Here is a 144,179-nt window from a genome sequence, read left to right on the forward strand (position 1 = left end):
AGATTTTAGTTCATTATTATTTTTTGTAATACATATATAGTCTTTTCGATTGCTTTTGGTTAATGCACTTTATAAACGGTACGATGCCATATTGAATAAACCTGGTTATTTTTTTAACCCTTATAATGGACTCATTATTGGGTGGAAAAATAATAATATGAAAGAATGGTTGCTGTTGTATATATATATATATATATATATTACCAGATGGCATAACATGAAACGGTTTTATGTTTGGGGGCCACTTCAGTGTTGACAGTAAGAAATCTGCTGGGTTTAATAGAGATAGAGAACACCATTTGACAAATATAGGCAGGTTACCTGATTTATGGCCTATTTACCACTCCTGTGGGAAAAAAATGCAAACACTGCCTTAATAGAGCTATTCATTTCCTAAATCTACTAGTACAAATGTAATGCAGATTAAATCTGAAAGCAATTTTGCATACTTCTAAATCTGTAAAAAAAATGGATTCTCATAGGCTGGAGATCATTACGTTATAGAAAATATAAGGATTTCTTATGAACAGGTGGCAGAGTTTGGAATTGGAACCCTTATCTGGGTCATAATTGGCCACAGATAGATAATGAAGAGGGTAGTAATTTAGTAGTTTAGTGACTTGTAAAACAAAAATGGAAACGGAGCTCAATATAGTGTAGCATTTCAGTATTTCTCAAGGAGTTTAAAGAGTAACTTTGATATACTCACAAACGTGGGTTACCACTCAGGTAACCACTATAAGAACAGGTGGGGAGCTCATAACCTGACCCCACTCAGGTTTAAGAAGTCTTTCTCTGTAGACAGGAAAAAGGGGGGGGGGGTGTAACACCCCTCCACCAGGGGTGGACTGAGAAATGTATAGATACTTGAACAGAGGCGCCAAAATAAAGTAAAAACGTCTAAAAACCATTTAAATGGGGGAAATTATGGTGAACTTGCCTCCCTCGTAGACAAACAAGACATACATTCATCATTTTTATACAAGAAAATAACATTTATTATATGCTCCACTTTGCAACATGTTTCACAGGTACAGTCCTGCCTCAATCAGGAAAATAATGGAGAACACTAATATAGGTCTGGATAGCAGCCAAGTGCTTGGCTGCTATCCAGACCCATAATAGTTTTCTCTGTTATTTGCCTGATGAGGCAAGACTGTACCTACGAAATGTGTTGCAAAGTGGAGCATCTAATAAATGTTATTTTTTTTTTTTATATAAAAATAACAAATTTATGTCTGTTTGTCTATGAGGGAGGTAAGTCCATAAATGGTTTTTAGACATGTTTACTCTATTTTGGTGCCTCCGTTCAAGTATCTATACATAGTAGTTTAGTGAGTCTTTCTTTTTCAGAAATCAAGGAAAGCTCTCATTTTTTATTGGGTGTGCTCACACTAATTTACTAGCCTTTCAAAAACCATTCAAAAAGCTTGTACCTTCCTCACAATTCTTTGCGTGATTCTTCCCACGATTGGCAATTTTTTTGAGTGACAATCGATCATTTCCACTATTTTAGTGCCAATATCATTTGAACTTTCGTTTGTGAATCGTGTGTGCCGCTGCGTGTTCCCGTGGGCAGTAAGATGGATCGGTGGAATCTCAATTGTCAGGAGGCGTTGCTGTGAGGTTCCACGATCCATCGTCAGGTGAGTATTTAGCTTAATGATCCAATGTGACTAAGGTAAGCTGATCACTCCCCTAATGCTGTAAAAGATGTTCCTACGTGATTCCAGGTTGTTGAAAAAAAATTCAAGCCCAGTTTCGGAATCCTTTATGTTCTTTAATCTACAGCCTTTGAGAATATAAGTAAATCACTCCCAATAATCTAAATCCTGAATAGACCATACCAACAGTTGAGAGATTTTGTCTTTTGAGGAAATAACGTTCATGACAATCGTGCCAAAACCAGGACCATTGGAGAGTGTTGTGGATATTTGTATCAACTGCATAATAAACCTGCACTCTATATTAGAACAATAATGCTTTTGTGTTAAATGCAATCGGAATGTGGAGGGCATGTATGCAGAGTAAATAGAAAAAATGGAAATACTGGGTGCATAGGTTTAGCAGAGAAAAAAACAATTCACAATAAAAAGTAATTTCTCCGTTTATTTATGAATCACTTCACCTGCCGAATGGACATGAAACATGTGATAATTCCTTAGATGTCTTGCAGTGCTGCAAGTGACGCTTCAGTATAGTAAGAAGGTTAATTTAATACATTGCAAGGATTTTAGCAAACATTATTCCACATGCTTACCTTGTTATGCTGTGCACTTACTAATACACACTGATATACAAGATTCTGCAGGGAATTGCTACACGGGAGTGTCAACATGCTATAATTACACAAATAGTGGCAGGTTTTTGAGAAGAAAAACAAGGCATCTGTACATCCCAGTAAATGTGCATTTACACAAAGGTCCACCTAAAAAAATATCCCTGCCAATGTATATGTATATATCCTGCCTGATGCAGCCAATTACAAAAGCAGCAAGGTGAGGACTTCAGAGGGATCCAGTTGGACAAAGAGGGTGTTGTATACACCAACAGTGTAATGTCACCGTGTTTTTTTATAGGTAAAATGTGATGTTACTTTCAAGTCATAGCTGTCTGGAAATTGAAATGTAACTGACACATTTAAAAAATTTGCAGTTGAAGGGGACATTTTTAGTTAAATGAAATGACAAGGTGACTTGTGTAGCACTGATATATCAACAAAGTCATATTTTTTTTATATTTGCATCATTTTGGGGGGTAGTTTCTCCCTTAGCAGTCTCCAGGCTGACTCTTACATTGCAGGATAACAGGGCACCTTCTGTACTTCCAAACACGTATGTGCAAAATGGGCACCAGAGATAACTGCTAGTAGAATCAAGGTAAAATTACCAATATTCTACTATTGGGCAGTGCTAATTCTTATAGTAAAATTTTACCTAACACTATACTCACAGAATCCCCCTTGTACCAATGCCTTCCCATATTCCAACCCCCTACCCATGCCTAACCCTAACCAATCTCCCACCGATGCCTAACCCTAACAGATTTCCCCCACCCCCCCAAGCGATACCAAACCTTACCGTCCCCCCACCACGAAGCCCTCAATATACACACTACTTTTGCTGCAAACTGCACTGGGCATCAGAGAAGTTTGGGCACCGCCATATGCGTGCATACAAATTGTGGGTATAAGGGGAAATTGCCTGATAAAGTAGGGGGTGCTGGGGCCGCCCGCTATGCAAGCAGTGACTACCAATAGTGGACGCAAGCACCCGCTAATGTAGCTGCAGTATGTAGTAGAGGGCAATTTTCCTTATAGCCACAAACTGCAATAGCGCCAATGTCGGCGCCAACATTTCCCAACTTCCTTGCAAACATTGCGGTAAAAAAGAGATGGCAAACTATTACTAAACACACTCTTGGCTACCACTACCTAGGAATTGTTTTGACTTAATAGTAGGTTGCAACATTCCCTCTTTTGCCTGCAGCAATGCTGGCAACCTTACTCTTAATTGCTACTGTGAGGATTGCCAGAAGTATTATGGACAGGAATTATGTGGTTAGGCCTCAAATCCAGGTCTGCACAGATCTCGATTACACCAGCTTTATAGTAATCTGTTAACACTTCTTGTGTTAATGTTACATTAACTTTTTGGTGACACAGTTTTAAAATTGGCAGTAGTGCATTATTCCATCAATACCGCCATTGCTATACCTTCAGTCTCCACGAACTACAAGTGCTGCTATATAATCAATAGCTCCATTTATGGAGGTCTAGCTTTTCACTGATCAAAGTACAAAAATGATTGACTAGTGCACTAGCCATTTTTCAGCACCAGTTAACATCAATGGGATTCAGTTCACAGTGGCCAGGCAGATATAACTGCCAAGTGATGCCAACAGGAAACAAGCATGTACAGACATAAATGGAGGTTTTACCAAAAATAACCAGTGGATTTCACAATATTGTTTAAATAGCAGCATAATGGTTCTAAGAAATCGTTACATTCTTGCACGAGGTACCTTGTTCTGCCAAGTCAGTTATGTGGAAGGCAGGAGAGAGAGACCGGTTTTCCCTGCTTGCTTTGCAGAATACTAGCAGAAGGAAGTTATCGGTTTTGTTCAGTCATGCCCTATGTAAACAGTTGCACAGAATAGAAATTGTAACAAGGATCCTTGCATGCATGCCTGGGTATATGGCATATATATGCGCACGTACTAAACACACACACGGCAGAAGTTTTTGCGGTTTACTCCGAGATAACACAAACAATGATATGTAATAGACTTAAGACCACAGAATGAACATCATCTGAAAATGAAAATTTTAATCGAGACAGTCTGACATTTGAGCAAGAGGCAGGGTGGATTCATACATATTAACATTTTCACATTTAATGGGATGACACACACAGTGGCAGTTTGAAATAAAAGCCTGTTTTTGTTTTTTCAAGTATATTTTAAATCTTAGTACTGTATCTGTTTTTTTTGTTACTGTAAAGTAGCCCCCTTCCCTCGTGTTCGCATCCACATACTGTATCTCCAAACAAAAGACGCAAAATGACCAGCACTTTCCTTTGTTTCGTTCATTACAAGCATAGTTTGTAGTTCCTGTGCAAGACTGAATGTTGCCGCACTTAAGACCATTTCTTTGGTCCCTCCAGTGGGGACTGGATCAGCAACCAAGCACATCTCTGCCTGAAAGGTTCTTTTATAACCATACACATTTTAAACAAGATGTAGGTCTCAGTAGCTATATTTATTTAGCTGTCTAACTGCTGTAGTTTGTGGAGCAAATGAGGGTTTAGGTGGCACATCAGGCTTTATGGAAGGTGTCCTCTTTACTCCCATACGGGGCAGAGTTCCATGTCCTGTATAGCTGCTCTGCCTTGATAAAGAAGTCTGTTGATGCACTAGAACAGGTGTTCCTTGCATATAGTCCTTCATTGGGTTAGGACTTGGAGGCATATATCCGCCTCGATTAACACTAGGCTGTCTTGAAATCAAAACACCATTTGGTGAGTTCATAGTCTTGGGCATTGCTGATATTGAATGCCTCTGTGAAGAGTTTTTATGATAACTTCTTTGTGATTCTAAAGATGACATTTGTGACATTTGCCCATTTGGGGTAGAAGGCACATCCACCCGTTTGGTTGGACTATTTCGCGGAAGGGTTGAGGTGGGGGAGTACAAGGATGCCTCCCGGTTTGGAACTTTAGGTGGAATTTCAGACATGTTCCCCATAGTATCAAGCATTAAGGTTTGATGTGGAGTCTGGTGGGTGTTCGGATGAGCTACTTGAATATCTGCCATTAAAGCTTTAGGAGTTCCTGCAGATTCATTCAAATGTTTTAAAAAGTCATTCAGGGTATTTCTGGAATCCACAGAGCGTCGATGGTCTCTTTTACTTGGTTGTTTCACCAAAGAGTGTTCAATATTATGAAGCTTTTTGTCTGATTTGTGTGCATTCGAATTAGAAAAAGAAGTATTATAATCGTGGGTGGCATTTGGAAGAACAACTGCACTTGGGATTTGCCCATGAGCCAGAGGAGAGTGTGGAGGGGGACTTGAAGGGAAAAACTGTGGACTTTTAATAGAAGGTTCTTTCCGGGGCATATTTAAATTATTTTGAGCTTTTTCCCACTGGTTTTTGATTGGCTGTAGACTCTTCTGCTGAAGGACTGGCGTAGATTCAGGTGTGGGAAGCGCAGCTAGTTCAGGTGGCTGTCCTTGGACATCCATCATGATATGCTTGGTGTCAGAACCTGGAGGAAGTTCCTTTCTACTAGTTAGTATATTAGTATAGTGTTTAGGTGAATCAATGCTTTGCTGATATTCCTTAACCGGGCTGTCAAAGAGACCATTCAGTTTGGCAAAGCTACCGCTGGAGTCGGTACAGGATTGTGCAGACTCTGCATCCTTGTGTATTTTTCTGGTTTTCCGAATGAACATCTCACGGTAGCAGTACACAATGATTCCTGCAATGAAAGCTCCCAGGACAAATGCAGCAAGGACGCAGGTGATAAGGACATTCATATGCACCATTTGGTTTGACTCTCCAGACTGTACTTCCCACCTTACACCTGTAAAATAAACAGATAGCAATTTTTCAGGTCACATTTTTGCAACTTAGAAGAAGTCATAGGTTTACAGTAAAGTGACAGATCATTAAATGAATTTATCTTAACAGGATCATTTGCATTTTGTTCTCAGCCTGCTTTCTATTAATCCTTCTGTCACTCAAAATGGAAACTGTTGGACAGCTACAACGTGCATATGGCCAATTACAGTTTGTGATAAGTACAGAGTGTTCACTGTAATGTTATACATTCTGTATTCATAAAGGGGAGCTTGACGTTTGCTTGATGTTGGAATTCTTAAGCACGGAATTTATACTTTATGGCGAAACTCAGAAAATCAAACAAAATATGCCAAGACATTTTAATGTCTATCTGCAGGCACATATTTAAACATACCACCTATTAGCTTAACAGTGACAGTATTGTACTGTGTTAGCCATTAGTTAAGGCAGGAAGCTTTAAATCAGGATACCATTTATTGGCCAACTTAAAATCTGAAGAGTGAGCTTTTGACCAGTCTTTCAAAGTCAGCCAATATATGGCATTATCCGGACTCAAAACTTCCTGCCATCTATTAGCTTAATAAGTGGTATGTCCAGATGTCACCTTTTTTTGTGTGAATAGTTTTCTGCAGCTAAAAATCCTGTACTGAAAGTTTGATCACATGACCAGAACCACAGATTCGGGCACTGCGGGTGTGGTTGCTCCTGGTGTCTAAACTGAATAATTTCCGATGTTCAGATTGGAAAGGGGGATAACACAATGTAAAGCTGGCCACACACTATACAAACGCAGAGCCAATCGGCACAGAGTTAAGCATCACCAACACTGCAGTTCTCGTGATTCGATCATAATGTCGATTGTGGTGCCGATGGAAAATATATTTGTTACCAATTAGATGTTTTTGTCTTATTTAATGTCTAATTAGGCAACAAAAATGTATAGCATTTGGAAAGCTTTACACTGTATGAGAAGATGGTAGCCTACAGCCCAGAAAGTCAGTGATGTGAGTGGTCTCTGCCTGGGCTCCTTGCCAGGTATTTAACAAGTGATTTATATGGCATCAGCTAATGAAGGAGCTTCCCCATCGATAAAAACCAATCACCGCAACTGCGTGATCTGTGTGTCTACATAGATTGAGGACAGAACGGTGTTAAAATGGAGGCTTAGAGGAAGTCTGAAACTGATTTAAAATAAAATACTTACCTAAGGGATAGGGAAGGCTCTGGATCCTATAGAGCCTTCCCGTTCCTCTCCTGGTCCTGACGTTCCTGCGCTTGCTCCCCTGTTAGCAGTTTCCGAGGCGCATTCTCGTGTACTCACAGTACGGAACAGCCTGTCTTCAGAAGCACTCGGGCTCTCGAAGCCTCGTGCAGTCTTGGGTCAGAGACTGCTAAATGGGGAGGCAGCAAAGGAACGACTGGATCAGGAGAGGAATGAGAAGGCTCTATAGAACCCAGAGCCTTCCCTCTCCATAGGTGAGTGTCTGTTTTTTTATTGTTTTTTTTGTTTTTTTTAGCTCGCTTCAGACTCACTTTAAATGAACATGACATGCCAAGTTTTCAATCATTGTGCTTGGACATACCTTTACCATGGCAAGTGTCTAGGGTGGTTAGCTCTGTTTTCCTTGCTGGGGCTAGAATACCTGCACTTAGCCTTAATAATTTATGGAAGTATGAGGTTTACAGCTCTTTTACAATTTCTTTAAACCAAGTCCACCTGTTGTACATCATGTTCTCCTACTGTAGGCTCAATTTGACAGAGTTCTCTTTACCTCCTGTGTAATAGTTCATATTTGTTATCTATGCAAGCTTGTCATCTGCACCTCCTGTTCATTATACAACACTGCCTTATATCTTGCCATATACCATGCTACATAATAATCCTGCAAGAAAAACATCATGACACAACCATGGTTTGATACAAATGGATGTCAGGAAGGAAGTGGGACACATACTTTTTCACGATGCTACATACCACAAAACATACAACACTACCAAATAATTCAAGTATAAAGTATTTAAAAAGTGCATGTCACAAAGTTTATTTTCTTTATGCATGAGGCTCTAGGTCACTACTGTTGCTGCTGGGGCTATTTTGTCGAAATATCAAAGAAGTCCTCCTCTTGGCAACTTCTGTTTAGAGAAAGAAGCTAATAAATGTTAAATTCTGCCTTGGTAACCAGTCAATACCCAAACTGCTAATCAGACCACCACAGACCCCTCCGCTACCACTAAGCTAATTATGTAACACCAACATGGAAACCAGGGATTTTGCCTTGCAGAACCCCTTTTGAATAATTGATAAACAAATTGCAGGGTTTCAGATCTCTTATAAGATTCTGAACTATATGTGCAGACCGTCTAGATCAGGAGAAGACAGTTAAAGTGGTCAAGCAGTGATCATATGTGGTTATCACTGCATACATAAAAACTTAATTTACCATTGAAATGCCAACATCTCCAAGTTCAACTGGTTATTATTATTTACATTAACAATATTTTACTATGTGCTACTTGACACCCATTCACACTTGAACCCTCCTTTTCTAGTGCCTAAAACTAATTCCCCCATCTAATGCCTAACATAATCCCCACTCCTAGCGCTTAAAACAATTCCCCCTAATGGCTAACACGAACACCCCCCCCCCCCCTTTTCAAGTGCATAAAACTGCCCCCCCCCCCATCTTATTTCCTAAATTAAGTCAAGTAAATCAGCCGATTTACTTGGGACATATGATGCTGTGAACTTTGTCTACCCGCTTTTCCACTTTGACAGCCTGTTGGATCTTGGAGAGTAAGCTATTTGATGGACTTTGACAATTTTTGATGGTTCTTAACTAATTGCTGTTTACCTCTCGTAGTCCTGTCACGATTTTACTATTTTGTATGTCAAGATTTTTTAATAAAGAAAGGCTGTTTTTTTTTAAAGACTTTGTGGAAAGTGCTGGTCCTTTACATACTATCAGCCCAGACGATCCAGCATTTCAGATCTCTCGGGCAACGCATTGGTGAGGCTTTATACACACTAGATTCTCAGTGGAGATGATGATCCAGACTGGTCACCTTGGACGAGAACCCTCTGGCATCTGTATGAAGCTTAAAGGTTGGCATACACAAGACAATATTTGCTTTTTCATATAAAATTATCAAGTTGTCTGCTGATTGGAAGGGGATTTTGCTCCAGGCAAATTGCAAAACAACTGACAATAAATTCCTCAGTTGTTTTATGATCAGACACTCTGTCACCTTGTGGACATGTGCAGCCTACTAGGTGAAGTAGATCGGAACCCGCAGGAATTTGCCAGAAAGAAAGGTTCTATCAGAAAAGTTAGCATACGTGTGTGTATGGTATTTATCGATCCCTGATTGGGGAATCAATTGAAATGATGGATCGCTGAAAGTTTGACCTTAAATCCTCCTGTGTGTACTCGCCTTTTGGCGTGGAAAGAAGGGGATACAGTGCAGCCTATTAATGAATGTGTTTTCGGAAGTCTTGATTGAGTTCCCACGGCTTCTCCATCTCTTCAGATAACGAATACTGGTGTTTGTTCTTAATTTTATTTAGGAACAGGCATTCTAGCAGATCCCCTTTTGCCATACTCATTTCAAGAGCTCCTCTTACTAGGTTACACGCTAACTTGAGCAGACTGCCATTTCCTACTTTACTTTGCATTTCTGAGAAATGCACTGGAAGTTTTGCACACTTCTGGCACATATTCGATGCAGAAAAATGCACCTGTAATTCAGTCTAGGAAAGCTTTATTTTGATAAAATATTATTACTTATGAGCAGGGAAGGGAAGAAAATAAAATGACAACTGAAGTGAGAAGAATATTGAGGCTGCCATATTTATTTCCTTTTAAACAATATCAGCTAATCTTGTCAGATCGGACTAGAATTGTCAGAAACGTCTGATCTGTTACATGCTTGTTCAGGGTCTATCGCTAAAAGTATTGGAGGTAGAGGATAAGCAGGACAGCCAGGAAACTGGTATTGTTTAAAAGGAAATAAACAGGGCAGCCTCCATATTTCTCATTTCTGTTTAAGTGTACCTGACGCCTGGACACCTGGTATTTGCATATTGTCCATGATTACTTGGATTCCTTTACTTTGTCCTCACTAAGTTCCATTCCAGTTCCTGCCTGTAGACTTACTACCAGTTTGCAGTAAAGTAAAACTCTAAGTAGGTGGAAAAACTGAGAAATTTGACTTTTGCAGGCACAAAATAAAACATGTTTTTATGTTAGTCTCTTAATAACTACATACCTTTCATTCTCTCTCTCATTTGCTCAATTTCACACTTACCCCTACTACCTGACTGTACACTGGTAGCAAGGAAGTGGTAATATCTAAGGAATGGGACTTTATAGAGACATAATACCTAATGAATGGGACTTCATATAGGCAAAGTATAAACATACAGCTAATAATGTTTCAGAGGACAACACACAAGTGTCTCATTTACAATATATCCAGAGTTCAGGTACACTTTAAGTATTATAATGAACAGTTAGTCCTGTTAAACTATTGGTATAGGATAAGATCAATGAACTTTCCCTAGAGTATATTGTACCATATAAAAGCTTGAAGTGTTATTTCCTATGCTAGAAGAACTGATTTGCTTTTCTGTAGAATATTTTAACGGAGCTACAAGAAGGAGTAGCCCATGCAACAAGATGCATTAAAGCTGAATGCATAAAATATTCTATACGCTATACATCCTAAATGAGGACATAAATAAGGTTAATTACCTATAACTATCAGAAAGGTAAGTCAGCAACCACAGACATACAGGAAGTTAAACTTCTCAAACATAGGAAAGGCTGAAGCCAAAACATTTTAAAAGTTTAAACACAGCTGGTTAGAATAGCTTCCATAGATTGAACTTGAGCACAAAACTCCATCCTGCTATGAAAATGTTTTCATGAAGAATTAGTATTATAATTACAGTAAAAGCTGGTTTCTGTTAGTGGGAAGGCCTTTGAACATTTAACAAGAAATGCTCCGGGTTATCAGATTTGTTGGCAGTGTACAAAGGAAAACAAAACTTGAACACAGAACTAAAAATAGAACAAAAGGACTCAAACAAAAAGTAAACACAAAAAAAAACACACCACAAAATGCAACTGATTCAGAACCAATAGCAAAAGCAAAAGCATTAAAGGAAATGTATAGAGATTTTTTTCAATGCATGCTTAATGTATTAAATAGGTGTTTGTTTTTTTTAGGAAAAAAAGTTAGTTTTATTCTTTAATCTGAAAAATCTGAAATATTATATATAAGTGTTTGATGTGTTTGGAACTCATGTAAGTGTGTGAGTTCTGGAAGTAGAACCCTTTTTTTTTTCCCCCAGTGCAAAACTTTTAAAAAACAACCTATGTCTGCAAATATCTGCATACATTCCCTTTAAGAGTCATAAAAGTAAAAATACAAACACATTGCTTATTAAAAATTATTTCTTTATAATTTTTACTCAGAAATAAGACATCTACACTAAATGGTCTTTGCGTTTTTTAAAAATTGTTGCAGTTCTTTGGACTAGCCTGATATGTGTTTCAAAGTGGACCTGGTCTCTTGCACAGGACACAAGGAAAACTGAGAGAAATGCACCGGGTGTTTTTAGAGAGAAGGGCCTGTCTAATTCCCCCTCATCTGTAAGTAATGTAATTTGAGCTCTCAGCTGTGTCAGCACAGACATTTGGCAATCTCAGCAGACAGAGCTAATATGTAAACCCATTCTCTGCTTCTTTAACGTTTATTATGCTGTTGCTTATCTTTTAGAGCAGAGAGGAAGCTCTGAGTTCAGGACCTGTTTGTGTACAATTAGAATGGAAAAGCTGGTCTCATGCTAAAAATAATATATATGTAGCTTCAGATTATTGTAGCCATTAAAGGCAATAAGATTTTAATGTCAGTGCTGTAGTGCGCCCAAAAAAAAAGGCCATTGAGTTGCCTTTATTACTACATACTGGATGATAAACCAGATTGCTTACAAAGTTGTTCGTAAAATTACAAAACTTGGCTACTTTTAGTAAAATTACAAAACTTGGCTACTTTTGACCCAATTATTCAATTTTAGTTCTTTGGAAATTAGTTAAAGTGGATCCGAGATAAACTTTTACTCATTGCATAATTGTGTTCCTTTCCTATTGTTTATAGGGCATTCCTCAAGCCAAATACTTTTTTGTTTTTGTTTTAATACTCTAATTCCCTATAAACTAAACAAGCCACGCCCACAGGTTTTCAGAGAGCCAAGACATTTTCAGACAGTAGCAAGGGCTCATGGGAACTCAGTCTGGGCAGGAGGAGGGGGAGGTATTACTAGCCAGAGATTTCAGAGGCAGAGGGGAGGAGGGAGGATTGGGTTTTCTTCACAGGCTGTTTAAGATGCAGATAAGGTTGCCTCTGTGTAATGTTTCCAAACAACATGGCTGCTGTCATTGTATCACAGGAAGAAATAATCATATTCTGTTAAAGCTGTTTGCAGCTAGATTTGCTAAACTTTAGATAAGATATATAGACAAGGTACTTGTTATAGTTTTTCATCTCGGATCCGCTTTAAAATGGGAGAATAAACATTTCTACATTATTTATATATATATATATATATATATATATATATATATATATATTTCTACATATATATATTTCTACATATATATATATATTTCTACATATATATATATATTTCTACATATATATATATATATATATATATATATATATTTCTACATATATATATTTCTACATATATATATATATTTCTACATATAATGTGGGCTTATACTGCAGAGAATACTGCCTATATTCTCATGACATTTTATTATTACCAAGATGAAAACTACACTCTTTTTTTTAATTGATAAAGTGTATAGTTGTGTTATGAACTCGGTAAAAAATAATATAAAATTAAAAGCAACACAAAGGGAAAAAAAATAATAAAAATAAATCAATGCATTCAACATAAAAGAAGCAAAAATAAAATACACTGCCATGACTGAGTGGAAACCTGGCACATCTGCATAATATTCATAATTACATGTGTTACTGTATGACATTCATATTATAGACAGAAAACTGACATTATGACCAACATCTTATTCACCCTCATTTATTACAAGTAGGGCAATGTAATTTGGAGGCTGCAGGTTTCCACTCAGTCAAAGTTCTTTCCCTTGAAGGCCTTACCATTTGGGCCACCTGTTAATGTATCAGTATAATCAGAGGAGTTTGGGTCATCTTCATAGACAAATTTCCGAGAGCCAGTCATTCTGGGTTTCCAGGAACCAATCACTTTAGGGAGAATGACTGGGCTACTTGTCATTGTGGTTACAGAAGTTGTAGGAACTTCAATGTCTGTGGTAGCAAACAAATGTTCATTAAATGATGTCCATTCAGCTAGAAAACTCTTTTATCCATTACATTATTATTACTACTGAATCATGGAATAAATAAAATACATATCCAGTATTAGTATAAACATACAGTAGGTAGAACAGTGATTTATTACTGTTCCTAGACTACATGGGGCTACTTTGATTTTCTGCTAATTCATACCTAAGAAATGAAAGCAGTTATGTAGGCCTTAGTACCATGTTAATCAATTAATGAAAATTTAATAGGAACCCATAAAATACAATTAATTGATAAGAGATGGTTATTCCTTTCTATGGAAAACCATGGAAGATAAAACAGGAAGTTGCACATACTCACACAATCAGATTGTAAGGCACTGCTGGGCTAGGTGTGATCGTGTGTGTATAAATCACTGCACTCTCTATTTTATCCTACATGATTTTACTTTTAGAAGAAATCATGTAAATCAAATTAATCATCTTTGATGAGAATTTTTAGTTTTTCCAGAAAGTACACAATCTCTTTAAAAATTAACATATCAGTGGAGCATAATGTTATAAATACACATTAAAGGGAATCTGAAGTGAAAATAAACATATGATATAATGAATTGTATGTGCAGTACAGCTAAGAAACAGAACATTAGTAGCACAGATATGAATCTCATATTGTTTCCAGTACAAGAAGAGTTAAGAAACGTCAATTGTTATCTATGCAACAGAGCTTCTCCGATCTCTCTGACCAAACTAAGTGGGCTACATACAGTGCAGATTTCTGAAGCACTTATCTCAACCTGTCTCTCACTGTTCCTTGTTTGGTTAAGGTTTTACCGCAGGAAATTTCAAAGGGCCATTAGCTCTGCTCTGTTTCAGGGCTGGTTCACACTTGGCGCTTTTGCAGCGTTTTGCGATCAGCAAAGCGCTGCTGCTAATGTATCCCTACGGATACATTCACACTGCATGCAGTGTTTTGGCGCTGATCGAGCTGTAATTCTTGCTCTTTTGAACAAAAATCACAAGCGCAAATCGCGGTAAAACGTGAAATTTATAGTTTAAAATACAGAATGTAGTTAGTAAACTGCAAATATTATTAGAAAATTATGCAATTTTTTTTAAAAAAGCTATATAACTGAAAATAAAAATATGAGACTCTTTTCTTTGCTAATAATGTTCTATTCATTATCTGTACTACACATACAATTCATTATATTATAAGTAGTTTTTTTTTCACTTCAGTGTCCCTTTAGGTGTACTACATTTCTATATAGAGAGACTTTAGTCGGATACAGTTGTACATAAACAGAACAAGACAGATGTTTGAAGCTCAGCAATACACATTTCAGTAAATGTGCAATCGGATATATAAAGATGTAGTATGGAACATGTGACCATCATCTATAACTAATAGATGAGAAACACATTCTGACAAATGTATGGAGAGAAATAATGAAAGCTGGCTGGCTTTCATGCTGTGAAAATGTCACATACTAATTCCAATTTTAATATTAAAAAAAAAAAAAAGTGACGCATCCATCAATGACGGGCAATTGGGTAACATGCGATCACACATAGGTGAATTAATTATTTAAAAAAAGAATTACAAACCAAAAGGACAGCTATCCATCCTTGCAATTAGTGAGTGCATGAAGTCAAAGCACAAAAATGAGGCCAACTGCAAAAGGGGGAAGGGTAGGGTGGGGTCGGGCATAAGAGCAGAATATGCTGAACCAAAAGAAAAGGCAGTTAATTTTAGATAAAATTAATAAAACTAACCAGATGTTGGATCGCCAAATATTTTGTAATCTGGTGTAGTTGTAGTAGGCAATTTTTCTAAAATTAAAGGAACAGGTCATCAGTAAAAAGAAACTTAAGGAAACAAAAAGGTCATATAAAATCTCAGCAAAAAAGCAAAAAAATAAAATGTTCAAAGTCTGTTTAAGTCCTTAAGCAGTTGTTGCACATAGCCCAAAAATAATATACAAAGTAAGAAAAAAAGACACATTTTTTTTTTTTTTATTAAATGCAAGATAGCTTAGCCCATGAAAAGAATAGGTTAAGGTTGAAAGGTGGTATGTGCATTATGAACGCATTCTGTATTCTATTCTACAAAGCTCAATTTAGATGGCTGTAATGAGATGTGAAAGGCAAGTCCTTACCATGGCAATCTCCAAGCTGAGCTGTGTTACCATGTTCCACATCCTGTTCATAACCAAAGCTGCAGAACACAAAGCACAACAGCAGATTTAATATATAGTATTACCAAAAACCCATCAGATCTTGCCGTTTCCAGGTCGGCGAGCAGGTTTCAGCAAGACAAAAATATTACGTATACATAGAAAGCCAATTTATGCTTGTTTGTACAAGAGACTTGCTATGTGATAATTAATAGGATTCTCTAGAGGAGCAATACTTTACCTCCCAAAGGGATTCAAAGCAGTTATTACAATTCCTGCTAGGATTAATGTTTTCTGTCTCCGAAGTATTACGTTAGAAATAGCAGATAAAATACACAGTAATTTCTACCACTATAGAAAAATCATTTCAATCTCTTTGCCTTGATAATGATAAAAAGTAGAAACACATTGCACTAATAAAGCTTTAGAACCTCCACTGAACCTAGAGCTATCGGGGATCTTCAGCAGCCAGAGATGGCAATTACTTACAACATGCCAGGCTTGACTCTACCGCAGGTATCATGGTTTAACCACCCACAATAAGGATCTCTTGAACTGATGCAAGACCTGTAGATTAATGAGAGGGCATTTATTAGCAATTTGAACAGCGGTTTTATATAATGAGCCGCAATGCGCAGCCATTCATTCGGAACAACTGAACATACTTTTTGCATGTGCCGTATCGTTCACAGCGGCTAAGTGGCAGGCGGACAATGCAACCTGCAAAGGCTACAAATAAGGCATGGTGGTCTTTATCCATCTGCAGGGACAAAACTTTTCGGTCTTCATCACTGTCTCCATGACATCTGCAGGGGCAACAGGCATATGTAGTTTATGAAGTAGTCTGTTTATACATAGGACAATATAATTGTAAGCAAAAAACACACAAAGAAAGATTATCTTGTCTGCTGCATGATGTTAGCAGCACATTTTAAAAGATACATGAAGGTGCCAAAATAAATCATCCACTAGTTTATGGAACAGACCCAGGTATTAAAGTGTAAAAGAAAAATTGTAGTGAAGAAAAGGGAAAAAACAAAACAGATACTTGTCTATGCAGAAGGTAGCCCCTGGATTTTCCAGAGGCTTTCCGTGTCCTCCTAGAACCCACTGCTGTTGCCCAAGATCCTTTCATTGTTCATGGACATGCTCCCATACAAGAATGAGTCAGCTTAATGCGCAGATGCAGCCATACTTGCGCAGGCACAGTACAGCTGTGGTTGTACATGGCAGGGAGCGTGTCCATGAGAACATATCTGACAAGCTCTTGTTGAATATATTCAGAGGGATGCTACACAGGAATGGTGAACACCTGGATGGATCAGGAAGCCTCTGGAACTGGCTTAGGAGAATGTTTAAAGAGAAACTCCAACCTAGAATTGAACTTTATCCCAATCAGTAGCTGATACCCCCTTTTACATGAAAAATATTATGCTTTTCACAAACAGACCATCAGGGGGCGCTGTATGACTGATTTTGTGCTGAACCCCCTCCTACAAGAAGCTCTGAGTACCGCGGTACTCTGGGCAAACTGCCACAATGTAACAAGGTTCACAGACAGGAATTAGCTGTTTACAGCTGTCTCTAACAGCCAAAACAGCTAGGAGCAGCTACATAACCTGCCCACAGTAAAAATGTCACCATGTAATAAATGTCAGAATGTAAATTAGGGAGAGGAAAGATTTTACAATAGGCAAACACTGACTAAATCATTTATACATAATTATAGTATAAAATGAAGCACTTTTTTTTACTACATTATTTTCACTGGAGTTCCTCTTTAAGCTAAGTGTTAAGTTCAGGTTATACAAAGAGGTTAATGTTAGGCTAAAGTTTTAACGGTTTATTGCTGAGCAATGGGTAAAGAGTGGTTGAATAGAGTTAGGAATAAACTTTTGAGTTTTACTCAGTAAAGCATTGCAAAGGTTCTGGGTGATGTGCTAAGTTCTGTAACCTGTAAAAGTTAAGATGATATCACCCATAAACTTATCTTTCAACTACAACTGTTACTACTACCACCACCATCCACCACAGAAACCTGAGAACTCTAGTGAGGAATACGTAGTAATACTATTTCAAGTGGCCAATATTGTGCTGATCAGGATTAGGCTGCTGGCAGAATTGTTCAGACGCTCCTTATCCATAGATCAAAACCAACACACACCTTGGCTATCCAAGTGTGCAAGCTGAGGGAATAACTGACCAAGGATGAAAATTCTATGCGCACTTAAACCATGCTTGCTGGAATTTGATATTCACACTAGGTTTCATGGTTATTAAAAAAATCAATAAGTCAAATTACAGTTTCAAAACCTACTATATGAAAAATCAATAATATATTTAATATTAGATTAAAACAATGATGAAGGAACAAGAAGCCACCTTTAAAGCACAGGTCATGGAAACCATAACCTGAATTTATGTAACTGGTTACTTATCTTTAAAGTGGGTCAAAACTAAAAATTAAAACAACTCTTGTGACTATTGGTAGGTACTGTACAAGAGTAGTGTAACATAGTTTTCCCTCCAACATTTTTTTAAAAATAGATACATTTATAATTTACCTGTGTCCATGTCCAGCACTTGTATACAGAAGAGTGCAGAGTTACAGGAAACTCTCTTTTCCTTATAGCTCACTCCTCCCCCAATAGAGACGTGTTGACGAGGCATTGGCTGTGTCATTTGGAAATGGAGCCGAACTGCGAGGCTTTGCACTGCCCGATACACCTGTCATTCATAGCGGTATCCGTTAAGTGGAAAGCCGCACAGTTTGGGTCCATTTCTGAATGATGTGTCAGTCGTTGCCATGGCAACATCTCTATGAGGGAAAAGGCAGAGAGGAGAGCGCTATAAGGGGAAGAGCGCTTCCTGTAACTTGGCACCGTTATACAGGCACTGGACATGGACATAGGAAATGTAAAAATGTATTTTTTTTAAATGTTGGGGTAAAACTATGTTACACTAACTAAACTAAGAATATCTTGGAGAAGCACATTAGACTAAAAAACTCTAGTAGCTTTTTATTCCAGTTTTCTACACTAGACAGCAGACACTCTTACATAAGACAGACATGCCAGTTTTAGAATATTACCTAATAGCTATGGGTGCTATTGGGAGATTTCCGGGTAACTGCATTAGGTGGGTTAAAACCTTTCCCCCCCCCCCATTTTCTCCAGATAAAGCAGCCCCAATAATGACTAGAAATAGTCAACACAATGCAAAAATTTGCATGAAAATTGAATAATAATTTTTGACTTTTGGAGCCACTCGCCTTCATAAAGTGTTCCTGCTCTCACTGAAGGTAGAAGTGTGACTGCTCCCTCATCCCCTGATGTTAATGGTCCAATTAATGTGAATGGTGAGAGTGATATACTGGTTACCGCTTTAAACAATACCAGTTGCTTGACAGTCCTGTGGTATTAGTCACAACCCTGAAACAAGCATGAAGCTAATCCAGTCAGAGCACCTGATCTGCATGCTTGCTCAGGGTCTAAGGCTCAAAGTGTTAGAGACACAGGATCATGGGGATAGCCAGGCAACACAAATGGGTTTAAAAGTAAACAAATATGGCAGCCACCATATCACTTTCACCACCGGTTCCCTTTAAGATCACTATTGATTGCTAGCTGTTGGTTCTGCACTTTGCCAGACACCCAGTAAAGCATGCAAAGCAGAAGAGATATTTCAGTGTATAAATGCACACTTTCCTATAGCTGTGAGGTGACTGTTTATCATTTTGTGATTAGTTTTTAATAACTCCATTTCTGGGGTGAAATGACAGTAAAGATGTCACATTGTTGTTTGTGGAAGTAATATGTGAACATTTGCTGCCTTAAGGAATTTCACTGTGTCATTAACTCCAAATCAATAATGCATGTGTTTCTGCCATTTAAAAGACATTTATCAAAAAAACAATTATGACTTGCACGTAGCTGGTCTATAGAATCGCACCCACAAAGGCTATTCCAGATATATATATTCTTCTTATTATTAGTTGGAAAACATTATTTTCTTATTATTGCCAGTGTAAGTAAGCAGAGAGAATTGAGCATTTGTATAGGAGACTAACTTGCAAGTGAAATCAATACATTCGTTTTGTACACAGTAATGCTTACTTTGCACGGTTGTAGGCATCAATTTCTTCCAGTAATACACTGTCATTCAAAGAAAATGGATTAGTCTTGGCCAAAATCTTTAGCACAACCCCAGCTTCTGAGCCCACAAATAGGACTGTATAATTAAGGTAGGGTCCGGCAAGGTGGTCAACTGCCACAGCTGTTAATCTATACCTAAGGATTAAATGAGAATAAAAAAAAAATTTGATAAAAATGTACAAACATAATCAGATAGATTAATACAGTGGCGTAATTAGTATAGAAAGGTGCTTGATTCATTTCATGCTTAGCTGTCACTGAAACAGTTAGTTGCTGCATCTTTTCCATCTATGCACTATACTTGTATGTGCTACTAATAGCCTAAATGTATCCATGCACAGGGGATTTGTTTGTTAAAGTAAATCAAGCAAAATTTTTAGCACCCAGTGAATCTCAATAGCACATTAAAAATGCATGACACCAATGTGGATCATTATTTAAAAAAAAACTTCAATTTTACATATTTCTTTTTACATTTAAAAGTTTAGCAGATGCCTTTATTACCCTACTTCTGAGGCCTGCCCAACGGCAGAAATGTCAGGCTGATGAGGACTGATGTAATTATTTTATTGCACACATTAGCAGAGAGTAAACAAAATCTTTCATCAGTAGGGGGTGGAGCAATAAGACACTATGCTTTATGGCCCATACTCACGGGCAGCATTTGTGGCCTGTCGCCAGCACACGTGAGCGTGTGGGCAACAGGCCGGCGACAGCTCCTCGCCAGGTCCCTCCGCGTACACACGCGGAAGAGGGACCAGCGGCGCGACGGAAGCTGTCGCCGACGTTCTTCCTCCCCCCGCCGGAAGCTCCGTAGACTTCAATGGAGGTTGCTGTCGCTAGTCCGCGTACTCACGCGGACTAGCGACAGTTGCAGCCGCGACTGTCACCAGGCGATTGACCGCGCCAATTGCCTGGCGACATCAGTGATGGGCGACGGTTCGGGGTGCGCGCCCGTGCAATGGCGCATACTCACGGGCGACCTGTCGCCGCAACACGTGCGCGCCGCGTGTTGCGGCGACAATTGTAGCCCGTGAGTATGGGCCATTAAAGAGTTCAGAGAAGCCACAGATGCTATCTTAACACTTTTCCCTGGATAAATAATGGGCAGCTAGAAGAGGAGGGGGAACACAGCAGCTCCTATAGCTATTAGAAACCAGGACTGCAAAAAAGATGGAGCTTGGTTCCCTTTAAACACTGGGACCCTTAATCTCCTAGGAGATCATTTTTCATCTTCTGTTTAAAATACATTTTCAGTGCTCTCTAATTGAGAAAGTACCAAAAATAAGGTGACTAAGTAATATGAAAATTCTTATGAGTATTTTCCTGCTTGCCTCTGGCATAAAAAGCATTTTATTGATAAGGTGTGAAAATATCACCTAGAAGAAAACTTTTAAGAAAAAGTGAATTAAATAAGAGCCTGGATCTATTACAACTTTTATTTAAATTGGACCTAAAATTCCAAATTATTTTTTCCATATAGCAAACCCCTCCATTAGGGCAGGTACAAAAAAACTGCTCATAAGTATATATAGTCTTGCTCTATAGTGATATAGTGGACAGCAATTTAATTGTCCTCATACACTTATACATGGTAAACTGTTAAATTTTTCTGTTTCTGTAATTATTCCAAGTCATAGGTTTCCATTAGCAATCTACGTACATTCCCATAGGTTACCCTATTGACATATGACAAAAAATGTCTAATTTAGGAAATGACACTTTACTACACATAACTATCTGAAACAAGAGATACATAAAATTATTAGAACATTTGTTACTACATTCTGATCTCCTGGAGGATCTGAAAAGATAAACCTCCTAAAGTCTATAACCTTTTTCCAAGTAAACTAAGGCAGCATTCACACTTGTCTGTCAGTTTTCTTCATGTATTTTCTGCACAGCATGTGTGTTTATATGTGAAAAGACTTGTGTGTTTTCTCACAGAAGCTATTGTAATTGATAGCAAAAACACACAGTGCTGCACAGTTTTTTTTGTTTGTTTTTTTTTTAGATGCAAAAAACGCACTTAAGTGTCAACTAGTCCATTGATTATCATTGGTCCTCTGTGACTACGTATTTCACTATGGCTATATTTGCATGATCATGAAAAATTTGGCCTAGGTTTATTAAACATTGTCGGGGCTGCCAAGTTTATAATCCTCATCTGGGTTACATTGGACAATAGCAAATGTTGCTAAATGGTTAGCTTATTCGTTGTTTTGCCATCTCAGTTGCATGAATACACACAAGTGTCCCACCATGTTTAGGTTGTCCCGCGTTTAATAAGGAAACAACTTCTCAGATCCTCAATGTAGATTAGTACACTCAATATAAAATATTTAACATTTAAAAAAATATGTAGAGCATTTTTCTTCGGTAAATTACTTCAAAATATCATTAAAAATGAGGAGGAGGTAGTTAAATTTAGATTCAGAACAAAAAAGGCCCCAGAATATAGAACTTACTGTTGACTAGAGCCTAAGCAGGTACGCACAATGTGATAGCTTAAGTTGTGCACAGCAACCAATGGAAAGAAATTTCTGCAGAATAGTGACATCACCAATATGTCAGCAGGACCCATTACGCAGGCGTCAAACCAACAAGTGTTGATTCCCGGTAATGCCTTTAAGGACTAACTACACGGTTTATTGTACAGTTCTAATCCAGTTCTGTATAATGCCTAAAGAAGAAACTTAACGTTTCAAAAGCTTGCAATGAATCATGTACAGTTAGTCATTAAAGATATTACCGGAATCAACGTTTGTTGGTTTGATGTCTGCATTTCTGCTCCTCGACTAAAACCCGACCATACTTCACTTTTAACCATTATATTAGCTTAATGAACAAGCTAAGCTGTGGCTTATGTCATTTCCTTAACTGTGAAATGAACAGTGGAATATTTCCATCTGTGTACCTAAAGTGTCAGCAGACTTGTATCATATTGCATGACATTGCATAATGCAATTAATTACATTGTGAATCCTGCATGTACTAGGCTTCCATGATATGCATTATCTTTATGTTTCTGCCAACACGTACCGCTCATAATCTACTGATCCATTATGAGGCTCATCAATACTGCAGGACCTAATGGTTCCTATATCCTAGTTAAGTGTACAGTCTATTGATTCAGTTCACAGAATGCATGCTGCCTGTAGGTGAAAAAGTCTTTCGTAAGGCAAATGATGCAGTGTTTGAAAGACAAGTACTAGTTGTTGAGTTAGTTCTGTTTTTTCTTAATGTGCTTTGCAACAATACAGCATTTGTCAGCAATCAGGCTGGTTGCTCATATCATACCTGACACGGGTTTTGGTGAACCAAGGCTCTTCACTGACAGAAGGGACTGCAGAATCCATCAAAGGATGGGACTTGATAAAAGCCAGAGTTTCATCTGGAAACTCGGTGGAAGACCTATAACCTTCAGCAAGGCCATGCCTTGCACAGCAGCCAGGCCTAAATCAAAGAGAAAATAGAGATGCAATAAACCCTTCAGCACAATTCTCTACTGGTTAAAAGCTCACGCTTCATTAATTTACTAAGTGGAACATGTCTCCCACCCTCTTTCTTCGGAGCCTTCTTTCCACGGTTTATCCCATACCTTGGTTTTGGTACTTTGTCCTCAGGTACAGCTGTCCAAACAGAATCTGGAGTCTTTTGTTCTTTAAATCTTCCTCTGAATGCCTTCTCAATGTCATCCATAGTAAAAGCACAAACCGCGGATCCCGGTATACTGAGAGTGGGAAAAAAAAGAGAAAAACTCTTTCTGGTGTGCGTGATACAACAGTGGTAATTGTTCAGCCAAGAAGAAAGTGAAGGTCTCCATTTGATGTCAGGTTGTGCTTTTCTTTACCTGTTAAGCTGTGTAGTAAACACTCCAACAACAGTGGGAATTCCATTGATTTCTATTATGTCTGTTATAGACTGCAGAACATCAAAGTAGAAGAATGAATCTCCCGGAACGGAGCAGTTGAGTCTCGCCTTTACAAATGAAGTCCAATGTTTCTCGAGGACTCGCTGCGATCCTCCCAGGTCATTTTTGCATATGCGTGCTACACGAGAATGTACAGCCTGCAAAAAGAGACCAAAGTAAAATGGATTTGATTGTTCGAAACTAAATGGTTGCCACTGAAAAAAAAAAGCAAAAACCTTCCATTTATGAATGCAATAAACATTCATTAATTCTGCTACTCTGACAATAACAAACCTTCACTGCAACAAAACAAAATGTTTTCAATTTGTAAGACTAAGCAGTCATGTGAGTCCCTTCTGATTTAAAGGCCTCAAACAGATTACAAAATTATGCTTTAAACTTGTTTTGAAAATAATCACATATGTGGCAAAACATTTTTTTCATCATCTCTGATTCCTCAACCAATCAGAATGTATAAAAAAAAACCATGATAATAATAATTACAATAATATTCATTATCATCATCATCATCATCATCAAACTGAAAATTAAATGACATCCCCCAAAATATAGACTTTCGGATCTTTTGGATTATCTCTCATGGGCACTAATCAGAGGACAAAGAAAAATCTCTTTCAATCAAGTCTTTCAATGTCTTTTAAGAGATTGTTTAAAACTCTATGACTAGCCACCTTAAAGTGACAGCCATGTGACATGCTCTGACACAGTTTATCAGCAGGCGGCCATAACTCAAGATTAGCCCTTTGAATCCAAATGAAGAATGCGTCCTTCATAAGCTAAAATCTCTTGCATTACAAAAGAAGAGTTTATTCCTACATGTGTGAAAAGAGTATTTAAGAATACAAGTATGCTATATTATTACAGTTAAGGATTGTTGGTTTTCTTTATTGATTTATATAATTTAATGCCCAATCAAACAATTTCTTGAGGTTCCCAAAGCTGACCTACACTCCCTGCAGCACACAGATCTAGGTAAAGATGTGTAAAATAGTAAGCCTTAAGGTAGCCATATACTCATTGATTTTTACCATCAATATATGGCCGATTCAATTGCTCTGATCAAATAGGTTAGAAATCGATGCAGCAAGTGGCCTGATCGACATGCAACACTCTGGTTTAATAGATTTTTAAAAAAAATATCTGTTCCTAGTCTGTGGCACACTTTAGATTCTTGTCAAGCATCTAAATCTATCTGATGGTTGAATCTGGTGGAATTCTATAAGTGTATGGTCATCTTTAAGCACACTTATCAGATTCTAACTACTATATCAGACTGAAGTGAATAGTCAGTTATATGACTTGTCTATAGCACTCCAAATCTCTCAGCCAGCAGTAGGTGGTAATCTTGATGTCAGAAATCCTCTTCTGTTCCATGTGGCCACTAGAGGTCATTGTCGGTAGATGTGGCATGGGCTGTGCAAGCAAACTAAAAGAAGCCCTGTCTTGTCGTCTACCAAAAGTGACCTCGAACAGTGGCCAGAGAGAGCAGAAGAAGATGCTATCATCTAGGCAGCAGACATCTGCGTGATCCAGAAGCTGAAAACCTACATTGCGTCAGAATTTTTTTTGCTGTTTTTGTAATTTTGTAAGTGTACTAAAATGTACACATACCCATAATAGAGGCAAGAGCCAAGCAACTAACTGTAGAAGACTTCATCTTTACTTAAATTATGCAGGAGTAAACAAAAAAGAACAGCTTACATTGTCCAACCCACAAGGAGGCAATCCCTCATTTTGGTCTTGTAAGTCTAAGGCTATTTTATAGCCTTGAAATGTGAATACGTTCTGTTTCAATAAAGCTTTTATTCCACAAAGTGACAATGAAGGCAAGTGTGAGCCCCTCTCTATGCCATGCTCTATAAAAGCTTGCACAAGTTGAGTTTAAGTAAGAGCTCCGGTTTTTCTGAATTAAGTGGTAAAAGAAAGCAGACCGTAGTTAACTGCAGCCCAATGTCCATTTTAATGCACCACTGAGCAAAGCCCATAACATTCGCACAGATTCCCCACCTTTTGTGAAGTCTTTAATTAACCATGCGTAAATGGTTGAATAATTTACAATGGAATGTCTATAATGCAGCCAAAGTATCATAAACTGCATTTGTGTCATTTAAATATTTAACATTTGGGAGGCACAATGGAACCTCTGTTAAAATATAAACATATTTATGCATTTAATGCTTGCCAAGAAATAAAGTGGTTTCCTAATCAGGGTCATGCAGAATCTTGCCAGCCCTATTGCTCTTTGAAAATTCCATACATTAATACTTTTTTTATTGTGTTCGGGATTTAGCAAACTGTAACACACCTAAATGATGCAATGCGCACCAGTCTTTTTTATTAGGTCATTTTAAGTCCAGCTTTGAAGATTAATTAGAGAAAAGACTGGAGCAAATATCACTCTGATAGAACGTGTGGTTAAGGAGCAGATGAAAATGAACAGCCCCAAGGCTAATGGATATTTTCACAATAGTAGAGAGATTTATCAAGCTCTGACTTGTTATGAGAGATGGGATAACCTTAGAAATACAGAACTGGTCTTTGCTTAATCACGTGTAGCACAGGGTTATGTATACGCTGCAATGTTCTTTATATTGCATCTCTGTGCAGTTTAAGCACTCATCTACGCCTACTTAGACTCTCCCCATCATGTTCCCAAAGCAGATCCTGCCATTAGACCATATGGATCACATAGACAGATTATTATCATAGGGTTTAAACTGTGAGCTCTGGATGGCAGTTAATGACAAGACTATATATTTTGTAAAGCGCTACAGCCAATGTCAGCACTATATACATACTAAATAATAATAACAGTTATATTCACTGTAACAGATCTATCTGATCCATGGGCCTTGTTCATCAATGTTTGCTTAGTTCCACCTATTTTTTACCTCATTCCAATAGTGACCTTTTAATGTACAACTGGAGAAGACTTTTGAGAGTCCCTTGGACTGCAAAAAGATCCTATCAGTCAAGCCTTAAAGAATTAATAACACCAAGTGTTAATTGGAACAACTGGCTGAAGCTGAAATAATAATGAAAAAGCAGAATTCATTGGAGATAATCCTGAAACTGGGAAAGATCAAGAAGGAAGGGAGGGCAGAGAATGGCATGGCTAGATAGTATCATGGAAGCAACAAACATGAGCTTGGACAAGCTTTGAGAGGCAATAGAGGTGCCTGGTATGCTGTGGTCCATGGGGTTGCAAAGAGTTGGACACAACTGAACAACAACAAAAATGTACAACTAATATGATTAAAAGTACTATTTTGAAAATGAAAAAGGAGCATTTCATCTATGTAATGCTATCTATACAATGCTGTGTTATTTGTATGTGTAAAATCAACAAAACCTAATATAACCAGGGGGGATTTCATAGCTCATGCACGAGAACCACCTGCCCCAGGTCCGTGACCCACAGTTGGACAAGGAGACCAGCTTGCAAACCATTGCAATGTAAAACCACAATGTATTCCAGAGCCATCACCTCTATCTTTTTCTATGTCCCCATACCCACCACCAGCTATCACAAGGTAAAAGTTATGAGACCTCAAAAATAAACTTGACCTCTAAAGATTTTATTTTTTTAAAAACAATTATTGGTCAAAAATGAGGACATAATAGAGTGTCAAACTGAATTTTTAAACCGGCATTATTAAATCCGTCACCGAGAGTAAGAGTCCTAGATAAACAGAAAATGTCTGCACGCTTATACTTTAAAATGTATGTCAGAAACAATCAGAACTTAAAAAATATCTACATTCCCGTGAAAGCCATAGTTGGATGCCGCCAATTCAATCACTGAAGTTTGGAATCTCTCCAGCTGTGCACTTACCTTGCCTAAATTATTATGCTCCACAGCAATCTCTCGGAAGAAGAAGTAGATGTAACTGCCATATTCAATTGCATGTAGAAAATGCGGCTCTGAAAAAAGACAGGGAGACAAACCTGTAGATCAGATACCTGGCGCAAGAAGCACAAATGACATCCTGGATTTCTAACCAAACGCCCCTGCAAAGTTGTGCATTTCTGGCTTAGGCAGACATAGAAGGGGATTCAAACCTAATTGATCTTGCAGCCTGTAATGCTGTCTAATGGAGTGTAAAAGGGCCTCAAAGGATTTACATTACAGTTAAGTTTTTTTTTTTTTTTTTTTTTTTTTTACTGTAGAATCAATCATAAACCACTTTGCAAAAGAGGAAAAATATGCATTTAGAGTAAAGGCCTTGAGGTATCAGCATGCAACATTTAGCTTCATCATACAGCTGTGTCACACCTAAAAGGATCCAGGGTAGCTAATATGCATCATATTTCTGAGAAATACTATTAAAATGAGTAACGCTTCATTCCCATATCAAGTAGGCGTCTGATCTCTATGTCATTATTAATAACTGCCGGGTCTCAAGTACCTTTTAGCCACTTGGAGTCATATTTAATTGTCCTCAGAGCAAATCCGTCCCCCATGCTCCGATAGATCACGGCATCGCTGGCTTGGAAGTCCGCCATGGTAGCCGAGTATAACTTTCCATCTAGAACACAAAGGGCAAGGCCAGAGGGATGAGCAGGTTAAAAGAAAAAGAATACTGCATAGCAAATAATCATAAGCCTCAAATGTGTTCTATAAAACAAGTACGCAAATGTTTAAACTTCAGACCAGGTTGTCAGCTGCAGGAATAAAAAAATAAAAAAATCACACCTGTAAATGGAAAGCTGTGATGCTTTAACAAGTAACACTTGTAAAAAAACAAATAGTAATAAAACAATAGATAAATATGGTCAACTTTTTTTAACCTAAGATATTTGGTAAAGAGAAACCGTAACCAAGAATTGAACTTCATCCCAATCAGTAGCTGATACCCCCTTTCCCATGAGAAATCTATTCCTTTTCTCAAACCGATCATCAGGGGGCTCTGTATGGCTGATTTTGCGGTGAAACCCCTCCCACAAATGATGTCAGTGCCTCACAGCACTGAGGTACTGACATCACACTGTGGGAGCCTTGTTCCATTGTGGGAAATAACAGCTGTTTCCAACTGCCAAAAAAGCAAGCAGTATCTCCTTCTAGTGACTTCACCTGCCAGCAGTAAAAATGTCACCATGTGATAAATGTCAGAATGTAAATCAGAGAGAGGAAAGATTTTACAATGGGCAAACACTGGTTAAATCATTTATACACAATTATTGTAAAAATTAAGCACCTTATTACATTCTTTTCACTGGAGTTCCTCTTTAAACAAAGGTTTACAATTTCTTAGCCATATTTCTGGCAGTGCTTTTCAACCTTCCTCAGGTAAATCCAAGCACTCCTGACTTCTGAGGGCTTAGAAAAACCACTCTAATCTTCACTAGTTCACAAGAGATTAATGGCAAGGATATGAAATCGCTTTTAGGATGCACCTTATACCTTATTGTTGCAATTCCATCAGGGGAAGCTTGACACTTATAGTGGCCCTAGACAGAGAAAGAATCGATGGCCCCTTCACTCGCCAATGTCAATATGGTATCTTATGCACAGTAAATGGCCATGTCCAATGTAGACACTGCATAGCCACCTTGTGCTCATGACACAAATGTTTAACTTTTGCTGAAATTTGTTATTGCGTTTTGCCTCCGTCCTCACAGTCTCAGCATGTGGCGTCCTTTCCCCATGCTGTCGGGGGTGGAGCTGATAGGGAGAACCTACTGTGACTAGGCTGCAGACAGTGCCTTTACTAGTGACACACACAGGTGCTGGCACAGGACACGGATGCAGTGTCACTGTGACCTGCTCTATTGCAGAGACTTGTGCAGCCATTGTGACCAGGTCATCCCTCTGTGAGTGCATGTGGTGGCCCCCCTGGGAATGGTGGCCCTGTGCACGTGCACAGATGGCACATGCTAAGGCCGACCCCAATTCTATCATGCCTAAGATCAGGATAAGTGAATAAATATGCTGTGTGGAAGATAAGGAGAGAAGGTGCAGTGTTTTCCACTTCTATGTGAAGGACAGCATCCCTTTAGTTGTGTAGGTGACCTGCTTATCTCTGCAAGAACAATTATAAAAGATCCTGTGAATTTAAGGCCTCTTTTCCATGGCAGGCTGAACTATGTTTCAGCTTCCCAGCTGCTGGCCACATGTGCCTTTCGGCTGCAATTACATGCAGCCGAATGTCAGCATTTGGTAACCCCACAAGTGTCATGTTTGACGTGCTGTGGTGTTACCCCGTGGCCAAAATCTGTCATGTTGTGTCTGAGGATGACTGTCCTCAGATGCAACTTCATGGGGATGGGGGGGCCTGCCTACCGCCCATGCTGAGCACTAGCAAGTGCCCAGTCAGTGAAGGGGAGCAGCTGACATGCAGTGAAATCACCACCTTCAGCTGTGGAAGAGAGTCCTAAGAGGTTCTGGATATGAATATAGTGGCAATAGTTATGGGTAAACCTGTCTTTAAGCGTCCCCCATAGTAAGAGCCATATTATCCTTAAGAGATCATTGGATTTTATTGCTGTTCACCCAAACTTCATTAGTATAATGCCTAGTACACGCCATACAATCTTGTGTTAGATTTTTCTGTTAGATTTTTCAGTTAGATTTTCTGCATTATTTTACGTAGATTATTTTCTGTAGGGAATGGTCATTATCTCTGGTGCATTGTCTTCTGGTTATCTCCTGCTGAGTAGAACATTGCCTAATTGCTGGGCAGATAGATGGTTAGCTAGATAATTTCCAACGTGTTGGAAATGATCTATCTGGCAGGTAAATCTTACAGAAAATCTAACCGAAAATTGTATGGTGTGTACCTAGCATAATGGTGAATACACACGGTTCGTTCCCGCATCGAATGCGCTGCTCGATTCCCGACGATTCGATTATTTCCGAACATTTCCGAGCGCATTTCGATGATTTTTAGGTCCGTGTATATCCAGCACAAGACCTAAACTATTGATGTCCAAATTTGTCGCTTCTCTATTTTTAGCCTGTCCTGTTTGCCAGCTGCATTTTGGCAACAGATAAATCCAACAGGTACAATATTTTGGACAGTAAATGTGTTAGCTTTTCTCTAATAGGCTGGCATGCATCAGCTACCATTCAAAGTGGAACGGCGTATCCATACTGTAGGGTTATGCTGACAATCCGGCATGTGTGAAGTCAGCTTCAGACTGAATAACTTGCGGATATCAAAAACAGTTGATTGTCAGGGCAATCTATAACTCTTTACTCTTTTAAAATGCGCAAAACAGACAAACAACTACTATGTTGGTATATGAATACATAGTGGACATTAGGGTAAGGGTGTAATGTCTCCTAAGATTTAGGGGTGGTAGATTTGCCCCGACAATTAAAGTGTTATGCTGAAATTTTGAGCACCTAACTCATGCATTTCAAATTTGCTGATATAAATGGTTACCATGTTAAAATAAAAAAAATAGTATATAAAAAGAGTAAACGACTGCCCAAAAGAGCTTTGACCAACATGGGCGGAGCTTACGAAGATAGTGGACTTCAATGACAGGCCACAACTGTGTTTAAAGTAAACCTTAAATGGGGAGAAAAAGTTCATCTTTACTTGCCTGGGGCTTCAAACCAGCCCCCCCCCCCCCCCCCCGGTTTGTTTTTGGGGTCCCTGATTATCCTTCAGGTCCTCTCCCTCGTGCCACAGTCACCTCATACACTATTTCGGCCAAGCACGCCTCCTTAATCACGTTTCAATGTCTGGGAGTGTTCTCTGTATGCACAATTCCTAAAACATATGTGCAGAATGGTATTGGCCACAGAAGCACAGTGGGGCTGTGTATGCGCAGTAGTCTTCGGCTAAGCCAATTGCAGACTTTACTGAGGCTGACAGTAAGGTCTGGCACTGGCACAATGCAGGGGACCCGAAGGACACTGAGGCACCTCAGATACTTTGGGGGGCTGGAAGAAGCCCCAGTTAAGTAAAACTAAACTTTGACCAGTACTTTTAGGCCCGGTTCACACTTGCGGTGGCCCTCCGGAATCGTCGTGCCGGAGCCGCACCGCCTGCAGAACGGACGGAACGGACGCACGGCATAGCAATTAAAGCCTATGCGTCCGTTCACATGGGTCTGTTCTGCAGAACCGGAGCCGGGCCGGATCCGGACTCCGGCCTCCGTTCCAACATGCGCTATTTTTTCATCCGGCCCCTCCGGCAGCCGTATCCGGGGCGGAGCCGGACTGCACCATCCGGCCAATACAAACAAATGGGAACCGGAGGCCGCACAACACACTGGCTGAGAAATCCGGATGTTCTACCCCACTTCCTATGCGGATTTTTGCGGCGATATTGGCTGGGGACACATGGGCAAGCATTTTGGAGTGGAGCAGCACGAGCTGGAGGTGTTGGCAGGATGTTGGCAGCATGTCGAAGGTGGAGGTGAGTGCTAAACAGCAGAGGGCCTTTTTTTTACGTTAACTTTGCCAAACGGATCCGGATCGCATCCTGATTACCACCTGATGCAACCTGACCGGATCCGGATCGGATCCGGATCAGAACCGTACGGTTCCGATCCGGATCCGGTCCGGATCCGGTCAGGTCATCCGGTCCGTTTGGCAAACAACCGCTAATGTGAACCGGGCCTTACATTGCATAAAGCGCAACCTGAAAATTCTACAGAATAGAAGTCATACAATTTACAACAGCAGAATATGCTTGAATAGATAGAATTCTGCAAAAATGTATTATGCGTCAACAGTTTACAGATGTCCATGTGTGTTGCCTTTTACCAGCTCCAGGCAATCATAAATTAGTTAAATAGAGGAGAAAACCGAATAATAACACTAAAGGTTCTTACCAGCAAAGAGAGCCACGTTGGTTTGTCTAGCATCGAATGGGCATCTTGCCAAGCCACTAATTTCTTCCCCATCATATTCTAATGAACTCAACTGCAAACGGCAACCATGAAAAAGCTTAGCAACAAAACGTGAGCCCAGCAAAAAAATACAGCTCAGCATGAGAATATTTACTTTATGAAATGTATTTAGAAAATGGATCACCAAATTGAAATTTCATACATTTTAAAATAATATAATGTTTCAAATGATATATATACTGCCTTATATTTTATGCACATTTTATTTTTTCCATATTTTACAGACCCCAAGGCAAGCATAACAACACATAGTATAGGCTGTATAGCTGTATATCCAATCAAAAATATGTACTTTTATATGCGCTAGAACAAATATACCTAAATAGTTTTCCTGTAATGCTGTGTACAGCAGTTCTCAGACTGGGAAGGGGAGGGGGTAGTGAAACTATTCTACCAGCTTTTACTGTGAGCTTGATTACAGAATGAAAGATTACAGTGATGACTCATCACTGTGCTGCTGTTTTGAAGTCCAGTTAATACTTCCCATTCTGTATATCTTTGCTTGAATACAGCGGAATCAAGTCAGGTCAGGAGGCTACATGGCTACATCAGCTATTTAGCAGCTCTGGGATGCCTAGAGCTATTTGAATAGTAGGGCTGCCTAGACAGGTTCACAAGTCATTAAGTGGAAATTATTTTAAAATATATTGTATTTCAGCCATGTATTTAGATATTTTACTACTCTCAGGCTGTCAGCCTTTAACTACAATTATATATTGGCCCTATTAATCAGATACATCTCCCCACTAGCCTGTGCTCCCTTCAATTTCTCTTTGCTCATTTGTATTCCCCTGAACCTGATTTGGCAGCTGAAGTGAACACAGGCAAGCCTGGCAATGTATCTCTTTAATTGATATACCTTTTATTGTCTGTTTGAATTGTATATCAGCAGGCAAGAGGAACAAACCTGTGGCGTTAAGGGAGTTCTCTAATAGGAGTTTAATAAAAGTATCTCCCTAACCTATTGCTGAAATTACATTTTAGTATATTTTCCCTTGTTAAGAATCTGCTCTGAAGCATTACAAAATCAGCCATTGTGTCCCTGTAAACAAGTGGACAAATAAAATGTGTGGGTTTTATCCACAGTAGCATGTTTTAATGTAAAACTATAATGGCTGAAAACTGAGAAATACGATTTAGTTTCCATAATTTTGTTTATACCATTAAAATGCATATAGAATAAAATAATGTTATCAAAAAAGTACAACTCAAATAAAGCCTAACTGGTGGCGAAAAAAACAAGATATAGATTTTTGGTGTGATATGTAGTGATAGTTATTGGTGAATGAATGGTAGGGGCGTGAGATGTGAAAATTGCTCTGGTCCATAATGGGAACACCACCTGTAGTGGTCAAGTGGTTAACTGATGTTCCCTGAAATTAGACTGGTGGGTTCAGCTGTTCAGTTAACAGTTACATAGACATCAAAATGGATAAATTCTGAGAAATGACTCATAACTGTTAACAGAACTAGAGGAGGCAGGTAAAACTTGTTCCAAGCTGAAAAAAACCCTTGTTCCAAGCCCATTCAAACACCAAGAAACCATAGCAATTCATTACAAGAACAGGTTATTTTTAGCATTTTTCAAAGCAGCTTACAATGTAGAGAAAAGTATTTAAAATTGATTACACTAACTGAAATAGCATGCTGAATACATTTATTTCTTGCTTCATATGGTGCTCATTCAACCTCTGATCTGGATATCAACACCGAGCTGGCCCAATAGATCTGTGGTATGCTGCGTGCATGAAGAGTGAAGCTACGTGCATCACGCAACATAAAAGACAATGAACAGCTTACTTACCCTGTAGTATCTACAGACAGGATTGAAGGCGTTTGTACCGCAGACAAAGACCATCTCATCATTTCTTGGAACAAAGACCTTGATGTAGTTATGGCATTCATCCTGCATCACAAACACATGAAACGTTAGAAGCCTGAAGATTCACTCGCTATCAGCGTCATCTTTTGAAATGTGATCTTCAAGAGGTTAGTCCGAAGAATACCTTGTGTTTGCCTTTCATTGCGCAATTCTTTCGGTCTGCTTGACCCGATCTCCATGTCAGCTTCTGAAGAAGCAAAGGAAGCAAAGCACAAATGTAAATGTTTTTTGTCATCTTTCCTTTACGTTCCAAGGTAAACCCCCCCACTTGTTGTTGGCACTCTTGCACCTCCGTCCACTTACTTTGCTTGGTGTGATCTCAATCTTGTGCATCTCATTTAAATTTATGGCATAAACTTGATCTCTGTGGAAGATAAAGAAACAGAAAACACTTCAGGAAATGGAGAGATGTGCTGGCCTGAAATCTATTCATGCATAGCGTGACAAATGTACTTTTAAGGTCCTTGTCAGACAATGTATGTGTTCTCGGCTATTGCTGAATTTCTGTGTCTTGAGCGAGAAAAGGTTTCTGCCAGACCACATTTTCCCTGTTAAAAATAAGTATCATTTTCTCTTGTTTTCAGCATGTGATAGTGCAGTCTAACCTCTTTTCCATGCTGGCCAGTACATGTTCTCATGCGCTCTTACTGAAAACCTGTATCCATCAGCACATACTCTTACATTATTGTCCCGAACACGCCAACATAAAAAAGATCGTCTGGGAATTGCTGGGAATGTATCTGGATTTGGCTAGAATGCCTAACATTATGATTTATAGGAAGATAAACATACGGCTGAACATACTCATATTTTCTTTAATTTATCACAGATTATGGAAACACTCATCTACAGATCTGTTACAATACAGGAATTCAAAAATACTTCTTTCCTTTATTTCTTTTTTATTCCCAACATCAGGATATTTCAGTATATTTTATTTCAAAAGCTGCATCTGTTGGTTATTTTGCTAGTATATCAACATGCCTTCTATTTTCTATTTGTTCAAGTCGTACTACTGTTAACTGCTCAAATTGCATTACAGAATTGTCACGTTGCAAAGGGGAGAGTTAATGAATACTGATCTGTACAAATACTGATCTAAACAAAAAGTTTGTACACACCACAATTTCTATTTGATTTGTTCTCATGCTTTAAATAAAAATTGTAAAAAAGAAAAGCAAATGCATTAACAATTAACTTCTAAACTATTTTTATACTGTTTCCTGTTAAGCAGTTTATATATATTCAATTTTGTAGGTTAATAATCGTAATCCAACCATGGGTACCAAAATATGTGAAAAAGTCATAGTGGATAGACTGAAATCTTTTTACTGTTGATGTCAAGTCAAGAGAAAACAGAGTTCACGCCTACTGTATTAATAAAAAAACTGAATTTCGGATTATAGAGGCTGCCACTGTTATTTCTTTAAAAATGGCTTCTGAAACACATAATCCTGCAAAGATATTTCTGCATGTGTGCTTGTCATTTCTGTGTTACTGCTTAAGTGAGTGGTAGCATTTCAAACACTTGAAGTGGAGTGTTTTTTTTTTTATCAGCATTGATTTCTAAACATAACCATGGGATGCTGTTGTCAGCGGTTTAAATATATGTGTAAACAAGTAGCTGAATAACTCCAATAATTTAACACTACTTTTGATGGCATAATACATGAGTAGCAGAGACAGAAAGCTTAAATTAAATTAATGGTGTCAAGATAAGGGTTGTTTTTAGATTATGGAACCTATATTTAAACAGGTGCTGATCCTGTTATGGATTAACACTTCTTTGTTCAAACATTTAAGAAATCTGGCTGCCATTTTAAAATGGAAAAATTTATGAAGGTAGATATGATTTTTTTTTACAGTGGGCCTCAATCTCAATTCACCTGAATGGAAGCTGGGATCGTATTTTGTGAAAGGCCAAAGGTGACAGTCTATGGCTACCTGGTGACCTGCACTGTTTCGGGCGATTATGCACCTCTGCCGTGAACTGCAGTCTAGTCTTCGTGCCTTACATAGTTCTGAGACCCTTGAGTAATGCACCTCCAAAACACTGACCCATACCAGAGATACAATGCTAATTTTCACATTTCAAAACAACCCAAGACCTTGGCTGCACAGCTTGGCTAAACTGCACTTTGCTGCATAATCTCAGAAGCATGCAAACCACCAGAGGACACCAGGTAGCCATGAATCACCATTGGCAATCTGCGCAAACAACAAACATGCTGTTCCCCATTGAAACAAGTGAGATTCTCCTCTTTCAGAATAGTGTCAACTCCCTATAAAAGTTGTTGTCATTCAAGATAATGGGCAGCACGGTGGCGTAGTGGTTAGCTCTCTCGCCTTGCAGCGCTGGGTCCCTGGTTCGAATCCCAGCCAGGGCACTATCTGCAAAGAGTTTGTATGTTCTCTCCGTGTCTGCGTGGGTTTCCTCCGGGCACTCAGGTTTCCTCCCACATTCCAAAAACATATGGATAAGTTAATTGGCTCCCCCTAAAAAAAAATTGGCCCTAGACTACAGTACTTACACTACATAATATAGACATATGACAATGGTAGGGATTAGATTGTGAGCTCCTATGAGGGACAGTTCGTGACAATATATATACACTGTACAGCGCTGCGTAATATGTCGGCGCTATATAAATACTAAATAATAATAATAATAATAATAGACACTTATGGAGAAAATTGGCAAGATGATGAACATTTTTATAAATAAGTTCTATAATGTCAGAAATGACACCCCCAGAAAAACAGTACATCATGAACTTCTTTTGACTTATTGTAACTTATCCCTCGTCACCTACTGACACTCACCCTCCCTCCTTTTGTACATTAGAGTATGGGGTATGGGAGTCAGTTGCCCTCCCTCCTGCAGAGTATCCTGGAATCAACAAACAAGAAAAAAGCGAGCGCACACCAGTACCCAATGCTTCCAACTTAGACCTTCACAGTGGTGCAACATCCAGATAAACAAGATAATTCATATGCTTTGACCAAATAGAAGCAGATTCCAGGAGCAACACACCGTATACTTCATTCAAAAATCCACATATTTATTCTTCAATTAAATAAAAAGCATTACTTGAAATCTTAGTATAAAAAACACACAATACTTATCGGCAGATGAAGACATTTAGGAGGTGCGGACCTCCTGAATGTCTTCGTGTGCCGATAAGTATTGTGTGTTTTTTATACCAAGATTTCAAGTAATGTTTTTTTATGAAATTGAAGAATAAAGATGTGGATTTTTGAATGAAGAATATGGTGTGTTGCTCCTGGAATCTGTTTCTATTTGGACAAAGCATAGTATCCTGAGATTCCAAGTGTGTGTAGAGCAGTTGTGTAGGTGAGGCTGGCCTGTTTCTCCTTATACTGGTGGTCTCTAGAGAAGGCCTCAGAACAGAAGAATTTTGAGGTGGAGTGGGAAGGTTCAGGGTGGTAAGCTCAAGAAATCGGGGAACCGGGCTATTGCTTGCTGTGAGTATGCACAGCACTGTGTCCATGACAATACGTTCAGTTTGCTAAGTTTGAAGTCAATTCAGGTACACTTTAAATCTGTTGTCAATCCAACCACTGTAGTCTGGTCCGGTGGCAACCTCTTTCTTGTGTACGGTTATGTAAAGGAACAAAAACTTATTTATCCGTGCTGTTGAAGGTTATAATAGAACTTCTTGAACAAGCAACTGAAAAAAGTTAAGATTCTGGCAGGACTGTCCTCCTGGTACTGCTGAATAGATGTGTTTATTGAAAAGAGCGAGTCAGGCTGACACACTGTTTATCACATGATAACTCAGTGTGACTTGGAAGATATTTATTGCCATTCTATTCGTTTCTAAGCATGGAACACAAAAACACAGATAGGAATCACTGTTTTCATTTAAACAGAAGATTTTCCATGAGCATTAAAAATGAATAGCTAAAATAAAAAAAACACAAGTCCAATTCAAATAAAGAGATTAAAAAAAATTACCTTCCAGCTACATAAAGTGTGTCTCGAATTTTTAACATCAGTTGAAAGTCCAAGCTGTGCTGCGATTCATTGCCTGAAGGGCGTCCTCTAAATACTGGATATTGCCTTGAATCTGCAAGTTAAAATGGGAACACCATCACTCTGGATTACACAGCTCAGGAATCAATATACAGAATTGATTAGCTGTATATACCAGGTGTAGCAGGGTTTGAACTAAATCCCTATTGCAGCGTCTAGAATATAAATGAATAAAATATGACCAGTGTCAGCAAATGTGGCTCACTCCTCTTTCAAATTACATGTGGCCTTTTAAGAGATTAACTTTAAATAACCCGTAGGATGCACATACGTGAAGCTGGCTAGGCACTCCAATAAATAGATTTAACAGCATGACATCATACTGGGCTAATTTTATAACCTCAGGCAAAAAGCACTAGAATGTAATACAGGGACCCACAGCAATCAATCATACGGCAGTTTATAGTTTAATATGCATTTGTGCGGGCCACAGGTGCACAGTAATGTTGGTAAGCATTTACTTACAGTGGTAATCAATAATGTTGATGGGTTCATCATCTTCAGGGAAGCTAACTGCATAGACCAAAGATACCATGACCAGCACCATGCCAGCATGAAGCACATACTGCTTCATGGTTCACTCAATGGCCCGGCACCTCGTGTTTGAAGAATGGATTTTACCTGCAAAGAAAAGACAATATATTACAAAAAACTGTAACTGTAGTGGATTTATTTTTAAACAGAATCTGCAGTCTGATCTAAGGTCATATTAGCAAAACATATATTCATTAGAGCTATTAGTGATATTGTAATAATCATGTATGGTATGTGAAAACAGACAGCAGATCATGTTAGAGACTTAAGTAAAGAGCAAAGTGAATTAAAGGGTTCCTTGCTAGAATTGTTATGTCTGGTACACACCATGAAATTCCCCATCAGATTTCAACTCAAATTGATACTTTCCAACAGCTCCGATCTGATTTCCGATAGTTTTTCTGATCGACTTTATACAGAAATGATCGGAAAATCGGTCATAAAAAAACAGAAATAAGATCGGACGTGTTGGAAATTATTTCGGTACGAAATCTGAAGAGAAATTGCATGGTGCGTACCAGGCACTAAACAAGGTTTGTTACATAATTATTCAATCACCTTGAAGCCAGGAACACATTTTACAATATGTGGTAGATAAGATAAAACATCAATGTCTTCATGATATTGATCATTTTATTGTTCTACCAGTTTCAAATAAGGTAAGACTTCAGCAGGAATCTTGTCTATTATCCAGCATGCCTCTGCTGCTGCTACCTGTGCAATACCCAATGCAGTACAAAACTATGGGAACCTCAATCATGTAGCTCCATTTGCCCTCCAGCCAACATATTTTGATTCATTACTGATCAGGAAACCCCAGTTATGAATGTATTTTCTCTAGATCCAATGTCAGAGGTATGGAAAAACATTAAATACATTGCATAGCATATCTAGTTTTAAGGCAATGATAAATATTTGCAATAGCTTGGTAAAATGTACAAGCGCAGAGAGCGCGCATGAAAGTTTGCTGGGATTTGCGCAATCTACATAGCGGGTTACCTAACTCACTTTATACATGCAATGCCTACATGGCCTGTTATACAAGGATCGTAAGTGTTTCAGGTATTACAGGAATTAGGCTGAGTTCCCACTTGAGCTGAGAATGGACGTTTTATGTCTGTTCTCTGCTCTTTGCAAAACTAACAGTGAATGGCTCCTATTTTATAGATAGGAGCCATTCTCACTTGTCAGCCTACAATGGATCCGTTGCAGTAAGTGAATCGCAATTCTGTAAAACCGTAATAATCCTGTGCAGGCGGATGCATTCCTTATATAGCCTATGGAGGTAAATGCATGTGCCCCGGGCTCCAGCCAGACCACAGTGGACCATCGGAGCAGACAGCCTTACTCTGTTTGCAGAGCACGCTATGCAGATGGTGTAAAGCCCAGTACACTTTATAAGCGCTCTTTGCGCTCGTGCATTTTAAGGAAGCTTTGTGAATATACCTCAGTGTAGCTGTGAAAGGTGTCTGAGTTATGACTTCAAGCTGTTATCTATTAAAGCTGATAACCGCTATAGCACACCAGCAGCAGCTTGTCCTTGCATAGATGGGTATTGTAGCCTGCTACAAAGTCTATCTTGTGCCACAGCCCCAGCATTCACACATTTATTTATTTATTTATTGTATTTATAAAGCGCCAACATATTACGCAGCGCTGGACATTAATTTAGGTTACAGACAATATTTAGGGGTGACAAACCGCAATCACCTAATACCTTTGTACACCCTGATATACATTGCAAGCAAACCTTGTACCTGGTACACACAATGCAATTTCCTGTCAGATTGACGGTCAAATTGATTATTTTCAACAGGTCCGATCTGATTTCTAAGTGTTTTTCTCGTTGATTCCCATCGTGTGTACCATGCATTATACTTTTGTTGAGAAAGACTACATTTTTTTAGTATGTCTCTCCGACTGGTTCAGTAAAAACATAGTAAATTATTGTGTTTCTTTACAAACTGGCCCTAGAATTTGATAGGACATTACATTGTGAGCGCCCCGAGGGACTGTTTGTATAGTTTGTAAGCAGTGAATAATGTCAGAGATATATAAATACAGGAATAAAGTGACTGAGAATCATGAACAATGTATCTAGTTCCATTACATGGTGGGTATTTCAGACCACAAATGATACGCATCCTTTACATCAAAGTGTACCATGATTTGAAGTGAACCCGATTCAAGAGTGATACGGAGGCTGCCATATTGATTTCATTTTAAGCAATACCAGTTACCAGGCTGTCCTACTGATCCTCTGCCTCTAATTCTTTCAATCATGGACCCTGAACAAGCATGCAGCAGATCAGGTGTTTCTGACAATATTTTCTGTTGTGAATCAGACACTTCTGCAGCCAAATAGATCAGCATGGCTGCCCAGCAACTAATATTGTTTAAAAGGAAATAAATATGGCAGCCTCCATATCACTCTCACTTTGGGTTTATTTTAAGCGGATTATTACCATCAAGGGATGAGGGAGCAATCACACTTCTACCTTCAATGAGAGATAAAAGCACACTCACAATCTAAGACCCAATGCATGTTAGTTTCTTGGTGTTGCTTTAAAGAGGAACTCCAGTGAAAATAATTTAATAAAAAAAGTGCTTCATTTTTACAATAATTATGTATAAATGATTTAGTCAGTGTTTGCTCATTGTAAAATCTTGCCTCTCCCAGATTCACATTCTGACATGTATTACATGGTGACATGGTTACTGTGGGCAAGTTATGTAGCTGTTTCTAGCTGCTCTGGCTGTTACAGACAGCTTTAAACAGCTATTTCCTGTCTGTGAACATTGTTACATTGTGGCAGTTTGCCCAGAGTACCGCGGTATTCAGAGACTCTTGTGGGAGGGGTTTCAGCACAAAATTAGTCACACAGCGCCCCCTGATGGTCTGTTTGTGAAAATCATTCTATTTCTCATGTAAAAGGGGGTATCAGCTACTGATTGGGATAAAGTTCAATTCTTGGTTGGAGTTTCTCTTTAACCTAACGCTTTTAAGGAAATTTCATTCTGTCTCATGCATAGTCTGTATAAGGCCTGACTTACAGAAGCTATAACTGAAGCTGAACGGCAGGTGTAGGCATGGAGACATACCAGCAACTAAGTGAAGTGTTTGTATTATTTTACACTGTGGTAGTTGAAGAGGAGCTTGGTATGCACTATTCAGGCCAAGCCTTATGGTGTATGCCCATTAGCTAACAATGCTCCCCTCTCAGAAGAGCATCGAAAGGCTAGCTGGAACATGACCGGAGATTCACAGCAGTGCTACATGCACCTCTCTATCCAGGCTGTCTGAGGAAGGCCTAAAATAGAGAAACTGACACGTTATATTCTCAGCTGTTGCTAAGCTGTCATGATATGCAATTTAAACTGGGTGATTATAGGCTGTATAGGAAAACAAACCTATGAAACGAGAAAAGAAGTTTCCCAAGGCACAGAAGGTTGTTACCAGGACAGATAATGTATTAGGTTACATGGGATATTTCCACACTTCCGACTCTACAACACACATCCCCATAGCAAATGCTGTGACCTGTATGTTTCTTACACTTCCAGCTATTTTAGTCACAAATATGTTACTAATGACTAAACATGAGGCAACGTAACGAGCTATGTCAACACAAGAAGCAAAATCCCAGCTAATGGAGGCCCTGCGCCCCCAAAGGTGGCCACACAAGGACAGAGCTCAATAGGATTATTTTTTTTAAAGAAAGGATTTGCAACCTTCCAAGCCACTGAAGCACACAGACAAAATAATGACTATTAGAACTCAGATAAAGGGTAAAAAGCCGATGAAAGAAACTGTAATCCAACTAATCAATTTGTTGTAGTCTTCTCAGAATTGATCCACACACATCTGATCTTTTTGTAGCGGATATTTCCAGATCCTATAGGTGCCCATACATTACTCAATATGCTGGCCCTACTGACTGTCCAATTTGATAATTTTATCAAATTGGAAGACAATCGGTGCTGCAACATGGCAGTCCGTTCAATCTTTCAATTGATTTTGAGCCTAAATCTGTATGTAAAAATGTAAAAAATGCTGGTAAAATCTCGGTTGTAAGGGGCTCGATCAAATACGCAGCAGTAACATTCAATATCAAGATGACCGACGGACCTCCAGCCGGTGTGGCTCTTGGCCTCCACCGGTGATAAGTGGCACTGCAAGCACCTGTTCCATGTGACACGTGTTGTGACGTCAGTATGTGCTGAGTCACATGGTATAGGCCCCTGCTGCGATGCCAAACCCTGGAGGAGGCGAAGGGTGGTTCGCTGTGAGGCGAGACTTTATGCTGAGCATGTGGGTGGGGGAGTGACTCATACACTTGGGAGATGGTGGCAGGATGATTTCCAATAGATTTCAAGCTGAAAGCTATTGGAAATTGGTGTGTATTGTGTGGGCAGAAAATAAATCCCTCTATCATCAGATTCAGGCCTCTTGCACACTGCAAGCGATTCAGATTCCGCTTTTTAATTGGTTTTTACATCCGATTCAGATTCCAATTTGCAGTGTGCAGGAAGCAAACTGCAAATCGGAATCGGATGTAAAAACCGATTAAAAAGCGGAATCTGAATCGGAATCGCTTGCAGTGTGCAAGAGGCCTCAATCAGAGAGGCATCTATCTAATGGTCGGTCTGGCCATACATGGGTCTCCTTATCACTTCTAATAATTGTCTTTTGGAAGATAGTTTAGAAATCTGTGTGGTCAGCTCAACAGGTGTATCCACTACCTTACCCACTCACAAATTAAAAGCCAGCCCCCCTCCATAATGTCACCACTGTGGGGGCAGAACAGACACAACCCATATCCCACCGCTTACTAATGATTCTAAAGGTAGACAGACATCGATAACAAATATTTTGGTTTAATAGATGTCTTTGCAAAAAAGGCTGGCACCACACAAAAATACAAAACATAAAAGATTAGCTATTTATTGGTTTGCCATTAAAATGGCAAGAGAAATCACGGGCAAAAATCAAAGCTGGTGCCCACCGCACACCAATCACAAAGCAGTGAAAGTTGAAAGCGACCGGAAGGTCGCATAACTGTGTGGAGCGTCATGACATAACCCCTCCCCCGGTTACCATAACAGCGGAGAAACATAAACAAAGAGGCCAGTCACTTAACTTTGAATTGATTGGCTGATTGTGGTCTATATCCCTATATAAGCTGATGTCAACTGACGTTTGTTTTATGGGCTGAGTGGCTTGAAAAAGAGCTATAACAGCTTGACAGCCGCCATAGCCTATTTTTTTGACAATGCTGTCATTTTAATGGCAAACCAATAAAGAGCTAATCTTTTTACTTTTCTAATTTTGTGTGGTGCCAGCCTTTTTTGCAAAGACTTGTGGTGGATCCTGTGGATGCTGGGATCTGAGGCTTGGGTACACATCAGTTCCTCCTTATGGAAGAGTGCTCCTCCATCTTTTGAGTTTGAATCGGTTTAATAGATCCTTAATATGCATAGTAGCATCCAAAAGTGGGGGTCACACAAGTGGAGGTGGCAGTGGGGTGCCATTGTCTCTGCCTACAGAATCTGTCACCAGTACCCCCCCCCCCCCCCCCCGACATAGACTACATTTGTGTTCCAGCAAACGTCTCCCCTTTCTGTGAACATAATTGTCAGTCTGCCAGCAGAAGGCCCCTTGGGCTGGAAGACTATGGCGGCTTGTCCCTCCACCCTCAGCGTCTGTGCCTAGCTCTAAATACTGAAACCAACTTAATAATGGGGTACATTTAGACATATCAATATCTGTGCTATTAAATGTTTTTGTTTACACTGTAATAAGTTTAGTGAAAGAGTTCAGTTTGATTGCTTGCGGTTGAGTAATATATAATAAAAGCCTAAATATACTTTCCAACTAGAGGACAACAAACACATGCCATGCTTGCAGACTGGGAAGAATTCCCATATAAAGGAGCTGTCATTCATCCCTTCCTGCATAAAACCAAATCTCCTCTATTGCATACATGCAGGCACTTCCAGCTGTCTGGTTAGACTATGCCATGCATGATCCTGAACATTCCAGTGGCAAACTTGGATCTCCCTGAGGGACTGGAAAGTATACAACCTTTTACCTCTATGTATGCTTGTAATGTCAAACCTGCTTTTATACGGAATCAAATTGTATTCTAGTGAGATCCCATGATGAAAGCAGTCCTGAACTCAAAACATTCTCTCTGCTCTAAACGATACGCAACAGCATAATAACCTTTAAAGAATAACATTTCCTTGTTACAGCTCATACAAATCCTACAATAAATCTGCAGTGTTTCTACTCTCATGGAAGCAGACATAATGTTAACATCCTGTGCTTCAAATTAGCATATCTGCTGTGGCAGTCAGCTGATACAGGGGAGAGATCCAATTACAACTTGTGATCAGACACAGATGAGGGGGGGATTAGACAGGCTAAACTCTCTAAATACATACAGGGTGCATTTCTCTCTGTTTTCTTTCTGTCCTGTGCAAGATTTCAGGTCCACTTTAAATGACCTCAGGTCTGGAATGCCCCCAGTAAAAACGTAACAAATTGGTTGTTTTATCCACATAGACATTTAGCACGCACACACATGGGGTGTCTTGAGAGGTTTGCATTGGAGCCTTGCTACACGCTGAGTGTTGCCTTGTCGTGAATAGAAAGACGTGATCCCAGTCATTGTTATATACGATAAAAAAAATAAAATAAAAATAAAATAATCTTCGGTTTAGCAGCAGTGGGGAGTAATCGCCCGGCATGCAACAAGACTGTGATAAAAATGGGATTTGCGAGGAACAACACTTTTACACAACCTGCTGCTTGTTATTTTCACAGTTCGAGATGCACGAAAAGGTATTATTTGAAATGTGCAGATATACCCTTCACTGTTGAAAGAAGACAAATGATGTTTCCAAATGTCTTGTCACTTGTCAATTTCACCCGCTAATTTATCAGCGTTTCCCTACGGATTTATCTACAATAACAATTCGTGTTACACGGCCGGCTGGGTTAAATGTTATTTGTTGCAAATCCATGTATGAATTTGTCAGTTCCATTACTTTATTGAAATACAGGCTGATGTTATTAAACTGGCATAGGAATGAAGAGAAAATAGCTAATCCCCCCCCCCCCCCCCCCCTTTTCTTTTTGGAAACTGGGCTGCATATTTTACTTTCAACTTTCAGCTAAAGTTTTGTTCGGTGGCGGCTGAGGGATGAGCAGTCTCAACGGAGACAGTCAGAGGAAGATGAGAGCAACAGTACACCCTCTCATCTGTGCTAAAGCACTACAGAGAGCATATGGAATGTATATGGCACACTGTGCACTGTACATCCTTCCAAAGCAGTACGCCGTCTGTGCCTTATTAAGTATACAAGTGCATTCTGGAGGAGGGAAACTTTAGACAAAATAACTTATACCTTTGCATTTAGCTTCCTTTTTTGTGGCTATGAGATGCTGAAAATATACACTGAGCGGTCCCAAAAAATTTGAGACACCCCTTATTTGAAAGTAAAGCAGTCCAACAATGCCGTAGAGTGACGTAACAATGCAGAGTTGCTTATATACAGAACGCTCAGCTTCGGACCACATGGATGTAGTTATCATGCAAATTTATGTCAAAATGGGTAACAAAATATTTAAGTGACTTTGAACAAGGGTGGATCATCAGTGCAAAATGGGATGGTGCTAGCATCTCTGATATGACGACACCCTGTCAGTTGTTTAGAGAGTGGCAGCTGACAAAAAACTTCAAGTAATAAGGACTATTCTGGTAGGAAAAAGGCTGGTGAATGAGAGAGGTAGCACGCAATAGTCAACAGAAGGGTGACAAATTACAGCTGTATTCAATGCAGGTGCATCACCAAGCATATCCAAATTCACAACAAGACAGACTTTGCAAAGGATGGGCTTTAGCAGCAGGAGACCATCAAGAGTGCCTTTGGTATCACAGAAAAATAGGAAAAGACGCCTGTTGTGGGCTCTTGCCACCGTGGTCTCAAATTGGTTGGAGGAACATCAGAGTTCAATCTCTGATTTTTGAAAACACATACATTATTCCAAGTGCACAAGTGATTTAATGTACAATGTGGTTCCACATTTCCTCCAATGCAATTTATTTTATTCTCAAACATGAAAGCAGCTTATGTAGCATCTTTCCTGCATTTGCATTTTGGTTAAAGTCAATTGAAAGTGCAAGAAAATTCCAAAGGAACTACAGTGCTATGTGATTTTCTTGTAATTTCCCTGTTTTATTGTGTATATTTTGCTTCAGATCATCAGAAAAGTGCAAATGCAAACACACCATGTCACCAGCAGATCACAGAAACTGTGCTTAAACGCACAGAAACACACACGGGGTAAAAGTGAGAGATTGCATCGCAAACTTTGTGATTTTCATGAAAACGTGCTCCTATTTTGAGAGCTGAACAGTTGTTTATTAGGTGGAAGTTGAGAGGACTAGTGAAAGTACTATATTGTATTTAAGTAATCATATAACGCCTAGACATGAGGGTTAGGAAAATGTAGTTTCTAAAGTTTTTAGGCAGAAGCCTCTAGTTGGTCTTAGCAACAGCACGTCAAGATTAGTGTACTGTGTGACAATTAAAAGGTTAAGGTTGGGGTGAAATGTACATTAGGGCTATCAGAATGGTCTTTGGTAACAAGGGGTTAAAGTGTCCTAAAAAAGTGCTAAATATTAAATATACACATGTACAGGGGTGCTGGTGTTTATAAACTGTAATACAAACTTTTACCTACTATTACAGTGGGCTTATTTGAGCTGTCGAGCTCTGGCCAAATCCAGTTGTCTCAGAAGTCACCTGCAGCTCACCCTGGAAGTACTTCCAGCCTCCTCTATCTGACCACAGAGTGCCCCGAATTACAAACATTTGCCACATAACAGACAATCTGAGTCAAATCAGCCTGAGTTTGTTGTGAAGCTTTCTCCAGCTGAATGTAGCAACCTTATTGGCTTTCTGAGTATAAGAAGGACCACTGTGAAAGGTACTATACTCCAAAGCAACTAAACAGACGGTTACCGAATGCCTGTCCAATATGTATGAAGTGCTGAATGATACATAAACCTGCCCAGTCAGTCAAGGAGCTGCAAATCACTAGCACTTACAAAGTGCTGCTAGTGGGTCCCAGGCCTAAGAGCTGAAAACTACACATCAGAGATCTGCAATTTTCTCAGTTGGTGGTTAACCGACCAGCAGTTTGCATTTTGGATTTGTGAATGACCATTTTTGTTTACGGTTGAGCTCAAATTCGCTTAGTCTGTAAGGTTACCTATTTTTAACAGTCTCATAACAAATGTCTATATCAGCTTAGCTCAGTATTACTAAAACACAACTATATTCAGAAAAAATACTGTAGTTGTACTATAATTAAACAACTCCAGGCCCAAGTTCCACCCCAAAAAGCCAGCAAACTGAATTCAGCAGAAGTGGGTTGGATTATCCGCAATATCAGTTATAATGCATGTGCATTCTCATACTTGTATAATATGGCCTGACTAGTGACTGCACCTGTTGGGTAAAGCAAAAAAACATTTATGATATCTGGCCTGCTTACAGACACTCAGCCTTCTCCTCTGTCAACACTGATCAAGTCCTAGAACACACATTCTGATTTATTATATATTACTATGCAGACAAGCTGGACTTCAAATTAACCTGCTTCTGTGATATACGGTACAACCTGCCATAACTGCACATTTTCAATTCCCAATGCACATCATTTACAGGTCAATACTACATTTCAGGGCACCCGGGAACACCTAAACATATGGTGCAGCAGTATGCAGATGTCAGCTTTGCTCAATTTAGTTGTAACTACAAATGTCAACTCTGTTCTTAGCTGGATCTGATTTGGATCAAAATCTCAAGGCGCAAAGCACATACTCTGCATGTGATGTGCTGGGGCGGAACTAGAAAATGTGAAAAACAAACTATTCAAAGTGGAGAAGTATTTTTTTTTTTACTAAAACAAAAAACGTACAACCTGAATTTGCCTTTTAATCTTAGATCTGATTCAGGTAGGTCTTGAGAGCCAGCTGAAAAGCTGTCATAATATATGATAATATATGTGCAATTTCAAAATTGATTCAATAAGATAAAGTGAAATCAGTAAAAATATTAAAAGATGAGATAAACTGGCACTAAACCCTCCAAGAACGTTAATGAATCAACCTCATAGTTTACTTTAAATCTGTAAGGGCACCAATTTGCTACAGAAAACAAAAATGATATATCTGCAGCCTGCACTAAGTCACGATGGCAATATTTTTCTCTTAACTGAACGTGCTCTAAACCATGTTCTGCTGACAGTAAAGCAAAGTACAAAGTAAATATTATGATTTTATATGGCAATATTGCATCTCTAACAGCAGACACAGCAGAAATACTCTCGCACAGGTAGAGCAAAGCGACTACACAGTAAAATAACACAAATGATTTTCAAAATTTCACTCCGTGTCAAACTGTGAGTTGCATATTGCTAACCCAGATAGAATAGAACATCAATCAGTCTGGATCTGCTGTATCTCAAACAGAAAGGTAGAGTAAACTAGCTCAGCACAGAAGCTCGTGATAAGAATATTACTTTACTTAAAATGCAGACAAATATTTTTTGCTGGTTTTCAACAGTAGGGGAAGGTTAAAACCTCTATTTTTTTCTCTCTATGTCCAGCTTGGAATATTTCCCCTCACTTCCTCTTTCGGTGACACCCCAGCTGTGTGAGCTGAACCTTCTGGGTCACCCTGTGCACGTTGCAATCATAGAAGTCTTAAAAAAAAATAAAAATTATTTGAGTGTGATTGCAATACCTAAAGTAAAAAGAATAGGTGCCAGACTACATTTCCAGCATTATCATTACAGTTGCAACCATGTCTACAGATCTTGTAGTGTGCATTATGTGTACCCCAACCAAGGCCGGATTTATATTTTTGTCTGACCCTAGGCCAACGTTCTTTCAGCTCCTCTTCCATTCCTTGTGCAGCCCTCTCTTCCATGTCTTACATTCATGTACAGCAGCCTTCTTCAGCTCTATACAGGTCCCTTGGGCAGCAGCTCCCCATTCCCATGTGTTGCTCCTTATTTACAAACTGTTTGCAGCCTCTTCTTCCATATGCAGCAATTCCTCTTCCATGTCCAGCCGCCCCATTGGCCAGTTGCCATTGGCCATTCCAGAAATCCAGACGTCACCCCAACTAGAATTGGTGGTACAAGCTTCTAAAGCATCCAAACATGAGACTTGTGCTAACTCAAGAGAATGGGTGTCATGATTTTAGATTGGACCAGCCTCGTGCACAATAGGGAGTTCCTGTGCAACTTTACAGAGGCATCTTAACTAAGGAAGTCATAGTGCAATAGTAAGTCTTTGATGCTCACAGTGCATCTGGTGTGATCCAACGGACTACAAAATCCCAACACAGTGCATTACTGCATAACGAGTGTGTTAACAGAGATGAAGAAGCATAGTTTTCATTGACTGTATGCTTCACTATACGTGCCACAACGGTTACATAACATGCCATGTGACTTTTTCATTCTGTTGCGCAACGGTTACATGAGGTGCAGTGCGACGTTTTCATTCTGTTGCATTGCTTTTTTTCTTTTTACAGGGAACGCAATGCAGCTCCCACTGTGAATGTGGCCTTATGCTTTCACAGCAGTACATTCTGATGGCCTATATAATCCTCAATGATTGTTTTGGGTGTTATATGTCTAATATTTGTATGCACCTTAAACCACAGAGGAACGGTTACTAGTCATGGAATGGTCTGCATCTGGAGATGGCTAGCTCCCTTCCTGCTGCAATTCTCAGGTCCAGCACATGAATTACTAAGGCCCAGTTCACACTGATGTGAGATAGAGAGAAAATCGGGGCACCACTCCTCCATAAAAACCCTTTATTATCCAGTTGGGTGACAGAAGGTACAGAGAAAAAGCAGTGGGGGTCTGGGGTGCCTGACAGCTGTTTCCCTGGTTAAACCAGCTTCTTCAGAGGCAAAATATTAGTATATTTTGTCTCTGAAGAAGCTGGTTTAACCAGCGAAACAGCTGTCAGGCACCCCAGACCCCTACTGCTTTTTCTCTGTGCCTGCTGTCACCCAACTGGATAATAAAGGGTTTTTATGGAGGAGTGGTGCCTCGCTTTTCTCTCTATTTCACAACATATGGACATTGCTGTGGATGAGCACGCTCCCCATCCGGAATCCGGGTGATCCACCCTGCTACATCTGGTGCCAGGTACTATTTCCCTTGTACACACGATACCAGTTCACACTGACATGGATGGAAAACAGATCCATGGAATGGATCAGTTTTTAAAGGCATCAGTTTTCTATCCGCGACCCTCTGTTCTCGGACCAATGTGAGCGGATCCATTGATTAACATTCAATCAGTTCCCATCCATTCCATTACGGTCTGCTAAACTGTCCATTTTTTTAAGGCCAATGTGAACTGGGCCTTATGGGATTTTAGTGTATATTATTATTTTGACTAGTGTGGAAAGGGCTTAGAAGCTTTAGGCAATTCAATGGTGTCTAGTTTAGCTCTTGAAGGAATATTCTCTCACTTTCTGCCCCTGGGAACTCTCTGGAGCTCTGTGGTTTTATTATAAAAAAAAACTAAACAAAAAAAACTAGGGTGCCAGAAAGAGAAAATGAGGGAAAGTCTGCAATAATAATTGTTTTGCACTCAACAATAACTGCTTCATTTGTTGCTGTCTTTCAACCTTAGAGTGGACCTGAACTCAGAAGTCCTCTCTCCTCTAAAAAGTTATGCAACAGCATATAAACAAAAACCTTTCTTTGTTACAGCTGATACAAATCCTAAAATAAATCTGCACGGTTTCTACTTCCTGATCCATGGAAGAAGACATATTGCTTTCAAATGGGCTTATCTGCCATAGGCAGTCATGTGACACAGGGGAGAGATGAATTACAATTTGTCATTAGACACAAATTAAGGGTGAAATTAGACAAGCTAAACTCTCTAAATGCATTTCTCTAGTTCTTCCTTCTGTCCTGTGCAATAGTTCAGGTCCACTTTAAGAGAGCCTTCACCACTTCCTGTCTGTACAGGGCATGATGGGAATTCTCACAAATGGGGACATACATGACCGTGATAAAAATCTAAAACTGGTTCTACCGTCTAAATGTAGTCTCCAAAACAATTTCCCCCCTGGAACTGGGTTGAAAGCAAGCGTAGGCAGCAAAATGACAGGCTGCAATGTCTGTGGGATCACGCAACAGTAAATCCTACATTTTAACTATCCTCTGGAGAAATGTGGAGCTTTTTCTAAGGTTTTATTAATTCTATTTAACCTCTTTTGCATAAACCAGTTTTGTCCGGTGGAACTTTACAATGAACTGCATTGCACTGAACAGAGCCATGAATCAGGCAGTGCAATACATGCCAAGATATAGCCATGTGCAGGGAGGCAAAGTGAGCCGAGCTCTGTGGCCCTGGGAGCTGTTATTTTCAGTGTGATCATGTGGACATCTTCCTTTTATGGCACATACCTTTTAGAAGAAACCAGCATGCAGTGATTTCACCAGCAGGTAAACCATGATTGCTCTCCCATATACCTATCATGTCTACACTCCTCTCCAACACCTTCACGTGAAATAAGCCATAAAGAAACATTCATTCTTTCCAACAACTGGCGATGTGCACTTTTTTCTGCAGATGACATATTTCTAAAAGTGCCAATCATCCTAAATGTGCATTACTATTGTAAATGTCTAACAGTTTTCAGTAATTTCCACTAATGTTGATCACTATCAGGAAGAAGTAACAAAGGCCGACAGAACAGAGGGTTCCATAGTGTCTGCGAGAAAATCTTAGGAGGTTTCTAGAAATCAGCGCAGAACTGTTTCAGGCTGTTAAAGAGCGTACAGTTTCCTACTAAAACTGTTTTAAAACAGGAGGAGATGGGCTGGGTTCTCAGAACTTGTGCAGTCTGTGAGAAAATCTGAGTGGAGTAAGATGTACTGTGGCAGCCATTTAATACAGAAAAAATGGGACTTGCAATAGTATTTTAAACAGCAGCCTGAGCACTTGTTAGGGTAGGATGGCCTGAGCGATGTCAATCTGGATATGTCTGCTCTCATAAAAGAATGTGGCTCTCCTATCTCGCAGTATAGTTTCTGGAAGGAAGAGATGTGACTGACAACTGTGAAAGAGTTTTAAAATAAACCTGAACTGGCTTGAGGAACAAAAATGTAGACACCAAGGTAAAGGGAAGCCTCTTTCCAAGTCCTCCTTGACCCTGCCAATTCCTCGCTTAGACCCTCTTCACATATCAGGCACAGCCTTACTCATGCAGGCACAGTATGGCGGCTCTTGTTTACCATGTTAGAGGGTTCCGGCCAATGGCGCTGGTGTCAAGGAGGATACGGGAAGACTCTGCACTATCCATCTGGGACACCTTTATGAGTCACAAAGTGCAAAAACATGCTGGGCAGAGCCTGGACACAGAGGTAGGATCCATTTACCACTTTTTCCACAGGTTGCCACTTTCTAATGGTAGCCATCCGTAATGCAAGTCAGCGGGGGTTGTGTACCACTATTTCTCCTAATAAGTGTTAATGATCATGGCTGGAAATCCTTTAAAGAGGTACCATAGTGATGTATAGTAGAATGCAGTAAATTATTCAGGATACCCAGTTTTACAGCAATTTCCCTGGTATCAGCATCATAAACCCTTCCTATATCTATATATTGGTGTAGCCCCACCCTCCCAGTGATGATTAGCCTTGGCTGTTCGGCTATGCATAATTCTCCTAGAGCATTGTGGGAGACCAAACATTTTTTTTTGCTGGCTTTGGAATTCTCAGAAACTAACACACTCTGCAGAGCTGCACCTGACAGGACTAAAGATGTTGTCACCAGTGATACATTTCAGCATGTAAGTCAGGGTGAGGGAAGATTTTACAATGGGCCAACATTGACTAAATCATTTATAAATGAATATAGTAAAAAATCAAGCAATTTTATTCATTATGTTTTTTTTTTTTTTTACTATACTCCATTAAAGTGAATGGAGCTGCAGATTGACAGAGTACGTCGATCAAAGAGGTAATCTGTTTTTTTTTTTAAACGAGTGTCAATCTGTTAGCAGACTGTCACGTCTTTAAGAATAAGCCCACAGTCTTTAATTTCACCACCTTCAAACAAAGACGTACAAGTGGATAGGCTAACACTCATTAGCAGCCAGCGCTATTAGCAGCCAGCGCTGGAAGTACAGAAGCAAATCCTAGGGTTGGCTTTCCCAGTGATGTCTCCTGATCGCTAGCATGACCATTATACGGCGTTCAGGGGACGGGAACATCTGCCACCTCTCTGATCAAATGCATGTGTATGTTTTCTTCGGATTATGTAGGAGGGAGGAATACAAATGTGTGTGCTTTGTTCTACATAACTGTGTACTTTAGTCTCCTCTCCCCGTCGCTCTGCTCTCGACACGTCTTCTGCAGTGAAAAGCCTACAGTGCTTTTCTTGTTTGTCAGCAACAGATACAGCAGATACAGCACTGGAGAGAAATGCAGAGAATTCCGGGGCATGATACTAATTGATTGTGATAGAACAAATAGCGCTTCTGTCATTTAAAAAACACTACTTGACTTGTTTCAAAGAATCTGCATTAACACCTCTTGATCTATGTCAAAGTGAAAAAAAAGGAGGAAAATGTTTAATATTGAAACGATGAAGCCGCACTACTGAAAATATCCGCTTTGATCTTAATTGGCTTCTGGTGGCGCTAGTTATATTTCGGTTGTTTGCCAGCTTTTAATATTACAGAAAGCCCATCCTCTTGCCCTTGAAGGGAGCAAGCTGGCAGACATTCACGAAAATAGACTCCGTACTTTTTAATGATGTTGGTGCTCAATGCTTCATTGGACTCACTCTGAGCGCTAAACGCTGCTTTGATTAATAACGGCACTTTGGATGAACTATTTCAAGCAAAAAAGAAAAAAAAAAAGTCAGCTAAAGCTCGAGTTTGCCGCTTTTGTGTTTTAAAAAATTTGTTTGAAATATTTTAAAAGTGTAAAATTATTATAAGTGCTCAATCCACTTAATTCTCCTATTAGACGGGACAACTTTTTTTTAGTATTATAGCACTTTTTTTTCTCGTACACCGCCGCAAGTTCTTTTGGAAACTTTGCAGGCAGAACCATTCCTTGCTCTGCTGAGCTCATAATATTTTTGCTGGAGGCTGGAGATCACAAAGCGAGTTGACAGTGGGATCAGCACCAATTTTGCCAGCTGAACGCCACTGGTCTGTTTCCGGGATGGAAAAATGTTCTCCAATCCACTGAAGGAACTGCACATTCATGACTCTCTCGGAAATGAAAATGTCCTGTTCAGCTCAGATTTAAGATGTTCTGAATGTCACACAAGTGACCCAGACAGTCGCTGGAGATGGAAAACTTTAGGCTACGTTCACAGTGACTCGTTGCGATGTTGTGTGCTGGTACGTTCACATCAACACGTTAGCAGTGCGGTGCGACAGAACACATTGGAGTAACATATGCTGTGCAGTATCACATAACACGCATGTTAACAGTAAGAGCATATTTTTAACGTTTTGGATGCTTCACTGTATGCGTCTCACTGCACAATGTGACTTTCCCCCTGCATTGCGATTCTTTTTTTAATGGCTACACAACAGAACCTGTTGTCTTCAGGGTCCCTTCCATTTCCTGTTCCACATCCTGTCAGTATTCAACTGGCTTGTCAGTTAGATAATCTGCAGGAAGTGCCCATGGATACACAAGTGAATCTGAACTAGGTATGCGTGAGTTCTGAACCGCCCAAGCCCAGTAAAAGAAAACACTCATGCACGAAAGAATAGGGGATAGTATTTAACAGGGCCCCGAGTTTCAGCGGGAGCAGGGTAACCCGTCTTTCGGTTTCACCCTGCGCCCAATTTGGTCCGTGGCCAGTTTGGAACAGGCAGCTAGTAATGAAGACTGTAAATACATTCAGCTCAGTTGTCAGTTATATGTCAAGGGGTATTCCAATAGGCACAATAAATATAAACAAAAGTTAAAGCATACTTGAACTGACATGTGGCATAATGAGATCAACATAGATGCTTATAGTAATAGTCCTACTAAAAATTGTCTGACGTCCTTTTCTATTTTCCATTATTGCACGTCTTAGAAAACTAGTGCTGTTGTTATCTATGCAAATGAGGCAGTTGAACCGCAAAAGCAAATATAAGACAAAACATTTTTATCTGAATTCTATTTGTTAATCTCTGCTCATTCTGCAAGTGACAGCTGTGCTAGCAAATAAAACCCACTAGCCATGAATCAGTTAGCTGGTGACTGTGGTTATTCCAATAGTGGTTATCATGTGACTGCTACAGAAATTTGCATATTAGGAAAAATCTCCAATGAATTCATATAATAATCAGTTTTTGATAGAAAGCCTAAAGAGGTTTTCTTGTCTACAGTTCTGAGAGGCCTTATATTAAAGACACATTGGTAATCTGAATATCTACTGTGAGATCTCTTTAATATTAATGTTTTTGCCTTCTGGAGCAGATAACTGTTTATTATCCAAGCTCATTCATCACCAGTGTTTTTAATGACCACAGTTGCTAAAGGGGAAAAAATCCTCTCACGATTAATTATCTACATTGCAAAGACTTTAGAAACCTTGCAGAATCCTCCAATGCTAGGGGCAGACATTTAGGGTGTGCTTTAAAAAGTGCTAATTGGGGGGTGTCTGTGTCCTATAATTTCAGAATAGGTCTAGAGGAATAGCCCCGAGTTTACTATCCCCACAGAAAAGCACATGGCTTCAAACTTTAGGATGGTGCCCTGAAAAGCCGAGGGACAATTTTTATATAGGCAGAAAGAAGAGAATGTTGGCGTGTGTGTTTTTACATTTGTTGGGCTGTCTGTAAGGAAACGCGGAAATGCCGCCGTCTCTCAAGGTGAGGCGGCTGTTTCCGCGTCCAGCATGGCGTCACAACGCGGAAAAAACGCTGCATGCCGCATAGGCAGTGCGGCGGAATCCGCATTGGGAACGGCGGAATCCGCATCAGAGGCGGCCCCCGCACTAGATACATTGCATGACAGTACTGGTGTGGCTGGGACTGATAGTCCACCAAGATTCAGACTTACACGCGCGCGAGCAGAAAGGCAGAGTTTAAATAGCAGTTAGAAGGGTGTCGGCTGACCAGCTGGGTCAGCTGACAAATTCCACTGCTCTCATTGGACCAGCAATTAGGGAGGTCCTGGAAAGGTCCTAGAGTATATATACTGCTGGTTGTTCACTTGCTCTTTGTCTGGCGTGCGATCACATACGTGGGAGCACCCAGATCCGTAGTCAGATCCTGAAGTGTGCCGGGACCAGCTGGAGCTGTAATCCTACACTTAGCTAGATATTTGATAGCTAAAGTACTAGTTTGATTGTGATTATATGTTATGACTTTTGCCTGCCTCGACTATCCTCCTGAACTCTGACCTTGTACCTCGATATTTCTGATACTCTGTTGCCGAACCTCGGCTCGTTCCAAGACTCTGTTTCTGCCTCCTGATTTTGTACCCCGATATATCTGATACCCCGTTGCCGAACCCTGCCTGTACTTTGACTCCGCCTTTGCCTACTGTATTTGTACTTTATCTGTCCGTGTGTGTACGACCTGGCTTGTCTTACCTCGAGAACCGACCTCACGATTGGAGGCGGTTCCCAGTCCTGTTAGTGACACTTCTTCCTGAGTGTCACTCTCGGACTTTCCTTCCTACTGTCAGTCTGACTCCTCCCGTCTTGGAGAGCTCAGGTCTGCGGAAGGAATACGTGCAGTTCTCCTTGCTGCACTGAGGCCTAGGCCTCCTAGTGTTACTGTTACACCAAAACACTACACTCTACTCAGGCGAACAGAGGTTAGTTTGTATATCGGATTATCGGTGAGACTGCAGATCACTTATAATCTGGTATATATCTGTATTTCCGGCGATACTGCAGATCACCGGTAATCAGATACTCTCTGCGCCCACCGATCGTTACAGAACGCCAGACCCAAAAAATGCAAATGGACGCACATACTGACCGTCTGGGCGCACTTGCCACTTCGGTGGAAAACATCAACCAAGTGCTGGGTAGCCACAAGACTATGATTGATGTCCTGTCAGGCTCTGTGCAAACCCTCCAGACGTCAGTTGATTCAGTGCGATCCTCTCCTAGTACTGACATACGTATGCCTGTACCTGATAAATTTTCCGGCCACAAGTCTGACTTCCGGAATTTCAGGAGTAGAGTGTTATCGTATTTCGAGTTGAGACCCCGATCCTCGGGGACTGAGACCCAACGGGTCACCTTTATTAAAACTTTGCTGTCTGGTGACTCCCAGTCATGGGCATACAACCTGCCTTCTACCGATACTGCTCTGACCTCGGTAGAGGAATTTTTTAAGGCCATGGCCGTAATCTACGACGACCCTGACCTTGCTGCATCCTCTGAGCGGAAGCTCAAACTTTTACGGCAAGGCAGGGGTCCAGTCGAGGATTATGCGGCCGAATTTCGTAGGTGGTCAGTTACGGCCAGGTTTGGCACTTATGCCCTGTTAGATTACTTCCTGTCTGGGTTGTCAGATGAGGTCTCCGACCTAATGTTAAGCCAACCCGAACCCAAAACAGTCGACGAGGCCATCTCATCGGCCATTCGAATCGACCGTAGGCTACGCCATCAGAGACAGACTAGGGGCAGTCATCGGCTTAGGCCGACCTCTTACACAGTGCCTCCCGCTGCACCCCTAGTAACTCCGTCTCCTTCTGTCTCATCATCTCCGGTCTTGCCTCCACCTGAGCCGATGCAGATCGGTCGGTCTAAGTTGACCCAAGTGGAGAGAAGACGGAGATTGTTGGAACAACTATGTTTATACTGTGGTGAAGGGGGGCATAGGGTACGAGACTGTCTCATTAAGCCTAATAAGGATAAGCCGGGAAACGCTACCGCCTAGGAGTGATAAGGGGTGACACCCTAGGCGCCCAGCTCGCACCCCTGAAAGAAAGACGATTGCTCCTCCCCTGTACGATTACATGGGGGGACAAATCTGAAGCCACAGAGGCCTTTATTGATTCAGGCTCCGCGGCTAACTTCATGAGTTCCGAATTTGCAGAGAAGTTGGACATTCCTCTCACCCCAGTAAAACCACCTATCCAGGTTACTGCCGTGGACGACTCCCCGTTACAAAGGGACCGTCCGCTGTCCCAGACACCAGAGGTGGAAGTCATTACTGGGGTACTGCATAGGGAGAGTTTACGTTTTTTTGTGTTACATATGACCACCTCCACCATTGTCCTAGGTATGCCTTGGCTGCAGCTTCATTCGCCACAGATCAATTGGGCGACAGGACAATTAACCAGTTGGTCAGACTTCTGTTCCCAACAGTGCCTAGGAAAAGTGGTATTAGGTCAGACCAAGGTACATGTGGAGGGTGTTCCCGAGCAATACTCCGAGTTCTCGGATGTATTCTGTCCCAGGGCTGCTGATAGGTTACCTCCTCATCGCCCTTTCGATTGCCCCATCGATCTCCGTGCCGGTTGTATGCCCCCTAGGGGTCACCTGTATAATTTGTCTGGACCAGAGAAGGTGGCTATGCAGGAGTACATCCGTGACAATCTGGCCAAGGGGTTCATTCGCCCCTCCCGCTCGCCTGCAGGGGCCGGTTTCTTTTTTGTTAAGAAAAAAGACGGAGGTCTTCGACCTTGCATCGATTATCGGGGCCTAAATAAAATCACGGTGAAGAATCGTTATCCGTTGCCATTAATAGACGATTTATTCACGCAGGTCACAGACGCTAAGATCTTTTCAAAATTGGATCTGAGGGGTGCATACAACCTGATCCGCATTAGAGAGGGCGATGAATGGAAGACGGCCTTCAACACACCCGATGGGCATTACGAGTACTTAGTGATGCCCTTCGGGTTGTGCAATGCGCCAGCCGTCTTCCAGGAATTGATTAACGAGGTATTCAGGGAGGTGTTGGGTAGGTTTGTGCTTGTATACCTTGACGATATACTAATTTACTCCAACAACCTCTCCGAGCACAGGGTCCATGTCAGATTTGTGCTAAACAAGTTGAGACAAAATCTGCTGTACGCCAAGTTGGAAAAATGTATTTTTGAAGTTACATCTGTCGCCTTTCTGGGGTACATAATCTCCACCTCGGGCCTGTCTATGGACCCTGCCAAGGTATCCGCTGTTCTGGAGTGGCCTCAGCCGGTGGGGTTAAAGTCGTTGCAACGTTTTCTGGGTTTTGCAAACTATTATAGGAGGTTCATAAAGGGGTACTCCACCGTTATTGCACCTCTCACCAGTCTCACTAGGAAAGGGGCGGATACTACTCACTGGTCGCCTGAGGCCCTACAGGCATTTTCGACCTTGAAGGAGCTGTTCTGCACAGCACCCATACTAAGACACGTAGACACTTCCTTCCCTTTTATTGTTGAGGTAGACGCCTCAGAAGTCGGGGTGGGGGCTGTGCTGTCTCAACGTTCAGGCTTACAGGGTAGATTGCACCCATGTGCCTATTTTTCTCGGAGATTCTCTCCAGCAGAGAGAAACTACGATATAGGCAACAGGGAACTCTTAGCCATTAAACTAGCCTTTGAAGAATGGCGTCATTGGTTAGAAGGAGCGGAGCATACTATCACGGTTTTTACCGACCACAAGAATCTGGAATACATCGAGGGGGCTAAGAGGTTAAGCCCTCGTCAGGCTCGATGGTCCCTGTTTTTTTTCAAGGTTCACATTCGTGATTACGTACACCCCGGGCAGTAAGAATACTAAGGCAGATGCGCTATCCAGGTGCTTTGAGCCAGAAACAGCACAGGCCTCCGTCCCTGAGACGATTGTTCCGCGAAAATTGGTGCTGGCTGCAATTGATACTTGGGAAGACTGGAAGGAGACGTTGAGCCCCTTCCAGCAGGACATACCGGAAGGGAAGCCTGAAGGGGTCATGTTTATTCCCTTGCCCTTTCGTCTTCAGATCCTTGAAATGTTCCACGCACATAAAAATGCTGGACATCCTGGAGTTGCCAGAACACAGGATCTTGTAGCCAGGTGTGCCTGGTGGCCTTCCCTGTCTGTTGATTGCAGGGAATTTGTTAGGGAATGCGCAGTATGTGCTAAGAGTAAACCCTCCCGGCTGGCACCTGTCGGTACCTTACAGCCTTTGCCCGCCCCGAGTGAGCCATGGACCCACTTGTCCATGGATTTCGTGGGTGAGCTCCCCAGGTCTGAAGGCATGTCGGTCATTTGGGTGGTAGTCGACCGGTTCAGCAAGATGGCCCATTTCGTGCCCTTGAAAGGACTCCCCTCGGCTCAGGAATTGGCCGACCTGTTCATCATCCACATTTTCCGGCTGCATGGCATTCCGGAAAACATAGTGTCGGATAGGGGAGTCCAATTCATTTCTAGATTCTGGAGGGCATTTTGCCACCAAATGGGCATGAAGCTGTCTTTCTCGTCCGGCTACCACCCACAGACTAATGGCCAGACTGAAAGGATAAATCAGTCTCTAGAACAATTTTTGAGATGTTATGTTGCGGAGGCACAAGACGACTGGGTCAGATTTTTGCCCTTCGCAGAATTTGCTCAAAATAACTTGAGAAATTCCTCCTCCGGATTTTCGCCTTTTCAGGTGGTAACGGGGAGATCGCCCAAGTTTTCCCCCTTGCCAGTTGCCTCCTCTCCGTTTCCAACCCTGGAAGCCTGGCACAGGGCATTTAAAGTCATCTGGGGGAAGGTGAAGAGTAATCTGGAAAGGGCATTCCAGAGTCAAAAGGGTCAGGCTGACAAAAGACGCTCATTGGAGTGGAAGTTCCAGCCAGGAGACTTGGTCTGGGTGTCCACACGTCACTTAACCCTGAGACAGCCCTCAGATAAACTGGGCCCCAGGTTTGTGGGTCCATTTTCAGTGGCCAAGAAGATCAACAACGTTACGTATTCCGTTGATCTTCCCGCCAGCATGCGTGGGGTAAAGTCCTTCCATGTATCCCTGCTTAAACCAGCAGTCCATGTGGGTCCCACTCCTCCTCCTCCTGTGGTGGTGGACGACCAACCTGAGTACGAGGTAGAAAAGATATTGGATTCACGCATGGTACAGAATTCGGTACAGTACCTCGTACATTGGAAAGGGTACGGCATTGAGGAGAGACAGTGGGTACCGGGTTCACGCATGCATGCAGACGAGTTAAGGAGGGAGTTTCATGCCTTACATCCCGAGAAACCTGGTAGGAGTTGTCCGGAGTCCACTCCTCGGGGAGGGGGTACTGTAAGGAAACGCGGAAATGCCGCCGTCTCTCAAGGTGAGGCGGCTGTTTCCGCGTCCAGCATGGCGTCACAACGCGGAAAAAACGCTGCATGCCGCATAGGCAGTGCGGCGGAATCCGCATTGGGAACGGCGGAATCCGCATCAGAGGCGGCCCCCGCACTAGATACATTGCATGACAGTACTGGTGTGGCTGGGACTGATAGTCCACCAAGATTCAGACTTACACGCGCGCGAGCAGAAAGGCAGAGTTTAAATAGCAGTTAGAAGGGTGTCGGCTGACCAGCTGGGTCAGCTGACAAATTCCACTGCTCTCATTGGACCAGCAATTAGGGAGGTCCTGGAAAGGTCCTAGAGTATATATACTGCTGGTTGTTCACTTGCTCTTTGTCTGGCGTGCGATCACATACGTGGGAGCACCCAGATCCGTAGTCAGATCCTGAAGTGTGCCGGGACCAGCTGGAGCTGTAATCCTACACTTAGCTAGATATTTGATAGCTAAAGTACTAGTTTGATTGTGATTATATGTTATGACTTTTGCCTGCCTCGACTATCCTCCTGAACTCTGACCTTGTACCTCGATATTTCTGATACTCTGTTGCCGAACCTCGGCTCGTTCCAAGACTCTGTTTCTGCCTCCTGATTTTGTACCCCGATATATCTGATACCCCGTTGCCGAACCCTGCCTGTACTTTGACTCCGCCTTTGCCTACTGTATTTGTACTTTATCTGTCCGTGTGTGTACGACCTGGCTTGTCTTACCTCGAGAACCGACCTCACGATTGGAGGCGGTTCCCAGTCCTGTTAGTGACACTTCTTCCTGAGTGTCACTCTCGGACTTTCCTTCCTACTGTCAGTCTGACTCCTCCCGTCTTGGAGAGCTCAGGTCTGCGGAAGGAATACGTGCAGTTCTCCTTGCTGCACTGAGGCCTAGGCCTCCTAGTGTTACTGTTACACCAAAACACTACACTCTACTCAGGCGAACAGAGGTTAGTTTGTATATCGGATTATCGGTGAGACTGCAGATCACTTATAATCTGGTATATATCTGTATTTCCGGCGATACTGCAGATCACCGGTAATCAGATACTCTCTGCGCCCACCGATCGTTACACTGTCATATTCTACCTATCGATTTACTACATAATGGAGCAGATATATACTTTGGAACTTCTGAAAGTGTTTAATGTGTAACAAATGGCAACACCTATATTTTTACTGTGACACGGTCTTAATTTACTGCAACATTCAGTAGCTGCTGAAGTAGCTCCATTCACCTCTAAAGCTCCCTTGGCTATACTTTACATTAGTTGCAAAAGTACTGTGGTGTCAGCAGATCCTTGCTAGACTTTCAGTATTAGCCAGCTAATCAATGGGAAATGCGTCTCTTTTACATATGAGACTTTATAATAGTAGCTGAATTCGGGGTGCAGAAAACAGCATGATGGGTGAATAGGATTCTGGGTACAGGAAATACCATGATGGATGAATAGAATAGCCATGGAAAAAGTCCGTTGCATAATAGTTTCTCATGGAAACAGGCCCTTACTCCAGATCTAGTCCCTTATTTCATCAATGAGTTGTCTTCAAGTGGATTCGAAATAAACTTTTACTCATTGCATAAATGTGTTCCTTTCATATAGTTTATAAGGCATTCCTCAAACCAAATATTTTTTTGTTTTAATACTCTAATTCCCTATAAACTAAACAAGCTTTGCCCACAGCTTTTCAGAGTGCCTTGCCATTTTCAGACAGCTACTGTCTGTATTTTTTTAATCAGACTGGGAGCTCAGTCTGGGCAGGAGGAGGGGCAGGTGTTACTAGCCAGAGGTTTCAGAGGCAGAGGGGAGGAGGGGGAATTAGGTTTTTACAGGCTGAGGGCTGGAGATGCAGATCAGCTTGCCTGTGTGTAACGTTTACAAACAGAACATGAACGCTGTCATTGTATCACAGGAATAATAATCCTATTCTGATTGCAGCTAGATTTGCTGTGTAAACAATGTAAGCTTTAGATAAGATATATCGACAAGTTACTTATTATAGTTAGTTTTTCATCTAGGATCCGCTTTAAATGAAACAGAAGCTTATTGATTGTGCTTGATGGGGTTTAATAATCACGGATGGATTTGAACAGAGCTTTCTGATAGGCTGGAAATTTATTACAGCCATGGAAATTGACCCTATATTACCATGCCATCAGGTATATTGGAATGTTTTGGTTGTTGTCATTTCAGTTAATTAAAGCAGAACTCTAAGAAAATATTAGCTGATCAAGCCCTTCCCCATAGCTGAAAAAAAACAAAAAAAAACACAGTGCTATCAGTCTGTAGGCAGTCTCTCCAGGAGCCTGGCAGTCTGGACAACCCCCCTCTCACATGGTCCTGCTCTGATAGACTTGGTGGAGAGAAGGCAAGTGTCAGTCAAGATCATGCTTCCTTCTACAATGAAGGAAGAATAAATAATGAAAAGGAAATTAAGGAAAAGGAACTAAATAAAAAAGGAAGAAAGAAGACCAGACTCCATCATGTAACTGTCAGACAAAGACCAAAAATAGTAAATTATGTACACTTAATTTCTCCCAAGGAATAATGACTATTTGAACTAAAATGTTTGAAAGGGTTCGAAAAAAAAATAGTATGTTTTTTTTTTTCCGGGGATCCCCTTTATAGGTGAAATCTGACTTGCTGCCCGCTGGTCAGATACACTTCCCACATCATCACTGCGCCTCATGAAAGGCCTGCAGAGACCAGCGAGCACTTACAGGTTCATTGGTGAGGATGTTAAACGACTAGAGCGCGTGGGACATACAATCATTGGAATAAAGATTTTTGTATGAAGGTATTCTGTTCTCCGAGACGTTATAACACCACGCTTCCTCAACATACACAAGACAAAGCCTGTAGTATAAGAAATGTATTTGCCGAGATGTATCTGATTTGCTGAAGACCTATAATGATACAGGCTGCAAACACATCCCATCTGGCTCAGATCTCTGTGTCATAAATCAATACAGACGTACATCATAAAACTATGTTTCATGAGTTCAGGAGACTCATTTATTTTCATAGATTAGAGATCTTGGCCAAGGAATCCAAAGCCGGAAATGAACAAGACAAAATAAAGCCACATCTTAGATGAGCACGGTGATGCTCTGATGCCCAAACCTGCTGCTGTACAGATGCCTGTATACCTCCTGCTATGCATAGAGGGTAATGTACAGTGCACATCCATCCATCACCCTCTATGTATCCATGTTTAGGTAATGCCCACCAACTAACACACATGCTATTCAAGAATAACTGAGGGAAACCATGAATGCAGGCCAGAGTTGCTGGACTCCTAATGTTCTATTCTCCAGCTCTGGGCTTTACTAAGGGGTGAGCTGACTATATGCCCATTGTGTTGCGCAGCATTAACGCATGTAAATACAGTATATTGACTATATAATTGTACTTGCTGTAAAAGGAGCTGTATTTTTTAATCACTACCTAGATCAAGGACCATTACAAATGCCCCACTGTAATCCCAATGTGTTTCAGACCCTGCTACATGAGCAGCAAGTTTCTGTATTAGACAAAAGTTCTAGTAAAAAAAAGAAAGTCACTTTGTACAGTGATGGCTATGAAAAAAAACTCGAACATCTGTTTTACATTATGCTAGATGTTGTGTCTTTCCAAGCAGACTAATGCCACAGCTGATAAGTTAGCTTTGTACGATTACAAAATGTAATTTGGGTTCAATTAACTTTTCAATAAAAAAAAAATGTAATGACTTGCACAAGTTAGTTATGTGACTCAGAGATCCTTCCAGCAGGCATGGAGCTGTCAACAAGGCAGGTGATCCCCAACTAGAGAACTACTAGCCCTCTCCAACTCCTCCCTCAGCTGCTGAGAAATTAACTGCAGCTCAGCAGAATATTATCATTTGAGGGGCTTTTACTAAGCCTTGTACACACATGTAAGGAGCGACTTCCTACAGGCAGGGTGAGTGGGGCAAATAATGAGTTAGGGGGGTCACTCAGGAGACGCTAACAATCCTACATGACAGATCTTTAGGCCACTTTGGGGGTCTCATGTACACACGCTAGTTTCTCACCCGAGGCAGACTTTATCAATCCCCCTAATCTGGTGGGAAATACTTTGCTGGAATATTAGAGAATCTCTATCGGAGAATCCCTGATGACTGATGTTAGTAAGATAGTCAAAGATTGTTCAACTACATTGTCAAATGGACAAGTCTTTCTGATGCTAATAGACAACACTGGGAAGCGCAGATATTGTTTTTAATACCACAGAAAATGGTTTTCTCTATCAGGTATTGATGTGATATGTCCCCACATTTGCAGTTGTTTTTCTCCACTTCTGCTCCACTTTTTCTTGTACTCTTGATAAATCTCCCCCGTCTTCTTGGTACTATCATTAAAGTAGACCTGAACTCTTGCACAGGATAGAAGGAAAACAGAGAAATGCACCCTGTATGTATTTAGACAGTTTAGCCTGTCTAATGCCCCCTCATCTGTGACTAATCACCAGTGTAATTTGATCTCTCTGCTGTGCCAGCTGGCTGCCTCAGCAGAGCAGCTAATTTGTAAACACACAATGTTATAAATATATCTGCTTCCATGAAAACAGGAAGCAGACACACTGCAGATTCATTGTAGGATTTGTATCCGCTGTAACAAATAAATCTTTTTATTTAAAGGTTATTATGCTGTTATGCTTATATTTTAGAGCAGAGAGGAAGCTCTGAGTTCAGGTCCCCTTTAATGATTTGTACAGCGCAAACATATTCCATAGGCAACTTTTTATGACCCACATCAGGATCACTTTCATAAAGTGTGTACCAAATACATCAATATGTAGTATATTATGTTTATGGTCAACAAAACATTCTATGTTATAAGAAAATGATCTCATCAGTTTATGTAATGAAAATGTTGTCCTTCTAGCGCCAATGCATCGTCTTAACAGAGAGTTTTGTGTGATTTATGAGATGAAAGAGCAACTATCTGATGCGCAGGTACACAGAAAACTCTCACAATGCGAGTGAGAACCAATTAAACGCAGCTCCCGAAATCGCTCAGTCTTATTGATATCCCGGTTCCCATCAAAAGAGTTCACAGGACAGTCTTAATTACGATAAACCTCATCTAATCAGCAAAGAAATGGCTCGGCTATATAACGTATTGTCTTCCTTAAAAATGTAATTAAGCCCGGCCGCTCCTTGGCGAGAAACTATTCTGAATCAGGCCGCCATTCCCATTTCTATACCGGTCTTCGGATTCAGACAACTTCGGAGCGAGACAAATGGAGATCCAGCAATGACGAGTCAACACTGCGATCACAGGGCCCTTATTTACATATGAAATACACTTTTGTGTCTCCCCTGAATATAGTTAAAGTGAAACTTTGCTGCTATTATAATAATAATGAAGCCATTCGTCTCCCCTTTGCAAACTGCCAGCATCAAGTTAAAAGCACTGCTCAGAATATTTATAAAGCCGGCAAGGAGAATGCAAGCCTGGCTCCTAAACAACATTTTCACACTCTGGTTCTTAAATCTTACAGGGATGTTTAATGCTATTTAGTCAGCATAAAAAGTACCAGACCAAGAGCCACATAAAGAGCGGCAACCATGAATATGCTAGAATAGATATTTGGCATGGCATGTGAAATCAATTATGTTAAAAGTGTATGGACAGTTTCCCAAACTGCTTCCACTCCTACCCCCCTAAACCCTGAATAAGTGTAATGATCGCTGCTGCAGCAGCTATTGCTGGAAGTAGTGCTGCAGCTCAGGCAGTTCTGATCTATTTCCATGCAAGTTGCATAGCTTTGTCTGTCTTTCCCTGCTGTCAGCTTGTGACTGATTATCATTCACCTGTGTGGGAATCTGCATGTCTGCTCCCATTGGATGACCTCAGTATAAAGATCTGCTTCCTGCAGGGTTTCCTTGGGTTTTCATAGCTTCAGCTTAAGCCTGCCTTGCTGTCGCTTTAGCCCCCGATCGTGTTTCTTGTTAAAGATACTTTGCTGGTCTTTGCATCATATATTGGTTCATTGCCAATATATATGCATACCAGCACGTTTATTATTTTCCTTGTATTTGTGTTACGTTGATATATCAGTGTTGCTGATATATACGTACACGAACTGTTTATTTCCTGTGTTCAGTTAGTCAGTTTTCCAGCACGTTTTGGTAGTCTGCGCGTACCGTGAACACCCGTGCTGAGCTAGTTATCCTGTTCCTGGTCCTGTTTGTGGATTGCGTTCATCTCTGCGAAGAGATAACGAATCCTTCTGAATCCTGTTCTGTTACCGTTTGTGGATTGCGTTCATCTCTGCGAAGAGATAGCGAATCCTTCTGAGTCCTGTTCCCTGTGTTACTCCAGTCTTAGTCAGCGTTCCTGCTTATGTCATATATCGGTTCATTGCCGATATATACATATGTTAGTCAGACGTTACAAATAGTTTCATTGATAGCTGTAATTGTAATACGCTAGGAAAACATACTTATTGTATATTTATCTGTGTTACGTTCATCTATCTTAATCCTGCTATTTTCTGACTGTCCTGTCCTGTCTTTGTGAGGCACGCCATCGCCGCATCGCATTGGCTGCCTCATTCCAGTCTGTCTGGTTTTGGACGCTTGCTGTCGCTAAGTAGCCGCTAGCTAGCAAGCGTTCATTCTGTCTACCTGTCCTGATCTCCTCAGTTCCGGTGTATGCGCTCAGCGCTACTTTGCGCTGAGACGTTATACGAAAGCATTGTTTGTGGCTGTCAGATCTGCACCGGCTCTGTGCGCCACAATCTCCTATTGGAGTCAGTCCTCCCCTCCACTATACTAGGGATAGCCTGTTTCCTGGTGCTAGTGTGTGTACCTCCTCCACGTCAGCCCATGCGTTGCATGCTGACTGTGGAGAATACACCACCAAGCCTTACATTATGAAAACCCCATTACCAATCCCCATTGTGGGGGGGATTCCCAGAAAGTATGACACTGTTAATTATGGTTCCTGTTCCTTTAAGAAATTTGAAGAACTTAGCTCTGAAACAGAAAATGAGTTTTTCTCTGAATGTGCCAGGTTCCTGGCCAATCCCGATCTCCAAGCGACTCCTGTTTCAACCTGGGCACTCCAGCTAGTTTATATTTTGTTTAAAGGGCAATTGCTTCAGTGGGCATGTGATGTTCTCAATCATTCCGATTTGAATGAGAGACCACTGAAATTTCTAGCGTTTGTGATCCATAACTGGTTGCGCATAGATCCATTGCCTTTTCCTCTAAATGAACTTCTGGCAGCAGGCCAATCAGTTGCTCCTTCAATTGCTTGCAAGAATGAGCAGCAAGCAGAAAGTGTTACTGATAATTTTCCTGCAGCTTTGAATAAATCATCAAAAACCGCAAGGTCAAAGGCAAAACGCAAACGTTCTAAAAAACGTGTCCAATCTGCAGAGTCGTTATCCTTAGCGACTGAGACCTATGATGAGATTCTGCCATTAACAGATAATGAAATGCAATTGTCTTTCAGGGGAGTTAAATGGACTTATGAAACTACTAATGAACTTTCATCACTGGCTAGGGAAAATAAAGATTTTTGTTTAAAAGAATTATCTGAGTATGATTATGAGGAGATATTACAGAGTATTGAACAAATCAACTTATTTGTGAAGCAAGGAAAGTTTGCATACACTACAGTTAAACATTTGCTACAGGTATTAGAGATTCTTAAGAATAAGGAATCTGCCAATCACCTGCTAATTAACCCAATATATGTCCCTGCCACAATCATATCTGCAAACTGTGATCTGCCTGTTAAGTATGCTTGGAATCCTCCATTTGAGAAAGGAGAGATGGAAGCTCTGGTCAATGAATGGAAGAATGATTCAAGTTCATTTTGTCAATTTTACAGTGCAAAAGGTGAATTAGTATTGAATGCATGCATTAAGTCTGCCTATAACCTAATAAAAACTGGTGTGTGTGGGTATGACTTTGTGGCTCCATTGATCGATGTGTGGAAAATGATTTTGGATGATTTCTATGCGATTCAATCAGTTGATACCAGGGAAGACACACTGTCAATTGGAGACTGTCCCACTTCTCCAGTTACTGAGTCCCTGCCATGTCTTGTGAATGTTCCTGTAACTCCACCCTGTACCATGGATAACTCAGTGTTACTTCCCAGTAAAACAGAAGCCACTGATACATTCTTAACCTTGCCTTGCGCAAATTTCTCAGCAGAGAATCCAGAGGTCCTGCTGACTTCCGAGTCCAGCCTAGCCAGTACTCATGACTCTTTGTTTAGTGAAACAGACACCAGAAAAATCTTGCCTGTCTCTGCAAACACTTCTGCAGAAATTACCTGTGTTAATAAAGTTCAACTCCTGTCTGATCCAGCAGATGCCAGTAGGTGCACTGCATCAGTTTCCGAGTCCCAGCAATCCTGTCTAGTAAACTCAGAACCCCAGCATCTGAATTTTCCAATTTTACAAATGAATGGTGATTCAGATGCGCAAACATTGTGTCTTGATCTTCCTGTTTCTACACCTCGCTCTAGTTTCGTGAATAGCTCAGAGCATCTGCTATGTGAACCTGAAATCGCAGAATTATTACCTTGTTCAGAAAATTTTCCAATAAATTTGCCCTGTACCATGAATTGTGCAGTAGATCTCTCCAATGAAAGTCAGGTCACAGAATCATTATGCTGTCCAGCAGGTGCTTCCATGGTTTTGCCCTGCAATATGGACTGTTCAGTGATCCTGTCCAGTGAAGCTGTGGTCGCAGAGTCTTATGCTTCACCCAGTACTTTGGATACTTTAAACCCTCTAGCAGAGGAGGCTGAAGCACTGCTTACCTCAGTTGGTGTTGCAGTAATATTCACTTGTCTAGCAGCTGTTTTGGAATTACAGTCTGCTCTAATAAAACTTGATGAATTTCTGCCCAGCAAAGCAGAAGCCATTGAAATATTGTCCTCGTCAGCAAGTGTGTCAGATACCTTGCCCTGTACACAGTCTGATTTAACCAATGTTGAGTCCCTCTCCAGTGTTGTAACAGCCGAGGAACTCCAGCCCTGTCCTCTGAATGTTTCAGAAGTCTTGCCCTGTAACATGGATAATTCTGATTCTCTGGTCAAAATAATAGAAATCTCAGAATTTCAGTCCGGTCTGATGAGTGTTCCTGAAACCCAGCCCTGTATCCTGAAAGATTCTGGTTCTCTGGCCGCTGTGGCAGAGGTTCCAGAGTTCCCTTCCTGTCCAGGGAATTCCTCAGTTTTGCCTAGTCCAGTGGGGGCTGCTGCAATACTGACTTGTTCTGCAGCGCCTCATGAGCCCCAATCCAGTGTATTAAATGAGTCTCTGTCCAGTCCAGAGGTAGTTGTGGAGTCCCTGTCTGGTTCAGTGCATACATCAGAAGATTTGTCCTGTCTTGTTAGTGCCCCTGAATCTGATTTGTTACTGACTTTGCTGGAATCAGCGACATCTAAGTCTGATACAGCATTCTCGTGTAAAAGTCCAGTAGTTGCGAAGTTTAGTCATGATGATTTTTTTTTGGCCAGTCCTGGTTTTGGTCCTGTCTTGGCTGACCCTGAGGCTCACAGTTCCTTGACATGCCCAGAGGTTTCTCTTGTGCCGGTGTGCCCAGATGTTCTTTGTGTGCCAGAATGCCCAAGTGTGTCTAAGGTGTTAGCGTGCTCTGATGCTTCCTTAGTGGGAACACGTTCTGATATTGCCAGTCTGCCTGCATGCCCAGAGATGGTTCTGGTCCCTGGAAGCCCTGATATTGATGTTTGTCCTTGTGGCCCTGACTCGGGAATTGCCCTAGGTTCCATAGGGGTTCTTGATAGTTCTCCATGTGAGCCTAAGGGGCATTCTGACCTATGGGGATCTCTTTGGAGCTTCAAGGTGTTCTGGGAGGTCTCTGAGAAAACTTGTCCTGGTGCCTTGGACTGGTTCAACAGTGGGTTTTGTGTTGGTAAAGACAGTACCGGTGGGCATTGCAAAGGCTTTGGCGTTTCTGAACTGTTCCTGGAAGGCGGTGGGTATCGCTCAGGGAGTTTCGGAGGGCTTTCTTCTGGAAATCATGGTTCTGATGGGTGTCACACTGGGGCTTGTAGTACTGATGGGCATGGTTCTGTAGGTTCTGGTTCTGATGGGTCCAGTCTTGTGGGGACTGATTCTGGAATTCGGTCTTGCCGGACTGTCCCGGTCATCATGAATTATCAGTCAGACTGTTTTGTTGGAAATTTCAGTTTTGAAAAGCGTCTGGAATCCGCTTTTAAAGGCGGGGGTATTGTAATGATCGCTGCTGCAGCAGCTATTGCTGGAAGTAGTGCTGCAGCTCAGGCAGTTCTGATCTATTTCCATGCAAGTTGCATAGCTTTGTCTGTCTTTCCCTGCTGTCAGCTTGTGACTGATTATCATTCACCTGTGTGGGAATCTGCATGTCTGCTCCCATTGGATGACCTCAGTATAAAGATCTGCTTCCTGCAGGGTTTCCTTGGGTTTTCATAGCTTCAGCTTAAGCCTGCCTTGCTGTCGCTTTAGCCCCCGATCGTGTTTCTTGTTAAAGATACTTTGCTGGTCTTTGCATCATATATTGGTTCATTGCCAATATATATGCATACCAGCACGTTTATTATTTTCCTTGTATTTGTGTTACGTTGATATATCAGTGTTGCTGATATATACGTACACGAACTGTTTATTTCCTGTGTTCAGTTAGTCAGTTTTCCAGCACGTTTTGGTAGTCTGCGCGTACCGTGAACACCCGTGCTGAGCTAGTTATCCTGTTCCTGGTCCTGTTTGTGGATTGCGTTCATCTCTGCGAAGAGATAACGAATCCTTCTGAATCCTGTTCTGTTACCGTTTGTGGATTGCGTTCATCTCTGCGAAGAGATAGCGAATCCTTCTGAGTCCTGTTCCCTGTGTTACTCCAGTCTTAGTCAGCGTTCCTGCTTATGTCATATATCGGTTCATTGCCGATATATACATATGTTAGTCAGACGTTACAAATAGTTTCATTGATAGCTGTAATTGTAATACGCTAGGAAAACATACTTATTGTATATTTATCTGTGTTACGTTCATCTATCTTAATCCTGCTATTTTCTGACTGTCCTGTCCTGTCTTTGTGAGGCACGCCATCGCCGCATCGCATTGGCTGCCTCATTCCAGTCTGTCTGGTTTTGGACGCTTGCTGTCGCTAAGTAGCCGCTAGCTAGCAAGCGTTCATTCTGTCTACCTGTCCTGATCTCCTCAGTTCCGGTGTATGCGCTCAGCGCTACTTTGCGCTGAGACGTTATACGAAAGCATTGTTTGTGGCTGTCAGATCTGCACCGGCTCTGTGCGCCACAATCTCCTATTGGAGTCAGTCCTCCCCTCCACTATACTAGGGATAGCCTGTTTCCTGGTGCTAGTGTGTGTACCTCCTCCACGTCAGCCCATGCGTTGCATGCTGACTGTGGAGAATACACCACCAAGCCTTACAATAAGGTAAATAGACCGTATCTGAGGGGAAAGAACCAACTATCTAAAACTGACACTCACAAGGATGACACTGAGAAGTGGATCTAGAGACTGTTCCTCTGACTTCTTCCATTTGGAGGGTAGTCATATAGGGATGTGGGCAGGCAATGCAATATCCTACATGCAAAAGGAGATTTTGAGCTACAACTGCAGGATCTAATGAACATAATTAGTGGTGTGCGCTATGAGTAGCTACATGTACCTAGATACTCTTGGTCGAAATTTAAATTAAATAGTGCTGCCTGCAGCACATGCGGGGTTAGCTTACCTATATTGCTGCCTATAGCCAATGCGTTCCACTCGACCACCACTACTTCCTCCTTTAAAGGGACACTTAAGTCAAACAAAAAAACTGAGTTTTACTCACCTAGGGCTTCCAATAGCCCCCTGCAGCTGTCCGGTGCCCTCGCCGTCTCCCTCCGATCCTCCTGGCCCCGCCGGCAGCCACTTCCTGTTTCGGTGACAGGAGCTGACAGGCTGGGGACGCGAGTGATTCTTCGCGTTCCCAGACACATTAGCACCCTCTATGCTGCTATATGGTATATGATATAGGCTATAGCAGCATAGATGGCGCTATTGTGTCCAGGAACGCGAAGAATCACTCGCGTCCCCAGCCTGTCAGCTCCTGTCACTGAAACCGGAAGTGGCTGCCGGCGGGGCCAGGAGGATCGGAGGGAGACGGCGAGGGCACCGGACAGCTGCAGGGGGCAATTGGAAGCCCCAGGTGAGTAAAACTCATTTTTTTTTACTTAAGTGTCCCTTTAACCACCTTAGCGGTATGGACGAGCTCAGCTCGTCCATTACCGCCGCGGTGGATATCTCAGCCCCTGGTGGGTCTTCTTTTACAATTTTTTTAAAAACACGCAGCTAGCACTTTGCTAGCTGCGTGTTTAATTCGATTTCTACCGCTCGCCGGCGATCCACCGCTAAGAGCCGGGAAAGAGGCCCCCCCCCCAGTCCCTCAAAGCAGCCTGGCCAATCACCGCCAGGCTGCGCTATGGGGTGGATCAGGACTCCCCCTGACATTGATGATGTCATTACGATCGTCGCCATGGTGATGAGGGAAGCCCTAACAGGAAATCCCGTTCAGAGCGGGACTTCCTGTTGGGTATGATCACCGGCGGCAATCGGAGGGGTGGGCGGGATGGCGTAGGGAGGGGAGAATCATGTAGCTAGCGCTAGGCTAGCTACATGATAAAAAAAAAGTAGGTTAAAAAAAACCACCCGCGGCCGAACGCCGCAAAAAAATAGAACGCCAGGGTGGTTAAACCCAGGAGCAGGAAATAGTGGAGTTACGTGGAAAGCATTGTCTATAGGCGGCATAGGTAAGCTAACCCCTCCTTTGCCACAGTCAGCACTATCTTATTTAAATTTTGATTACTAGTAGCTACGTGCTCGTAGCACACACCACTAGTAACAATTATAGACGCTGGATTTTAGCCTACCAACATTAAAGTGGACCTGAACTCCAATGGCAGATAAGCTCATTTGAAAGCACAATGTGTTAACAATATGTCTGCTTCCATGAATCCGGAAGTAGAAACAGTGCAGATTTATTTAAGGATTTGTATCAGTTGTAACAAATAAATGTTTTTGGTTTGAAGGTTATTATGCAGTTGTGTATCTTTTAGAGCAGAAAGGAGTTCTGAGTTCAGGTCCACTTTAAATAATAGTTTTGTCACTGGATTTACAGTTGAAAGCATAAGTGTATTTATAAAAAAAAATTGCTAAATCAACCCTAAACTATGATCTGATCAATACTACAATTTATGATTTTGGTCACCTGAAAAAATGTTAACATCCCAACCTTCCGACTGACTATTGTTCATAACTACCTTCCCCTCAGCAGCAGCCTGTACACCATACACAACAGTGCTGTGCTGTGACTGGCTTCCCCAAGGACCTCCATCTAACTCCCAACCACTGGATCCTCCAAGTATTATTTTATGTAACCTGAATTGTATGTCCGTGATCGGTTGTCTGCATGTCAGATCTGATCTACACTCCATTTGGAAGGACAAATTATAGAGAGCACTGCTCAGAATAATAAGTAGATAACAAATCACAAATATTGGATCCAGATCACACTAAATAACGCAAAAAGACAATAGACCTTTTGAAGGTCACCATACATCATCAGGTTTGGCCTTAGATCAGATAAGCCATCAATACCCAACTAATTAATTTATATTTTACCTAAATTCTAACATGGGGGTAAAGAATAACATGGGGTACATAATAATACAGACAACAGTATACGCAAAATATCAAAATATAGACATGGGGACATAATACAGAATTGGTAGACATACTGGTAGTAATTACAGTGACAAATGTAACACGATGAACAAGATGTATAACAAATGCAAAAAAAAAATAATGGTGAAAGAAGCTTGCACTTGTGAGCTTACAATGTAAAGGAACAGAAGGAAACAAGTATATAATATGTGTACCTAGACGCAGTGTGTTTTCAGGGTTTTTTTTTTTTACTTAGCAGCACAACTTGGCCAGAGGCTGAAGGGGATTGGCCTGAATGAAAGCATATGCTTCTCAGAAAAATTTATTTTACAGGGAGTGCTTAAAGATGGAAAGTGACAAATGTGTTTTGGAAGGGGATTTCAAAGGAGGGGAGAGGCTTGTGAGAAATCTTGTACACACGAGTGTGAATATGTCTTGCATGTTCATTTACTGAATCAAATGTTTGATGTATTGTAAATATGTAATAGTGTATGAAGGTCTCTAGAGGGCAGTGTTAAGGGCAGATGGAGAGGCATGGAAAATTTGGAGGGGTTTATATTAAAAAAAATAATAACTTAGTAAGCCAGGATAGATCTGTATAGGGGAAAAATGAGTAATGGATTATGGACTTGTTCACCTCTACCACTATCAATGTGAATGGTAAATTCATTTATGCCAGTTTTGCGCAACCCTGCAAGAGGAGGATAAATAAGGAAATCAATGGGCCTGATTCACAAAGCGGTGATAACTCAGTTATCACGCCTAAAAGATTTTAGGCGTGATAAGCTTTGCACCGCTGAGTTAGCACCGTTTTGTGCTCTTTATCGCGCGCAAAGTCCCATGCGCAAAGTTTTGCGCGCGCAATCGCGCAATTCCGCGTGCAGCGCCCATAGGGTCTAATGGGCGCATCGCGCGCACTACACCGTGCGCTGCGCGATGATGCGCGCAAAACTTTGCGCGCGGGATTTCGAGCGGGTTTCATTTTATCACGCCTAAACAGAGTTTAGGCGTGATAAAGGGCTTTTCACAGGCATGCAAACACTTTGCACCGCTTTGTGAATCAGGCCCAAATGTATGGATGAGTTTGTATCTGGAAGAAGCTGAAATGAAATGGGAAAAAAATGTAATGTAAATGTATTTTATGATGTATAAATGCTACGCGCTCACTGCCTCTGAAATTATAGGGTTTAGTAAAAAAAAAAAAATTATATATGTGATAGTATGGTTTTACATCTCTGGGACTGAACTGGTGTAAAGCTGTCTGAACGTTTCCAAGCCAATAATCTCACCGCACAATCTAGGTTACATAAAGGAGATAGAAATAGCGCTGTCAGATATACGTGAAGAAAAAGTCTCAGGAACTTATTCAAATTGAAAATATGTGAGATAAGGAATAAAAGGCCTTAGCTGGCAGTTGGAATCATCTGCAGAACATTTGTAGCTGGAACACACACAGTTTCACCAGTCACAGGTTTACGACTTGCGCTGACATCTATGGCAAAGCTATATTATCTAGGTGGAACAACATCATTTAGCTACAAAAATACATCTCGGTCCAAAGGCGGGAAATAACATGGAATACAGGATCAGGTCTCTACAATTCAGAACAGGAAATTACAGGAGCCAATTCCATTGACCGTAAACCAACTTTAGCTACAAAGTGATTTAAGTCCCATCGACTTAATTTGATTGGCTTGTTCAAGAAAAATATAAATTGAAAAATGATCAGCTACGGTACAACAGACGGCAATCACTCTATGGTGGTTTCTATAGAGGGGGAGGTTCTAACAGGAAAAAAAACTTAAGGTAGCCATACACTGGTCGATTTGCCATCAGATTCGACCAACTGACAGATCCCTATCTAATCGAATCTGATCAGAGAGGGATCGTATGGCTACCTTTACTGCAAACAGATAGTGAACCGATTTCAGCCTGAAACCGTTCACAATCTGTTGTGGTGGTGGTGCTGCTGCCGCCGCTCCCCCCACCCGCATACATTACCTGCTCCGCCGGCGCGACTCTAGTCCCCAGGTCACCGCTGCATTGTCTCCGCTCTGGTCTCCAGGTCCAGCATGCTTTACTTCTTCCTGCCCGGCAGGAAGTTTAAACAGTAGAGCGCCCTCTACTGTTTAAACTTCCTGCCGGGCAGGAGGAAATGAAGCATGCTGGCGGAGACCAGCGCGGACACGGAGCAGCGGTGACCGGGCGTAGACGTGCCGGCGGAGCAGGTAATGTATGCAGCTCTATTGCGTCGGTCGTCGGGTACTCGAACGCCGCTAGCGACGCGCTCCCTACCCGCGGGCGATCGGCGCTAATTTTCCGCACGGAGCGATCGACGGGATCGGACGAAAAGGATCGAAATTCGGCGTGTAGCGCGAACGATTGGCAGCAGATTCGATCCCAGTGATCGAATCTGCTGTCGAAACGGCGGCAAATCGGGCCAGTGTATGGCCACCTTTAGGGAAGGAAATGTGTGTGCACTCTCCAACATTGGATCTAACAGGAATTGATCACAAAGTTTCAGAAGTCCTTCAGATCTGTCTTTGGTTGAAGACATTTTCTGACGGAACTAAACAAGTCAGGTTCAGTTGGGAATACCCCCCTGCACACAAACTGTGCGCTGCCCTTGGCATTCACAGCATCAGCAGAACTTGTGACCCATCCCTGCCCAGGAAATGTTTACCAGTAACTGGTAATTTAGGAACTGAGCAATTACTGCCTGTAGACACAACAAATATAACCTACATGGCTCAAGTTCCTAAAGCATACAGTGATGACTAAAGTTCTATATACTGAACATATTGATGACAAAAGTGCTATATATTGTACATATAAAGTAGCAGTATGACTGAAGTACTAAAAGCTGAAGTTTAGTTAGCTGCTGAACCTATCAATCTGAATCTGGAGAGTCAGAAAACAATGTTTTTTTTAATATATCTTATTACATATACTGTATAGATACAGTATGTTTGTATATAGTGAATTATACAGAAAGTGATGAAAATATAAAAAGAAAACAGTTTATCTCAGCCTCAGCAGTTATTACTAGTGTTTTACTGTGGTTGTTTCAGAAATTGGGAGAAATGTTAGTTTAGAAAAGTGTAAAGCCTCATACACACGTATGAGGACTGTCCCCAGAGAGAGTTCAGGACACAGTGCAGGGCTGAGGCTGTCCTAGTACTCACCCTCTCCTTCCTCTTCCCCTTCACATCAATCTTAAAGAGAATCTGTAACGACAAAACGTCCCCTGGGGGGTACTCACCTCGGATGGGGGAAGCCTCAGGATCCTAATGAGGCTTCCCACGCCGTCTGCCGTCCCTCGGGGGTCTCGCTGTAGCCCTCCGTACAGCGGTGACGTAATATTTACCTTCCTGGCTCCTGCGCAGGCGCTCTGGTGGCTGTCGGCTCCGAAGGAGGCGGAAATACCCGATCGCCGTCGGGTCCGCTCTACTGCGCAGGCGCAAGTCTCCGGCGCCTGCGCAGTAGAGCGGACCCGACTGAGATCGGGTATTTCCGCCTCCTTCGGAGCGAAAGCAGCCACAGCGCCCCCGCTGGAGCCAGCAAAGGTAAATATTGAATCTACAGTCGGGTCTGTCGCCGGCTGTTCGGAGGGCTGCAGCGAGACCTCCGTGGGACAGAGGACGGCGTGGGAAGCCTCATTAGGATCCGGAGGCTTCCCCCACCCGAGGTGAGTACCCCCCAGGGGACGTTTTTTGATGTTACAGAGTCTCTTTAAAGTGGATGCGAGATGAACTTTTACTCATTGCATAATTGTGTTCCTTTCCTATTGTTTATAGGGCATTCCTCAAGCCAAATCCTTTTTTGTTTTTGTGTTAATACTCTAATTCCTATAAACTAAACAAGCCACGCCTACAGGTTTTCAGAGAGCCAAGGCACTTTCAGACAGTAGCAAGGGCTTATGGGGGCTCAGTCTGGGCAGGAGGAGGGGGAGATATTACTAGCCAGAGATTTCAGAGGCAGAGGGGAGGAGGGTGGGGGGAGGGGGGGATTAAGTTTGTTTGCTCAAGATACAGATAAGCCTGCCTCTGTGTAATGTTTACAAACAACATGGCTGCTGTCATTGAATCACAGGAAGAAATAATATTCTATTTACGCTGTTTGCAACTAGATTTGTTGTGTAAACTATCTAAACTTTACATAAGATATATAAACAAGATGCTTGTTATAGTTAGTTTTTCATCTCGGATCCGCTTTAAGACTCACCTCCTCCCTCACCTTCCTGGCAATCCAAGGACACCCCCTCTCCCTCTCCTTTCTTACAATCATAGGGGTAACCCTCTCCCTCCCCTTCCCATTCTTGGCAATCCTAGCACTCAAGCTCCCCCTTTACCCTTCCTTCCTGGCAATCCAAGAACTCACCCTCTCATTCATCTTCCCTTCCTGACAAATCGAGGACTCACCTTAACTGCCAATTACTTGTAAAATAGACAACAGAGAAGTTGAGGATATCTCACAAATCAGACGTGAGAGAAGCAAAATAAAGATGGGTATATAATGCTCAGTCAGGGAGAAGGTATAGCTTAAACTGTAAAAGTCACTCAGCGTCCAGGTTCACAATTACACACAATTACAAATACATTAAGATCAATGTATACCGCATTTTACAAATGGACAAGCACACGTTTCACCAAACAAATGCCTCCTTTTCCAGTGGCAGTAACATTACAAGAATCTATTAGTTTTAACAAACGTTACAGTGTTACCATTGGCCTCCAATCTGTGCTAAAAATATCACGCAAATCAAATCCAGCTCCTTGTTCTAGTTCTCATTAAGGCTTGTGACATCTTTGTGCTGATATTTTCTATGCACTTCCTTTTAATCAACCTTGACAAACAGCACAGCCTGCACTGACAATATACAAGTCAGAGCCCATCTCCGGGATATTTTTCTTTATATTATATGCCAGGTAGAGGGAGCAAGAGAAGTCATAAGCAGCAGTAAAGGCTTTGTGACGGATTGCGGAGAAGCCGCCGCACGTTCTGGTAGTGAGGCGGCGGAATCCGCGCACAGAGCGGCGGAATCCGCGCAGTAACATGCTTCTGGTTTGTCTGGACCTAGTAGTGCACACAGATGGAGAGCTGCGTGCGCGCGCACCGCAAGACAGGCTCTTTACGCCAATAGGAGAAGGGTCAGCTGATCCCAGCTCAGCAGGTGATTGGTTATTGGGAGCTGGGCGGCGCTGTGGAGCGCTTTACTATATACAGTATATCTCTTGCTGTTCAGTTGCTGGTTGTCTGGCGTTGTGAATACTTACGTGTTAGCACTCAAACCTTAGTCAGATCCTTCAGTGTGGTGGAACCAGGAGGACCTGGGAATCCACACTTAGCCAGTTCACTGTATATCATCTGTGTTATTCCTTAGACCAGTTCCAGGGTGTAGAGACCACGGACCTCACACCCCAGCCTAGGAATTGTATATCATCTGTGTTATTCCTTAGACCAGTTCCAGGGTGTAGAGACCACGGACCTCACACCCCAGACTAGGAATTGTATATCTGTGTTATTCCTTAGACCAGTTCCAGGGTGTGAGACCACGGACCTCACACCCAAGACTAGGCATTATTGGATATTTGTTTATGAATTGTATCTCTCCTGACTTCTCTTCTGTTTTCTGATTCGTTACCTTCGCACATCTGATCTACTGTTGCCGACCCTGCCTGTCCCTGGTTACCGAATCTGTCTCCTGTCTCTGTACTTTATCTGCCTGTGTGTTGCCGACCCGGCCTGCCCGACCCTTCTGGCTGTCACCCAACCTTTGGGTGCTCAGTCCTCCTGCAGGGGTCCCCTGCTCCTCAGAGGGGGGCCCTGCTGCAAAACCAGTCGGAGACTCTCCCTCCTGGAGCCCTTGACTGCAGTAGAGTCTTCTCTACTAATTGGACCACCTGCTACCCCGGTGGTTCAATTCCTACTGTTACACCAAACACTTACACGCTTCAGGTGTCTAGAGGTTAGTACTATATCTGTATTATTGGTGATTCTGCAGATCATCCATAATCAGGTATAGATCTGTATTCTTGGTGATACTGCTGATCACTAATAATCAGATTCTCTCTGGTTGCTGACACCTATCGTTACAGGCTTATGTAGGTTTTTGATCCCAATTCAGTGACCTGCCAGGACAAAGAAGAGCAACAGGCATACGGTACCCCATATGCTGCATAGCTTGCCACTTTATTACTAGGTTCATTTAAAGCTGACATACACATATCAGTTTTTCAAGCTAATCAAATCACTCAACCATCTATTAATAGTCCCCAATATGTCTGATCGATCAAAGTTCAATTGATTCCAAGTAGTTCATCCATCGAAACATGGAGAATTTTAATGGACCACTGCATACAAAGCATGGCACTGCATTGATTGATACAACACTAGTAGTTCAGTTAAAGTGTAGCTGAGGCGATATGTGACATGATGATAAACATGTATATGTACAGTACAAAATATATTAATAACCAGGCTGTTTTACTTAAATTTATTTTGCTGCCTGAAGGGCATAGAAGTGACAGCTTCTGTCTTGTCAGCACCTTGTCAGGAATATAGTAAACATCGTCGATAGGCAAATTACAGCCATAAAAGTTTTCCTGGCAGAATACAACTTCTGAGGGCAGGGAGAGATAAAATACATGAACTATTGACCTTTTTCTAACTCTGGGGTACTTTTCTAAGGCTGCCAATGATTAGAGACAATTAAACATTCAACCTACTTTGTAAATGCTTAAATATAAAAAAAACCTGGGATACTTAAAAAATGTCATTTTTAGAAGGAAGATAAATATCATAGTTTATCTCAATGGGTTCACTTTAAGGCATGACAGATTTCTTCTAAAATCTAATTGAGATAGACTGTATAACGCCATAGAGAACCAGTCATTAGCCAATCAATTTCTGGTCATGTAATCAATTTACCATATTATTCACCTGAGTGTCGTCACCACCACAGCAATACACTGTACTTTTGACTTACATGGGTCTTACCTAATACAAAAGGATAGTATATACTGGTTTTCAAAATCAGCAATCATGACAAGAATGTCAGTGATGATGCTGGCATTCCAGTGTCCTTTACTACAAGCAGCCTTTCAATTCCATTACAATAGAGTTGCCTCAGGCAAGATGTCACTCGGGGGGGGGGGGGGGGGCAAGGCACAAACACCACAGTTATCGTATCAAAGTGCAAGTTTCCTGCCAATTCTGTTCAGATCGCTAGTGCATAACTCGAGCAAATGCCATGGTGCCAATTCAAGTCTGTTTATCCTCCTTGGATATTCCATGAGATAAACAAGTATTAGGCCAGGGTTGGAGAAAAGTAATACAGAATTAAAGAGCCAATGTACCATATACAGGTCCTTCTCAAAAAATTAGCATATTGTGATAAAGTTCATTATTTTCTGTAACGTACTGATAAACATTAGACTTTCATATATTTTAGATTCATTACACACAACTGAAGTAGTTTAAGCCTTTTATTGTTTTAATATTGATGATTTTGGCATACAGCTCATGAACCCCCCCCCCCCCAAAAAAGTCAACCTTTAAATAATTATGTTCAGTTCAGTTATGTTTGCGGATTTTCAAAGTAATGTCCATGTTTTCCTATGGCACAGTTCACACTTAACGCGTTTTAACTAAAATCTTCTTCCCAATGCACTGCTAAAGAAAAAACACGTACCAACGCGTACTAACGCATACTAACGGATACCAACTGATTAAGTGCAAACGGGGCCTTACATTTCAGGAAAAACGAGTACCAACGTGCACTAACGCAAACTCATGCCCAACGCATAATATTGTACGGATTATGGTGTGCACACCTGAACCAAACACAGCATCAATAAGACAACATCATTTCTTTAGTGGCTGGCCTGCAGCACAGATTGTAAAAAAATAAATCAAAAACACCAAAATTTGTGGTATTTTCATTATATGTAACAGGACAGATTTAAGATTAAGGTATTAAGAATTTTTAGACTATCAGTGTAATGTCATAAGCAGGAAAACACCAAAATCTCTACACAAGTTGTATCGAAGTTAAAAAAATAAAATAAAATTCAACTGCTACATTAGTACTACAATGAACACTCCACCTGGAAAAATGTACAGACGACCTCTTGCTGGTAGTGTTTCAAAGTGCATTATAATATGTGCCAATTCCCAGGTAAGGATGGATAAGCCAAGTGATGACCTTGCAATTAAAAACATATAAATGGCGAGACTAATGGTGTGTACACACACACTACCGCCGGCAACAACAGGTCCACTGGACCATCTCGCTGGGCGGACGTTCAGCAGACAGTAGTGCGTGTATGCGCTGTAGGCGGACTGATAAGGCTGTTTCTGAACGATCTGCTGAGTGGATCGTTCAGAAACAGCCTTATCAGTCCGCCGACAACGCGTACACATGCACTGCTGTGGGCTGAACGTCCGCCAAGCGTACGCACCTTTAGGCTATGTTTGAGGTGTAATCTGTCGCCCAATATAATTATGCACAGACTAGTAAAAAAGCCCACCCATTAAAAAAATTGGCGCTAGGCTACGGGCGTCCCGTCCCCCCCAGCAACGCAAGCACAGATGCGTCCCGCTCGCCCGTCCTCTACCGCTGTCTGCAGTATATGCACACAGGGAGATGTTGCTTGCTTGACAGTTGGAAAAAGCTGTCATTTCTCACAATGCAACAAGGTTCACAGACAGCAAACTGTAAGTCTGGTAGCAGACACACACACACACGGACAGGACGCAGAGACACAGGGGTTTTATTATATAGGATGCACCTGCGCAAGCACACCACAACTGTGCTGCAGCCCAAAGCCTGCATGGGCACACACCACAATGGACTCAAACCACACTGACTAAGCCGTCGCCCACAATGCGAACACCATGGTGCGAGGTGCAAGCTTCAGGCAGTGGTGATGTGCACAACTCGCACGGCAATGCTGCTCAAAATGCCAGAAAGACAGTGCCAGCAACTTCTCCACTCCACAGTGCCAGCAGTCAGTGTTCTCTACTCCACAGTGCCAGCAGTCAGTGTTCTCTACTCAACAGTGCCAGCAGTCAGTGTTCTCTACTCCACAGTGCCAGCAGTCAGTGTTCTCTACTCCACAGTGCCATCAGTCAGTGTTCTCTACTCCACAGTGCCAGCAGTCAGTGTTCTCTACTCCACAGTGCTAGCAGTCAGTGTTCTCTACTCCACAGTGCTAGCAGTCAGTGTTCTCTACTCCACAGTGCCAGCGGTCAGTGCTCTATACTTTACAGTGCCAGCAGTCAGTGTTTTCTACTCCACAGTGTCAACAGATTATTTTGAGAATCTGAATCAGGGGTTTACTGGTTAACTATAATCCATACTGTTCTAGGCAGCTATTGAGGACCTTGAGATGGACTATAAACCAAAAGGGAAAGCTCAAGCATTGTTCTCAGTGGTGGTATAAAATCCAAAAGCAGTGGCACATCAGTTAATGCAGATGTAAATCAAAGTGCTGAATAATTGAACCACTGCCAGTCTCATATATTAGTGATGAAGTGTCAACCAGTCAAATCAAAACTCTTTGTAATTCAAGGTCTTAAAGGAGAACTCGCAAATGTGCTCAATAAAAGTATTGCTCTAATTATATAAGTAAATGCAGCTCCCCCCATGACAGCCATGACACTTTCTGTATGAAGTTTGTATGTTCTCCCAGTGCTTGTGTGAGATTATCCTCAGCACTCTAGTTTTCCCCATATCCTATATAATAAAATACAAGTGTCCCTGCGTCTGTCCCTCTGTCAGTGCTTTGCGCTACTGCGCATGTCAAGCACCAACAGCCATTGGGACAGGACGCAGGGCGGGCGTTCAGGCTGGCCGAACGGGCGCTGTGTGTGCACGCAGTAGGCGGGTGGGCACTGACTGGTGGCGGTAGCGGCGTGAAGAGACCTAGAGCCCGTTTTTTAAACAGGCGTAGGTCAACTAGTCTAAAGGGGTCCATACACCTAACGATTTTCCCGCCGATATACAGCAGATTCGATCACTGTGATCGAATCTGCTGTGAAATTGTTGCGCAAACGCTGACAGAACTATCGATTTCCGTCCGAAATCAAACGTTCCCGTCAATTCCCGTAGATCTGTCCGTGCGGAAGATTTCGCTCGATCACCGGCGGGTCGGGAGTGCGTCGATAGCGGCGTTCGAATGTCCGACGACCGACGCTAGCGGCAATACATTACAAGATCCGGCCGGCGCGTGTCCCCTGGTCTCCGCTGTCTTCTTCTCCATGCTCGGCTCCTCCATCTTCACTGAACTTCCTGTCCCGGCAGGAAGTTTAAACAGTAGAGCGCCCTCTACTGTTTAAACTTCCCCGGCAGGAAGTTCAGTGAAGCTGGAGGAGCCGAGCACGGAGAAGAAGACAGCGGAGACCAGGGGACATGTGCCGGCCGGAGCAGGTAATGTATGTGGGGGAAGGGGGTGGCGGCAGCGGCAGCTTCACACATGCTGAAATCGATTCACAATCTGTTTGCAGTAAAGGCAGCCATACGATCCCTCTCTGATCACATCCGATCCGAGAGGGATCTATCTGTTGGTTGGATCTGATGGCAAATCGACCAGTGTATGGCTACCTTAAAATAATACTAATTGCCCAAGGTCTCCTCATCGAATAGGTGCTGGCTTACTGAACAGGAAGAGCCTCGTTTCAAACCCCGGTCTTCTGTGTCAGAGGCAGAGCCCTCTAAAAGACTATTAGGCTTGGATCACACAAACTCCTCTGTCTTGGCAGATGGGACAGAGCTGGCAATGATTTTTTATGGGCCAGTTTACACCAATGTCTTTCTGATGTGTCTTCTCTGGCATGGTCCACTATAGAGTGAACTGAACCTTAATGCCCTGACTATGTAATCTGTAAAGCATTGTGGAAGATGTGAGCACTATATAAATGCATAATAATAATAATAACAACAACAACAACAACCTAGGTGATAGTCAATGCTGACTGTGATATGCATAAATAAAAAAGGCTACCATCACACAAATCTTCTATTTACATCAACAAGCTATAGCCATGTCTAGACAGGCTGCCCTGCACGAACGCTTGCAGACAGTAGCATTTCCTGCCGGGCTCAGGAGCCGCTCACCCACAGAGAGTACACCACAGATCAGTAGCTCACACATCACAAAGGTGGACATGGACTACGGGCTGTTTTTAGAAATGAAATCCACATAACTGTGCCATTAAAAGCCAACTGTCTAGATATGCGAAGAGCAGAAGAACAGAAAATATTAATAACGTTTCCTGACAAAGGTTATAGAAGAATGCCGAATACATAGATAATGGATTGCCAGCCGCTTCAGAGCAATTTCCTGGGTGACGGGATTACCACTACAGTATGCAGACTGTTTTCATATCTACCTGACAAGAGTGCAAAGTGTTGCTATCGCTGACATTTACAAATGCAAACACCGCTTTCACAAAATTGAGAAGTGCCTTTATTTGCAACCCATTATACCGCTTTTAAAAGAAATAGATTGTTCAAATAATACAATGAAATAGCCAGCAGATTGTTACAAAAGCATCTTAAACAACAATTTTTTTCCCGTACATACCTGAACAACTTTTAAATGGAAATGTGCAAGCTGAGAAAGCTAAATTAGTTGTCAGATGTCAGAGACGATCTGTGAATATTGAGTTTATTGGACCCCTGATGAAGAAGCAGTAGGGCCGTAACAAGTGGTGCAGCTCCTTTGTTGCTCTAGGAACCCATTGTTTGTAGCCAGTGGTCCACTGCTTATTTATTTGCAAAGTGTATTGCAGGGGTTGCGTTGACTCTTGGAGCAAGGTACCGGTTTATCAGGGGCTAGGTTTCCTGATGTGAGATCGCAGTTAAAAAAAAAGGATCACTTGAAACTGCTTTTTCTATTCCAGAAAAGTTTGTGTCTGGGCCCGAGTTTAACCCATTAGGAGCTTCAATAGGGTTATCAAATGCACTGCTTTTGAGCTCAGTCGGCAGAACTCGTGCTGTAAATTTCTTGGAATGCTTCGATCTCTCTCTACTAGCAGAAAATTAAGAAACTGAAAGAAGTCCTCTGTTATTGTCTCACACTGCCCCCTAGTGCCAAGTTCCCATAAATACACATTACAGCAGTACTAACTAGAAGAAGGGAAATGTAACAAATAAACAAACAAAAAAGTGATAAAATAAACTGGCGTGGAGCTCTTCGCAAGTGTCTAAATAAAGTGGCTGCTAAAGGGTTAAAAACACTTCCAGAAAGTGTTGCTAGAATTCCCAATATACTAACAAAGGTAAACCATTTCTTCCAGGCAAAGTATGTTGTTCCAAGTTGGCTGTTATCTTTGGATCTGTCGGTCAATCTATACGTCGTCTCATGCTTATCTTCCCAACTAATTTCCAGGCATTAAGCTAGACAAACATGGGTTGATTACAGCTACAGTCAGCAAACAATCAATCACTCCATAGTCAGAAATAAACGGTGTAGTATTGATAGATGTACCAGCTCTTCCTACATAGCAGTATCTGTCATACTACTAATCCTAATAATAGTGTTGAATTGCTCAATGCAGTACAATGCTATATGGACACTGATCATCTGATAGCCCCCCCTATAGTACAATGAAAATGAATTGCCCTGCCTGATCACCCTTTCGTTCAATAGGCAGTCTAAACGGGATCTGAATTGTATTATTTGCATATGCTGATAGGTCAAAGATTTCAAATCTGCCAAAATATATTGTCCTGTGCATCCCTTAAGGTCCACACACAGAGTAGATCAAAATGGCTGCAAACAAATAAGCAATATCGTAAAAATAAAAAGTCTTTCAAATGACATTGTCCTCACACACTAATACTCCAAACAACCATGTAGTTTGAATACTACATATGCAAGCGAAGGTAACATTTCACATGATATTCTGTGGAACAATGTCATTTTAACAACATTGTACACACCTGGCCAATGCACGATATCTGTCCAACATTCTACTGAATTGCTCCGCCAGTTGAAATAATATCGATCGCTCGTTGTTTTCACAACAATAAACGTCTGTTAAGGCAAAACCTGTTTGAATGTTTCAAATGTCTTATATAATCGAGTGTATGCAGCTTTTTAGTCAAATGCTGTTTGCTAGTCTGAATGCTATTCAGATGTTTTGCTGTTGATTACATTTGAAGGCAAATTAATAGGTATAAATTACAAAGGCTATTCATGATATTATTAGCATGATTACATATTCAGGAGAAACTTGTGCTATAAATAGATAGTCTATGCACAACATTGGTGCATGTAAACAAATGCATATAGAATTTCAATGTCGCATGGATGTCAGTGTTACTGATGTAATTAGGGCTTATCTATTCTATATTTAGCATTTTCCATGTCTAGTTTCCAGGGTTGTGACATGCTAATTGCTTTCCAGCCACCATTATTTTAGCTTTAAATTGTGTATATATATATATATATATATATATATATATAAAACAAAAACAAACAATAAAATTATCAGTATTTCCAGCAAACCGAATTACTTGGGGGGAGAGGGGGTATGGAGTACTCCACCCCACAGCACAGGTGGTAAAACATGACCAAAATGCTGAACAGTCTTGGTGAAATCTGGTGTTTTTAACGGAATACTAAATGATGACCTGTTAAAACTTTATTAAAGCTTTCTGAAGTCTTGACACAGGTGTCTGAAATTTATAATCTGTACTTTGCTCATAGATAGGAAGACCCAATCAATAGCTCGAGCACAGTTACTGAACCTACAGCAAAATAAGTCTACCAGCTGAAACAGGCAAGTGATCTTTTGAGTACTTAGTGTACAGGAATAACAGAGGAATATCAAATGTATACAGTCACACTGAATCATGCAAAACCTTTCTGCTATGCTCACAAAATCAGCTGCAAATAGTGATGAAAAGACAATGAAGGAAGCTGTGCCTTAAAACTGACTAATAATTTTAACAAATACCGTATAGTCCGGCGTATAAGATGACCCCCCACCTTTTCCAGTTAAAATATAGAGTTTGGGATATACTCGCCGTATAAAAACTACCTTTTCTTCCAACGCGCACCAAATAAAAATGACAAAAAAATCATATACTGGTGCCATGTATGAACAGATACTGGTGCTGTACTGTATGTGGTACCCAGCATATAACAGTATATAGGCGATTGACTGATTGGATTGGTCAACTCTCCCTAAGTGGATTGGTCAGCTCTCCTTGTCTACCTGTTTATCAGAGCGGTATGGAAGAATAGATCGGGCTGTGCCCATAAAACACGCCTCTTTCACCCTTCTGGCCCACCCTTGTATCCTATTTAGCTCCTTCTCTGCCTCTCAGATCTCGCACATGTGCGCCTGCGCCGCTTCACTACAGTCCTCAGCAGCGAGATCTGAGACTCGGCAACAGGATAGGGCCTATCAGCCGGCATAAATTACACCTGGCATATAAGACGACCCCTGACTTTTAAGGGTTAAAAAGTCTCATACACCAGAATATACAGTGATTTCTTGTTTACAGACATTCTTATGGTGTGGCTAACTTATTGAAGCAAAGGGGATATTCTTACTACAGTTCCACTTTAAATAATAAAGTTGACAGGCCTTTGCCCTCCAACATTTCTGTTTTGCCTCTTTTGGTGCTGCAACCTCTCTTATGTGTGCTTAGGATGTTTTAAAATGAGGCTCTGATTACTAATGCATTGCAGTTACTGTATATTACTGATTTTGCATCTGTTCAAAGATAAAAGTTTTTCAGTGGCCATGTTTACATTGTAAAAATGAGCCAAGAGAAGCCAGTTAACCTGTTGCAGTTATTATCTCTTCAGCAAAGACATGCTAGTGAGTTTAGAGAGTCAATTTACAACTGTTGAAGCAATGGGGATAACATTAAACATTATGTAAGCAGAGATCAGCAGCAAGCAGATTGATTACGATCAGTGTAAGCACAGCATAACAGCTAAGGGCCTGTTTCCACTACACGCAGATTCTGCATGCAGAAAACTGACTCCAATGAATGCCTATGGGAAATCTGCATCAGAAAAATCACGTTCAGTGGAAACAGGCCCACAGGCTTTCATTGGAGTCAGTTTTCTGCATGCAGAATCTGCGTGTAGTGGAAACAGGCCCTAATACCGTACATACTGGGGTTGACAAGCCTGTATGGTAAAAAGGTAGGGGTAGGATAAATATTGGAAGTTATTTTAAACCTAATTAATTAAAAGTTCAGGGTTAGTGTAAGAGGAGGGTCAGGTTAAAGAGTAACTTCATCACAATCAGTAGCCGATATCCCCTTTCCCATGAGAAATCTTTACCTTTTTTCAAATAGATAATCAGGTGAATGAAACCCCTCCCACAGTGTGATGTCAGGACCTGTCTTTGAACCTTGTTGCGTTGTGCCAACTGCCAAGCAACCAATATCTCCCTCTGTGCATATGTATATCTATTAAAAACAACCTTTTAGCCTGCCGCATTGTTAGTGGGTGTGGTTATAAATATTGGCAGTTGGTACTGCCTAGTTTTTTTCTGGTCTGCCAGTAGTAAAGATGATGATGTGCAGACTGATTGTGTATCAAACAACAAGGAGAATATCGATCATTTCTTTCTATTTATTAACTTCTCACTTTGCAATGTATTGATTTCTTTATTTCCCCTTTTCCCTAAAGTTCCTCTTCAAGTCATACTAAATATCGTAAAAAAAACTGATATTCTACTATCGGTATTAACCAGTGCCCACTGATAGAAAATCAACTATTTTCCCAGTATTCTACTATCAGCTTCTCCTAGCGCCCAAATTACCCCAAGGCTGCCCTTTTTACACGTATGCTCTGCAACATATGAAAAGGTCACTGCTCGTATTTATTATACCAGTTGATCAATCAATGGCCAGATCATTCTTTAATACTCTCCCTTTTGTAGCAGCCATGCTCAGTTTGATGTGACACAATAGAAAACAAATGATTTGCAGAACACCTGTCTTTTATTGAACGATTAGCATCATTATTCAGGTCTCATACACAGAGCTTTGCAGCGTGTGCAATGCTCCCTATAGGAGCTCCAATGCTCAAGCCTAATATTGTCAGTTTAAGATGCGCGTGTTGCTCCTGTACAACAGAGGAGGCTATTGTGTGAGCTGGAACAATGCCTCCAAAAATGCAGCCTGTTTCTTTAGGGACTGATATCCATGCATCAGCAGGAGAGCCCCAGTTTAAGATCCTGAGCCTTAACAAAAAACAGTAATGCTTAGAAAATACAGACAATCAGAATAGATCAGTCGTGTCAGCTGGTTGCCTCCGCAGAGCACCTCATTCTTAAACAAAGGATGTTAACAATAAATCCATTTCCACGGAAGCAGGAAGAAGACACACTGCATATTTATTGAAGGATTTGTATCAACTGTAACAAATGTTTTTATTTTAAGGTTATTATGCTGTTGCTTATCTTTTGGAGCAGAGAGGACGTTTTGAGTTCAGGCCCGCTTTAATGAGCATGCATTTTAATTTATCTCCCTATTAGGAACATAGTGGCTACAGTGAAGGTCGCCGATATGGACGTTTGCCAATTGCCCAGCTGCTTACGATCAATCTCATCAATAAGGATACAGACAAGGTTCCTTTATTCATCAAATTTGATGGCAATATTATTTCTTCCAGGAGACTAAAAAGTGATGCTAACAGCATTGGACACCAGGCTGGCTCCAGGGAAGCTCCGCTGTGAGTGTTTTATGTTTATGGCCAGAGCTCAATAACTCTTCAGGAAGAGATACCTGCAGCTACAGAATGAATGGCTTCACCATTCATTTCCTGAGGCAAGAATAAACAGATTAGCAGCTTATTTATGTTTTGGTCGGCAGTACATTGAAATTACGTAAATAGATTCAACTACAGGAAAGCCAGGCGGATGGATCCACCCTAGAAACCAGTCAGTGCTTTTCAACAACACGCACGCTTCACAAGAGTGCTCAAATATCCTCTATAGGAGAACTCAACTGTGTGATCTCTGCTGATGGCGGGAGTGGTCTCCGCATGGGAACAATAGCTTGCAACAAACTAATGGAGCTGCTTTAATCCCAGTCTCCGCTTGGTTTGATATCTGAACACGGCCTTCTCTGGCCAGAGGATAAACATCCTAAATAATACATTTCCGTGAGGAGAGACATTGGTTGCTTTTGGGATTAGATGCAAAGCGTACAAGATTGGGCTACTGTATATTGCGCTACATACAGCTATAAATGTTAAGCATTACTCACAGTGCTGACACAGTGTGCAGCATCGTACGGAGAAAATCACACACCAGTAGCTGCTCACAACCTAATCTTCCTAGGGCAGGAAATCCAAACTGGCAGAATACAGCAAAACACTGAAAAACCAGCTCTTTTTGCTAGGGAAGTGCTGAGGCTAATGCTAGGAATACACTGGTAGATGGGGTAAACAAATGATATCTACCTGATCAGATCACACACTGATTGCTATTAGACTTAAGCTGGCCATACACTAGGCCGATTCCCGCCAGATCGACAGCAGATTCGATCACTGGGATCGAATCTGTCACATCGTTCCTGCTACACGCCGAATTTCGATCTATCCCGTCGATCGCTCCGTGCGGAAAATTACCGTTGATCGCCCGCGGGTAGGGAGCGCGTCGCTAGTGGCGTTCGAGTGCCCGACGCAATAGCGCCCGCATACATTACCTGCTCCGCCGGCGCGACTACCCCCGGTCACCGCTTCTCCGTCTCCGCGCTGGTCGCCGGGTCTTCACTTCTTTCTGCCGGCAGGAAGTTTAAACAGTAGAGGGCGTTCTACTGTTTAAACTTTCTGCCGGGCAGGAAGAAGTGAAGCATGCCGGACTCGGAGACCAGCGCGGAGACGGAGCAGCGGTGACCGAGGGCAGTCGCACCCGCGGAGCAGGTAATGTATGCGGGGGGGGGGGGGAGCGGCGGCAGCAGCACCACCACCACCGATTGTGAATGGTTTCAGGCTGAAATCGGTTCACAATCTGTTGGCAGTAAAGGTAGCCATATGATCCCTCTCTGATCAGATTCGACCATAGAGGGGTCTATCTGTTGGTCGAATCTGATGGCAAATCGACCAGTGTATGGCTACCTTAAGGCCCCTTTTACACTTAATCAGTTGGTGTGCGTTAGTATGCGTTTTTTCCATAGCAGTGCATTGGGAAGAAGAGTTCAGTTAAAACGCGTTAAGTGTAAAAGGTGCCGCAGGAAAACATGGGCATTAGTTTGAAAATCAGTTTTCTTTCCGTTTTAACTGAGAGCAACTGATTAAGTGTAAAAAGGCCCTAAGGGCCCCCAACACCTTACCCTCTAGCTATCCGTCTTGCAGTCACTGCCATGTATCCCCTCTTCTTATTTCTCTATACTTCAAACACAATAGTGAATGAAAGCTGAGTGAGTTGTGAGCCCCCTCCTACACTGCGCCCTGAGGCTGGAGCCTCAGGGAGCCTCTCGCCTCTGCTTTGGCCCTGTACCTGATTCAATGGTTTACCACCTTGCCCCAATCAATGTCAGATCAGATTTTAGCAATAGCACTTTCCCCACTGCAGCCGCAAGCTTTGTACTGGTCAATGTACTACAAAGCGAATGTAACCTGATGACTCTCATACCCGCTCTGCCTGGACTCTCCCCAGCCACACCCATCTAGCATCACACACACACAACAATCAAGCATCGATCGAGGTGGCGTTTCTGAATTCACTTAGGCTAAACCACAACTTTGTACAGGGCTGATCAGATTCATAACTAACAAAAACCAACACAAGGAAGTTACATACCCACAGGGGGTTATGTAGCTTAGCTCTGTTGCCTAATGGCCCATACTCAAGGGCAACCAAAACTGCATGTCGCTAGCACACGGGAGCGTGTGCGCGACAGTTCGGCGACAGCTCGTCGCCACGTCCCTCCGCATACACACTGCGGAAGAGGGACTAGTGGCGCGATGGAAGCTGTCGCCGACGTTCCTCCTCCCCGCCGGAAAGTGCGCTGGCTATGGGGTTGCTGTCGCTAGTCCGCATACACACGCGGACTAGCGACAGTTGCGGCGAAGTTGCGGCGGCAACTGTCGCTAGGCGATTGACCGGTTCAATCGCCTGGCGACATCAGCGACGAGCGACTGTTCGAGGTGCGCGCCCGTGCAACGCCTCATACTCACAGGCGACAATTGTAGACCGTGAGTATGGGCCATAAGGCATCAGATACCGACCCCTGCGGGGCAAGAGAGCAGCCACGACGCTGTACATATGCATCTTCAGACTCTGGCTGACAACTCATATGTGGCTATGCAGGAGGGGGGGGGGGGTACGGGCAGCATGAGAAGAAGCAGCTTGAGGTGTCACATATGCTCCACCTGCTATGCACAGCAGCCACATGGGCGCGAATAAGTAGGAGAAACTGGACACTTGCGACAGCTAAAACATGTGAGATTTGAATACATGAGCACATTAACATTGGCGGGGGAGGGGGGGAAACAGTCGGGGGATCCGTCGATATCTCCCACACTGTTACCGCCGCTCACCTAGTCGACCACTTCGGACCAAAATTTCCCAGCATGCTCGATTGATACATTTCACCGATTCCGGTCCAATCGTCGATCGGGTATGCTTGTTGTAGCACCAATTTTTATCCAATTCAAGTAATTTATCAAATCCGATGGTCGAGCCTATAGATAGATGTAAGGCCACCTTTACACTTTGGGGTCCTGGCTGCCAATATCACAAAAGACATATAGTGTAAATGGTACTGACTTATTTTCCTATACAGATATTTCTCTACAAGTTACAAACAAAGTAGTTCTGGTGTACAAAATGTATTGTAACAGGGTTTTTTTTTTTTTTATTACACGTTACAGTATTTTTGAAAATGTTGCAACTTGTTTGAAAAACATCAAATCCCACTGCTAACAGCCAAAAAACAAAAACACACACACAAAAAACAACTACATTGCAAATACTGTGTGTCCAAATCTATGTCTTAGGCCCTGTTAACAGAGATCAGTTGCACTGCAGAATAATCCTGCATCACTGCCCATACAATTCTATGGGCCTGTTCATAGTACTGAGTTGTAAGGCCCCGTTCACACTTGCGTTTTGGCAAGTAAACAGACAGGATCCTGATCAGATCAGGACCTGATCCTGATCAGAACCGTATGGATCCGGATCCGGTCCGTTTGTATCAAGCATGCATCAGGCTGCCATCTGGATCCGTGGGCAAAAATAGTGAAATTTAAATAAAAAAATGTTTGGGTCAGCAGAAGGTGCACCTGTAGAATCAGGTTCCTCCGCTGTAGGCCTCACCTCCACCTCCGACATTCTGCCAAACAGCTCCAGCACGTCTGTCACTGCTGCTCCACTCCAGACATGCTTGGCCCATGTGTCCCCATCCGAAATGGCTGCTTGGATACGCATAGGAAGTGGGGTAGAACGTTAGGTTTTTGTAGGCAGTGTGTTCTGTGCCTTCCGTTCCCCATTGGTTTCTGTGTTCCGGATGGTGCTGTCAGGCTCAGGTCCGGCTCCGGTCCGGGTGCGTGGGCCGGAGATCCGGACCCAAAAAATAGCGCATGTTGGAAAAGTGTCCGGAGTCCGGATCTGGTCCGGCTCCGTACTGTACGGAACGGACACGTGTGAATGTCCGCATAGACTTTGCATTGCTATGCGGAACGTACATTCCGTTTGAACAGTATACGGTCCGGATCAGATCAGGAAAATCCGGACAGGGAACGATAATGTGAACCGGGCCTAACGGATTGCGTTATTCTAGCTTGCTGCATGCAGGCTTTGCATTAAAGTCTATGTCCACTCCCCATTGCAGTTCACACTTATAACACATTATAATGAATGCGCTATACAACTGAGTACTATGAACCTAGCCTGAAACACGGAAAATTATTTATCCACACATTCTAGTGTGTGTACATAAAAATATGACAACTTACAAATTGACACTGAAAGAAAGGCAAACGTTGTCAAGAGGACTACACTCACATTTTCATTTATGACAATCGTCTTGGGCAATGAAAATCTAGCATGTGCCTGTAATTTCAATCCAATGCATGGGCATTGTTGTGTAGGTTCCACCATTTTTCTGTGGCCAGATTGATGGGTCGCCCATTGCCAGTATTATTGGCCAATGGAGCACACTAGAGACAAAAATGTACTAACACAGGGACACAACATATCACATATATCTCCATACAGGAACACAATGGTGGGTTTGTAGGACAGGGCCTTAAATGGTATAATACCACCGGTCTGGTCTGAGGGTTAAATAAAGCCACATTATTATCTTTACAAATGACTAATAAAGTGAATGTTCTGTGCTGGCGAGCAGCATTTTTACAAGTACAAGAAAATGCTACTGAATAGTGAAATCTGTCAGTCAGCCTTATGCCTGGCATCTGCTGAGGCCCATGTTACTGACACAGCTCTAATCCAGATTGTGTCCGCTGATGTGCACTGCATCCTTAAACTGCTCAGCATCTGAGATCAAGGTGAATGGGGGATGCAATGCACGTGCTAAATCACGCCTATAGAAAGCCCAGCATCTATACATATGCCAGCAGCAAGGGCTTGTAGGGGGTCTTAGTAATCAGTAATTATTTCACTACACACTGTGCAATGTCTGTTACACATTAAAGCGGACCTAAACTCAGAACTTCCTCTCTTCTCTAAAAGATAAGCAACAGCACAATAACCTTTAAAGAAAAACATTTTTGTTATAGCTTACAGAACGCCTGCAATAAATCTGCAGGGTGTTTACTTCCTACTTTCCTGGAAGCAGAGAAAGGGTTAATATCCTGTATTTTCGTATTAGCTGTGCCTGCCAAGGACTGACGAATTTATGTGCTGAGAGATCAAATTACACTTGTGATAACTTACAGATGAGGGAAGACAGGCTTTTATCTCTAAAAACACACAAGGTGCCCTTCTCTCTGTTTTCCTTCTGTAAGATGTAGAAAACACAGCTCGTACACTACTCACATCAAAAGCCAAGACAAGACATAGAACATTCATATCATGATTTTCTCCTGGCGGACTCAAAGCGCCAAAGCTGCAGCCACTAGGGCACGCTCTGTAGGCAGTAGCAGCGTTAGGAGGTCTTGCCCAAGCTCCTTGGTGAATAGGTGCTGGCTTACTGAACAGGCAGAGCCAAGGTTTGAACCCTGTTCTCCTGTGTCAGAGGCAGAGCCCTTAACCAGTACACTAACCAGCCAGAAGAAGATACCGAGATTGCCAAGATATACCAAGGTAAATGAGCTGTTTTCTACATCTTGTCAACATACAGGACATGGTGTTGGAAGAAGGCTTAACAGCTGAAAGCTTGCTTACTCTTAAGCTTTTAAAGCGGATCCGAGATGAAAAACTAACAATAATAAGTAACTTGTCTATATATCTTATCTAAAGTTTAGATAGTTTACACAGCAAATCTAGCTGCAAACAGCTTCAATAGAATATCATTATTACTTCCTCTGATACAATGACAGAAGCCATGATGTTTGTAAACGTTACACACAGGCAAGCTTATCTGCATCTTTACCACTCAGCCCGTGAAAAACACCTAACCCCCCTCCTCCTCCCTCCTCTCCTCCGAAATCTCTGGCTAGTAATACCTCCCCCTCCTCCTGCCCAGACTGAGCTCCCATGAGCCCTTGCTACTGTCTGAAAATGCTAAGGCTCTCTGAAAAGCGAAGCTTGTTTAGTTTATAGGGAATTACAGTATTAAAACAAAGAAGTATTTGGCTTGAGGAATGCCCTATAAACAATAGGAAAGGAACACAATTATGCAATGAGTAAAAGTTCATCTCGGATCCATTTTAAGTTAGCCAAAAAAGGGCATCATCCTGATTCAAAACTTCTTGCTTTTACTGATGGTTAACACGGTACAACACTCTACTGCTACTATGATATATATAGTTATATCTTGATGAGGATAGCCAAAGAGGAGGTTTATTATTTCTGTTTTTAAGTGGTTTTAGGTTAGTGAAATAACTTGAAATAAAGCTGTAATTGAAACACTTTCCAACAGATGGTGCTATGATCTGGCTATTCTTAATTTGGGTGGTGTAATTTTCATTGTGGACAATGCACATGTTGGGTGGATAGTGCGGCCCACAATCTTATTCTCGATCATCAATTTGATCAATATGTTCATTTGCTCAATGATTGGTAAAATAAGTTTACCGTTTATTCTAGATCAATCTGAAGAAGCTTTCAGTTTTGATCCCTCGACAATCCATTTACAGACTGAAAGTGAATGTAGTTGCGTGTGCGCTAGGCTTTAAATAGACACAATTCACAAGATAAGCTAATGGGGATAACGGGAAAATTACAACTTCTCATGTGTACTTGTATCAAACATCCATCAAAATCTCAGACACAAAAAAATTACACTAAATTTTTCATTTACTGAAAAATCAATCTGCTGTTGAAAGCTCTTGTGGCAGCAATGATAAGGGGACCTGTGTGCTGAACAAAACTCTGCTAACAAGGCACTGCTTCAATATAAGGATGTTGTTTGTAAGTTGCCACACATGCAGAAAGGCCTAATATTACTAAAGCCATACACGAATAAACTTGGCAGCCGACCATGCAATTTGATAATTATCGAATCAGATGAAATCGGTGCTGCCAAGAGTATGCCCAATCGACGATGCAACCAATTTCAGGCCGAAATTGGTTGCATGTATCAATCTGACATGCTGCAAGAAGTCGGAACATAGTGGTTGATGGTGGTAGTGGCAAGCAATAGCGGACAAGCGGCGAACGTGACGAAACCCCAGCGTTGTTTCCCTTAGTGTATAATTGTGCCCCCTGTGCGTGCATTTATACATTACCTGTCCTATGTCGCCCACCGCGCATTGTCCATCTGTCTTCCGCTTCCTCCTCCTCCTTTTGCATCTCACACCCCACCGGCATATAGCTTGTGGTTCCTGTGTGACATCACACTCGCCATGTACTAAACGCCGGTGGCGTGTGAGGCACAAATGGAGGAGCAGGAAGTGGTAGACAGATGGGCACTGTGCGGTAGGTGACATAGGACAGGTAATGTAGAAATGCACATACAGGGGCACATTTATTGGATGAGGAATTTAATCATGTGTACCTAGCATAAGGTTAGGCATATATCAACCAATTTTGAAAAAGAATAGACGTGGGATTTGTTAAAAAAAAAAAAGAAAGAAGGGGCCTAGACTGGTGTTCCATGGCCTTATGCTGTATTAAGCACTGTGAAAGGCTTCATCAGATCTAGTGATCCTCATGTTTACCAGAATCAGAGACTTACACATGTATCACCTGACCAAACTGATCACATGCTTTTCCATGAGTTCTCCTAGACATGGTCATCACTACTCAAATCTCTGCAGAGGTCTGATATATCGAGAGGGGCGGTGTGGTAAATAATGCATACCACCACATTTACTATATGCATATGGCAATAGTCCAGGCAAGTAAGAAACACTTCTTTATGTGCTTTACCAGTTTCTAAAGGATTGCAAAACATTGCAGTCATAATAAAGAAGCCACATAGGTATAGTGATGGAATATCCATCTGGTCACATGATCACACTTCCCTCATTCTCAATAATGCTCACAACAAGTCGTCCATTTCATAATTTCAATCATTATTTCTGCCAGGCCGTAGTCTTTAATTAATGATTCTATCATAAACCACCCATCAGTTTTTGCCACTCACATGTACCTGACCGTGACTTTACTTGGCCACCACAGTAGACCGGAAACAGTTGGTAAGCCATATCTTAACGCTGTGTTAACACTAGCTATGGCCAACCACGCAAATACACATAGCGAGCACAAGTGCCTAAAAAGTGGTTAACAAGCAACAGGGCCGTGCAGAGGGTCCTTAAGTGGGGGGTGCTTAAATTTAAGAAAAGGGGCCTCGCCCCTTCCCCCCCAGCCCCCTTGCCCTGCACATCAAAAAAGTGTCAAAAGAAGTTGTACAAACATGACATTAATATACAAATATACAGAGTTTAGTCAGGGATCACATTAGGTACAACCTAGGTACACACACACACACACACACACACACACACACACTGTAAACACACACACACACACACACACACACACACTGTACACACACACACTGTACACACACACACACCCTGTACACACACACACACCCTGTACACACACACACACCCTGTACACACACACACACACCCTGTACACACACACACACACACCCTGTACACACCCACACTGTACACACCCACACACACACTGTACACACACACACTCTGTACACACACACACACACACACACACCCTGTACACACACACCCTGTACACACTGTACACACACACACGCACACTGTACACACACACTACCAACCAGGCCAGCATCAAGTGAAAGTCAGGGTCCCAGTTCCACCCATGAGCAGTATGCCCCGGACTAGAGGACTTTCTGGGGTAATTTGCGGAAGCTGCAGGCAGCGGAGGTATGTATAAATGTATTTTATCCCCCATTTCAGGTTTACTTAAAATTAAAAAAAAAAAATCACACTACCACCAGGTTTAAAGTGACTCTGTAACAAAAATTACAACGTTTTTTCTACCATCCTACAAGTTCCTAAACCTATTCTTATGTATTCTGGCTTACTGCAGCTCTTTCTACTATAACCATCTCTGTAATAAATCAATGTATCTTTCCCCTGTCAGACTTGTCGGCCTGTGTCTGGAAGGCTGCCAAGTTCTTCAGTGTTGAACTGTTCCTCTATGCACACTCCAGTGTGTGTTTTATTTACATAAGCCAGCAGCTTCTCTGCTATCTTATCAGTGATAGAAGAGAGCTGGATAAAAATCCTCCTGTGGAGGCTGTGAAAGGAGCTGGTCTGTCACATACTGAGGAATTAACGACATAGGCAGAGCTGTCTGCAGGAAGCCTGTAATGTTCAGTGCATGAGAGAAGCTGGGGACTGAAGGTAAACACACACAAGTGATCTCTTGAGATTCAGAAGTAAGGCTGTATACAGCCTGCTTGTGTATGGATGTATTTTCTATGTGTGGACATGCTGTACATTAACCTACTTCCTGTTTTGGTGGCCATTTTGTTTGTTTATAAACAAACTTTTTAAAACTGTTTTTGACTACTTTTAATGCGGCGGGGAGCGGTGAAATTGTGACAGAGGGTAATAGGAGATGTCCCCTAACACACTGGTATGTTTACTTTTGTGCGATTTTAACAATACAGATTCTCTTTAAGCTAATGTCAGAGCCCCCCTCCTGCTTCTGGTCCCACCCACACCATATCGCTACCCTGCACCTCCCCTCCCCCCAAAAATAATCCCATAACCCCACTACCAACCACTGGTCAGTGGCAAGTTAAAGTCAGAGCCCCCCTACTACACCATAGACCTACCCTGCAAACCCCCCCCCCCCCCCCCAAGAACCAAATTACCAGCCTGCATCAAATCAAGATCAAGTGCCCCCTTCCTGCTCCCAGAGTCCCACCGACACCAAGTTAATTTAGGGCCCCTGAATGGAGTTCTCCATCATTCTATCATTAGCGTAGGACATTTCGACAATGTAGGACAAAACGTTGGAGCACCCCCCCTTTAACTCTCAGTCAGCTCCACTCCGTCATTTCCATTCCAATCCCTCTTGTCCTGCAGGGCATACCCCTCTCTCTGCTCTGCCTGGCCCAATTCAAAGACTACTCACCACCGCACCAGTCACCACAATTCGCAGCAGGAACACTGTCTCGGGCTCAGCTGGGCACTTTCCTCTCTTCCATAAGGCGCGCTGTTGGCCCGGGTGGTGTCGCAGTCTGTCACTCACATGTGCCTCCTGCTCTCTCCTCCTACTGACGTGACGTCATCGCCGCCGACGCTGGACAAGTTTCTCCCTGAGCAGCCACGTCTCTACGTCGGGTTGGCGTTGCGCTGTTGCCATAGAAACGTGCTGCACTGCCGCCGGGGGGTCTTTCTCAGTGGCACTGGCTACTATGTGTCCCCCTGGCCCCTGGTCAGACCTGCAGAAACAGATCCACCCCTTGTCAGCGGCGGATGGCCACAGTAAGCACGCAGGCACATTTAGGGTCATTTTGCAGCACTGGAGGAGGTTGTGGAAAAAGGGGCCCATGAGACTAACTTTCAAAAAGGGGGGGTGCTGTAGCACCCCGAGCACCCCCCTGTGCACGTGCCTGACAAGCAATGAAACAGCCACAAATATGCCGTCTATGTGAATTAACCAAGCAAACTGATACTCACACTACTGCCTAATAAACCTTGAAGACATCTAAAGACTCCAGACCTCCACAAAGTATTTCTGAGCTATAACCTTCACTAGTCACACGAGGACACAGCTTATGAGAGCTGTCATAAAAGATGTGCTTGCAATATCTGTAGTAGCTATTAAAGAAAAAAATACAACAACATTCTGTTAACTTTTGTTGCCACGGCAAACAATGCTGGCAGTAGCGTGAAAGAGAAAAAAATGCTACAGCCAGCTGTGTTGTTCACAGTCGGGTAATTCCTCTATAGCTATGAATGGATGTGGGGCCAGTAGCCTGTGGTGGCCAAGGACAGGATGATGGATGATCTACACACTGTGCCCAAGTTGAAGAAGAAAGGCAGAAGTTCACTGCGTTGCTGTTAAAATGCTAATATGGGTTAGTTAACAAAGAAGCCATGAAACAGGAAAGTTGGATGGAGCTGACACACCTCATGTTATGTGTGTACACTGGTCATTCCAAGCTCTTCATACTTATAGATTAGCCTGTTGGAAGCGAGACAATTTACTAGTCTTCCTGTTTGAATAAAGTAAATCAACTTATTATTAGCTGCACCCGGCCTTGTGCGGGCGACACTGAATATAAACCATGACATGTCTCCCGCAGCTACTGGAATTGGCATCAGACCGTTAAAATATGATTCGCCTTCAACATTTCTCAACTACAAGGAAAAGGGAGGAAAAAAAAGCCGGAACACAATTTCTTGTGAAGCTGAAATTGGCAGCTATTCTCCAAGCAAGCAAGAACTTAATTTAATGGCTTACACGGATTTCTGACTGTAACCGTAATGGCTTATCTAATGTATGAAAACAGATCATCTGTCCTAGCAGACTTCAGCAAAGCAGGCACGACTTTAATTACACACATTTTACTGCTTGCAGAGGAAATTTTCAGTATACATTTGGGTAAAATAATCTATATCTCTCTGAGGCCATAATTAAACCGTCTCGACCTTTTCTTGCAACGGTTTTCGATAAAACGTGGTAGACATGGAAGGCCGCACGTAGCAACCAATCAAATTCTCCTTTACGTTTTTAGACCACCTACGGAATGACAGCAGGTGAACTGATTGGTTTGTGTTTTTTTTTTTTCAGTTGCAAGGAACAAAAAAAAAAAAAAATACAGTTTAGTAAACTTTAGTAAACATAGTGAGGTATCATCCCCGAAAGCAGAATTCTGATTGGTTGCTTTGGTTTAACCACTTACTACACAAGGTACAGCATAATCACGACCTGGTAAAACTTCACTTGAAGTCCCAGGGCCTTAAATATTTGTCTTCAGCAGTGGGCGGCTTCACTCCTGTGCGGGTACTCGTCACCGCCCGTTAGCAGGGAGATGAATGAATGGGAACTCAGTTCCCATTCATTAATCTAAGTCCCCGTGTCAATGAACACTGGCATCAATGACATGCTTGCGTCATTGTATCTCACAGTGTTACAGTGACACACATTACTTCCTATTCACGTACTTGCGTACGCGAATAGACAATGCGTGAGGACATCTTGTGGTCAAATAGTAAAATTACACCTAAATACATTTTATTTAATACAAATACCCACACTTACATTTAAAATTAATTCCTTCCCTCCCACACTCTTCCATATTACCCATTTTTTTTTCATAACTAGACATAAATACATAAATAATTACCTTTGGTGCTAAACTTTTTTTTTAATATGTATGTCAAGAGGGTATATTACTGTTATTTTTTAAAATTTATGGGCTTGTAATTAGTGATCGACACAAAACTGAAAAAAATGCACCTTTATTTCCAAATAAAATATTGGCGCCAAACATTGTACTAGGGAAATATTTTAAACATTGCAATAACCGGGACAAATGTGCAAATAAAATGTAAAATGTTATCCACAGTAGAACGCTTTATTTTTAAACTATAATGGCTGAAATCTGAGAAATAAAGGTTTTTTTTTTTTCAATTTTTTCTTATTATTCCAATTAAAATGCATTTAGAATAAAATTATTATTAGCATAATGTACCTCCCAAAGACAGCCTAATTGGTGGCCGAAAGAAAGATATAGATAATTTTGTTGTGATTAGTAGTGATTAAGTTATTGGCAAAAGAAAGGGTGGGGCGCTGACATGTGAAAATTGCACTTGTCCTAAAGGGGAAAAAACCCTCAGTGGTCAAGTGGTTAAGCTATGTCCACACTTAGACTACCACAAAAAACTATTGTTCTTGACTGCGTCGGTTGATAATTTAGGTACGATGGTTGTAAAGTCACACTGTTCAGCCCAGGATTTTTTGTCTTAGCCAATCACGGGAAAGGAGGCCTTTCTTTAGGTACTCCTTGCTACAAAGACACTGATCACTTGAGGAAGCCGGCAAGACCCATGAAATGCGTTGTCTTTTTTAAGTGTTCAATAAAAGAACCTATTTATCCTTGCAAAGCTATATAGCTTTATATATGAGCTACCGTCAAACATTGTTTTAAGCAAACACTGTTTTTCATTGGGGACCTCCTCCACCCCTATATACATATGTCAGGTGGTACCTGTACATATTCCTGTACACCTAAGGTGACCATTTAGGGTGCATATGTAGCTTTACTGTACTCAGCGGGTAAGCCTGAGAGTTTTACAGCAAAGCGTACAGCTGATGGAACTATAAGAAGACTTGATTTGTCATTCAGCTCTGGCAGTGTGCTGCTCCCCAGCTGACGGGGGTTTTACTGTAAGGGAAAGAAGTGACATATGCTCCACCTGTTGTGGAAGATGACAGTCATACCACGCTGTGCATCAGTGCAATCTACTTTCTCCAGAGCCGCCAAGTCAAGACCTCACAAGCCCTAATTTATACAGAGATAATTAGATTTGCAGGAGGTCGCACAATTTCAATGTGTCATCTTACAATCACTCTATTACATTTATAATGTTCTTTTTTAACAACGCCTAAAGGAAGTTCTTCTATATGCATCCAATTCATGCATAGCATCAGAGGCTGGCACTGCCTGGCTTACTGACAGCTGTCATTTCCGCTTTAGTACCCATCACCTTATTAAGACCGGTGTGATTTCCTTTCTTTTCTCCAATTTTCACCAACATGATTGGGTGTTTGAAACGAACACCAGCTAGGAAAAATAATGACTGAATGAGATCCATAGTGCTGTGTGAGCAGCTATACAGAGGAAAGATGACAACACTGGTTATGTGGTCAGGTCTTACAGGACAACTATCACAAACAACTGTACAATTTAAAATCTATACATATAACATGTACATTTTTTACAGAGTGAAATGCACTATAAATTACCTTTTTCCTATGTCTTTACTTACAACAGCTATTTAAAATCTGACAGATGTCAGATTTTTTACTACTCCATCTCCTCCTGGGGGGATTCTTAGTTACTTATTTACAAACTAGGCATTAAGCTCGCCCATTTTAAATGGGCACTAGGGTTTAGTCACAACCCCCCTCACCATCACCTTGCCCAGCATGCAAGCCGCGCTCCGCGCCGTGTGCGAATGGCCGCTCTCCCCCTGCACCTGTCCTCCTGCTCTCCAACGTCCGCCCGCGTGCCACACATATGCAGTAGCGCAAACATACGGACACTGGGACAGGAGAGGACGCAGGGACACAGGGGGTTTATTATGTTGGATGCATTTTCTGAACTGCAGTTGCTCAGTCCAACTGCCAAAATAGTGGAACATTGATAGGAAGGCTGGCTGAAATCTTTGTTTAGATCCTTTCCATGGAGTATTTTTGTAAAGAATAAAAGGTAATACTAAGAATCCCCTACGAGAAGATGGATTAGTCCAAAATCTGTCAAATTGTTACTGTCTATTGTAAGTGACAGCAACATAGGAAAAAAGTAATTTATAGTGCATTTTACACAGGAAAAAATTTACATTTTACATGCATTTTAGGGCTGGTTCACACTGGCGTGTTACGCGGCCATTAAGAAGCTGCGTTTTTTGGTATCTACCACTGTCCCATTCAAGTGAATGGGAGCGTTTAGAGCTGGCTTTTGCAGGCTTTCATGAAAGCCTGGCAATAGATACCAGCGTTGCGTCTATTCTCGAAAGCAACATGTTGCTTTCAGGGACGGTAAACGCCAGGAAACAATAGCAGAGACCAGAACTGCTAGCCTTGAACGCTTCCCAAACGCCTTCAAAAGCTAGTGTCTAAACGCTGGCATTTGAACGTGGCGCCGAGCGAGAGCTCGGCAGGAGTCCGTGTGAACCAGCCCTTACATTTTAGATTTTTTTGGTGATGTTGTCCTTTTAATACCTTATAGGGGTGATAGCTGTCCTTTAATAACTTATGGGCACACGGTCTACACAGAGATTGTTTGTTCTTCCAATGTTTCTGTGGGTTTCCCCCAGGTACTCTAGTTTCCTCCAATTAACCACAAACACAGTACAGGCAGTGATTCGCTCCGCTGAGAGGTGTTGGGTGATGAGACTTGTACAGTGTATACACTAAAGTGCTGTGGAAAATGTCAGTCCTATATGAATGTTTAGTACTAAGTCTAAAGTGATGAAGATGAAACAAAGCAATGGCTCTTATCCACCTCTAGACTAACCACAGCATGTTCCTACACAGGCGTTGGTAGTTTTTAATAATCGTTTAGACTAACTTACTACTATCTGCGTTGAGTAACATCCGCACTATAAAGCGCATTATCACACGTTATCCAGACATGCACTGTAGAATGTACGTTTGGATGCTGTCATCCATTACAATGCAGCGCGTGTGGCAAAAAAAAACAAAATCGGTAATGCAACGCGCATTGTGTGATCTCACCCTTACTACTAATGACAGTTGATTTATTAGACAAGACAATAACATTTATATTGCGCTTGCAGACTCAAAACGCCAGAGCTGCAGCCACTAGGATGCTCTCTATAGGCAGTAGCAGTGTTGAGGTGTCTTGCCCAAGGTCTCCTACTCCAATGTCTCCTAAGGTGCTGGCTTACTGAACAGGAAGAGCCTAGATTCAAACTCAGGTCTCCTGTGTCAGATGCAGAGCCCTTAAACATAACCAGTACACTATCCAACCACCTCTTATTAAGAAGGGTACAGCAAACAAGAAAGCAAAAATATTATAAGTTGCCCAGGACAACCAATCACAAAGCCTGTTTTTACAGCTCTAACCTGATTGTGTTTTTGTTTTTTTAACTCTAGTTTTCATTACGTTTGACTTGATAAATCACTCTATATTACTACAGTAACACAGCTAAACTCTTGTTATGCTATAGGGGGTATTTACTTGTACTTGTTGGGTATAAACAGATATTTTCCCCCCTTTTTCCGTTTTTAATTTCCTCAGTGTATAATTAATTTTGTACCATATACATTGTTGCACAAATATGACAAATTTGACAAAGCCTTGAAAAGTGCTCTCATTTATTTAAGCTGGTATAATTAGATGCTTGAAGTCTGCAATTAGATATGAATGACAGGACACATTCATCTTTCCATGAATTTCTTTGGCACAAGGTAAATGTTTACAGGTAGCGTGTCATCAGCTAGTGCTGCATGCTGGATGTTCATTAGGTGTATAGTTACATTAACCACATGAATGCCTAGCCCTGGGCTACAAGAGGGCGCTAAAAAAAATAAACTTCTGCTTATTAGCTACAAAAGTAACCTCACCCTGGCATCTGTAACCAAGCATTAAACGCTATGGAGGATATGCTAAGCAAGGTCTACAAAAAGATAGTATGTAAAAAACCTCACCAACTCTGCTAAAAAGTAGCGGATGTCTGCAATCAACAAGCTAAAGATATAAGGTGAAAATCAGTAACCAATCCGCTCCCTGCAAATCCACCACCAAGACTGAGATAAGCAAAGATCACATGCAATACTGAAGATCCAATATGAAGACTGGTCTTTACAGCTGTCTTATCTGCCAACAATCAATAAAACATGCAGTAGCTTACTGAGATACTACTTATAATAATGTGTATGTGTGTGCATATTTTCCTAGCCAATTTATTCACTTTGATTAAATCTGCCAGTGATCTCTTGCCCCAAACTGCCAGATCGATCAACTTTCAATCAATTTTAGGAAAATCAGAGTAGTCAGGCATTTTGGAATATCTCTGTCATGTAGACAGGGGAGGAGCAGAGGGGGAAATCGATGGCCACATAGTATTGAACTACATTGAGCGGTGCAATCAGTTCACAATTAAATCTGTTATCCAATCAACAATTGGATGATGATCATTACCGTTGGTTCATTTTCAATCAGGGAGCGATTAATAGCTTGCCGTTATCGACCTGTGTATGAGTGACTTGCATTCTCGCCTTGCTTCACTAGGGGCCAAGATTTCAATCTGGGCCAGAAGAAGACAATCTATATGAAGTTTGTATGATCTCCCCACATTTGCCTGGGTTTCCTCTGGGCACTCCAGTTTCCTCATACAGTTTAACCTCAGATGCGTCGAAGACTATGGTAGGACCATTGGACTGTGACTGTGGTAAGGATTAGACTGTGAGCTCCTCTGAGGTAGAGCTAGTGACATGACTTGTACTCTGTAAGGCGCTGCGGAAAATGCCAGTCCTCTATAAGCAAGTCACACTAGGACCACCAAGACCAATGCCTGCCTGTAGTTTGAGCTCCGAGGTGTGGTTGCAATAGGTGGTGCACTGCACTAAACCCAGATTTTCTTAGCAGTGCGTTTCTGTAGCAGAGCTCTAATCCTTGTACAGCCGGTGACCTTTCAGTGGCGTTCAGGCTTTATAAATAAGATATTTCAACCTGCTCCATCAGTCTCCAAGCTTTCCGTATCAATTTCATACGGCGATCCAACAAGAAAAGAAAAGTTTATCCTGTTTATAGTTGAACAAAACCCAGCTTTCAGCAAATCATCTGCCAGGGAGGCTGGAGCCCAGTCTTCCAGCTCTGCACAAAGATAATAGTCAACTGGCTCTCCTATTTGTTTCCATGCATAATTTATAGTCACAATGAAATCTAGCAGCCTGCTTCCTCTTGTGTCTCCCCAAGCCCCAGGCAGGAATCGGGTACACAGGGAGGGCAAATCTACCCAATCATTCATCCAGGAGGAGACGGAGGAATACTAAAATACACAAACAGCAACTAGGTACTGATCGGAGACAAGCTTACGCGTTTTGGGTCCTATGGGAGAAAATGCTTTAGGAATGTGTTGTATAATAGAGCCCACTAATGATACAATCTTGATTGTACAATCTGACCACTTTTAAGTATTAATTCAAAGCATATTCAATCAGTTTACCCTTGTACTACATAGATTTGGTAAGGTTGTACAATCAAGATTGTATGATTAGTGGGCACCTTAAGTTACAACCCAGAAGCATCTCATCCAGCAGACACCAATAGCGGCAGACAGAGAAGCGAAAATCACTATATCACTACAGCATGATTCACCTCCATTCAATAATAAACAACGCAGGGATATCCAAGCCAGCGCTAATTTACCAACAAAGCATGTACGATGCCATAAGGGAAGCATAGAGGTAAATAAATACAGCGCTAGGCATGAATGAACAGGTTGTATGAAACCCCCCTTACACAACAGGCAATCCGAGTGCTGGGAAGGGCTGGGGCAGCGTGACAACTTACCTAGAGGAAAGTACTTGTCGGGGGGAGGCTGCCAGGGTCCCCGCAGCTACTTTTCCATGCCAGAACAACGCGGAGTGCCAGTCCTGCAGCAGGTATCCATCTAAGTTCCTGGCTATAGTCCACCAAGGCAAGATTCCCATCCAGTTCCGCAGCTCCCGGGGAACAAAATCCAGGGGGGTTTAACCAGCTCTGCACATCCCAGTGTCCTATAGAGCCCAGCAGTGTCTTGAGGCCCAGCTGTAAGCTTTCTGATCTTCAAAGCTCCAGCCTGATCAAATGGCAGAGAGACAGTGGACTGCCCTAACCCCCCTGCCTACACCAGTGCCTCCTCCTCCCTCCCTGCACACTCCCATCCCCCCCACCCCAACACACAGCTCAGTAAACACAGCGCTCAGCTCCTTCTACAACTTCAGCTATTTCCAATCACTTCCGAGCACAGGCGGACACGGGCGGCAGAGCCTGGGAGAAACTTTGCCCGGGAGAGAGCCGTGTGCCAGCAGCAGCCAAGCCCTCCGCCTGCGGTGCCAGCGCTGCCCAGCCTTGCAGCCCCTCCGCTCACCGCGCTAAGATTGCTCGCTTTGTAGAATCAGCAGCTAACCACCACATCAGGGAAAGCGATCGCTGGATCTGCTGCTTCTATCTTCATAAAGTCCTGGCAAGGCGTTCAGCAGCGGCGGCGGCGGGGCAAGCCAGGAGCAACACTAAAGTGAGACGAGGCAAATGCTGTAATTCGATCCATCTCTAGTCAATCCATCAAGAGATCAGTAGGCTGCTTACCAATAATAAGCCATCGCCGAGCCAGGGAGCCACCCCCAGCTCTGTGATCCTGCAGCACACATGCAGATTTGGGCTGTCCTCCTCCTGGCTCCCTCTCTGTATACGTCTACTGGCAGTGCTAGAAGTGACCCCATTGTGGCCTCTCATCCCCCCTTCCCCCCTCTTAGCAGACGCTCCAGCTAGAGCAGTGCCCAGCTGAACATCAAGACGAGTCTGTTCCCCTGCCTTTATTATTATTATTATTATCCCTATCCTCTTTTTTCTCCAATGCAGGAAGACAGCACACCTTAGGAACGTTGTCGCTGCTGGACCCAGTAGCAACCAAGAAAGGATCTGCTGTCAGATGTAGAAACTCAAGGATTTATTGTTTCATAACATACACAACATGCCTTCTGACCTTACTATCCGGCGATCGTTTCAGGGCCACCAAGGGTCCCTTTTGTCAAGAGTCTGTCCTGTGTCTTGACAAAGAGGACCCTTGGTGGCCCCACAATGAATCCCTGAGTTCCTGCAGAATTGCCTGAGTGCGGATCCTTCCTTGGAACAAGCTCTTCTTATTCCAGACATCCTGAAGACAGATCATCTCTCTCCCCGCAGCCACCATCTCAGCAAAGTTCATTCTTTAGTTGTCTTTGGCACAAATAACACGTTATACTTAGCAGCAGAAAAAGCAATCAGCGGAGGTGTTTCGCTTCCCCTCCGTTCTTAAATTGAACACACAGATTCTCTCTCTCTTTTTTTTTTTTGAACTAAGCTCGACCAGCACTTTGTAATTTGCTGCGCTAATAGGAGGGTGGGTTTAGCGACATCTGTACATGCAAAGCAACACAATGCTAACAGCAAAGGACATTAGTCCCCAGTGTTATCTGTGGAACACATTTATTCTGAAAGGGATTGATGTTCTTCCACCACTAAATCATTGCTACAAATAGAGTGGAAGAAAAAAAGGACTGCAGGGACTGTTAGAAGCATATAAACCTGGCTATATGTAGACAGTCACCTAGACTGACAGCTTATATGTAGACAGTCACCTATACTCAGGGACGGATCTAGACCAAGTTGCCCCAAGTTGCGCCTGGGGCAAGGTTAGGTTTTGGCGCCTAAACTGCCATTCCCCATCCAAATTTTGCCGCCTTTTTAAGAATTCAACAAACTGCGCCTGGGGCAAGAGACCCGCTTGCCCCCCCCTAGATCCGTCCCTGCCTATACTGACAGTTTTTATGTAGACAGTCACCTATACTGACAGCTGACTGGGTAGGTCTGTGTAGTAGTGTGTCTCAGCATTTTTATGAAGTACCCCAGATTACAGAAATCATAATCTCAAGCACCCCTTGGCACATACATATTAGGCGTGCTTCATAATTGTGTATGAATGCCTTCTAAATACTGTATTGCTTATGCTTTTAATTCAACAGAAGATACTGTTGAGGTTTATTTATGTAAGATGTGGCTTAAAACTTATTATAAAGAATTGACTGTAATGACTCTAAATACCACAAGAGACCAACATAAGTGCCCCCCGGGTTACATGCACAGCACTGTGAAAACCCAGGGTTTAATGCATTCTGGAAAAAAAAGCCTTGCTGTGTAATTGGGTCATCAATACTAAATGGCAGTAGAATGAGTGGAAATCAGTCAAGCGCTCTTATTGAGTGCAGCCAGTGACTGTTCATGCTCAGTGAGCTACATGTACTGTCCTATGGAGAGGGGAGGGGGAGGAGAAAAAGGAGAATCCCTGCAGTGCCAGAATACTAAACAGAAGGCTGACAAGTTCCGTCATGCTTGACTATTTGTCATGGCAGGAGGTGAGGGATTCCACCAGTGAGTCATTTAATCCAGCAGAAATCTACTCTTTGTACAGGGCCTAATGTGTACAGTTATAGGATAAACATCACAGAATCTCAGTATCTGTTCAGGCAACTTTGATGTTCCTAGTCAGGTAAAAATTGATTTGCTGAGTACTGTTTTTTTCTGATTATGTGATGCTGTGAATGCATGGTCACATCTCCTCCTCATGCTCTGCCCATGCATAGTCATGCCTTCTCCCGTGCCCAACCATAGTCTTGCCTCCTCCCGTGCCCAAGCATAGTCTTGCCTCCTCCCCTGCCCAAGCATAGTCTTGCCTCCTCCCCTGCCCAAGCATAGTCTTGCCTCTTCCTCTGCTCAAGCATAGTCTTGCATCCTCCCCTGCCCAAGCATAGTCTTGCCTCCTCCCCTGCCCAAGCATAGTCTTGCATCCTCCCCTGCCCAAGCATAGTCTTGCCTCCTCCCCTGCCCAAGCATAGTCTTGCCTCCTCCCCTGCCCAAGCATAGTCTTGCCTCCTCCCCTGCCCAAGCATAGTCTTGCCTCTGCCCAAGCATAGTCTTGCCTCCTCCCCTGCCCAAGCATAGTCTTGCCTCTTCCTCTGCCCAAGCATAGTCTTGCCTCCTCCCCTGCCCAAGCATAGTCTTGCATCCTCCCCTGCCCAAGTATAGTCTTGCCTCCTCCCCTGCCCAAGCATAGTCTTGCATCCTCCCCTGCCCAAGCATAGTCTTGCCTCCTCCCCTACCCAAGCATAGTCTTGCCTCTTCCTCTGCTCAAGCATAGTCTTGCATCCTCCCCTGCCCAAGCATAGTCTTGCCTCTTCCTCTGCCCAAGCATAGTCTTGCCTCCTCCCCTGCCCAAGCATAGTCTTGCATCCTCCCCTGCCCAAGCATAGTCACATCTCCTGCTTCTTATCTGCTTATCTCTTTCCCGCTGCTCTGGTTCCAATCCCATCTTGAAGGGATAATAGATCAGATGCCAGATTCTGATCGATGGCATTACTGATCGATTAACTCCTGGAAAATCCATTTGATCAGTCAAAGCAGATCCCTTTTGTGTTTTAGATCTTACCTTGTTAGGGAGGTAGTCTAAAATAAGTGACAAGTACTTTATTCTTTTGGGTACCTTATCCCTCGTACACAACTACACAGGCATTTAGCTCAGTGGGCAAAGTTGCCGGGTCAAAGCTGTACGGACATGTCACTAGCCTGCAGGAGAGCGGAGGGCAGAGAGGTGACATTACGCAGTGGGCGGGGTAAGTGGGGAGCACAATGCTCTCAGCCAAAGTCATCACTGGTCAAGTAGCTGAGGGGGTCAGGGGCTGTTGTACAAACACAGAATTTCACCTAGGGTGTGTACAGGTCATCAATTCTGGTGTAAACAATAGTGGGCTGTCAAAATAATGTAACAATGCAGACTAATATCTCCACCAGAAGATAGTGGTCCAACAAACTGTATTGTTTCCTGGTAACTACACACAACATGAGCATATTCTGATCTAGACTGCACTGGCCACTTAACATCTCCAATTTATGAGGAGCCAACAAATATTCCACACTAAAATTAGAGTGCTTGTTGTTTAACAGCACAATGCAATTGGTAAATAGCTTTGTATGCTGTGAGGTGGAGTGTGACCATCTCTGAGCATAATGGAGGGAGTGAGGCTGAGGCACAATTGGCCCATGTCTCTGTGGAGGGACTCTCTGCAGACAAGCCCTGAGGGTATGTCTAGGGCTTCATGTAACTCCAGGCACAAAAAAGGCTTCCTTCTTTGCATAGCTGCCAAGTTACACACTCCTCCCCCATCATCAACAGAAAAAAAAATACCAATGAGTCAAATGACTGGTCACCTGATTTTCTGTTTGTATGAGTCTATACATGTATATCATAAAAAAAAATCAGCAGGCATATACAGGTAGCCTCTGACTTATGAGCCCCCGACTTACGATCCGCTGATATGCCGCTCAGCCCAAATTCTTTGATTCTGTGGGAACAAATCAAATTCTTTTATTTTTTTCAAAAAGACCTCATAGTTTTTGAAAAAATCGATTTGAAAAAAAAATAAAGAAAAAAATGTTTTTTTGAACTCCGTAAACTCAAGTTTTTAAACTCAAGTTGAGAACGAACTTACATTTCCTATCTCGTTCATTAACTGGGGACTGCCTGTATTGCGAACTAGGCTGGAATAGCATGTTTCCATCCCATAAGCTCCTGGAGATTAGCTGATGTCAAATTGCTTTACCGGACACATGAAGTGAGAGGTATATGGAGGCTGCCATATTTATTTCCTTTTAAACAATGCACATTACCTGGCTGTCCTGCTGATCTCCTGTCTCTAATACTTTTATCCATAGACCCTGAACAAGCCTGCAGATCAGATGTTTGACTGAAATTTTACTGGATTTGCTGCATGCTTGTTTCAAGCAGACACTACTGGGTCCAGGCAACTGGTATTTTTTTTAAGAGGAAATAAATATGTCAGCCTTCATATCCCCCTAACTTTAGGTGTTCTTTAAATGTGCATTCTGGGAGCCATCTTACCTACTATTTTCTGTAGCACAGCCTTCCGAAGCTGCAGGCCACGGGGCACTAGCTAAAGTGGACCCACACAGGTTTCATTTACTTATAGCCTACTTTGAAATGAAATAAGAGACGCCCACAGCTGTGACTGCCACAGACTTAGGCACTTTGTTATTGACCTGAGGAAGCGGCCAGTACCCGTGAAACGCATTGTCTTTTTTTGTGCATCATTAAAAACATTTACTCATATGGTTTGTCCGTTTATGGCGGTAAGACCGAATTACTCCTATACCTTATGATTTAAGATAATTATATTTTGGGTGCCTTCAACAAGTTTTCTTAGTTGTACTTTGAAATGTGGCTGGGGTCCACAGTTTTAGGGTTACTACTACCCCAAGTGCACACACGTGCTTGCCAAAAATCATCTTTTCTTCTGTGCTCTACCTACTCTTCATAGCTGACATGGAAATGTCTTTCCGTCTCTCAACCTTGTCCCCATGTCCTAAATGACACACCCGGCCCACCTGAACACACTCTTCTGCTCTTGAATTAGTGCAGGGGCTGGAGAGTCACTGCCTTGTATCCTTTTTTTTTTAACCATGCAAAGCATATGATGTCATTACATATAAGCATGCAGCTGTGCTTGGGGGTGTGCTGGAAATGGAGATGGCCATGGAGTGGCCTCCTCACATGTAAGAGAAACATGGGGCAACTTGGACAATACATCTTTTTATAGTATCCTTATGCTGGCCACACACTCACTGGAATGGCCTGACAAATAAACTGAATGCACCAACAGTGCAGCTGGTTTGCTGAAGCAAATGTGCGATGAAGCTTCACTGTGCCCACTTCAAGCATACAAACAGGTGCTGAGGAGAAAAATAGAATCTTCAATGCACATGACAGAAGCTATTTGCAGTTTTTATTTCAGAAAGAGCAAACAGCAATGGCAATAATGCATCACTTCAGTATAGAGGGTTGAATATGCACATTATTCCTGTATGCTGCTGCTGTGAGGGAGGCACGCATGCCAGCAGGATGAGCATGACTTGATAAAGTCCTGTTTCAGACCTGTCCTTTTCTTCTAGGTTGAATTGATGGCACAGAGTGTCTGAAACAGAACTTTATCAAGATTGGTATCGTTAAACATTAAATATTGCAAGATTACTGTTAAAATTATTGTTATAAAAATGTTGACTATGTTAAGATCTGGGTGACCTATTCCTCAGTAGTTAACTGGGGTAGACATCAGCGGTGTAGTTTCCCAGATGGAATTTGTTATATTATTATTTTTGATGTGTACTGATGTTAATCATATGATTGTGATTTCCTGTGGGTGGGAATTTAGGTGTCACTGGTGATCGGTGTGGCACACCTGAGGAAGCATGTTGTGTGCCTCTGTATGCTGCTAATACACTGATTTACTGAAGCCCTTTGTGTGCCGTCTCCGTTTGTGTTATTACATTGGTGTTTGCAGGAGTGGTGTACCTGCAGGAGTCTGGCACCGGCACGAAGGTCTACTAGGTGGGTAAAGTGTGAATATTCCACATGAGCATGACTACCCTTGTCTGTTTAGGCACACATCTAGAACTGCAGCATACCTCCTAACCATATAGATTTAGCCTGGACTGCCCCAAGTATGATAAAACCGTGTGCCGTGCAGTCCCCCCTCCCCCCTTGCCCCCCGTGTTCCGGCACCCCCGTACTGTACTCTCCCTGCCCAGCAGTATAAATGCAGAGGGGACTTGTTGGGGAGGGGGGAAGTCCACCACCAGGGAAGCTGTTGCGGTTGGAGGGGAACCTCTAGACACCAGGGAACTGTTTAGGGGGGGCACGCCCCATGCTAAATTAGGGCATGGCTAAAGGTGTCGCAGATGCACACTATGTACGTTGCATTGCGGTGGAAACTCAACACTGGCGTAAGGTTGCATCGCATGCCTAACACATTTAGATGCCGACAGTAACGGATACAGTAAGCTTTGCTGCTACTTCAAATGCACGTTACCCTGTAAACGCACTGCATGTGTGAGGAAAGATTTTACAATGAACAAACAACTATTACATAATTTAGAAATGAATACAGTATTTAAAAAGAAAAGCAATTGTATTCATTACATTATTTTCACTACAGTTCCTCTTTAAAAACATGGCGTTCACGTTTAAGAGGAACATAAAATGTGTTTATTCCACAATATGAACAAACCTCCCTCCATAGGTGGCTAGATCACTAGCTAAAAATACATTTTGATATATTAGTTGCCATTCCTTTCAAAATTACTTCAAGATTTGTGCCTTGGTACTGCTGGTGAGGAAGCAACCTATCCTGATAATGCAGTGCATTGCTTTGTCTCTCATCACCAGCAGATTTTGTAATATACCCCCAATGGATGTCAACAATAGTACAGAGGTCAAACTATTAACCTTAAAGAGACTCCGTAACAAAAATTGCATCCTGTTTTTTATCATCCTACAAGTTTCAAAAGCTATTCTAATGTGTCCTGGCTTACTGCAGCACATTCTACTATCACCATCTCTGTAATAAATCAACTTATCTCTCTCTTGTCAGACTTGTCAGCCTGTGTCTGGAAGGCTGCCAAGTTCTTCAGTGTTGTGGTTCTGTAATGCATCTCCCCCTCCAGGCCCCTCTCTGCACACTGCCTGTGTATTATTTAGATCAGGGCAGCTTCTCTCTTCTCTCTTATCTTTTACAAGCTGGATAAATCCTCCTCTGAGCTGGCTGGGCTTTCACATACTGAGGAATTACATACAGGCAGAGCTGTCTGCACTCTGCAGGAAGAAACAGCCTGACACTTCAGTGGAAGATAGCTGCAGGGGGAAAGAAACACACAAATGATCTCTTGAGATTCAAAAGGAAGGGTGTATACAGCCTGCTTGTGTATGGATGTATTTTCTATGTGTGGACATACTGTACATCAACCTACTTCCTGTTTTGGTGGCCATTTTGTTTGTTTATAAACAAACTTTTTAAAACTGTTTTTAACCACTTTTAATGCGGCGAGGAGCGGCGAAATTGTGACAGAGGGTAATAGGAGATGTCCCCTAACCCACTGGTATGTTTACTTTTGTGCGATTTTAACAATACAGATTCTCTTTAAAGTTAAAAAGAAATTCAAGGAGCATGCAACGTGTGAAGCTGCAGCCCTCTGCTTTTATTACACATTGTTCCTGGAATTAAACCGCAGGCATTTGAGAGATGGTGAAAGTTCTTGGAATCTCTGGGCCAGTACTGTAGTAAGAACCTCAGTGAGAACACATTGATTGGCCAATAAATGTCACCATGGGAAAGTATGAAAGCTTTACTAGCAGCTAAGTAAGTGACAAAACAACAGTAACTTTATGAATACACTGTAAATGAACACTTACATGGCAGTATTGTGCTTCCTATGCTAATTCTGTTTTAAAAATGTTCAGGTAGCTGTTGATTAAGATATTTTCATGTCTGATGCTGCGGTGTTCTGCTATTACAGTAGAGTCTCATTTATCCGGCGCAAGCAGGGATTGCCTGATGCCGGATATGTGTGTTTGACTTGTCAAGCAACCAGCGTTAAAAATAACACTAACTTCCCCCCAGCGGATTAACTGCACAGCAGTGTGCAGCAGAAAATGTTTACGCACCCTCCAGGCAATGTCATTTTCACTTCTTGCAGCTCCCAGCTGCTGTGTGGCATTCTCCATGGACGGCCCTGATGTGTCATGTGACCCGATGCGGGTCAGGTGACAACCCGCAGAGCCGTACGAGGATGCTACAGCAGCTGGGAGCTGCAAGAAGGGAAAGGGACAGCACCCAAAGTAGTTTCTTCTGTACACCGCTGCACAAAGTAAGTTAGGAACTTACTTACAACTTGCCATTGACAGGCATGAATGGGTAGTTGAGAATACTTGTTGCCTGAGTTCTGGTTAACTGGGACTCTACTGTACTTTCGGTATGTCCTGTTCAATGGGTAAGGCTACACGAGGTTGATATTGTTATCATTATAATGCATTTATTTAATGCTAACACAATTTCTGCAGAGCTTCTGCAGGGGAGGAAAACCGTGTGGGAGAGGGGGGTTGGGAGTGGGGTGGGGACATTCTTCCAGGGTGCCATGCATAGTTACAGTGGGGTATCCCATTTTTTTTAATTTATTTTTTTTTAAAGCCGGAAATAATTTAAAAATGCTGGAGGAAGCCTCGGAAGTCTTTGGCATCTCTGCAGGGATGGAAAAAAAACTGCACAGCTGCTCATTTTTGGCATAGGTTCATAAAGGGTTTAAGAATTAAAGAGGAACTTCAGCCTAAACAAACATACTGTCATTAAGTTACATTAGTTATGTTAATCAAATAAGATAGGTAATGTAATCACTTACCCACCCTTTTTTAAAAGAACAGGCAAAGGTTTGTGATTTCATGAGGGCAGCCATCTTTTTGGTTGAAAGGGGGTGACAGGGAGCATGAGACACAGTTCCAACTGTCCTGTGTCCTGATCACCTCTCCCAGTTGCTAGGCAACAAGAACAACAACATCAGAAATCCTATCATGCATTGCACAGTATCAGGGGAAAAATGCCCGGGCAGTTTTTTTTATGGGGCGGAGCTTAGCTTCTAATCAGCTAAAAAGGCTTTGGTATGAAAAACAAAGTTCTGATGCTGTGAACCTGTTAAAGAAGCACCAAGCCTTTTCAGGGCTGGTGAGTAGATTTTTAGTCTGGAGGTTCACTTTAAAGAGTTAGAAGTAAGGCGGTAAATACAGCATTATTTACAGTGTAATAAGGATTTTATATATATATATATAGACCTAAGCCCGTTTAAAGACGTGCTCTAGGTCTGTGTTGAAACCCTGCCTCCCTCCCCTCCCTTCCCTCTCATCCTCCCCCGTGACTGCCGCAGCCGCCGCACAGTCACCGCACATGCGCACGACCACCGCGCGCGCTCCATGACCGCCGCGCGCACACACGCCCGCTCCTTCTGGCCCCGTCCTCCCTCGGCTCTCCTCAGTCTCTGTGTCCCACCCTGCACATGTGCAGTGGCGCAAAACACGGGACACACACACAGTAAGTGCAGGTTTTATTATAGAGAATATATATTTTAGGGGCGTTTAATATGATTTGTATTTTGAGTTTCATCCTGCTTTAAAGCAATCCTGAAGTCATAAAAAAATTAACCTTGTTAGTGAGAAGCCCCTGGATAGTCTAGGATTCATCTATCTTGGAACACTGTACAGATGCAGGCCTGGGTCCCTCTGTGTCTTGACAGTGGGACTGTGGCTGTGGATGAGCATGGCCATACTGCGCATGAGTGAGTATGGTTGGTCTGTGCACAAGCGCCTTTGCGCTACTGGGCCTTCACATACCTGCTCAGATGCCAGCACAGTACCACAGGGTCGATCTTGCAATGCACAAAGCGGTCCACACGTGGCTTTATGCTACTGCGATGGAGCAGCCTTCCATGTGCCTGCACAGTGCGACCACACTCATACAGAGAGGAGCTCGGCCACAAGTAATCCTTGACTTTAATGTAAGAAGTTTTAAATCAGGATGATACCGCTAACACGGTACAATACCCTACTGCTACTACTGACTTTAATGTTGAGGATTCTTTAGAAGGTCCCACCACAGCGCAGGAAGGGAGAAGCAGGTAAGTATCTTTCTTATAAAGTAGAGATGTAGTAGCTTGCACTGCGGATATTCGTGCTCGGGAGGGTTTCACTTTCTTAGTACTGGTGCATAGGGTAAAGAACAGAAGAAATCTGGCACCGCTCCAAGGTTGTCTATTTTGTCAGTTTAATGTCCATTCACATATATACAGGACCATTTCATATTGCATAGAAAAGCAAATTCTGACATACCCTATGAAAGTCCTCGCTGGGGGGCAATGTGGGAACAGCGCACGGAGCCTCAGAAGAAGCTCGTAGAGCGAAACGGTCGTCAGGTAGGCCGCTGCCGTTCCCACATTGCCCCCCCCAGCGAGGACTTTCATAGGGTATGTCAGAATTTGCTTTTCTATGCAATATGGAATGGTCCTGTATATGTGAATGGACAAAAAACTGACAAAATAGACAACCTTGGAGCGGTGCCAGATTTCTTCTGTTCTTTTGTTTTGAAGTATCTAACTTCTCTTTTAAGGTTACACATGTACTTCAAGTGTGAAACTTGCCCCTAAATATGTTTGCAAGCTTTATTTTTAAAACAATTTAGATCGAACTTGATCATACGAGAGTCAGGAATGACTATGGGGATTTGTGGGAGCCCAGAGTTCCTCACTAGGTGATACATCTGTTGCCCTGTGTCCTTCTACAGAGCTGCTGTGACTAAACAGAGGGGGATACGGCAGCCATATTTGGAAGGAATCTTTTGCCAGGATTCAGCTTTTAAGAGTTGCCTTGTATAGTTAACATCTGAGCTTGATCTCCAACTGCCAACTGGAGGGAACAATGCTGTGTCTGCCCCAGTGACACATTGTGGTCCACTTGGGGTTAGGAACAGAAGCATTTTCACCGTAAGTTTCTATGGGAAACGCCTGCTTGTCTGGAAAAAAGGATCTGTCATTGTAATGCACAGTGTTGCTCGGATACCTGATTAACCTATTCGAGTTTGGTCGAATTCGGATAGTAAACTATCCGAATTCACTCGAAGTTCAATATCCGATTTAATCGAATATCCGATTCGACCTCGGATATCCGACGTCATCCGAGTCTGTATTCAAGTAAAATATTCGAGCTGGCCTTAAATAGCTTGTAAAACTTGTATTGGAGGTCAATGATGCATGAAACCACCTTTTTATGAAGAAAAACATCAAGTGATTATGTGGTGATGTAGTAGTTATAAAAAAGGTATCAAAAATAGTAAATTAACTTCATGAAAAGTGTTGGCATGAGAAGGTGTGTCCAAAATGGTTGTTGTAACAGTCTTCATTTACGTCATCTTCATCTTCTTCTTCTATATCTTCTTCTTTTTCTTCTTCTTCTATATCTTCTTCAATTATCTTTTTCTTCTTCTATATCTTTTTCTTCTTCTATATCTTCTTCTTCTTCTTCTTCTTCTTCTTTTATATCTTCTTCTTCTTCTATATCTTCTTCTTCTTCCTCTTCTTCTTCTACATCTTCTTCTTCTTCTTCTATATCTTCTTCTTCTTCTTCTATATCTTCTTCTTCTTCTTCTATGTCTTCTTCTTCTTCTATGTCTTCTTCTTCTATATCTTCTTCATCTTCTTCTATATCTTCTTCTTCTATATCTTCTTCTTCTTCTTCATCTTCTTCTATATCTTCTTCTTCTTCTTCTTCTTCTTCTTCATCTTCTTCTTCTATATCTTCTTCATGTTCTTCATCTTCCTTTATATCTTCTTCTTCTATATCTTCATCTTCTTCATCTTCTTCTTCCTCTTCGTCTCTATCATTATATTATGTGTCTTGGTTTTCCTTTCTTTTGTAATATTTTTTTTACTTCATTTGTGGAAATATTTTATTTTAATAATGCCATAGTTATATTTGTGTTGATGGCATAATAGGTAGGTAGTGGCACATTGCAAGCCACAGCGCCTTTTTCTGTGTGCCCTGGTGGTGGTAAAACACAGACATCAGCAGGAGGAGGAAGTAGTTGCAGGCTTGCAGCTATTTGTAGTGTGTGGTAATAGTCGGTCTGTACTCGGTAGGAGAGAGGGTGGGCAGGTGGCAGCAGAAAATAGTTCTTCTTCTGTTCTCCCTGGCAGTGGTAGTAGCACACAGACAGCAGAAGCTCAATGCAGCTACAGGAGGAGGAGTAGTGTGTGTCAGGCAGTGTGATGTGACTGACATAATAGGCCCTGGTTCCTAGCAGTGGTACCAGGGCCGTAAATACACAGCATGAGGTTCCAGACATCGGTCGTGAAGCCCACATTGTGTTAAATACACAATTGGGACAGCACAGTTTTCAACCCGGACACCTCTAAAATAATTACAATTTTTTTTTTTTCAAATCAATGCAGCTATTGTTGAGCGTAATAGCTGGTGGCGCATGGGCAGCAGCACCTTGTAATGTGTTCCCTGGCAGTGGAAACACACACACAGCAGGAGGAAATATAACAGCAGGCAGCGTGAGGAGGATAAGTGTGTGGCAGACTGGCAGCAGGCAGGAGGGCAGGCAGCGAGACATAGTAGGCCCTGGTTCCTAGCGGTGGTTAAAGGGCCGTAAATACACAGCATGAGGTTCCAGACAGCGGTCGTGAAGCCCACATTGTGTCCAATACACAATTGGGACAGCACAGTTTTCAACCCGGACACCTCTAAAATAATTACAATTTTTTTTTCCCTAATTAATGCAGCTATTGTTGAGCGTAATAGCTGGTGGCGCATGGGCAGCAGCACCTTGTAATGTGTTCCCTGGCAGTGGAGACACACAGACAGCAGGAAGAAATACAGCAGCAGCAGGTGTAATGTGTGTGTGCGCCACTTCATGTCCCCCTCTCGCCGACAACAGGGGCCATGAATTTGCCTTTCACCCAAGCCTGGTTCATTTTGAGAAACGTCAGTCTGTCCACAGACTTGTGAGACAGACGAGATCGCTTCTCAGTGACGACTCCACCGGCTGCACTGAAGCAACGCTCTGACAGTACGCTGGAAGGGGGGCAGGAGAGCACTTCCAGGGCTGCGCAAGCTCGCTCCAGATCAGCAGGTGCTAGACCCAATACTCCATGGGATCAACAGGGGCCACGCTGTCAAGCCCGCTGAAGGACCCCATGTAGTCAGCCACCATGCGGGTCAAGCGCTGCCTGTGACTGGAGAAGGATGCTGCTGCAGGCACCTCCTCTCTAGTCCTTGGCAGCTCTACACCCATGTAGAGCTCTTGGGTCAGAGACAGCAGGTCTGTGGTGCGCGTGCGCTTGCTGCTGGTGGATGCAGGCACCTGCTGCTGCCTCTGTGCTGGCTGGACAGTGGGAGTGGATGTCTTAGGGAAGGCTTCCTCCAAGCGTTCAACAAGGGACAGCTGCAAATCCCTCATTTGTTGCGCACGGTCTCCTTCTGCAGGCAGGAACTGGCTGAGCTTCCCCTTCAGACGTGGGTCCAGCATCATGCAGATCCAGATGTCCTCCCTCTGCTTCATCTGGATCACCCTTGGGTCCTTGTGCAGGCACCTCAGCATGTGCACTGCCATTGGGAAGAGTCTGACCACGTCTGTTGGCACATCATCAGCAGCCCCAGAGCCGACATTGCTGTCCTCTGCCTCCTCCACCTCATCCTCTCTCCACCCCCGCACCAGTCCAGCTGCGCTCTGCTGCTCCCCCTCATCAGCAGCAAGGTCAGGGACCTCCACCAACTCCAAGCCCTCCTCCTCCTCAGAAGTGGCCTGTGAAGCTGCCTGCAGCTCCTGCTGGTCCAAGGCTGCCGCTCCCTCTTCCACCAGTGCATACAGGGCCCTGTCCAGCACACACACAAAGGGGACCCACTCGCACACCATTGCATGGTCCCTGCTGACCATGTTGGTGGCCTGCAGGAAGGGTGCCAGGACTGAGCACACCTGCTGCATGTGCCCCCAGTCCTCAGTGGAGATGATGGACGGGAGGTTGGTGGCGGCACGCCCAGTTGCAGTGATGGAGGCAACTGTTGCACGTGCAAGGTACTGGCTGACAGCCTGCTTCTGTTCAACCAGACGCTCCAACATCGCCAGGGTGGAGTTCCAGCGAGTTGGAACATCGTTCATGAGCTGGTGCTGTGGCAGGTGCAGGTCCTTCTGCACCTCTTCTAGGCTCGCTACGGCTTCAGGCGAGAGCCGGAAATGACGCACGACCTTCCTTGCTGCCTCAAGGAGTCGGTCCATCCCCTGGTAGGTCCGCAGGAACTTTTGGACTACCAGGTTCAGTACGTGCACCAGGCAGGGGATGTGGGTCAGGTCTCCCCTGCTGATGGCAGCAACCAGGTTTGCCCCATTGTCGGACACCACCTCTCCGACTCTGAGGCCTCTGGGGGTCAGCCAATTCCTCTCCTGCTCTCGGAGTTTGGCCAGGACGTGGTTCGCCGTCAGTTTGGTCTTCCCCAGGCTGACCAATTCCAGCAGCGCTTGGCAGTGGCGGGGCTTCACGCTGCTGCTGAGGCGGGGGGTTTGGGCTGGTGTGCCGGAGGATGGAGGCGGATCAGAGGAACCTGCTGCTGTTCCGCTGACCCTGCATGGTGGCACCACCCACTGCGTTGTTGGTGCTGCTGCTCTGACAGTGCCCGATGCTGCTCCCCCCTCCTCACCCCCTTCCACCAAGCTGACCCAATGCGCGGTGAAGGACAGATAGCGGCCTGTCCCAAACCGGCTGCTCCACGAGTCCATGGTGACGTGGACCCGTTGACCCACCGCATGCTCCAGCCCTCTCCCGACATTGGCTATCACAGAGCGGTGAAGTGCAGGGATGACCGTGCGTGCAAAAAAAGTCGGCTGGGGATTGGCCAATCGGGGGCTGCACACATCAGGAGCGCACGCATGTCGCTCCCCTCCTGCACAAGGGAATAAGGCAGGAGTTGGGAGCACATGGCCCGTGCCAGCAAGCCGTTCAGCTGACGCACGCGACGGCTGCTGGGAGGCAGAACCCTGACCACCCCCTGGAAGGTGTCGCTTAGCAGGGTGTGGCGAGACCTTTTGCTGGCATGGGAAGCAGTGAAGGGAGCAGAGGAGGCCACTGAGGACTGGCTGCCAGAACAGGCCTCAGTGTCGGCAGCAGGAGTTGCAGAGGGAGGAGGAGCAGTGTGTTGCTGACGCACTCCTGCTGGTGCTGCTGGAGGAGGTGGAGGAGGGCGGGTGGCTGCTGCCGACGGCTTCGCAGTGGTGGTGGGTCTGCCACTGCCAGCTTTCTTCAACTTCACGAACTCCTAATGCTCGTGAAAGTGTTTCCCTGCAAGATGGTTGACCAGAGAGGTGGTGCCAAACGCAGAGGGCTCCTTCCCTCTGCTGAGCTGCTTGCGGCACTGGTTGCAGGTGGCATACTTGCACTCCAAATATGGAAGGGTGAAAAAATTCCATATTGGGGAGGTGAAGTTGCCCCTTCGGCTGGAAGGTTCTGCTGCCGCTGGTCTCCCTGTGGTGGTTGGGGGGGGGTTCTTGGTGCGGCTGGTGGTGGCACTGGCAGAACTCGTCTCCTGATCAGCACGCTGTGTGGCCTGCATACCACACCCACTTGTGATCCTGCCCATGCCTGCGATGCTGATCCTTCTAGCAAGGCCCGCAGACGCATCCTCCTCCTCCTCCTCAGAGCTGATGACATCCTCACTCCCAGGACCTGGCACCCAGTCTTTGTCCTTCACCCTGTCATCATCATCCTCCCCCTCCGCAAACATGTCCTACTGGGATCCCCCAAACTCCCCTTCTGCATGCATGGGCGGATGGACAGTCACCACTGTCTGATTGTCCAAAGCATCATCCCCCAAAGTGCCCATGAGCATTCCTTCCTCCGCCAATTATTCCGTAACAGCATTCCATAACCCCACTGCGCTTAGGGATAACAAGGTGCTGAGTGACAGGGTGCTGATGTCGCCCGCTGGGGCTGGAGAACTGCACTCCTCCTCCTGCTCCCCAGGCAGTGCTGGTCGGCTGCTGCTGCTCTTGCGAACAGGAGTGGTGGCGGGGGTGGAGGACTCCAGAGCTAATGGTGGCCTGCTCATCCACCATCAGTTCCACCACAGCGTCTGCGTCCTTCTCCTCAATAGGACGGCTACGACCTGGCGGTGGGAGGAACATCTGGGCCACACGCTGCTGCTGCTGCTGCTGTGTCTCTGCAGCGTGACTCCCAGCTGTTGGGCGGCCAAGGCGTCCACGGCCAGTGGCTAATGGCGGAATAGCCACTGGTGCAGACGCAGAACTGCGCATGGTGGTGGTGGCGCGGCTGCCACGCCCACGACCTCCTCTCTTGGCGATGCCCTTGCTGCCAGTGCCAGACATTGTATATTTTTAATATTATACAAATGAAAAAAAAAACTTATGTATGTAAAGGCGGGTGGGACAAGTGGGGTACTTTAATGGGGTGGGACTGGTGGTGGTGGGTGTGTGAGGTGACGGACAGGTGTACTCTACAGCAGAGATCGGTGTAGCGCTAACGAGAGAGTGCGCACTGCGCACACAAAGACCCTAGCTGATGCTGACTGACGGTGTCCCTATACACAGACTACAGTACAAGTCATCAAATACACAATAGAAGTAATAGAAAAAAATAGGACGGGTGTAGCACTAACGAGAGGGTGCGGACATCCAAATATGCAACCACCTGCTCATGGCAAGAGACAGAGGAGAGTGCTCGATCCTCATACTGCTAGACCTTTCTGCAGCCTTTGACACAGTTGACCATGACATCTTGATAAACAGGCTACAGGAATACTGCGGCATTGATGGCATAGTACTTCAGTGGTTCCAATCCTTCTTGAGTGGCAGAACCCACAAAGTGTCTATGGGGCCCTTCCTGTCCACCCCTGTAACACTTAAGTATGGGGTGCCCCAGGGCTCAATCCTCTCTCCCCTGCTTTTCACGATTTACATGCTACCGTTGGGAAAACTAATCCAAAAACATGGCCTGACATACCACTGCTACGCAGACGACACCCAACTATATCTTTCCTTCAAGCCTGGTGTGACAGACCCAACTCTAACTATAAACGCCTGCTTACGTGAACTACAGCAATGGATGAATGACAACTGGCTGAAACTAAATGCAGACAAAACTGAAGTCCTTCTGATTGGAGGGCAGAGCATGATAACAAAACAACTTAACTTGCAGTCTTCACCACTGGGAATAGGAGGCACGGATCTACGCAGCTCTGATCATGTGCGTAGCCTGGGAGTTCTAATTGATGGGGAATTAAACTTCAGAACTCAAATCTCTGCGGTGGTGAAATCATCCTATTTTCACCTGAAGAACATTGCAAAAATCAAGCACCTCATACCCCCAGAAGATCTGCCAACCTTAGTCCACGCCTTCATCACATCCCGACTGGACTACTGCAATGCTCTCTACACTGGCCTTCCAAAAAAGGTCTTGTACCGCCTACAGCTGATACAGAATACTGCTGCCAGACTGCTAACCAACCAACCCCGTCACTGCCACATAATGCCAGTCCTGCATTCCCTTCACTGGCTACCTATAGAATGGAGGGTCCTATTCAAGATCGGCCTACTGACATTTAAATCCCTGAATAATCTAGGCCCTGGATACTTGAAAGATATGTTACAGCTGCGTAGCAATCCCCGCATTCTCAGATCCACAGGTTCTAATAATCTAGTCATACCCAGAGTCCACTTGGAAACTTTTGGTCCCAGAGCCTTCTGTCATGCTGCCCCTATGTTTTGGAACTCCTTACCTCAACAGATCAGGACAGCCCCATCCCTGGATGTGTTTAAATCCAGACTGAAAACCCACCTGTTCAGTCTGGCATTTGCAGAAATATAACTTTTGTTGTGTGAATACTTCATCCTACTAACTACTGAATCTGAGAGAGCCTAAGCGCTTTGAGTCCTATGGGAGAAAAGCGCTATAGAAATGTTATTGTATTGTATTGTATAGATGTGCACTGCGCACACAAAGACCCTAGCTGACGCTGACTGACGGTGTCCCTATACACAGACTACAGTACAAGTCAGCGAATACACAATAGAAGTAATATATAAACAATAGGACGGGTGTAGCACTAACGAGAGGGTGCGGACAGCGCAGACGTGCACTGCGCACACAAAGACCCTAGGTAACGCGGTGACGGACGGTACCTATACACAGACTAGAGTACAATACACTACAGTACTACTAACTAAACAATAGAAGAATCTAGCTAAATAATAGAACAGGTGTGACTAGATTACAGAGAGCAGATACAGCAGGACAGGTATAGCAGTAAAGCTGGGCCTTGCTAACTACAAAATAGTACAAATCTATCTAACACAGAAGTAGTAGTAGTAGTACAGGAGTAGAGTAGGACAGGTGAGAGCACAGGTAAGGTAACTAGAGACTAGAGCACAGAGCAGGGCAGGCTGCCTTGCCTAGGCACAGGGCCTAGCTGCTGGCTGCAGGCCTGCAACAGCACCAGTGACAATCTCTCTCCCTCCCTAGTCCCTAGTAAACACACAAACTAAACTGCCTAAAATACAATCTATCTACAATACAATGCAATCCAGTTGAATATCAAGTGTTGGAGTGTAAAAACGCTAGGTTTAGAACAATAGCAATGCACTTGCACACAGACAAAAAGCACTGGAGCAGTCTCTCAGTACTATCAGTCAGTAAGTCGCAAGCAGGACGAGTGAGGCAAGATGGTGTCCGCTATTTATAGAGGGGGGCTTGGCCAGGCTCCCACTCTGTGATTGGCTGCAGTCAGAGGGCTGGGAGCCCTCTGATTCGCTTGTGAGGACTGGAGGTGACGTCTGTCGTGACGCTATCTGAGCTCGTGACGCTATCCGAGCTCGAATAGCTAGGATATCTCCGGATAGCTGCTTGCTATCCGAGTGCGCTCGGATAGCACAGCCCGGATAGCTAATACTATTCGAGCTCGGTATTCGAGCTCGAATAGTGAAAAAAGAGCTAGGATATCCGAGTAACTCAGATATCCTAGCTCAGATGAGCATCACTGGTAATGCATAACGCTCTGCTGTCGATCTGAATTATTTACGTTTTATTAATTCTATTATTTATATTATATTAAGTATAATATAGAGAACCCGAGGTGGGTTTGAAGAATATTATCTGCATACAGAGGCTGCATCTGCCTATACAGCCCAGCCTCTGTTGCTATCCCAAACCCCCCTAAGGTCCCACTGCACTCTGCAATCCCTCATAAATCACAGTGTTAGTGTTAGTCTGCTGCTCTCCCCGCCTCCTGCAGAACTCCAGTCCCCGCCTGCATCACTTCCCTCCCTGCTGATTGGAGGGAAGGGACGGGGGCAGGGACTGGAGCTATGCAGGAGGCGGGGGAGCAGCTGAGACTGACACTACAGATGTAAACACAGCCTCACAGCACGGCTGTGATTTATGGGAGATTGCAGAGTGCAGGGGGACCTTAGGGGGGTTTGGGATAGCAACAGAGGCTGGGCTGTATAGGCAGATCCAGCCTCTGTATGCAGATAACATTCATTAAACACACTTCGGGTTCTCTTTAAGTATGTACAGGACCTGGCCCCACCGCCAGCCCCCCCCCCCCCCTTCCCCCTGCACGATCATGTGGGCGTCACGAAGGCTATTGTAACGCCCCTGCCTGCTGCCCTTCATGTTGATAGACTAGACAGCAGACTCAAAATGGACAAGTCAAAGACTGCAGTGATATTCTATGAGCCAGTTCACATATGTTTATTTGTTTTTGTCCATTGTGTATTCACAGGAAGTGTAAATGTATGAGGAATCGGGCTTCCCAGAAAAAAATCGGCTTTAAGTGGAGAACATACCTTTCACTGAGCAGACATTTGGGCTTGTGTACACTTTAAGGAGGCAACGCTGTAAGAATGGACTAAAAGCTTATTTTGGCTACACCTTTATTCTGTTTGATTTGCTGCTCATAAAGCAACATTTCTTTTTTTCCACAGAATTCTGTAATGTAAAATGACAGCTGGGTTCCCCCGCTTCAAGATATACTTTAGCACTAGGACACCCAGTCTGAACATCAGTAATCATAGTAATGTAATGTACAGGTCGGAGGACTCCAAGTGACAATTTTCCCTGGGCTCTCTGGAGCTGCCGTTGGAAAATCTCGGCATGTAGTAATGCCTGGCAGCCTCAGACGGTCACATAACATCTTAGCTATTATACCAGAGTTTATATGTCCTTAATTTGCCTCGCTGGCTTAAAATTCCTGTTAATGTCCTAGCCTATGGTGGCTCCTTTGTCCATGCTTGTGTGGCTGCTGTGTGAGGCAGCTGGGCTGTAAACTGATAACAGGTAAAAACAAAGCTGAAATGGAGGGAAGAGTGAGAGAAAGAAAAGGAGTGTGGGGGAGGATGGAGCTAAAGGAATCTAATTGTCTAAAGGGCATAAGAGCACAGAGAGTGAGGAGGGGAATGTGTATATGTAGAAACTTGCAGATCCTAGGAAAACTGGCTGCAGATAGATTTTCACTGATAGTATGGAGCCCTGTTTGTTTTGCTGACACGATAGGGCTTTTTGATGCTGCCATGCAGTTCATTAAATACGGAGAAGACACTTTAGATTTTTTTCCTTTTTTTTTTTTTTACATGTTCCTTATTGCTCTGTTAAAGGCTGTGGAATTGTATTATTAGTGATTTCTGAAGCACAGAGGCATATCACTGAGGATGTAAACCAGTGGCGTAGCTAATGAGCAATGGGCCCCGATGCAAGTTTTACAATGGGGCCCCCCAAGCACTCTATGCATAACAGTTGATACAGCGCACCAAAACCTACCAATGGCAACTACAGTGTCAGAGGTGCATGAAGGGGCGGAGAACAGTTTGTTAATGATTACTACTATTCAAAGTATCTATAGAAGTGATTATTATGAGCACAGGACCAATAGAGAGCTAATACTGTAGTTGAGGGAGGGCCCCGATGCGTTCGCAACCTCTGCAACCCCTATTGCTACTCCCCTGATGTAAACCACAGTGCTGTATATTACCTTATTTACCTGTTTCTTTTATTTGCTGTATGTTCCATCCCACATTGTCTATATTAGGGCCTGTTCACACAGCTGATGTTTCATTTAGCTGATGCTAAATGCATACTTCCCAACATTTTGAAATAGCAAAGAGGATCTGTAACAAAAAATAGCCCCTGGGGGGACTTACCACTGAGTGGGCGAAGCCTCTGGATCCTCTTCACCTTTCTGAGATCCAGCGCTGGGAGCCATATGATCAGCGGTAATGTAAATATTTACCTTTTGCGCTCCTGTGCAGGCACAGTAGCGGCTTTCCGAAGGGGTCCGATGGAAATTGCGGAGTCCGATCAGGTCCGTTCTAGTGTGCAGGCACGAGTCACCTGGGCAGTAGAGTGGACCTTAATGGGCTCTACTATTTCCGCCTGGGCCCATCGGACAGCTGCTACTACGCCTGCACTGGAGCACGGAAGGTAAATATTTCAGCCGCTACTGTGCATGCACCACAGCTGTCAAGCTTGTTGGCTGATTTTTGGGGGTCACTAAGAGGGATACAGAGCCACAAATGCAAAAGAAGCTGGAAGCTACACTCACCATCTTGTAAAATCTGACTGCCCATGGCGTTTGCACAATCGCCACACATTGAGATGAACGCTTCCATTCGTTTCAATGCGAGATGTGGTGGATCCTGGCACTAAACGATGTAAACGGAAGCTGACAGCTGTCCATCTGAACTGGCCGTAAGTTAGGCCTAGTTCACACTTGCGTTTTGGCATGCAAACGGTCCGGATCGTATCAGGACCTGATCCGGATTGGAACCGTACGGTTCCGATCCGGATCCGATCCAGATCCGATCCGTTTGCATCAGGACTGCTTCAGGCTGCCATCCGGATCCGTGGGGGGGAAAAAAAAACAACAACAAAATACCTTAAAATTTGTTGGGGTCTGCAGAAGGTGCACTTGGTGCACCTGTAGAATCAGGTCCTCCGCTGTAGGCCTCACCTCCACCTCCGACATACTGCCAAAACAGCTCCAGCACGTGTGTCACTGCTGCTCCACTCAAGATATGCTGGGCCCATGTGTCCCCATCCGAAATGGCCGCTATAAATCCACATAGGAAGTGGAGTAGAACGTCCGGTGTTGTCTCCAGTGTGTTCTGTGCTTCCGTTTCCCATTGGTTTTCTTTATCCGGATGGTGCAGTCAGGCTCCGGTCCGGGTGCGTGGGCCGGATGAGCCGGACCAAAAAATAGCGCATGTTGGAAAAGTGTCCGGATCCGGTCCGGCTCCGTACTGTACGGAACGGACGCGTGTGAACGTCCGCATAGCCTTTGCATTGCTATGCGAAACGTACGGTCTGTTTGTACAGTATACGGTCCGGATCCGATCAGGCAGATCCGGACAGGGAACGCTAATGTGAACCGGGCCTTACTGTCTTGTTTATGGTTTTACCACCTATGTTTTATGCATGTTTGCTTCCTTTTATAAATGAATCATAAAAGGATATTGCCTTACTATTATTTATAGACTGACCTTTTGTATGTACACATATACTTAAAGGACACATGAAGTGAGAAGGATGTGGAGGCTGCCATATTTATTTCCTTTTAAACAATCCAAAAGGCTGAGACTTGGTGAGACTGGGCTTATGATAGGGTCAGTGGAATGGAGTGGCAACATATTTGAATAGTATGGATATGCTGTACCGCACCTGTGGTCTGTTGCAGTCATGCAGTGTTCCGCTGTACTTGGGGGTGAATGCATGGCATCCTGTGGGACAAGGCTTTGTTTACACTAGGTACACTGCTGGACCATTTCCTAGACTGGACCTACAGACATGCAATAGACATTTATGGACTCCTTCACACATGTTCACAATCACTTGTCTGAGTTTGTCCATTGTGTCACTGCTATACAAGTCCATTGGTCTGCTTCCATCTGCTGTGGTCCTGCAGCAGACTAGTGTGATCTGAGCCTGAACAGGCAGACAGCCCTTGGAAGAGTCTTCATGAAAAGCTCACCAGACCTCAGGATCCTTGGGTGGAAGGGATAAAATGTTGGTTGCTGAACAATAATTCAGCAGAATTTAGAAAGAAGGTCAATGGCTGTAATCCAGGCTTTGCTTTACACTCTTAGCTTTGTAACTGTGTCCCACATCACTGCTACACTGGTATGGAGGGCTATGGTCCTGAGTGATGCCTCTCACTGAATACAGGCAGCAACGACAACTTAGCAAGGAGGAGGAGACAATTACAGTGGGGAGACAAGAAGTAGGGTCAGCCAGCTAATCTGTCCTGTGGTTGAAATGGGCCTTCCACTAAACTGTGGATCTTCATACGATACAGGTGCAACCAAAGTTGTTAGTATTTCTCCCCTGTTTCAAGTGCTGCAGACAGATATGACACAGGACCATGGTTTCAGAAGTCAAGTTATAAAAAAATGGCCAAACACTAGAGGTTATATGACCAGACCTAGCAGTGTGCTGCTGGTTCTGCACACCTCTGCTGGCAGATGAGGATAGACTGACATGATTGCTAAGTCATAGTCACAGCATTAAGACCCTGCACCCATCACTGGGTCCTCTCCTTTTCTGCACTGCAGCCTATCACCATGCAGCAGCATCTCTCTATAGGCATTCAATGTCACTTGGCATGCATCGAGAGACACAGCAGCATGGTGACAGTCTGCAGTGCTTCAATACAGCCACTCTGCATACCAGTGTCGCCTGCACCACTCCCTAGATTTTGCCACCTAAACGGACACCGAGCAGTGCAGAAACGATAAAAAGATGCATATCATTTTAAAGCTCTCTTTCCAATGATATATAAACCGCCGCCCTACGCCTTTTAGTTTTCGCTATTTTCGCGAATGAAATTGCCGCGGCCTTGATTTCGATCTCGAAAATAGAGAAAACTAAAAGGTGTAGGGCCACGTTTTATGTGTCACCAGAAATAGGAGAAAGAGAGCTTTAAAATGATATCCATCTTTCCATAGTTACATTGTATTACACAGGGCGACTTTTTCTCAAAGTCAGCAGCTCCATTCAGCAGAAAAAGTCGCCCTGTGTAATACAAGTAACTATGGAAAGATGAATATCATTTTAAAGCTCTCTTTCTCCTCTTTCTGGTGGGACATAAACTGCGGCCCTACGCCTTTTAGTTTTCTCTATTTTCGCGATCGAAATCGCAGCCGCTGCAATTTCGATCGCGAAAATAGCAAAAACTAAAAGGCGTAGGGTGGCGGTTTATATATCATTGGAAAGAGGAGAAAGAGAGCTTTAAAATGATATGCATCTTCCCATAGTTTCTGCACTGCTCGGAGTCCCTTTAAATCGGGGGGGGGGGGGGGGGGGGCGGGGGGGCTTCATGGTAGACTCGGGGCTGCATGTGATTTAGCTTTATATATTCAATATGGGGGATAGGTGCATTCACCACATCCTCACTCACTAGTTAATCAATGGGAACAGCCTTTTTTGGCCTTGCAGTTGATCTGAGTAAGTAATCCTTGGTGTTATTAAGCTATAGTCAAGTCCATATCAATTAATTGGCTCATCACTATAAAACCAATAACAGTAACTAAACTACTTGAATGACAACATAACCGAAGCCGGTAAAATCACATCAATATGTTTCCATTAACTCCTTAGCAAGGCAAACTATGGTCGGCTGTGATGCAGGCAAACCTTTGTCACCTAATAGCAAATAATTTGTATTAAATCAATACATCGCTCCTTTCTAGTGTAAATGGAGCCTTAATCATGTCTATTGGTGCTTTGTACTGCTGAACAAGGTACGATTTTTCTTCAATATGCTATATGCTCTTCTTCCCGCAGGTTCCTTGGCACTAATCACCATCAACACTGTAGATGAATGAATGTCAGTGCATATAAATACTTTATGCAGATTATGCAGAGAAAAGCATTTATACACACTAGTTAGAGCCATTGTATGCATTATAGATGAAAGCCTAGCAGCCATGTATATACAGAATGTAAATATCACACAGCTTACGGGAACAATCCCAGAAACATTGCATGACAGAGATTGTATACATTTGTTTTCCATGCGGCTGTATGTTGTTTACTGCCTAAAAGAGCCTGATATGGATCACACAGTACCGTGAGGTGAATCCATAAAAATACATCCACATTCAGAGGTATAAACAGGATATGAGTCAAAATATACAAGTGCGCAATATATTATAGGTCAGCGAGAGAACTGTTTCTACATTTAACCAGCTTTTTTTCCTATACCGAAATTATAGTTTTCGTGTTCCTAATTAGATCTTCAGGATCCTGTTTGTAGCACTATAATTGTAAGCAGACTCCACTCATTTCGTCACCATAGGACATTTGCTGCAACCAGATTTAGATTTTCCGTATATAATCATATAAGCAAAGCTGTAAGCGTATAAAGAAAAATAAGAAGAAATGTGTAATGAAAAGCATACACTGACCTTTCTATGGTTTAAAGGGACAAGCCAGTGATATACATAAAACAATAGAGTTGACACAAATGGCACAGCTATCCAGGCACTGAACTGAAGCTCATTGGCTCCGATTTTGTTACTGGAAATCAGTAACCATTCACCATTTTGGCAGCTGGCTATTTTCTTATTGATATCTTTCTGCACTTGTTCAGGCTCCTTTCCCACTAGGCACATTGCGTTGCAATGTAATTGCTATGCAACCTCAATGCAATGTAGGCAAAAAGTCGCGTCAAGCATTAGTGTTGCGTTGTGACCATACAGTGAAACATACAGTACAATGAAAGTATGCCTCACTGCCAATGTAATGGTGCAGGCTACCCTGTAATTGCACTGCTTGCTGTGTGTTGTCCCAGCAGAACGTGCCGCACCACACTCTGTGATAGCCCCATAAGAATATGATTGCATCGCAATGTGATACAATGACTTTGTCTAATTTGCAACATGACGTAACCAACCTATTGTCAAAGGAGGCTTAAGGCTCAGGCGATTCGGCCGGTATGGCATTGCCCACAGTTTTCGCACGGGAGGCAGCGAATCCCATAGCCATGCATGGCACAGCATCTGGGATTTGTCTGCGTTCCCGCAGACCCAGAAGTGCCGTCGTGTGTCTCCCAGCTGCGCGCGGTGGTGGCTAGTGCAAACGGGCCCTTAATCACAGGGAGTGGCAATCTTACATAAATGTGGGAGTCATTTAAGCTAGGGTCAGTACCAATTCAGTAAGAAGTCCTTTGGGCAAGAGTTCCTAACACTGCAGGGTGGCCCCTTGAGTGCGCCTTCAGTGGCTGCAGCTCTTGAGCGCTTTGAGTCCAACAGGAGTAAAGCACTATACAAATGTTAGGATTACTATATTATTATTACACTGTATGTTAATGTTGACCAGTCTGCTAGCACTTTTTATAAACAGGCCCCTTGATGGTGAGTTTATGAGGAAAATGGTACAGTACATACAATTTTTTTTTTTTTTACAGAATTAGCCATTACCCATGATGGGCGGGGGGGGGGGGGAGGTTGTTTTTTATTGAGTCGATCAGAACTCCTAGTACACATCTGAATATATCATCTGAGAGCTTAATAAGATTACTAACATTTAAAGTGAACCTGAGGGGATTCAAAGGTCAAAAACGAGATACTTACTTAAAGGACACATCCAAGCACTTTAAAAAAAAAAGATCTACTTACCCCGGGCTTCATCCAGCCCCTGGCAGCCGATATGTCCCTCTCCACAGCTCCGGTGTCCCGGGATCCTCTGTTTTGGAGATGCAGACCTCGCAGGTGCAGAACGCTCCAGGCCACGTGAGCGCGCATGCTAGCAGAGGAGGCCGCTTGCCCGTGCATGTACAGAAGATGCCGACCTGGTGAGGTTGGCATTTCTAATGGAGGGGATCTCGAGACATCGTAACTGTGGCGAGGCACATATCGGCTGCCAGTGGCTGGATGAAGTCCCGGGTAAATAGATCTTCTTTTTTTTTAATGACCTAAGGATCCTCCAGAGGCTTCCCGCTTCCTTCTCTAGACCCTGTGCCCAGGAACCTCTTGAAGATCACGATGCACTCTTCTTCATGCACTACTGGCTCTGGCTTACTGCGCAGGTGTTACCGTACTCATGCATGCGCAGTGCGGCTATGCTTGTGCGTAAGGGGTAGCACGGTTGTGATCAGAAATCCGACAAGCTCTTATAGGATTTCTTTTGGGGGTCCGAGCATGGCCATGGTGGGGGGCCAGGAGGAAGTGAAAAGCCTCTGCGGGATCCATTGGCTTCCTTCTTCTTAGGTAAGTATCTGTTTTTAAACTAAGGTTTGCCCTTGACACATTTTAACCATTTTGTGTAAAAAAAAACTGTGCCAATTAATTTTATTTTAAACATTTGGTCAAGTGAGCTGAAGCAATAGACTCAAGTCAATTAACATCAGACTCAGCTGCTTGGTTTAGCATCATCATGCTGTTCAGACTAGGGCAGTGATCTGCAAACTTGGCTCTCCAGCTTTTAAGGAACTACAAGTCCCACAATGCATTTGCCTTTATGAATCATGACTGTGGCTGTCAGACTCCTGCAATGCATTGTGGGATTTAACAGCTGGAGAGCCAACTTTGCAGATCACTGAACTAGTGGGATATGGCAGAGACTGAACTCTGTATCGTTCCAGCGGTCTGTACTGCAGGAAGTGTTTGGTGGAAGGCTCCTGATCAGGAACTTTAAAAGTGATTTGTCATCAGCTAGTATTCCAGCTATACACAGATGAAAATGAGCTTTGGGATGGTGTGCTGATACAGGGCTAGGAAAGGTAGGATAGGAATGCTGCCAAAATCAAGAAAACAGCCCAACAAAGTCTGTTCTTCCTGCCACAACTAAAAAAAATTTGACATGTTACAGGCCTTGCTGACACTGCTACCATCGAGTCAACTCTATGCTCCCCATCATCATATGGTACACGGGTGCCCTGTGAAGGACAGGTACAAACTACAAAGGGTCATCAACACCATGAAGATGATTATCGGGACCGCCTCCTCCAGACTGTGGTCCAGGGCCATCAGGATAGTGAAAGGCTCCTCCCACCCTGGCAGCCGTTACCTCAATCCTCTTCCATCAGGCCGCCGCTAGCATCAGGACCATCCCTACCAGGACTTTCAGGCCCAGGAACTTTTTCTTTCCCCGACCAAATGAGTTTCTCAAATGAGCCCCCCCAACCCGCCTTCCCATCTGTGTATGTGCGCCTAAGTGTCTCTGTACCCTTGTGTAGTACTGGTTTGTGTTGCATATTATTCCACCACTGTCTGTAAACTTGCACTATTGTTAAGCCTGTCTCTGACACCAACAATTCCATGTATGAACCCTTTGTACTTGGTGAACAAACCTGATTCTTATTCTGATCCTGATTTAGAGGTGCTTCAATACACTTGCAGAGTTAGGTCCCTGGTTTGAATCCCAGCCAGGGCACTATCTGCACAGAGTCTGTATGTTCTCTCTGTGTCTGCGTAGGTTTCCTCCCACATCCCAAAAACATACAGATAATATAAAAAAATTAAAAATCAATAAAGTTAATTGCAACCCCCTCCCCCAAATCGATCATACTTACACTACATGGACTTTGGTAGGAATTAGATGGTGAGACCCTATGAGGGACAGCTAAGTGACAAACCCACGCAGAGAGCTAACCACTACGCCAATGTGCTGCCGTGCATCTCTCTGTAATTAATTATCATTGTGATGGGAGGTATCATCACTGACCGATCCTGGGAAATGATATGTGGGAACAAGAGGAAAGCTGGTATTTCCATATTAGAGCATGTCAGGTGTTGGAACTCTTAGGACTCTTTCACACCAGAGCCCATTTGCTGCGTTTTTAATGCAAAGTCAAAACTGCGTTAACTAAGGTAAAATGAAAGTCCATAGACTTTCATTTTACCTTTCACACGCGACGCTGTGGTTTGATGCGTTGCGGTACGACGCACCCGGGAGCTTTTAATCGTCTGGAGGTGGCGTTATCCCATCGGGTGAATTAATAGCTACCGCCGCTGATTGCGTCGTACCGCAGCATCCCGACGACACACCGCAGGCTACTCAACGCGTGCAGGAGAACGGCTCTGCATGTGAAAGAGCCCTTATAAGACAGTTATACAGAATCACATTCTGGCACCTCTAAAGAGACGGCAGTCACCAGCACAGTTTAAAACATTTCAGTTCAGTGTTTACTTTAAGAATTACTGCAAAACTAAATGTCAGAAGTGAGATCGTTCTCAGCTTGTCCTGCTTATTGCACACGTAAGAAATCAATTCATCTTATTTTGGGTCTTGAGATTGTTGGTCATTCTTTGATTTAGATGACAAATGACGCCTTGGAACTGTTTGTCTTATTGTAGATTAAAGCAAGTTTCAACTATAAACATGCCCATGAAATACAAGAGTAGCCCTTTGAATTAGATATTGTAGAGGGCAGCGAAAGTAAGGAAAAAAAAAGTAATTTCATTTTTGCTACAGTATGTTTCACATCAGTACAAGGGGTTATACACATTTCTCTGTCCATGCAGTGACACAGCCACTGGCAACTCTGTAATGTAGTTGCTGCTTTCTGCTCTTTTTAAAAAAAAATGGATCAGAACTGATGTGTCTCGAAACTGTATATTTCCCCCTCAGACTTTTTTTTTTTTTAGTTGGAAACTTTCATTTATAAACAGGATGAGAAAAGAACAAGAAGAGATAAAGACAGAGTTACGTGAAACAGAGCTAAAAATAACTAATTGCAAGTCTCAACTTTGTCGGCTAAATATAGACATGGGAAAATAGGTTTGACTCACATTGTATTTAACCTCTGGCTATTTGTGATGTTGGGTTATATTAAAAGTGTAAGGAACGGGTTATGAGGTGTCAGAAGATAATCATGTAGCGGGCTACACAAACCTACAGTATGATGCATCTGCTCTAAGGCCATCACCATTTGATATTCTTACTGCTGCTGTAGTTGTATGTTTATTTCCAGTATACCAAATATTATTACAGCTCCGAGGTCTAGGTCTGAAGTCCAAGGTCTTGTCTTTAGGTGTGCTCGCATGCACAATTAATGTTCCCTCAGGGGTTGAGTTCAGTATATACAAGGCTAGTGAAGTGTTCTGTTGCTAGGAGGGGGGGAGGAGAGCCGATAGCATGATGCATGACAGAGTGGCATTAAGTGGGTGGGGCAAGGAGAAGAACAATAAGGTTCTTGGCAGAGGCGGCCCGACCGGCCATCTAGTGTGTTTACAAGGCTTCTGTCAAGGTTCCAACTACTGACTAACTTTCATGGTGCACTACCTGAATTTTACCACCAGATATATAATTTGGATCTTTTTGGCTATATTCTTGTTTGGGCATTAGAGGGATAACAGTTCATGCATTGGTGAAAGGGAACTGATTGTAAGTGCTTAAGGGCAGTAAATGGTCATTACGGAAGGAATAAATAGGGTGCATGTGGCTTCCAAATTCTTTTTTTTTTTTTAAAAACAGCCTTTATTAAAACAGAAACATAGAAAAAAGAACGATCAACAGTTTAACAAAACTATTCAGAGTTTTCAGTATAGCAGCATTAAATGTTAAAGCATAGTAGTATGAGTAGTGTAATGTGACCACCAGATATAGACAAAGTCCATCCATAGTCCATACGAGGTTAGAGGAGAAAATAGATCAAAATATTACCAGTAATATTGATAGAGAGGGATTGAAAACAGAACATCTTAATATGACAGGACTCGGATCACATTGGCTGTACAAATAGTCGGGATCGTACAAGTTCTGAATCTGGCAAACCTGGGGTATCCAGCCAAGCAGACCATATCTTTTCAAATTTAAGCGGCGCTCGGCTTCCAAATTCTACCTTAATTGTGTGTATGTCAGTCTCTTCTTGTCAAAGTTAACCATCGCTTTGGGCATATTGCAAGTAATTATAATGTTATTTGCATCTTAAAGTAACAGACATATTTTCTGCTGTATGTTTTTACCATGGCGTGATTCCATAGCTGATAAGTGTTAAAGCTGGATAAGTAATGAGGACGTAAGTAATTGTGAAGCAGTTAATTTTGCGCCACATCAACTGATGTCTACCCTATAGACTGCAATGCTAATTGTCGCAATGAGGTGCTGAAGAGGTTGCTTTTAGGGATGGGTTTTCAGTAAGCATTGTGACAGGCTCAGGAAGAGGCACTGAGCAGGTCTTCTTTTTCCGCTGGGCTATTGGCAAGCTTCGCAAGAGATGCTGCAAGTTTAGCAAACGATCCAAGAAGATGCAGCAAGCAGAGTAACTGTTCAGTTAGTATTAGGCATATCAGGTTCAATGTTAGGAGTTAGGCGTATTCTATAGTGTTAGGCATATCAGCTAGTGTTAGGTGTTTCAGTAGGAATGTTAGTGTTAGGCGTATCGGTAGGAGGGATAGTGTTGAGGGGTAGGGTAGTGGGAGGTTAGAAGGCCATTGCCGGGAACGAATGATAAAATACCATTGCTAATGAAAAAAGTATATCAATAATGCAGAAATGGCACCTTTCAGATGTAAATAAGATTTCAATTAAATAACAGCAATCTTGAGTCTCAAAATGCACTTATTATACCTGATAGAACAAACATTTTGTTAACTATTTAATTGTATATCTCTATTTGTCTTTAAGCTGGTAAAATGAGGGCTTTTTCCCCTACTATATCTACTTTGCTGTCCCATCTTTGGGTATACTGTACATAGCATGCTGTCCTACTGGATGCATCATCACAAAAGGAAATAATAGCAACAATAATAATGCTAATAACACACATACACATGCATGAAATCATATACATGTATGGAAGTCATGCTGAAAGGATTTTGATTAAGCCAAGTATTCCGACCCTGTAAATGAGTAATGAAATTCAGGACATATATTGAAGGTTATTCTATCTATTTAATTACTGTAGGCAACCTCCTTCAACATATTCACATTTGTTGTTTTGCAACCTGAAATGAAGACATGCATAAATAATAATTTTCTAGCTGTATTTACCCAACACAACTTATATCAGCCTAATAAAACTATAGTAACAAAAAGATGGTTTAAACCTCCTTTGTCTCTACTTCATGGAACCATCTTTTGGTTTAAAATATAGACTGGAGTCTGTTAAGATACTTTTTTTTAAATCAATTTTACAGATTTAAACTTGTTTGTATAACTTTACATGTTCAGTTAAATTAGGTGGTGACTGTTGGTGGACTTTGTCACAGATTTTCAATGGGGTTTAAGTCTGGGCTCTCATTTAAGGACATTTCTGGTCCAACCACTGTGTTATTGTAGGCATAGTGCTTTTAGATGGTGAGTTGTGTTGGCTTTCTCCCAGATGTACAGTTTGGGATTAAGGACAAATAGTTGAATTTTCGTCTAATCTAACCATAACCATTTATTTCTATTTAACCGTAGAATCTTTAAGGTAAGTTTTGTTAAAGCTTATGAGTGGCTTTTGTCCTTGAAACGCTCCTATACAGGCCTCATTTATGGAGCTTTTGTGGTATTGTTGTCACATGCACACAGTTCTACTCTTTTCCATAATTTTCTGCAACTGCTACATAGTTGCCATAGGCCTGTTGATGCACTCTCCGGCCAGTTTTCTCCTTGGTTTTTATCTACATTTGAGGGGCAGCCTGATCCAGGAAGGGGC

The 144,179-nt window shown here is 42.8% G+C and overlaps 1 protein-coding gene and 1 long non-coding RNA gene across 6 annotated transcripts; one reads left to right on the forward strand and one right to left on the reverse strand.

Annotated features, from left to right (window-relative positions):
* Positions 1-4,313: 4,313 nt before the first annotated feature.
* SEMA6D (semaphorin 6D) lies at positions 4,314-111,252 on the reverse strand. 5 transcript variants are annotated; one of them, XM_068275431.1, is made up of 19 exons: positions 110,927-111,252; positions 38,972-39,127; positions 38,429-38,540; positions 34,753-34,813; positions 34,574-34,636; positions 34,372-34,473; positions 32,490-32,580; positions 28,109-28,228; positions 27,535-27,623; positions 23,619-23,836; positions 23,367-23,498; positions 23,066-23,221; positions 19,727-19,900; positions 16,277-16,417; positions 16,101-16,178; positions 15,594-15,652; positions 15,211-15,267; positions 13,271-13,438; positions 4,314-6,083 (listed from the first exon to the last, which is right to left on the reverse strand). In XM_068275431.1, exons 2-19 carry the CDS (start codon positions 39,078-39,080, stop codon positions 4,747-4,749), a joined length of 3,267 nt encoding a protein of 1,088 aa, XP_068131532.1. In that variant the 5' UTR covers positions 39,081-39,127; positions 110,927-111,252; the 3' UTR covers positions 4,314-4,746. The 5 variants fall into 5 exon arrangements, with proteins under 5 accessions (XP_068131532.1, XP_068131533.1, XP_068131534.1 ...); XM_068275432.1 differs by lacking the exon at positions 110,927-111,252 and adding an exon at positions 109,553-109,705; XM_068275433.1 differs by lacking the exon at positions 15,211-15,267.
* On the forward strand, positions 89,814-92,928 carry LOC137561251 (uncharacterized). Its single transcript, XR_011029948.1, has 2 exons — positions 89,814-89,886; positions 92,611-92,928. It is a non-coding gene; the product is annotated as an uncharacterized lncRNA (long non-coding RNA).
* Positions 111,253-144,179: the final 32,927 nt, after the last annotated feature.

Source organism: Hyperolius riggenbachi, chromosome 3, assembly GCF_040937935.1.
Source record: "Hyperolius riggenbachi isolate aHypRig1 chromosome 3, aHypRig1.pri, whole genome shotgun sequence".
Taxonomy (NCBI): domain Eukaryota; kingdom Metazoa; phylum Chordata; class Amphibia; order Anura; family Hyperoliidae; genus Hyperolius; species Hyperolius riggenbachi.

Coding starts and splice junctions, on each gene's coding strand:
- SEMA6D (XM_068275431.1), bottom strand. CDS start 39,080: ATGAAGCAGTATGTGCTTCATGCTGGCATGGTGCTGGTCATGGTATCT. Junction 16,418..19,726: donor GATGCCTACAACCGTGCAAA/GTAAGCATTACT, acceptor TTGCCCCTGCAG/ATGTCATGGAGACAGTGATG. Junction 15,268..15,593: donor TCAGCTTGGAGATTGCCATG/GTAAGGACTTGC, acceptor CTTTAATTTTAG/AAAAATTGCCTACTACAACT.